General features: G+C 45.3%; 5 protein-coding genes across 5 annotated transcripts; 2 read left to right on the top strand and 3 right to left on the bottom strand.

The window, feature by feature from the left end:
• The first annotated feature begins 4,538 nt into the window (after positions 1-4,538).
• GJC1 (gap junction protein gamma 1) lies at positions 4,539-5,729 on the top strand. Its single transcript, XM_063081398.1, has one exon. The coding sequence runs from the start codon at positions 4,539-4,541 to the stop codon at positions 5,727-5,729; it is 1,191 nt and encodes a 396-aa protein (XP_062937468.1).
• A 19,054-nt stretch (positions 5,730-24,783) lies between these two features.
• Positions 24,784-42,155, bottom strand: ADAM11 (ADAM metallopeptidase domain 11). The gene is made up of 26 exons (XM_063080315.1): positions 42,089-42,155; positions 41,450-41,625; positions 32,936-33,012; positions 32,681-32,747; positions 31,618-31,703; positions 31,457-31,532; positions 30,985-31,051; positions 30,850-30,917; positions 30,408-30,482; positions 30,257-30,328; positions 29,904-30,070; positions 29,294-29,378; positions 29,088-29,178; positions 28,891-28,942; positions 28,304-28,403; positions 28,150-28,221; positions 27,968-28,060; positions 27,469-27,549; positions 26,935-26,985; positions 26,760-26,823; positions 26,466-26,565; positions 26,148-26,267; positions 25,887-26,055; positions 25,688-25,802; positions 25,508-25,598; positions 24,784-24,896 (listed from the first exon to the last, which is right to left on the bottom strand). Exons 1-26 carry the CDS (start codon positions 42,153-42,155, stop codon positions 24,848-24,850), a joined length of 2,331 nt encoding a protein of 776 aa, XP_062936385.1. The 3' UTR covers positions 24,784-24,847.
• A 7,975-nt stretch (positions 42,156-50,130) lies between these two features.
• DBF4B (DBF4B-CDC7 kinase regulatory subunit) lies at positions 50,131-82,188 on the bottom strand. Its single transcript, XM_063081259.1, is given in 15 exon segments — positions 50,131-50,707; positions 51,528-51,652; positions 51,850-51,958; positions 54,973-55,089; positions 57,323-57,368; positions 59,097-59,133; positions 60,939-61,012; positions 62,384-62,471; positions 63,302-63,352; positions 64,935-65,020; positions 65,023-65,119; positions 68,311-68,384; positions 68,387-68,464; positions 81,664-81,725; positions 82,165-82,188. Coding segments are annotated over 14 exon segments (1,593 nt in total). The 5' UTR covers positions 81,698-81,725; positions 82,165-82,188.
• Positions 82,189-92,950: 10,762 nt separating this feature from the next.
• On the top strand, positions 92,951-105,971 carry CCDC43 (coiled-coil domain containing 43). The gene is made up of 5 exons (XM_063080788.1): positions 92,951-93,187; positions 98,626-98,713; positions 100,195-100,330; positions 102,009-102,067; positions 104,071-105,971. Exons 1-5 carry the CDS (start codon positions 92,984-92,986, stop codon positions 104,256-104,258), a joined length of 675 nt encoding a protein of 224 aa, XP_062936858.1. The 5' UTR covers positions 92,951-92,983; the 3' UTR covers positions 104,259-105,971.
• An 11,184-nt stretch (positions 105,972-117,155) lies between these two features.
• On the bottom strand, positions 117,156-130,328 carry MEIOC (meiosis specific with coiled-coil domain). Its single transcript, XM_063081187.1, has 8 exons — positions 130,263-130,328; positions 129,576-129,710; positions 126,439-126,596; positions 124,363-124,467; positions 121,416-123,288; positions 120,603-120,737; positions 117,968-118,148; positions 117,156-117,379 (listed from the first exon to the last, which is right to left on the bottom strand). Exons 1-8 carry the CDS (start codon positions 130,326-130,328, stop codon positions 117,156-117,158), a joined length of 2,877 nt encoding a protein of 958 aa, XP_062937257.1.
• Positions 130,329-143,345: the final 13,017 nt, after the last annotated feature.

The following is a 143,345-nucleotide window of genomic DNA, read 5'->3' as shown; positions in this document are numbered from 1 at the left end:
CTGGGAGAACACTGGGGCCCAGCCAGGACAGCTGATCTGCCTCCCAGTCAGTGTAGGACCACTCAGAGGAGACTGGTCAGGAATATAGAACAAGTGGTGCAGTTTGATGAAGACTCAGGCTCAGACCAGTGTTTCTACACAACCCAGGTGCGTTGGATTTCACTAAACCTGGAAGTACCTGTAAAGTCAACCATTAAAACCAGTGCTGCACAAAAAGCCTTCCCCAGGGAATCAGCAGCAAAGCAGCAATTTAATTTAACCAGAGTCCAAGTACTGGTCCACTTTAGAAGTAAGCAAAGGACTACAAATTAGTTCCAGCACAGAGTTTAAGTGGTGGGAACAGCAAATTATCCAACACAGAACTGAAAGAAAAAACAGAATACCCATTGGGGTCTGCCCGGGGTCCTGAGGCAGAGCTGGGGACTGGATCCTCTGCCCACAACCAGGCATACCACCAAGCACTATGGGCCTGCCCAGGGCCCTGAGGCATGGATCCGAGGACCGGACCCTCCTCCCACAGCCAGGCACACTGCCAACACCATGGGACCTGCCCAAAGTCCTGTGGCGTGGATCCAGGAGCCCCCAGCAACTAGGTAAGGAGCACGCCAAAAACATCACGTCCATGTGGGTGGCCCACCACAGCCCCCACAATAACCACAGCTGCCACAAAAGCAGCTAGATGCCACAACCACCATGCAGATGGTCCACTAGCCACTGGAGTACATTGACCCAAGGAGAGTCACCAGCAGAGACCAAAGAAAAGAAGAGGATGTCTCTCTCCACAAAGTCCATTCCAGAGTGGCAGAAGAAGCATCTGCTCTGTGATAATATTAGGGGACCTGAACACACCACTCAGCATTGGACAGATCATCTTGTTAACAGATCAACAAAGTAACCATTACTCTTTCAGAAGGAAAGAAGAAATCCAGGGTTATCAGAGGTGGGAGGGGGGAGGCAGAGGGGGATGGGGAAAGACTGGACAAGGGGTATAAAGAATAAGTACGATTTGTAACAATATATATACAAGTAATATTGATTTGATCAACATATGTGAACATTGAACCCCCAAAATATGTATAATCAATTATGATTCAATAAAAATTATTTTTTAAAAAGTTAATTCATGTTAATTTCAAAACCCACCATTCTATTCTACTTTTCTTCTTGAAATGATTTTATTCTGTCTCTGACATTGTAAGCCATTCCCTTAATGCTTTGTTAATGCATAGCTGCAGGGCAGGGGGGAAGGGTTGCCTAGAGAATGGGTGACCCATTACAAAAATGAAGACTAACATTTTCAAAATGTTTCCCAGGCCACACACATTGCTCAGGTATTATTTGGTTATTCCACTGAGAGCAAGAATGGATACTTGGAAGGGGAGAGTAAAAGGGATTTGGAAAGGAAGGAATATCAAAGGAAAACCTTCTGCCTCCTCAGTAGATCCAAACAGTGGTAATGCTGCCATTCTTTTTAGGAAGCCCGTGGTTATTTTAGAAAGAAGACTGCCCATCATCCATGTTATGCTAGAGTTAAGTTACTGAACACATCATTTATACGAAGAGAAGTAAGAATAGTAAAAATATATAAGACAAACTCATTTTTACTGCTTAGCTCCTTTGTATATTAGGATTTTATAAATTAGTGCTGTTGTACACTTGGAAAGAATATTCATAGGAACAAAGATTGGAAGGAAATGTGGAAAACCAAAACATGTTTAAGAGGCTGTGATTGTGGTTTTCTGTTTTTGCTTCTTTTAATGTTATGGGCTTGTTTGGTTTTTTCCCACAGTAAGATTATATTAAGAGAAAGAAAATGAAATAATCCGTGTATATCCAGTGTAGACGACTGAGTGTGTATATTAACCCCTGCCCCGGACATTTTGTGGTCAAGAGTGTAAACTATAGAGATACCTATTCCAAAGACTTTTCAGGTTAATAGGGTTCTGTGGTTCTGAGTGCCCATGGAAAACCAGGCTCTCAGAGTTCAGCATTTTCTAGGCGGACGCTTAACTAGCACACAGTACACACTTCTGGGAGTGTTTAAATAGCTGCTTTATAATTTACATTAGCTTTGAAGGGTTTATCACCAATTCTTCCCACCAAAAAAAAGTTGGATTATTGTATGAAATGCTGAACTGTTGAAAAATTATTTCATAGCAATAATTATTAAGGTCTGGTCAGTTAACTCACTTGGGAGAGTGTGGTGCTGATAACACTAAGGTCAAGGGTTCAGATCCCCTTACTGGTGAGCTGCAAATATACGTGTGTCTTTAGTGTGGATAGAGGTATAATTATTTTCATGACTTCGGCTTATTGGAATAAATAGAATTTCAGGCTTTGGGGGAAATCTGAGCCTGCAGGGAATTTGTGGACATGAATCATGGAGTTCTATGTTGGAAACCTGGCTTACTTCACTATTTAAAGATTGCATATTATTTACTTCTTGTTTTGTGGTTTTATAACTTGTGTATTTGGTGAGAGGAAGAGGAGGAGAAGTGGTGAGCTCAGCTGGAGATCAGGGCTAGAAATGAGAGTTGTACTTGAAGTCTTATGGTGAGGTCTTTGTGTGTCAGATTGTCTTTATGTAAATCTTGACACCTGCATGTTATGTAGATGCTTGCACCTCTTTGTTCTTGCTGCTTCATTGATCTTTTGGAAATTGTTCAATTTTTTTTTCTTGTATCTTAAAGAAAAAAAAACTTACTGTGAACACATTGGGATTGTTTTAAATTTATTTGTTAAAATGATAGTAATGAACAAAGTTGGCACCTTATGGATGATTTTTGGCCATAGCTATTCAGAGTTGGCAGAACTTGATAATGAGCAATAATTCACCTTGGAATTTTTTTTGTTTTTTAATCCAGTTTTGTTTTTTTAAAACACCAGATGCAGGTGTTTTCTTTCTGTGACTATTTGTGAGCAGTTGAATCTGTAAATCACCTCCTGTGGAGACGGGTGTCCAGTGACTGAGAGCCAGCTGTTGAGCGTTTTAGCTAAACAGCTTGCTCCTAGTTGGCTGCTTAAATCCCAGGGAGAGGTATTGGCTACTCCAGGGAGTAGAGCACACAGGGTGAAGATTTTTGCGAGGCCTTTAGTGACCCAGTTTAAATTTGCTGGGATTCTTCTGCTTTGGCTACTTTCTATAGGTGCCCGAGTTCATCTGCTTCAGGTTTTCACAAATGACTCATCTTCCTGACATATTTTCATAGTCTACCATGACTTAAGAATCTTGGGGTCACTGTTCACAGCTTCTCATCACTTGCATTAAAAGGAGAAAACAGTGGTATTCAAGTTCAAGCCCATTTTCATTTCATTCTGATTGATGCCTGTGGTACATAGAAAACTTTGTTTCTTCCTGATATTGGCATTTTAGTGATCCATTGTTTTCTGTGGGAGGAAGCTTATGACCTCTTTTCTTTTTCTCTTCCAGAAGGAATCTGGAAAAGTTGCAAGCAAAACATCATTTCTCTAAGAAAACTTTGGGTAACAGAAGTTCTGGATAACAGGTAAGGTGTATTTAAACTGCTTTGGTCATTCAGACAAATCACCTATAATTTGCAGAAGTAAACTGGGAGAGGGAGGAGAAGAGGTTTAAAAGCTAAGTGTACTTTGTGTTGGGGGGTTGTATTAGGTATTTTACACATATTATCTCATTTAGGGGGGTTTTACCTGGATTCTGAACATCCATGACTTTCAGAATAAAACCATCCTTTAAAAATGTTTTAAATGGATTTGCCTATTGATTGTATTTAATGTCTTCACAATTCACTTTAGCACACATTTTTTAACATTTATCGTAAACGAAATACAGAAATAATTTATAAATTCTGTTATGTGGTAAAGGGGTTATAATATTTGTTGCAAGACCATTCACAGTGGGCTTTTCAGAAAAACCAGAATCTGCTCTGCTGTGCTGCCTAGGAGGGAGGGTCTTCCTAGTTCCTTTCTGTCTTTGTTTTGGTTCTTGATAATTGCCAGTTGTTTGCAGCTGTACCATCTCCTTAATTCCTTTTAACGCTTTGTTACCTGACCCAAAATTTAAGTTTCCTAGTAAGTAGTGGAGCCCAGCCTAAGTGTCCTGTATGTTCTCGGTGGTGATCTTTCTGTGACTGGCCCAAATAGCTACACCTACGCTTCGTTTTCTTATCTAAATCTCACAAAGTTCTGAAGGCCTCAAGAAACAGTGTATGTAAAGAACCTGGTATACTGCATCTGAAAATACAGCCCAATAAATGATAGCTACAATTTTACTTTTCAAACCAGGGAAGACATGAAAGCAAACCAGGCCTCCTAGGACCCTGTAGACCCAAACCTGTGATCATGGACTGAGGTGACTTGTCTTCCCTAAGAGCAGCAGAGAGTGATGTGCTGTTTATTCTAGCATTTGTTCCAGTGTGAGCCTTGCAGTTCGATTTCAAGTATGCAGAGAAGTAATTCTTAGAGATATAAATTAAAAATTAAATTGTTACGATTTCAGTATTTGTTGACTTTCCCTTGCTGTTTTCCCGCTTTTCTCAGGGCGGACCAGTTCAGTCACCATGAGTTGGAGCTTCCTGACGCGCCTGTTAGAGGAGATCCACAACCACTCCACGTTTGTGGGGAAGATCTGGCTCACTGTGCTCATTGTCTTCCGGATTGTCCTTACAGCTGTAGGGGGAGAGTCCATCTACTACGATGAGCAGAGCAAATTTGTGTGTAACACAGAGCAGCCAGGCTGCGAGAATGTGTGCTACGATGCCTTTGCACCCCTCTCCCATGTGCGCTTCTGGGTGTTCCAGATCATCCTGGTGGCCACCCCCTCAGTAATGTACCTGGGCTATGCCATTCATAAGATTGCCAAAATGGAGCACGGCGAAGCAGACAAGAAGGCAGCTCGGAGCAAACCCTATGCAGTGCGCTGGAAACAGCACAGGGCTCTGGAAGAGACGGAAGAGGACCATGAAGAGGATCCCATGATGTATCCAGAAATGGAGTTGGAAAGTGAAAAAGAAAACAAAGAGCAGAGCCAACCGAAACCCAAGCATGATGGCCGCCGAAGGATTCGCGAGGATGGGCTCATGAAAATCTATGTGCTGCAGTTGCTGGCAAGGACGGTTTTTGAGGTGTGTTTTCTGATAGGGCAATATTTCCTGTATGGCTTCCAAGTCCACCCATTTTATGTGTGCAGTAGACTTCCTTGCCCTCATAAGATAGACTGCTTTATTTCTAGGCCCACTGAAAAAACTATCTTCCTCCTGATAATGTACGGCGTTACAGGCCTTTGCCTGCTGCTTAACATTTGGGAGATGCTTCATTTAGGCTTTGGGACCATTCGAGACACACTAAACAGTAAAAGGAGGGAACTTGAAGACCCGGGTGCTTATAATTATCCTTTCACTTGGAATACACCATCTGCTCCCCCCGGCTATAACATTGCTGTCAAACCGGATCAAATTCAGTACACCGAATTTTCCAATGCTAAGATTGCCTACAAGCAAAACAAAGCCAACATTGCACAGGAGCAGCAGTATGGCAGCCATGAAGAGAACCTCCCAGCTGACTTGGAGACTCTGCAGCGGGAGATCAGAATGGCTCAGGAACGCTTGGATCAAGCAATCCAGGCCTACCATCACCAAAACAATCCCCATGGTTCCCGGGTGAAAAAAGCCAAAGGGGGGTCCAAAGCTGGATCCAACAAAAGCAGTGCTAGTAGCAAATCGGGGGATGGGAAGACCTCCGTCTGGATTTAATCTTGGCTGGGCTTAAAACCTGTGCTTTTCATAGTTTATGGTAAGCAACGGCTCACTGAATAATGACTTCCATTGAGTAAACATTTGGCTCTGGTTATCTTCAGGGATGCTGTTGGCTCATGATCCAAGCTCAGGGGACTCTGAAGGCAGGGCTGGAATGAGGGAGAAGAAAGGGAAACACAGTGTTCCCGGGCACATGTTCTCAGCAATAATACAGTTGCAGAACTTTACGTTTGTGTCTTCCAGATCTGGAGAAGAACAGATATATTTAAATCATTCTTGTTGAACAGTTTTTGTATGTACAGTATTATGGTACATTTTTTAGTAGAGAACTTTTTTTGGTATTTGTACATTGAACTGCTGTAGTTATACTTTTATATTAAAGGGGAAAAATTCTTATAAGTAATGCCTATTAGGCTAGTGTTATTGCTCTGTTCAGCAAATTCCACCCTGGGTTTAGAGTTTTAATAGATGCTACACCTAATAAAAGTGCCTCTCATGTTGCAGGAAAGATTTCAAATATGTGAGGAGACAGGAGGAGGGGCGTTTTCAATTCTCCTTCGGGAGAAGGAGGTTGAGATCTTTTCTCTTTTAAAACTGAGAAATCTTTGAATTCTGTTCATGTGACCAGAGTTGTAGTCAGTTTTTGAAAAGGTATTCATAATTTCAAAGGAAAAAAATGACTCACTTCAGGATTTCTTTCAGTATCAAGCATTGCCAGTGTATGCTTTGATGGTGTGTATATAATTTAAATTCTTTCAAAAAACTGATAAGCAGAGGTGTCCCCAGTATGGTAGAAGTGTGGAGAACCGGACTGGAGTTGATGCTAAGTGCTTCCCTCAGAAAGCAAAGCCGTGCCTAGAGAATAAGTCCTAATAGGACGTTTAGTTGTGAACCTGTTTGATTTGCCTTAAGCCTCTGTCCAAAAACCTGCCTTTCTCTCTGGTTTCTTAAGAAGCCAGTGATGGATGTTTTATTTGTTAACATCAGAAATGCAAAAGTTCCCTTGTAGACTGAGAACACTCAAAGCTCCTTCTACTGCAGATGGCAAAAGGCCTAAGTCCAAATTCCTTTTTCTTTATCATGGAACTTTTAGAATTTACCTACTTCTGCCAGTGTAGGTTTCTGCCTGAAAGGCCATTCTGACCTGGGGTTCTGTCTGTAGACAGATCTAAAGAGAAGTTCAGTCATTCCCTATAAGCATATATGTATTTGTCAGTGACAAACATCGATGCTCATAACACGTAATTTGTGGTATTTTATTGCCATTTCAATCTTATGTTGGAGAACTTTGCTCTCCTGTCATGTTAACATTGTGTGTCTTAAAGTTTGTGAGCTTCTGAGTAAGAGCTTGGTAAAGGTTTAAAGGATTCTCTCCTCCACCAGGGAGCATCTCATTGGGATGTCCCACTTTTTCCTAGCAGAAAGCTATCACAGGCCACCTCTGACTTTGAGATTCCAGAAGTATTATCTTTCATGTCTTAATTTAAAAATGCCAACTCTCCATTGTTTAGGAAAAAACTAGCACAGCACCTGTGTGCAGTTTTTTCTTCATTGTTTCTCCGTGGCATTTCTCCCCCCTACCCCTAAAAAAAGAAAAAGAAACTTAGTAGAAAATTTTATCTTCTAGCCATTCACTTACTTTTATTTTGCTTTTTTTTTTTTTTTTTTTTTAATCTTTCAATTTTAGCCTAGAGAAGCTTCTCAGGATCTCTAAACATCTTAAGCAAAAAATACACTCAGGTAAGACTGCGGGGTAATTTCAGGAGGTGGTATCCACAGATGTAGCGTGGATAACTAGTAGACATGCACAGTTTCTTTCAAACCAAATGTTTAATAAGGAAATTCATGTAATCCTGAAAAAACAGTCAAGATCTAAACACCTAAGCCTACCTAAGATAAAGGACTACCAATTAATTCTTACATCGTTAGATCTTTAGACATATTTCTTAACTGAAGGACAGAAAATACACATACACTCACGTTCATCTTCAGAGCCTGAAGGAGAACACAGTGGCTTTGCCAGCAGAGAGGTTGAGGATTGGAGAGTGATGGAGGAAAAAAAGAGTCACGCAGAAATGCCAGGAGGAACCAGGCAAAGACATCGGCACCAGAAGTGCTCGCTTAGTTTCTACAGACAGTGCCCCTGGTGCTTCATCTTGGCCTGCTCTGACGAGAATGTTCTCTTTTGTGTCTGGATAACTCTTCAACTTCTCGAAGTATATAGAAAGATATTCTATGTCACCTCCCCATGGGCACTCACTTTTTAAATCTATTTTTATTCTCTTGCTAAAGTTTTGATGATGACAAGAATTTCCCAACCACCACTGCCACCTTAGTACATTTTTCAGCCTCTGAGCATATACATTTGCCAAAGCCATTTTCCCTCTCATGGCATGTTATGGACCTACATTAAGAAAGTGACCCTATCAATGTCTAGCTTATTGCATTATTTGGGTCGACATTGAAACTGTAAAAATACTGTTCTGGCTATTCTGGAACATGCAGGCAATTGTGTAAAAAGCAGTGAGTTTTTTTTTTTTGTTGTTGTTGTTTTAATCTTATCAAAATTATATTGTTTAAAAAAAATTAATATTTTTTTGAATTGCCATAATAAGATATGCTGTGTCGTGACATTCACTTCTAAGTAGAAGTTGGGTGCTTCATTCTTCACAGGCTAGAATCAGGATATGATGAACAGCAGGTTTATGTTCTTTACCATACTATTGGATTTATTCTGATGTGCTGTTTCCTTTCCTCTTCTTTGTTAAAAATCTGTTATTCAGAAGAGATTTGTAAAAGGAACAGACTTTTTTTCTTAGTTCACATTTGAGGGGAATTAGGTGACATTTCCCCCTAAAGATATTTGATGTTCATTTTGCAGCTTTGTCTCTGCTTATGACTTAGTTTTGCCTGTTTCTGTATTTGTTCATTTAAAACCACAAGTGTGTGATTTCATTTGAAGTCAGTTTTTCTGGGGATCTGTAGAGTTATTAATTCTTGATAAAAATGAACTTTGTCATCTAAGATGGTTCTCACAGCTTAGGACTCGCACATAACTGCACCTTTTAGGAAGGCACCTATATTTTTTAAAGGAAAAACAGTATTAGGAACCTTAACTCTGTTGTTTCTTCGTGGTATGAAATTAGGCAGATCACTTTACTTTTCCAAATTTCAGGAACCACTTAACTTCTCAGAAGTGTTAAGAGGTAGAGCTTCTGTTAAAACCAACTGTTGTTATTGGTTACTTGTCTGAGCTTGGAGCGTCACAAAAAATAGCTGAACTGTGTGTGTGAGTAAGATGTGCTTTGGTGCTCCTTATCACAGACACCAGTGATGGTTTGAAACACTCGCTTACTCTAAGCAGTTTATACCAAGAATGGACTTAGATGTTATTCCTATTAGTCATACCTGTGATTTACCCATTCAGCTTCTAGATGTCCATGCTTTACGTTTCCTGTCTCATTTAAGAGACAGTCCACTTCTAAAAATAACATCTATAGTTGCTAATAAATTTTTGGCCAGCCAGTTTTTGGTAGAAGGGAAGTATGTTATACTTGAACCTACTCCAAGAAATGCCTTTTTGTAAATCAGAGGTCTTTCCTGGCTGTGAAGAAAATACCTGAAGTCAAAGATATACAGTTGCTGGTCATTTTGTTTGGAAGGTTCCAGATTAATTTTATCTTTATAAAATCATGTAATCTTATGAAAAGACTTACCACCTGAAAATAATAAAGCCCTTGCACCTATACAGTGCAGTTTGGAAATAAAATTTCAGCTCACTTATATATCATAAATCTATATTAATTCACAGTCACCATCAAATGTTAGAATCATTAGAGTGCATATTTGTCACTCATTTTGGCCACACATCATGGAGAATTTAAAGATTTGTATTTGCTGTTGTCTCTAATATAGTTCTGTTGTTTTGTTGTTGTTTTTAATAATGATGTTAAGTGGGTTTGGTTCACGGACATTCCATATTAATAATCATACTTTTTAAAGAAACAATCCATAGTATTCCAAAATCCAGGAGTCCGAATAAAAGAAAGTTCTACTCCAGTGCAAAACCTCTGCAGAGATAAAAGAAGTAAGAGATTGCATTTCAGGGTTGGCTTGTTGAACCAAGCAAAGACGTTTGGCTATATGCTTCCAAGATTGAAAATGTTTTTTCTTTATTGTATTCTTCAATTGTGTTTTCTTTAATAAATCTCTTACTGAATTCTCTACCTCAGGCACTGTATGGTCATATGACTAGTGTATTGATACCGAAAAACTTAGCTTGGACTTCCAACTTTTTAAGATAATTTAAATGTAAAAATCAACTATTAACCAGCAATCTAATGTCATGTGGTGTGCAGTTTGGATATTGTATGAACAGCTAAGGAATTACCTGTTCTAGTGCCAAAGATCACTTGTTGCTGATTTTGTTCTGTGCAGTTTATGTAAAACGTTCATGGTAGAGACAGACTCTGTGCTCAGGGCCTTGTCTCTAGGAAGATTTTGTCAGTTCCAAACGTTTTGTCAATTCTAAATACAGTTTAGAAATACATTTGCGGTCTGTGCATCCTTTCCCAAAACTTGAAACTCATTGAAAACTCACCTGCCAGGAAATTGTCATATCTGCCACTCTTTGTATAAAATAGTACCCAAGAGTTTAATGGTCTGTACTGAAAACCTGATATGAAAATCTCTTCTCAACCTCCAAGTTGATCTTAGTGGGAATACATGAGTAGAGAAATTTCCAGCTAGAGCCTTGGGCTCAAGAGATGCTCTTTTTCATAACTGAGTTGCAGCTCCTCTGGGACTGCTGTGCCTAAGTGGATCAGCACATTTGTGGCATCACAATCTGATGAGTATAGGTGGCCTTAAGTGGGAGGAGGGGGAGGTCTGGGGCCTATGCTTGGAAGCTGGGGTCACACTTTTGTCGGTAGCTCCCTTTGTGTGCCTTCTCCAAGGGACACTCCGTGCAGACATAGAGCGGTCTTGTGGGTGTGCCTGGTTCTCCTGAGAAAGGAAGGGTGTGGGAGAGGACTGAGGAGAAGGGAGCATTTATCACAGCAGTGCCCTCTGTTCCCACAGTCGCAGGATAGCTAACTGGAAGGTCACGCACAGAGCCCACCCTCGGCATGGATTGTAAACTGGTCAGCCAGCCATATTTGGTAATGAACTGTGAGCTGTTTAAAAGCTGCTGGAGTGGTTAAATCACTGTTAGTTGTGAAAGTGAATTTGTTAGCAGATTTGCTGTCAGGCATCAAAGTTAAATCTGTTTTCTTTACTACATAAGGTTTAAAGACTATTTTTCAGGTCTTAAGGGTTTATATTAATACATAATACTTTTAGATTTTACCTCCTTCAAATATGACATGTTGGAAGCAGGTTACACAGGGGCATAAAGATTACGGAGGTGGAGGCAGAGTTGAGAGCCGAATGCAGGTCCGCACATTGATTGCGTAGTGGCTCAAAGCCAGCATCCTTTGCTGTGTTCCAAGAGGAGTGTCCAGAAGCAGCTGTTAGTTGGGGCTTTCTCTCAAGTTGTGGTTGGGGGCGTCTTTGCTGGGTAGGCCTCGTGTCTATAGTTTTTCAAAGTGTGACCATTAAGCCACCTGTGTTAGAAGTAAAATACCTTAAAACACAGGTTCCTTGGACCCATCTCAGGCCAACATAATAAGAACTAATAAGTTCTCTTGGTGATTCTCTTTTTGAAAAAAAAAAAATTATTAAGGTGTAATATTTGAATTATCTCCTGTTCAAGGAGGCTTAGACCTGTATAGTGCATCACTTTCATCTCATCTGCCAGCTCACGATAATTGATGATTGCCTGGAGGGGAGGAGTGTGTAGAGGATTCAGAGATTCATCTGGGTTCAGCCAAATAATCCATAAGTGATTTGCGGGGGCAGGGTGGGAAGGTGCTGGCAAGAGTATGCCATCCCTAACTAGATGTTTACGTTTTCAAAACATCATGAAATATGGGTTCAGGACTTCCAGTTATGACTACGACTGGACTCATGGAAAGAACCATTGCACCCATTTTCATGTAAATGAAGCTGGTGTCATTACTTAGAAATTTCTCCACTCTGCGTTTAATGACATTTGAGGAAATGACTCAGAATTTGAAAACACTGGGGAAAAGAGATGATGACATGGGTGACAAGCGTTTGTTGTCAGTTGATTTTCTCTGCTGCCCCCTCAATGGCACAGCTTTCCTTCCCCCGTCCTTGATGCAGTATGCCTACTTTAAACTAGCTTAGGGAGTTGTGAAAGAAAACCTAAGGAAGCCCACTACTAGTGCCTGGAGGGAAAACTGATGAGTCCCTCTTACCCTTTGCCAAACCTCCCTCAAGTACCCTTGTCTGCTTTGCTCTCCTGGAGCCATCACAGAAAGCCTGGTGAGGCTGACAGCCTTAAACTCCAGGCAAGGCAGAACCAAGCAACTGTTCATAACCGATTTCAGTGCATGGCCAGTGACCTGAATGGGACCTGACCAAGGGGAAAAGTGATACAGAACTAGATAGCTTTTTTAAATTGTTATTTTTAGTTCGTGTACTCCTGTGAAAGTAAAATTTTATCTTTGCACTGGGGACGTTGAAAAACACTGACAGGGAGCTCCTTTGGCTTGGCCCATTTTCTGAAAGCACATTGCAGCTGTGGCTTTTGCCCAGCAGGCAGAGGCTGATGTTAGATCTTGTACCCAGCTGCTGTCCAGAGCAGTGACACACGTCAGCCTCTGATTGCAGAGTAGTCTGCAGGGAGATTGGGACACCTTAAGGTGCTTTTAACTACAAAAGCCCTGGAAACTTAAGTACAAGTCATCAATGGACCATTTATTTCACATTTAGATTGGGAAATGATCAAGACTTTGGAAACTTTGGCAAGGATCTGCAAGGTCTGGACCAATCAGATTAAAGACCAGATTGTAATAATGCTGTTTAGTCCCAGTGGTCTTTTGTGAGGGGGCTTTGATCTAGAAGAGACATGGTGTGAGGGCTTTTTCTTTTAGGCAGTGAGCGCTACTCAAGCCAGCCCTTCTGAGTAGTCAGCTGTGATCCTGTGAGATAGCTAGGAAAAGGCAGGGCAGAGCATTCAGTGTAGGTCTAGGCTAAAGGCGTGTGTGTGGGTGGGTATTGTGAGGTAAGGAGGAGTGTGAAACACCATAGTGCAACTAGGTACTGCCTGAGAAGGTTGTGAATGGGTCAGCATGGGTTGGCCTAAAATAGAAGTCCTGGGCAGAAGCCCATAACCCTTGATTTTTTTATTTTTTAATTTTTTCTTGTAGCTGGCTGGTACAGGGAACTGACCCTTGACCTTGGTGTTACAAGGCTGTGCTCTAACCAACTGAGCTGACCAGTCAGCCCCAGCGTCACCCTTGATTTAGCACTGCCAGATGAAATACAGGGTGCCTGGTTAAATTTGAATTTCAGATCAATAATGAATAATTTTTATATACTGCATGGAACATATATCAAAAATGTGTTGTTAGTCTGAAATTCCAACTTAACTGTGTGTCCTGTGTTCTTATTTGCTAAAACTAGGGCCGAGCCCGTGGCGCACTCGGGAGAGTGCTGCGCTGGGAGCGCGGCGAAGCTCCCGCCGCAGGTTCGGATCCTATATAGGAATGACCGGTGCGCTCACTGGCTGAGTGCCGGTCACGAAAAAGACAAAAATAAATAAATAAATAAATAAATAAAACTAGCAACCCTACTTGAATCAAATTTGACTCAGACATGCATTCTCAGGCCTGGTAACAGAGAGGATGGGAAAGGAAAGGCTTTAGTCAAATATTAGAAAAACAGAATAAACTATCTGCTGAGTCTGAGCCCCTTCATGCAGAAAGGTAGTAAGAAGTTCTGCTACCAGTGAGGACTGCTGGTCTTTGCTGTTTATGGCAATTCTCCTTTGATGTGAAACATTATTTGGTTCTATAATTTTATCAGTAGCAATTTAGTACCAGGTCAACCCAAACTCAGGCCAGCTGCCCATCTGCTTTTTAAAAAACTTAATCCATCAATCCCACTCCTGGATATATATCCAAAGGAAATGAAAGGATCTCAAAGAGATATTTGTACACCTACGTTACTTGCAAGCCTTATTCACAGTAGCCAGGAAGTAGAAACAGCCCAAATGTCCATGAAAGAAAGAATGGATGAAGAAAATGTGGTGTATCCCATACAATGGAATAGTATTCAGCCTGGAAAGCAATCCTGTCACGTGCTACAACATGGATGAACCCTGAGGACATTGCGCCAAACAGACCAGTCACAAAAGATCCAAGTACTATATGATTCCACTTATAAATAAGATATTTAGAATAGTCAGAATTATGGGTAGAAACTGGAATGGTGGTGCTGGAGGAAAGGGAATAGAGATTTGTTTGATGGGTTTTTAGTTTTAATTTTGCAAGATGGAAAAGTTGTAGAGCTCTGTTACACAACAATGAATATAGTTAACACTACTAAACTACACTTAAAATCATTGAGGGTAAATTTTATATGTGTTTTTATCATAATTAGAAATTTCTTAAAAGCTTACTAAAATAAATGATAAAAGAATTTTGATCGATACTAAGGACATAAAAACGGGAAAGTCCCCCCCATGCTCCCTCGTCATCCCCCTGCTCAGAGCTCTTTAGTCGGCCATTTCTTCTCAGAAATATTCATGCACATAACGAGCATATACATGTGTCTATTCTTTGCTTGGCAAACCATTTATTCAACTGAATTACAATCATTTTTAATAGAGGCAGCCTACAGGATCCCAGATCCAAAATTGGTGGCACCAAAGTTAGAGGACTGACTTTGTCTTGAAAGGGAACACTTAGAAAGTTAACAGGAACATCTACTGCTGGTCTACGTGAATTAAAGGCATTACATGCTGCGTTTTTTTTTTTTTTTTTTGGCAGCTGGCCGGTATGGGGATCTGAGCCCTTGACCTTGGTGTTACTGCATGCTTCTTATAAAAAAAATTCAGAAAATTCAGAAAAGGATAAAGAAAAACAAAAGACATCAAGAATTGCCCAGTCCGCCCCAGAAACATTTTTGACATTATTAGCATCGTCTTTTTAAAAATGCACATATAGGGGCCGAGCCCGTGGCGCACTCGGGAGAGTGCGGCGCTGGGAGCGCAGCGATGCTCCCGCCGCGGGTTCGGATCCTATATAGGACTGACCAGTGCACTCACTGGCTGAGTGCCGGTCACGAAAAAACGACAAAAAAAATTAAAAATAAAAATAAAAATGCACATATACTTATTTATTCTTAAACACAGGAAAGTATGAAGGAAATACAAATGGCCCACAACTTGCACACTCAGATAATTCTTGTTTGATATTTAAAAAACAAAAGGGGCTGGCTGGTTCACTCAGTTGGTTACAGAAAGGTGTTGATAACACCAAGGTCAAGGGTTTGGATCCCCTTGCTGGCCAGCCACAAAAATAATAATAATACATAGGCACATGTCTTGAAAATGAAAACTACCAAAAATGTATAAAATGGATGAAAAAATCCCTTCCCCAACAGCTTCTCTCCCCGGTATATCATATATCAGCCTACATATGAGGTGTCATTCCGGAACACACTTCTACACCGTATGCTTTTACTTACTGCATCTTGGGTGCTTTTCATACCTCCCCTGTTGACCACTCTGTGGCACAGCCGGGCACCATCAGACTTGTGGCTACTGCCAGCACGATGGCCTCACCATGGCTTGTTATTCTCAGGAGACCAAGAGAGATTCCTTCACAAAAAGTGAGTTTGCAGCACTTACCAAAGGGAAAGACCCTGGACATGCTTGATAGTGGGTCTTCAGCTGTCTTTCCAAGCTGGTGATTTCTAGTGTCTTCGTGTAATAAATTCTGTGAACAAGGATTGATGTGTAGTTTTTAGCACTTTCCTAAAAACTAAAAGCCATATTAAACTTAGCCCAAATAACTTTCTCAGACTTAGAATCTACAGATTTAGGCCAAATCATGGAAGGACAGAGGGTGATAAACACATTCCTGATGGCGTCTATCAGAGCAGTCGTTCCTTCCGTAGGGACAGGGCACTCTCATCAAGGGAGGTCGAGGGTCCATTGCACTCTGGCTCTGCTGGGCAGAACGCACTGGAATCTGCTCTTCGTTTCTGTGCAACAAGCTTTAGGACAAACGTGGGTAGGTTGGAGCATGTCCAGAGGGGAGTGACAGGGCAGGGCAAGGCTTTGGTCCATGGCCCACAAGGAGCAGTTAAGGAATCTGAGAGAACTTTTAGCCTGATGAAGAGAAGATTTGTATTGGGGAAATAGTGGTCTTTACATATTGCAAGGACTGTCCTAGGAAGAGGGTACTAGTGGGTAGGAATTGTAAGGAGACAGAACTTCATTACAATTTGAGTCTTCTGAAAAAATCCTTTGCTTTTTGAGGTGGTATGTTGCCCCTCGTTGTAGGAATTTACACAAAGGCCAAGCATTGTAGAAGGAATTGAGGAGGGGTTGGGCGGATATTGTCTCAGGTCCCTCTTGTCCTCGGATTCTGCTTGAATAAACAGGATTTTAGTCTCCATCCCCTTTTCAACAACACTAAATATCAGGATTTTCTTTTTACATCTTTTATTCTTTCCCCTTAAATGTCTGCAAATTCTGGGCAAATATTTTAGTAAGTAAACACTATACATCTTTGACATTTCCGAAATACTCAGGAAAGAGAAGAACCCATGAAAGGCCTTTGGAGGGGGTGGCTGGCTTGTGCTGGGGACAGAAGTCTCTGTGCCTCAGAGCTGTTCCCACTTGACCCCTCGTCAGCATCCTCACCAACAAGAATATGTTAGGTGGGCCTGTGCAAAGGCTTGGAAAGACGCAGAGACTCCCTTGGTGGCTTTAAGGAGTTGCAGAAAACGGGACTTTTACATGAAAGTAACAGTCATAGGCAGTAGAAAGGCTGAGCTTGAGGTGCATCCTTTGAGGCTGGTTTATCTGTGGAACTGACATATGGGGACAGTAACAGCTCCTGCTGTGGCTGGTGACTGTGAGGGTCACTTGAGATGCTGTGCAGGGCCCAGCCTGTAGTGAGCACTGTCCAAGCAGGGGCCGTGAGTGCTCAGGGTTCGTGGAGAGGGCACCCGGGGCTGGGAAAACTGATGTCTCCACTGATACATCCGGAAGGTGGAAGAGGGAAGCTAATGGGGGCGCGGGGGGGGGGGGGGAGGGGTGCGGAATTGAAAATATAATCCCAATACTTTCTTAATAACGACAGATCAAGTATTCTTTCATTTGTATTGTGCAATGGGAAAGAAATTTCCACAGGGAGCTCATGTCATTGGGTGTGTCTCAAATGACTCTGTTTTGCTTTCATATCCCAAAGATCTCTCAAATTCCAGATTAAACTCCAGTTACACAGAACAGTTGTGAGCCGGTCTGGATTTTCAGGTCCCAGTTTATGTTTCCTCAACACTCAGCCATCCAGCCTCCTTTCATCTGGGTGGCACTGATTTGTTCGTTCCATAAACATTTATTACGCACCACCAGTGTTTCAGGCACCAGGTTCCGTGCTGTGAATCTGACAGTGTAAAAGGCAGACCTAGTCCTTCATGGGACGGCCACTGCCTAGGGGGAGTAGACAGGCCACCCTGATTCCGGGTGCTGCTGAGTGCTCGGACCCACGAAGCAGTGGGAGAAAGTGCTCCAAGTGCACAGGGCAAAGGCTCCTAACCCAGGCTGGCCCATGACAGATAAGCTGAGACCTAACAGATGAGTAGGAGGTAGATAAAGTTGGGGTGAAGTCATAAATGAGAAGGAAGGTCCAAGAGTGAAAACTTTCAAGGAACTGGTAGAAATTCCTAAGGTTCGAACCTAGAAGAGAAGATGGGCCGAAATGAGCTGGAGAGGTAAGTAGGGAAGGGACAGGAGAGCCAGAGCCCTGGGCTGGAGGAGGAGAGCAGAGCCGCAGAGCGGAGCTGGCGATGCCCCGAGCCACATGGTGCAATGGAGGAGGAGGAGGGTTTGCAGTTGGCGACCCCCGATGTTTGCTCCAAGGACTGGAGGGGTGGTAAGGAACCGGGGGCAATTCTATGCACGGCTGCGAAGGTGCAGGCGCTGGGGGCCGGGGCTGGTTTTGGTGTGTGTTTTGTTTTGTTAAGGATGGAAAGACCTTGGGCTGTGGGAAGGAGTAGAAGATAGTAGGAGAGAGGACTGATAAACAGCAGAATGATGTCTGATAAGACGGAGCAGGGGCTGGGGTTCAAAGTAAAGGCAGAGGGATTAGCCCTTGGAGGAAGGGCCTGGGAGAGCTGGAGGAACACAAGTGGGGAGCCCAAGCGGGAGCCTGCGGGGCCTCTCAGATGGCGCGGGGTGGGGGGAGGCTCTCTGGGTGAGAAGGGGTGGGTCAGGGTGAGTTTTGAAGAGAGCCACGGAGGTGAAATTAAATGTGGGGGGAAGACGAAGGAGAGCCACCCATGGCAGTGCAAGTGTGACAGCTGCAGCCTTGTGTGCCCCACTGAAGCTGGAGACTGGTTTAGGGGTGACACCAGCCCGAGCCATCCTGGGAGTCCCCATCTCCCTAAGAGCAGCCCTGCCTCCCACCACCCCATTCCTGTGCTTAAATCCTCCACCCAGAGTGACCCACAACAAAAAGAGTTTCCTGGGACAAACTTCTTATGGTCTATCCTTGGTGGAGACGCTGGAACATGTTCCTTGCAGCCGCCTCTGAAACACAGTGACACCTTGTTTTCAAGGCAGCTGGGATCAGTCTTGACATGGAAAAAGTTACTGCGGTCAGGCTGGAGGAAAGGCAGATAGTGAGTGAGTTTATTTTTAAACCCAAGTGGGCACTACAGCTGCCAGCGAGCAGCAGACGGCTCTCGGGGAAAATGGAGATTGGCAGTCGGTCAGACACTTGTCAGGGAGCCTGTGGGCTGCCAAGTGGGCAGGGGTTCAGGTGGCTGAAGGCCAGGACTGTGCTGAGGGGTCGGGTCAGCAGGAAGGACAGCTGTGAATGCTTTGGAGCCCACCTCGAGCATGGCCTAGGGAGGCAGTGGGGGCTGGAGGACAGCATGGCAGATCATGAGGCCACATGGAGCCAGTACGAATGATAACTGTTCTGTCCCTTCACCTGGGGAATAGCTTTGTGCAAGAGTAAAGGACAGTCAGGAGCCTGTTAGTGGCCCCCTTGCATTGGACATGTCCCATTAGCATTCTGGGGAGCCAGTGGCACTTGGTCCCTAGAGCTGACCTGGAATGCAGTGTGTGACTGAGCGGAAGGCCGTTGCCAGCGCTCAGCAGGGAAGACGTAATCCGTGGCTTCATAACTCCATCAACCTCGTGAGGGTTGGGCCAAAGGTTCGGGTGATGCTGGGCCCTCTAAGGACTCCTGTGCCATTGCAAGGGCTGCCAGGGCATGTCTTAGGAGCTGTCACCAGGGATGGTCTCTGAGTTGTAAGAGCTTAGGCCTCTTAGAGGACATCACAGCAGTAGCTTGAGTTACACCCTGACCACGTTTTTACTTCCCTCCTTTGCTTTCAACACCGAAGGTCTGACATGCCCAGGCAGGTGGACACAGAGGTGTCTGGGTTTGGTTGGTCCTCAGGAGTCTTCCTTCGCACCAAACCTCAGGGCTGGGGTCACTTCTCTCCCGCAATGACCTTCTGCAAAGGTTGATAGAAATCTTATTTCACCTACAGCAAATGCCCAGGAGCCAGAACCCCTTCCAGGGCAGAACAAATCTAGGTCTCTCACTCTAGGTTAAGTTAAAATTTCCTGATCCTGCCAACATAATCCTGGCTCCTCTCTTGCCTTCTAGAAAAGACTGTACTCCCACGTTCCCTTCCTTGAATGAGGTAGTGTCTGCTGTATGTGATCTCTTTCCTGCTGTAGTTGTCTGTTTCCACTTCTGTCCTTGCCTTATTTCAAGGCTTCCTGGGTTGAAATATTGTTACTTAATAGCATCAGTCACAGCAACATGTAGCTGCTTGAGCACTTGAAGTGTGACTCGTACAAACCAAGATATACTTTAAGTGCACAATACATCCCTGATTTCAGGCTGGCCACTTAGCTCACTTGGTTAGAATGTGGTGCTGATAACATCAAGGTCAAGTGTTTAGAGCCCCATACTGGTCAGCTGCAAAAAAAAAACAAGTAGTAAAGATTCATCATTGATTTCAAAGACTTAGTGCATTGCACCAAAATAAACTTGTAAACAAACAAACTTAGTGCAAAAAAAAAAAAGACCCACGGTCAAGGGTTCAGATCCCTGTACCGGCCAGCTGCCAAATAAATAAATAAATGTTATATCTCCATAATTATTTTACGTTGATTACACGTTGAAATGAGAATATTTTGGATATATTGGATTTAATAAAATATATTAAAATGATCTTCACCTATTTCTTTTTTTTTTTTTTGTCTTTTTTGTGACCGGCACTCAGCCAGTGAGTGCACTGGCCATTCCTATATAGGATCCGAACCCGCGGCGGGAGCGTCGCTGTGCTCCCAGCGCCGCACTCTCCCAAGTGCGCCACGGGCTCGGCCCACCTCTTTCTCTTTTTAAATGGGGCTACTAGAAAGACAAAAAATACATACAAGGATGTAGCTTACCTTTGTGGCCTGCACGCTGTTCTTTTGGACAGCACCCGTCTAGACACTGGGATGAGCCAGAATGAATTTATCATCATTCTTTCAACTTGACAAGTACACTGTGAGCACCTGCGAGGTGCAGAGTGGGCTGAATGACCCCAGCTCTCCATCCTGGCCACCTTCAATTCAGGAGGGAGGACAGAGAGGGGGCCACACATCAGCCTGAACAGACATAATTGGGAATTGAAATCTGCACCCATGACCCACCCAGAGACCCTCAACAGAGAGCATTGGCTGGTTTAAGGAGGGTGACAAGCAGAGGCAGCCTGGGGTGGTGGTCTTATCAAAGGATTTCCTGCTTTTGAAAAAACCTGTACCTGGAAATTCCTTGCAATAGACAGCCTTCACCGCAAACTTTAAATTCCTGGCTCCATGCCACACGTTTAGGAACCACAGCACTAGAGCTGCCTGTAACGTGCTCTGAAGCTAGAGTCAGTCCTTGCAGATGACCTGTCGGGGCCCGAGCCGACGCTCCATTCCAGGCCACAGAGATTTATTTCCTCCTGGCTAGTTGGGAGGAAATGTGCTGGCATCACAGGGCAGACAGGAGACGGACAGAGGGCTGGGTGCCCCCTGGCAATCCCATTGCCACCAGTGCCTCATCTCTGAAGGCTCCTGGGCTGTGGGCACCCAGCAGGCAACTTCTGGAGCTCCAGGATTCGGCCTGAGGCTGAGGGGTGTCAGATGACTCTGCACTGATTTTTTGGTTTTCCTCCTTCTTTTTTGGTGGCTGGCCAGTTAGGGGATCCAAACTCTTGACCTTGGTGTTATAACACCACACTCTAACCAACTGAGCTAGCCCTTGAATTGACCTTTAAAAGCCATGAAGGCTGAGCCTCACCTGTGCCCTCTCTGCTTGCCCCTGTCATTTGCCACAAGCCACGTTTTTCGGTGCCTGAAGGGCCAGCTGTATGACACATCAGACCTGGGTTAGTTGTCAGAACAGACCAGAAACTGGGAACTGAGAAGGGGTTAAGCGTCAGGATGGAGGAGCTGAGAGGCAGGAGCAATAAAGTTAAAAATAGTGTCATCCAGCCCAGAGCAAGGAAGACAAGGGCAAACCTAGGCTTCAGTTCATGACAGCTTTGAGAATGATTCTTGCTTCTCCCCCCATCCCGCCCCCACATACCAAATAGGAAGAGGCTGGAGTTGGATGTTACCCGGTGTCCTGGGGGGATTGAGATCCAGAGTAGGGTGGGCACCGCGAATCTACACTGGATGCTGCCCCGTGTCTCTCTGCATGTGAACCTAGGTGGCCCTGGGAGTCCTGCCCATCTGAGAATGTGGCCGTGATCCTGGAGCTTCGGAGCTGCCCATTCTCCCCAGGCCCCCAGCTGGCGTCGCCATTTCTTGCTCCCCTTATCTGTCCTCTCTCCTTCCGTTCCTCCAGCCCCTGCCCCCACTTCTTTCCTCTTTTCCCTGAACAAACACGACTTCCGGAGTCAGATGGATCCTCCAACAGTCTTTCTCTCCAGTCGCTCCAGACTGTGAGAACATCCAGGCACAAAGCACTCTGGAGGCAAAGGCGAGGATAACGATAAGGGGCTCCTGGTGCAGACTCCAGCGGGGCAGGCCCTGGCCCAGCCTTGCTCAGTCCCTCCCTGCTCCAGGCTCAGCCCAAGAGCAGCTCAGTGCCCCGGGGACCAGTGAGGTTAACAGTTTTGTCCAGCTTTTTTGGAATCTCTTGGGAGATGAGGAGAGGCTTTTCTGGCTTCAACCATAGAAGGGAAGTTGAGTCTCCTGCCTATTGGTAAAGTGCTTTTCTGCACACCTGTTCTCCTGCTCTGCTGAAGCCAGAGGAGGGCACGGTGTCGCTGCTGGAGAGCTGAGGGAGCAGAAGGGCCAGGCCTCTGCCCCGTTTCCTCACCCCGAATGGGAAGCCATGCCCCTTCCTCCCAGATCCAGGTCCCAGGTGCTCACTTCCCGCTTTCAGCACCCCAGTTGGTGTGCTCCTTCCAGGGCCAAAGGAAACAGGTAGGGGGCCTGAGTCACAGGAGGGTCGTTTGCAGAAAGGAGAGACACAAAGTTGGTGTGAGCTCCGTGGAAGCCCCAAGACGTGATCTTTAATTGATGCTCCTGGCCCTGCCTCCCCACCCGAGCCCCAGATGACATATGTACAGGATGCTGGATGGAGCCAGGTCCAGGCCTGCATTGCCACAGCGTCCATTCCTCCCTGGGCACTGCCAGGGCAGGGCAGGAAGATGCAGACAGCTGGGAGACAGGGCGGACTGGTCACATCAAGTCTTAGGTTCTCCATGTCCCCAAGCCACGTACCCATGCACACAGAGACATGTCTGTGTGCACAGAGGTATGGATCCAAATGCTTGAGCTCAGCTATGCTGCCACCTGTGTGCACATGTGCGCCACCAGACAATGGGTGCCTTAAGGTGTCACAGCGATAGTGCAAAACCCAGCCCTTCCCCCTGCCTGCCTCCCCTCGTGGGGCTGGTGGAGCAGAGCTGGACAGAAGGGCACCCCCCTCACGGGGTAGTGCCAGCTGAGCTCAATACTGAGGACCCCACTGCAGACAGATGACATCCACCCACCCAAAAGGGTGTCATGGGTGTTCCAGGGTCCAGTTTGCCCCTGAGGGTGGTGCAGATGAACAGTTTCCCTCACGGACATTTCCTTCATGATTGTTCAAGTGTCCCAGAAACAGAGGAACTCAAAGGCCCTGGGGTGTTTGAAACCCCTAGAGTCTGGGTGTGGTATCCCTGGGAGAGGGACTCCATTCATTTGTGGCTTTCATCCATAAGGTGGCTCGTCCCCACATCTTGCCCCTGCCAGCTAGCTTTTAGGGTCAAGGAGCCAGAGCCCCTCTGTCCCAAGCAAGAGTCGTGAGGGAAGGCCATGGGGACTGAGTTTGTAGGGAACTGAGGAATTCTCTCAGGCTCAGCCACAGCGGGGATCAGAGAAGCACATAAGGGGAAACATCTGTAAACACACTACTCAGCGCTGGAGAAGGGTCAGGAGTGGGATGCGTTTGACGGGCTCTTGGACGTTTTTGGAAGCCTGGGACCATCCATGAGACCTGCTCTCCCCACTTCCCCTTGCACATCACAGGCAGAGCCCCTAACCCTCCAGGCACTGGGCCACCTCTGGCCTTCCCTACTGGGAAGATGGCCCAGACTGGGACCTCTAGACCACACCAGGGGGCACCTAAACCCTGAGTCAGCCCCAGAATCACCCTTCTTGAAGAGGGGAACGTGCCATTTTATTTCAGGGACTATATTTTCTAGATCCCCCCCCAACCAAATACATGTGTCCTGGCAGGGACAGCAGGACAGTCATTTTGGAATAGAAGACAACCTGGGACATGTGGTTGCCGTACCCACAACTAGACCTTGGGCACGGCACAGGCAGCTTTGGTTTGAATCAGCACTTGTACTTCTTCCAAGCTCAGCGGGGCTGGGCGACGGGGGCAAGCAGAGGTGGCTGGCCCTGCCTGTGTTTGGTGACAGGATTCCAGATGTGACCATCCCGGGGGAGGGCCCAGGGGACGGCCACACCTCACTTCCTCCGGGCCCTCCTTTTTCAAAACATCCCCACAACTGCCCTGGCTCCAGCACCCCCAAGGTTACATTCATCAGTTAAGATTCAGTAAAAATAAAATGTAGATGTCAGCCCCTTCCCCTAGGTCCCAGAGAGCTAAGACCCTGCAGCCTGGTTTTGAGGAGGGGCCATCCCAGACCACGCCCAGTGGTGGCTGCCTGCCCCGACTGGGGCATCCCTTCAGGCCCACCACTTGAGCTGTGGCAATTGTGATGATGGAAGCTACATTCACACAGGGACAGTTGGTGTGCAAGGCCAATGCCGCAGGAGGTGGGGTGGGAGCCTTGAAGGAAATGCTCTCCAGGCCTGGTCCACCCCGATGGTGTGAAGGGCAGGGCCACAGCACCCCAAAGCCCTGTGGAGCCAGGAGTTGAAGGGTTTGGACCTGGAAGACACTTGCAGGGTGCCTCCCTCCGTGGCTGGGTGGGGGCAGCCTTGTGGTTCAGAGCCAAGACGGTGGGCGCCAGGCTTGGAGGGAGGGGGTGGCACTTAGGCCCCTCCAGACCTGGAATGGAGAGGGGGCCTCAGGGGAGGACAAGACACAGGGCCCAGAGGGAGAGCCCCCCAGTGAGGCCCCAGGAGATCAGTGCTGGGCCCTGGAGGTAGCAAGTCGCAGGCTGGCCAGGAAGGGGATCTGGCGGGAGGTCGGACAGCGGTGACATGGAAGACAAAACAGATGGGACATGGAGGGAGGATCCTTTCCCAGGGATGGGGACTGCGGGGGGCACAGCTCCAAGCTCCATCTGGCCAGGAAGGTCTGGCCACATGGCCAGAGAGGACAGTGGGCAAGAAAAAGAGAAGGGCAGGCTGAGGACTTTCTTCCCAGAGTGAGGCTCTCCCACCCCTGCACCCGCCATGACAGGCTGACTGCAGGAGGGAGGGAGTCAGCCCCAGCTCCCCATCAACAGAATGTGAGGTGACGAATGAGATGGAGACAAGGACAGCGGGAGGGATGATGTGGCCGGTGTCACACTGCCCCCTGCTGGGTCGGGTCATACCTTCCTCTGCGGATGTTTCTTCAGGAGCCAAGGAGGGGACAGGCAGAGAGAGAGGAAAAAGAGCTGCTGACCTTCCCCTTCTCTCAGGGAGGGGGGCCTTCCTGCTCCCAGGAGACCCCCGGCTCCTCCAGGGCACCTGGGGCCTGGACACTAACGACAGGGCCAGGGAGAGATACCGAGGAAACCTACCAAAAATAGGTCCTGGCTCTGCCACTAAACTCGTGTGAGCCTGGGCCTCAGTGTCCTCCTTTGCACACTGGGAGGGTTAGACCAGTTCAAGGACCCCAAACTTAGGTGCCCATGGAGCACTGTAGGCTGGGGGGACCTGGGGAAGCCCCTGCACAGCTCTGCTCTGTGGCCGTGCGGAGATGCGTGGAGGCATACTGGGGCCCAATCCTCTCATTTTTCAAGAGAAGGTAGAAATTAGGATTGTTAGTGTAAAATCTCCTGGTGTTTATATGTGAGCAACTAATTGATTTAAACGTTGAAACAAGACCCTGTGGGCTGGCTTGGATCCATGATGCACGAGCTCTGGTTTAGCTGACCTCTCACTCCAGCAGTCAGAGATTCTGATCCCCTGAGGACGCCCCACCGTATAGGGTGTGTGTGTGCGTGTGTTTGTCTCTTACTTAAATCCCCAGCCTGTGCCACCCAGGACGATGGCTGCAACCAGGACAGCACCGGCGATGGAACCAATGATGATGTTAGTGCCGCTGGGACCTGGAGAGGAAGGCAAGGATTGGTTGGCAGGGACAGGCATGGAAAATGGGCAAGACAGAGAGACCCATCCTGGCCAGCTCCAGCCTCACCCTTATATCTCTCCGTCTCCCCCGTGGGCAGGGATGTGGGCAGGGGGTTGTGGATGCTGCAGTCTTTGCCTGTCCAGTCTGGCTGACAGATGCACTTCCCTTCGTTGCTGCAGACCTGCAGGTGGGGTGGGCCAGCAGAGGTGAGCAGGGCCTGTTCCCTCTCTTGCCTCTCCCACCATCCCGGCTTCTGAGCACCTACTCCGTGGTGGGAGCAGATCCGACGATCCCCGCTGCCCGGGCAGGTGCTGAAGTTGAAGGCAGAGGCTGGCAGGCAGCGGTGGTCGAGGCACAGCATGTTGGGCCCACAGGCTGTGCCGTCCTCCACATAGCTCAGGTCTGAGCCATCGGCCAGCTGCACATGGCCACCCCTGGAGGAACAGCATAGCCAGCCTCAGCCCCCGTCCCCAACCTCCATCATAACTGCAGCCTCCCCTTCCCCAGCCATGATCCCAGCTAACACCTGCAGTCCAGCTCCTTGCCCTGGTGGTAGAAGGTGACACTGCTGATGTCTCCCCCCAGGTCACCCATCCGAGGAGCTCCAGAGATGTTGACACAGAGGAGGAAGCCACAGAGCACATCCCTGTTGGGGCACATGGAGACAGTGAACCCCAAGTCTGACCTCAGACCCAACTGCTGCACTCTAATCCGCCCTCACCCTGCCACCTGATTTTTCAAGTATTCTCCCACTGACACTCAGGCTTCTCCTAGGAGAACCTGTTGCCCCGTCTTTAAAAAATCTCACCCCTCCAGAGCAGGAGGCCCAGCCTTGGCTACTCACTGCTTATTGCACTGGACCCAGCCTGACCCCTTGCGCCCACAGTTTCCACGCTCCGTCCCCTCCACGTTCAGCTTCTCATAGCAGAAGCGATCAGCAGCCGCTGCAGGGAGACAATGCTAGGTGTAACCGCACCCACCCAGGATCTCAGAGCCTGGGCCCCAGACTGGCTGGGTCCCTGAAATCCTGGGGAACCACACATTTCATAGGGGGCTTATTTAGCTGGAATCTGCCCCTCTCCAGCCTCTCGATTCTGGGTCCTCCAGAGTCCCCACTCCCGCCCCTAGCCAGACTCACAATGGCCCCAAAGGGCTTGACACTGCCGGTCCCGGGTTTTGCAGCGACCTCCGTAGCAGCGGCCCTAAGGGACCAACAAACAGGAGACAAGGGACAGAGACGTTGAGGGGTCAGAATGGAGACCAGCTAGAGACTGCACTGAGCCCAGACGGGGAGGAACCCCCAGCCATCATACCTGTTCATGATCACAGTAGTAACCATCCTGCTTATGCAGGTTAGGGGGACACTGTGGAGAGATGGGGCAGGACTGAGCACAGCAGTCCCAAGACGGAGAGCTGAGGCTTGCCCCAGGAAGGGATGTAGGGGTGCCAAATGCCCCCCACGTGGCGGTTCATGTTCCAGGTTCTGTCTGGCTCTGAACCCAGGACCACGTGGATTTGCAAGTCACATCGTCTGGCCAGTCTCCTCCTTGTTTCCTGCACCTACCTCGCAGGGCCGGGAGAACTAAATGCCTGGCAACTGATTAGGACTTCATAGATGCTAATATTATCCGCTCTGATCCCTAGAATACACCTGGTGCTAGGAATACCAGCCAGACTATAAATACTGGTTTAATGATTAAAAGAACAAAGCCAGGAGGCAAGAAGACTGTTTCTCAATTAAGGAAACAGGCTGACGAGCGACGCCAGCTGCAGAGGACGCAGAGCCAAACCGACAGGGGTAGGGGTTGCCTCGCCCGGGGCTCCGCAGGACGCCGGGCCGGGCGGACCTGGCTCGAGTCCCCGGTGCAGGTCTCCACGATGTCGCACTCGTTCACGGCCTCCCGGCAGGACACACCCCGCGGCTCGTACTAGGGAAGAGATACGTTCCCGGCTCAGGCCCGACAGGTATCTTGGCCCCGCGCTCCCTCTGGAATCCCGCCCCTAGGTCTGTTCCCATTTCGGTGCCCCAGGCACCCCTCGGCCGCTCCCCGCCCTGCTCCCACCCCACGCAGCGCCGCCTGCAGGCCCCACGTTTCCGCCCCTCCAGCCGCTTCCCGTTAGACCCCGACCCGGCTCCTCGTGGCCACGCCTTCAACGTCCCAGGGCGGCCTCACGCCCCGCCCCCACCCCCTGGCGCCTTTTTCCGCACCAGGCCCCGCCTCCAGTGCGCCCCACCCCAGCGGCGCCTCCTTCCCTGCCTCCCTCCCGCCCCTTACGTGATGGCGTCCAATCGTCCCTCCTCGGTCCTGGCCCCGCCGCCTCCCCGCCCCCGGCGAGCCTCCTCACCTTGCAGCGGCGACAGCACAGCCCGTCGCTGCACATGGCGTCGTGAGTCAGGGTGCATTTCTTGCAGCAGTTGCCACCCGCGCGGCTGCACTCCTGAGGGACGCGGGGAGAAGGGAAAGGAGGCGGGCGAGCCGTGACCCTCCCCACTCGGACCCTCCCCGGCGCCTGCACGAGCCGCTCACCTGCACCGAGCCGCAGTCGCACTCCTCCCCCGCCTCCACGAAGCCGTTCCCGCACTCGGGGGGGTCCAGGAGCTGAGCCGGGAGGGGGTGTCGGGAGTCCGGCCAGGACCCAGCCGCAGCCCCGCTCCCGTGTTCCCCGCCCTGGGGCTGGTACCTTGAGGGGCTTGTTGAAGAGGCAGCTCCCGCCGCCCTCCTGCAGAAACTGGCTGTACTCGTCGATGCTGCAGCGCGAGAACTTGCGGGGCAGGTAGAATCTGGACAGGGGTGAGGGGACGGGGAAACGGCGCCGCTGGGTGCCCCCCTCCAGACCACCCTCTCGCGCCTCCTCAAGGTTCGGGAGCGGGGCGCACCAGGGGACTCCGTCACCATCGGGAGTAGATGGAGCACGAGCGTCCTGCCGCCCGCCCTTCAAGGAAGGGCGGAGGGTTTCGCTCTTGTCCCCTCCACTGAGCTTCGGGACTCCAAGTCTCGGAGCGCTCAGGAAGGAAGATGTCTCCACACGAGGCTCGGGCGGCGCCCAGTGGCCACAGTGCGCACTACAGCCCGGCCACTTCTTGGTGTCCCAGCAGGAGAATCTGGGTCTCCCTGAGTAGTGCTTGCAGAAAACTGGGCTTCCTGGAATCCTGAGCGGTCCCGTGTGCTGGACCTCTTGAGGCCACCGGGTCCAGGTTTCCATCCAGTGCTCGCTCCAGGACTCCCCTTGACCCAGACCCTACCCCCAGTTTGTCCCCAAGAACTCACCCAGTGTCCTCCATGATGCAGCCCAGCCAGATGTCCGGACACTTGCAGTCCCCTGAGGGCGAACCAGTGGATATGAGTGTGTGTGGGGGGTCAAGGCCCATCCCCCCACACACTTGCATCATCTTCAGTTCTAGAGATGCCGGGTGTGGGTCTGGGCTGATTGTGGGGCCACAGGGGCGTCTCCTGGGGGTTGATACCTGCAGAGCTTCGGTGTTTGTTCCACATCATGCCCAGGTTCTGCCCCAGGGTCTGGGCCAAGGTCACTGCCATGGCCCCCATGTTGCCATACTGGGGGTGGGGAAGATGGAACACAAAGATGTCTACATCCACCCAACAGGCAGTGAGTGCCTTTTCAGCCCCTCTCCCTCAGCGCCCACCCCAGCCATGCCCTCTCACTGCTCACCTCATTCACGCCCCCACCCCGGGACAGCGAGCAGATGCCCCCCACGTAGGCTGCCCCACTGCTGGTGCTCTGGAAAGTCTTGCCCCTGGAAGGGAGAGAGTTGTCAGGATAACCTCCTCCCTCTCCATGGTGGCTCCCGGGGGTCTGGGGGAGGCCCCAACACTGGAGTACTTCCTTGGGGAGGGGAGCCTTGCCCTTCATGCATGACCTCAGGCAAGCCCCTTTCCTTCTTTGGGTTTGTTTGCCCATAAGCCAAATGAGAGGTTCCTATTAGATAATCTCTAGTTACAAGGCCCTTTTATTAGATTTTTTTCCCCTAACACATCACTGGGCCCCTGAGGAAAGGATGTTGGGACAGTTTAAAAGGAGAAAGAGGGGACCAGGGGAGGTGAGGGGCAGAGAAGACCACCAGGGCTAAGGCAAAGACATCAGCTGAGATGCAGGGGAAGATGCTCAGCCTGTTGCATGTGGCTGGGGAGCAGGTGGCAGGTGCAAAGTGACCCCAGTTCCCAGATCTGAGAGGGGCACCTGGCAAAGGGCGGGTGTAAGTAACCCTGAGCACCGTAGCAACCAGCAGAGGCTGGGGGGATGCCTGGGGAGGGGGACTCACGAGAAGAGGTGGGTCGCATCACTGGGCTCAGGTAGGCCCTCCCTCCGGTAGACCATGAGCCGGGCCAGGGTCTCCAGGAGGTCATCCTGCACCTGGATCTTGTCCCCATCTGCCCATGTTTCCATAGCAACCAGAACAATTCGGGTGTTGAGCTGCTCCTTGTACATCTGGGCCGGGAGGGGAGAAGATGAGGGGGGCTAGAGGGTGGGAGTGGTGGGGGGACAGGTCTGGAGGAGGGCCTCAGGCTGCCCCTCCGGGAGGTGGGGGTGGGAGGCTGATAGTACCCCCAGGATGTGTGTGGCGGGGATGGGGGGCAGAGCTGGGGGAAAGGGAAGGGAGGGCGGCCTGCTCACCACGTCTGCCAGGTTCACCACGGACTTGGCGAAGCTGCTGGTGAGGACCACCGACTGTCGCATCTGCTCGAACTGGGAAGAGAAGAGCGAAGAGGGCAAGGCTCCTTCTGGGTCCTTCCCCTGACTGTCACCCTCCAGCCTGGGAACTTACCAGCTGGCGGTCGTTGATCACGATCAGCTCCACGTACTTGGTCTCACTGTGCACTGTAGGGTGGCCGCGGTGGACCTGGGGGGCGGGTGGGCACTTGGAATAAGTCCCACCCAAGTCTGGCCCCATGGCCAAGCCATGGACAGACTCCATGGGGGTAGCGGGGTCTGGACTCCAGCCAGGGACAGTGCCAGCCCCCACCGGCAGAGGTTTCCCATCCCTCCCCAGCCTTGGATGAAGGCAGGCAGCCTCCGTTCACCCACGACGGGGGCCTGTGTAGACACCGGTGTTAGGGAAGGAGGCGGGACCATCTCCCAGAGCTGGTTCCCTGGCCCCCAGTGGCACCGGTCTGAGCCCTCCTTTGCCTCAGCCATGGATGGGGTAGTCCTGCTCTGGGCCACAGCCCAAGGTCTCTGCAGCCCGAGGTCTGTGCGGGCCCCCGTACCTGCCTTTTCCTTCTCAGCCTCAGCGGGTTTGGAGGAGCAGAATAGGCAGGGGCAGCAAACAGGCAGCCTGCAGGGAGTGGGCAGGTGAGGGGAGCACAGCCGGCCCCTCCCCAGCCCCGCTTCCCCTCCCTTACCTGGTTCCCTGCATCCGAGGGGGGCTGGGAGGAGAGGGGTCCGGTAAATGAGATGGGGAAGGGGGCCCTGCAATGAGGGGGAATTAGTTCTTGGAGGGCCAACTAGGTCTGCTCTGGGTCCAGTTGTGGGGGGGCAGCTCCAGCCCGTCCCCTCACCCCACCTTAGGGTGACCCAGAACTGGCCAGAGCTCCCATGTCGGATCTGATCTCCCAGACGCTCAGATTCCGGGATCAAGACCTGAGGGCGCCCTGACAGACCGGGGCAAAGGACACTGGAGCCCAATGGGAGGTCGCCTGGGGGACAGAGGGGACATTGGAGCTGAGGGCACAGTGGGAGGGAAGCAGAGCTGGAGTCACCGAGGAGGGCAGTGAGGCTGAGGTTACTGGAGGAGGAGGAGGTAGCAGTGGCAGCTATTGGGACAAGCATGGCAGGGCCATCGGAAAAGATGGTGAGGGGCTGTGCAGGGCTTACCCGGGAGGCTCCCCAAGGCACAGCAATATCTTGGGGCTCCACGATGTAAGTCAGGTTTCCATCAGAGAAGACCCCACTGTGGAGAGAGAGGTGCAGCTCCCCTCCGTCCCCAGGCCCGGAGCTGGAGGTGCCTTCCCACTGCCCAGCCCTCCCATACTCACTGCAGCCCCTGGCAGGTGGAGAGGGCAGCAAAGGAGTGCGGGTTCCCCCGGAGTTTCCCCTGGTAGTAGCAGTGGTCTCCAGCCCCCTGGAGGAGCAGCAGAAAAGTGAGCAGAAGGCACCCCAAGCCCTGGCATGAGGCAGGAGGATGGCAGCGGGGGGGGCCACTGAAGCTGCCCTGTGTGCAGGTGGCTGCAGTCTCTGGGTACCCCTGGGGCTCTGGAGCCTGGTTCTATGCTGGAGGTGCTCCTAATTTGCTGTGTCACCCTGGGCAAGTTCCTAGCCCTCTCTGGGCCTCCACCTTGCCTATAGAATGAGGTAGTTGGACTATAGCAGTGGTTCTTAGCCATTTGTTGGGGCTGGCAAAGGGATCATAGACACCTTTGAGAATAATAGGTAACATTTATGTAGTGCCCACCACACACAATCTCACACTCTACCTCCGTGGACCACCCCTAGATACATGGTCTGTGGCCAAGGAATTGCGAGCAGCATGTGTCCTCCTGGCCAGGCTCATGGGTCACAGGTGACCAGCAACGCCCCTTCCCCAGCTCCGCCTGCTGCAGAATTACTTGTGCTCCAGTAACTGAGCAAGTTGCGGGGTGGGGAGCGATGGGAAGGAGGCTATTTATAGACACATTCATCTTTCTTCAGGCTCCAGGGCCTCCAGGGCCTGGACCTTGGTGTCCCAGGCAGCCGGGAATTTCCGGGGCCTTTATACTTTCTGAGCAAGAGGGGACATTTCCTCAACTGCCCCCTCCCAGAGGAGCCTGGGAAGGGGGAACTCCTGACATAGCTGGCATGGAACACTGCCAGTCCTGGAATGCCCCTCTTTCCTGGCTGGAGAAAAGACCTCTGGGGCTGGGCAAGGGGAGCATAGGGCCCCATGCCAGCCATCCAACCTGCCCACCTCAGAGCCTCCAAGGTGGAGAGAGACAGGAGGTCCCGAGCAGCTAGGCCCATTCTGAGTGTACCCCTGACCCCATCTCCACCTGCTACCTGTCCCTACAGACAGACAGACAGCACCTCCATTCCACCTCCTCCTCCTCTTCCAAAGGCACTCACGGTGCTGTGCTGGGTGGTCCCCCCCTGGCTGAAGTGGCGCTCCACATACTGTGAGGACAGGAGGTGACTGAAACAGAGTGGGCAGGAGGAAGGAGGGGGTCACTGGGGAGGCTAGGTCAGGCAGGGTCCCGCCGCAGCCCACGATCCAGGTCCCCCTGCCCCAGCCTAGCCCTCTGCCCCCAACCATCTGAGTCAAGGCCATGCTTTGCCCACCCCACCCGCAGCCCTTCCTCCCGGGCTCAAGGCCTCACTCACTGGTTCAGCTCCAGGTCCAGGGTGAAGTTTGACTTGAAGGCTGGGATGACGAAACTCACCTGGGCCAGATGGACAGGCTGGTGTGGGAGGAGGGCAGAGGGGGAGTCAACCTGAGGAGGCCTGAAGGTGGGAGCTGGGGAAAACCCAGGACAGAGAGGAGCTCCAGGGAGGGGATGGTCCAGCCCCAGCAGCCAAGGGGACCACTGATTTGGGGGAAGATATTTTGCATAAGCTACTGTTTCCTTTATGCGTTGGGGCAGGGGCAGGAGAGCTAGTCATTGGGCATGGCCCACCCTCTACCCTCTGGGCCAGGGCACCAGCCCACCCTCCCCCGAAGCAGTCTGCTGAGCCACAGGGATGGAGCGGGACAGCTTGGCCTGCCCGCTGTGTCATCCCAGACCCTCCCTGCTGCAGGAAGGCCACCCCTAGCCTCGGAATAAAGAGAAAGCCCCCAGAAGTCCCAAGGGAAGGGAGAAGGGTCTCAGTCAGGGGCAAACAGGAAAAGGGCGCAGGTCCCTCGCTTCCCGTCCCCCTACCCTGGCCCCAGCCTCAATGACATAGGAGGCCTCAGACGGGACTGGAGTAGGTAGAAATCCATCACTGGGCCCCTGGAAGCTGCGGCAACAAGCAGGTGCCATCTCGTCAGGAGGAAAGGACTTGGCTCCTCCACCCCCAAATCCATTGCCCTCTGCCTTGCCCAAAGCAGCTCATCTTTAATATTTCAATCACATAGTTAATTTTTAAACACGGAAGTTTTCCTGATAAATTTTTCAGAGGGGCCTATGCACTGGGGCTGGGAGGCTCCAGGTTGCCATGGTGATGCACCAGTCCTGCCTGAGATGCTGCCCTCCCAGGCCCGGGCGCCCTGCGCTCCTGCGCCCCTGCGCTCCTGCTCCTTGGAGCGCGGGATGGAGACTGCAGGGCCTGAAGCTCCTGTGCCTGTGGGGAGAGCGACCCCAGGGGAAGAAGGGCAGGAGATCCTCGAGTCCTCAATCACAACCACCCCAGGGACACACCTGGCGGCTCCCGCACCTCAGCCCAAGATGGAGTGTGCAGCCTCAGGTCTTATCAAAGCTCTGGAAGCCCGGGAAAGGTTTGAGAGGATTCGGGGGCCGGAGCCTTCCTCCCACTTCCTGTCCATTTGAGAAGACTGAACTCCAGACATCCAGATGAGGGTCACAACCCTCTCCTCTGCCGATGGGAGGCTTCTGTTTGCTGACTTGCTTTTGTGGTGGGGAAAGCAGGCTGTAGGAAGGAGCGGAGCCCCAACATGGATGTCATGGAGTCCCATAGCTTGCTGCCTGCCTGTCAGCTCCCTCGTCAACCACCTGGTCATTACCAATCTTTACCGAGTGCTGCTTACATGCCAGGCACTGGTCTAAACTCTTTCCAACTAAGAGCAAATTCGACCTTCACATCTACCCTCTGGGATAGATGCTACTGTTATTCCCATCAGACAGATGGGAAAACTGAGGCACAGAGACGCTAACTAACTTGCCCAAGGTCATACAGCTAAGATGTTGCGGAGCTGGGATTCAAACCTAGGGAATCTGCTTCCAGGGCCTTCTCACCCCAAAGGCAAGGTAAGACGGAAGTGGGCCCAGTGTCCATGAGAGGCCCTGGAGAGGGGGCAAGCTGAGGTGAAGGGCCAGAGCCCGGGAAGGCAGACCACTGAGCTCCAAGGACACCGACTCACCCCACCCCAGGCTGACCAGGGCTCCAAGCTCCATCCTGAGCCCCCGGAGTATCGATCAGACTCGAAATAGAAAGTCAAGGACAAGGAGTCACTGCTTCCTTCACCCCAGCCCTCGGCCTGGGCCATCTCTGCTCTCCCCTCCCCCTGTGCCTGCACTAGCTGGGCCCCCCACCTCCACCCCCACTCCCCACACCTGCACCATCCTTGCCCTCCCCACTCCCCACACCTGCACCATCCTTGCCCTCGCTCCTCTCCTCTCAGGACTGCTCCTGCTTGTTCTGTCTGCCTCCCACTGACAAACCCCTATCCCAGCCCGCCTCTGACTTCCCCAGTCCCCGTGCCCTGATTCCACTCTCTCAGGCTGTGCAGCCTCAGGGACGGCCCAGCACCTCTCTGACCCCGGACTTTCCCACTGAAAATGGTCAGAAGAGCCCAGATGAGAGAATGGGAGGTTGGCTGTGTGGTGGGGAGTCATCCTGGGCCTGGAGGATTCTGTCAGAGTCAGCCCCAGGGGGTCACTTGGGAAGCCCTCAGCTGACCTACCCGGCCTCCTCCTTCTCTGTGGAGGCCAGGCCAGCCCCCCATTTGGGGAAGGTCCAGGCTGATGGGGGAGCAGTGCCAGATGCCTCAGGCTCCTCTCGGCCCCCACTGCCTGCAGCCTGCCTAGGCCTCACCCCCTTCCCCACCTGGTGAGGCCAAACTGTAGGGGTGGCTGCTCCCTTCCCCAGCAGGACACTGGGCTCAGGCTGGGTAAGACCCCTGGGCAGTGCCAGGGCAGTTGCTGGGGCTGGAGCTGGAGCTAGCAGGAGGCAGGCCCAGGAGGGGGCCGGGGGAGGCCCCAAAAGGCAGTGGGAGAAAGGGGAGACAGCTGGCAGTTTGGCTCAGTTGCTTAGAGTGCAGCCTTGTGACCCCAAGCAAGGTCAAGGGTTCAGATCCCTTTACTGGCCAGTCAAAAAAAAAAGAAGCAGGGAGGGGAGAGAATCCAGATACCTCGGCATGTGGGCCTGGCCTGGCTGGATGGGGGGACACAGCTCTGTCCCCAGTCTGAGGGAAGAGACAGATCAGGCAAATTAACCCATCTCGGTCCCAAGACCTCTGCCTCCCAGGAGCCTGGAGAAGGGGCTCCTGCTGGCACCAGGGAGACGCCCCCAGCCAAGCTTTAAGGTGATGTTCTATCAAAGCCAAACTTTTGCCTGGCCCTGACCTGCCCCTGGCCTCATCCCATTATCTCTCAGTTCCTTGGGAGGGCCCCTTCGGTCTTGAGCTCATGCCAGTCTCCAGCTGCCTTCCCACCTCTGCGCCCAGCTCAGCACTGCTTGTGACCAGCCAGCTGTGACCCTGTGCCCTGCGCTTGCCTCTTGCTCCCCAGCCACCCACTCTCATGTGCGCCAGCTCATTTGATCTCACTTCTGGTCCTCAACCTGGCTGGGCCTCATTTTACAAATGCCAGACCGAGGCTCAGAGAGAGACACTTGGAGGTGGCTGGCCTAGGGTCACAGCTGGGGAAGTGTGGGGCCAAGTCCTACCCTCTGATTGGTGTTCATGTCTGCCGTGGCATCTGCGGCCACCTGGCAGGGGTGACTGCACTCTCCACCCACAGCTTCCCCATTGCTGACCCGCCCACTCCCCCAGGCACCTGCTTCAGAGAACTGTGTCTCCTCCTCTCTGTACTCCCTGTCAGGCTGAGAAGGAGGCAGAAACTACAGAAGTCCCAGAATCACAGATACAGATGCCGGGCTCTGCCCCAGACCTACAGAATCGCAGTCCTGGAAAGGGAGAGACTAAGGATCTTTAGGATTCTCATGCCCAGAAGATCGGAACGTGCAGACCACTGCCCTCCACAACCTCCAGGCCCCCTCCCCTCACTCACTCACCTGAATCCCATCTCCTCCCACGACCCTCCCTCCCTGCCCTCCTCTGCAAACCCTGCACCTGCCAACCCACACAGAGCTTTGACCCTTCTCAATGACCTCTGGGCCTTTAAGCGTACGGTTCTTGACATATATTTCTTTTATCACTGATTAAATTTTCTTCATGGGTGGCTTTTAGTCCCCTGGAGCAAGGGCTATGCCCACACTTTTCCCTGCCCAGAGGCTCAACACTCATGTTGAATGGGAAGGCATCAAAGGCCTGGGTAAGCTGCTTAACTCTCTCTGCCTCAGTTCCCCCATTGGTAAAATGGGGTTGTTGTGAGGATTAAATGAAAGCCCTTTTTAACGTGCTATTATCATAAGGGTTGGTAATAATAATAAATGAAGAAAGAAGTATAAAGGCTCCAGATAAATGGGACTTTGAGGAACTGAATAAAAGACCCCCTTGGATCACCTCCTGAGACAGGGACATGCCAAAATGGTGTCTTTATGCTCCAGATCTGGGTGGATTGGAGTGATTTACCTGTGAGGTGTCTCACCTGAGGACATCTTTCTGGAATCCCTTCCCACCCACTGTGCAGAGAGACACCACCTCCTCGCACGCTGGGTGGCCACAGACGGGGGAGGAGTCAGAGAGGCAGGGGCCCCACTCGGGAGCATGTCCTGGCTAGGAGATACCACCCACCCGCCCACCAGCTAACTCCCCTCATGTCCCCCAATTATGTGTTAATGCTCCATTTATCAACAGGGCAGTGGGATTCCCAGACAATGAGAATAGTTGGATGAATTTCTTTTCTTTTTTTTTTTTTTTTTTTGTCTTTTTTGTGACGGGCACTCAGCCAGTGAGTGCACCGGCCATTCCTATATAGGATCCGAACCCGCGGCGGGAGCGTCGCCGCGCTCCCAGCGCCGCACTCTCCCGAGTGCGCCACGGGCTCGGCCCTGGATGAATTTCTGATGATGGGATTTGACCTAAATTTTTGAGGACAGAGTCACCTCCTTACAGGGTCATCAGTCCTTCTAGGGACAGACTCTGGACAGCTGGGCTCCTCTAGGCAGCCAGGAGAGGTGTTTGGGTAAAGCCAAGCCCACAGGCCAGAGTCCGGCTGGGGAGGACTGGAGATGCTGGACCCTGCTATGTTGTTTCTCCCTCAACCCTGCCCAAGGCTGACAGGTAACCCCAAATGCCCTGGATCCTGTTTCCGACACCAGCCCTCACGCCAGGACGCGGTGTTCAGCACCCTGCTGCTGACACTCAGGGAGGCTGGGCTGTTAAACAGCACTGAGGGTGGCTTTTCCAGTAAAGGCTGGTCTGGGCAGTTCTCACAGGAGCTCAGCCCTGTGACTGACGTGCCCTCCCCAGCTCTGTCTCCTGGTCTGCGAACCCCTCACCACCAACCCTGTTCATTCCCCTACATCCTACCTTCTCCTTGGTTCCCAAACAGTCTGGGTTTCTCCAGGGGCAGGCAAAGCCCTCCCAGCAGCTTTGTGTGAATTAGAAAAAGGTGTCTCCTCACAGCACATGGAGCCTCCTGAGCCCAGAGATTTCATTCAGCCCAATGACCCCTTGCCCAGGTGCCCTTGTGCAGTGAACAACCAGCCCAACTGTACACGGTGGCCCTGCTTGTCCTCCTGCCTCACCCCTCAGACTCAGCTTCCCTGTAATCATAGGTTTCTGCACTTGCAGAAACTCCCCCACTTCTCTGGGCCTCAGGCCCAAACTGCTTCCACACTGACCAGAACTGAGGTGTTGAGAGCGACGGCAGAGAGTAAAGGGTCCCCCAACTGGCATCCCTCTTTGCTATACCCCTGAGTGACAGGCAAGCCATGAACTAGTTAAGAGGGCAGCACTGGCTATCAGTCTTGACTCTGCTATTGAAATGCTGTGTGACCTGGGGTGTTACTTCACCTCTGTGTGCCTGTTTCCCTGTCTGTGAAATGGGATACTAACAGCCCCAAAGCCTGGAGTCGTGATGAACTCACGTAAAGGCAGAAGAGTGCCTGTCTCCATGAGGACCAAGTAAATTGTAATTTCTCTTGCTTCCTCTTCTTCTTTTTTTTTTTTAAAGATGACCGGTAAGGGGATCTTAACCCTTGACTTGGTGGTGTCAGCACCACGCTCTCCCGAGTGAGCCACAGGCTGGCCCCCATAATTTCTCTAGCTTCTAATTCCTTCCTGGCCACCTTCTCTCTCCCCTTGCCCTAGTCCCACCCCCTACCAAGCCAGAGGTCCTCAGCACACCAAGCCCTTCTCTATCACTGCCTCCTGGCTATAGGTGAGGCTGAGATTTATGTTATCATTATCCTGATTTTAGAGATCAGAAAGTGGGACTCAGAAAGGTGAAGTGACCCATCTAAAGCCAGAGCAGGTTAGTATCCAAGGCCCCACCATCCTGGCCCTGCCAGCCAGCACATGCCCCCAGACTTGCCACATGACCAGAGATCTTGCCGCTGATGCAATACCTGTACGGTGTTCCAAACCAGTGCAACAACTCAGGAGAAACCCAAGCAATGCCGGGGCTCGAGCTCAAGGCTGCACTGACTCCCATCAGCCCCCCAGCTTCTGAGGCCTGAACTGCTCCAGCCCTGGGGTGAAATGGCAGATGGGAGGTCAAAGGTTTGCCATGTCTCCTTCCAGTCAGGAGGATATATTCTGGGCCTCTTTTTTCTCCTTTGGCCTTCCACTCTCCTTGCTCTGGGTGGGGTTGGAGGACTGCTCTTGGAGGTCGAACAGTGCAGTGGGGAGTGCCCTGGTCTTGGAGAAAATTACTCCCAGCTCCACTGCTTAAGATCTGATCGACTCTGGGCAAGTTATTTAACCCTTCCGAGCCTCAGTTTGCTCATCTGCAAAATGGGGCAGACAAAAGCTATCTATCTGCCCTAAAGAGTTGTGAGAATTTTTTTTTTTTGGCGGCTGGCCAGTATGGGGATCTGAACCCACTTACACTCTAACCACCTGAACTAGCCAGCCAGCCCCCAGGGTCGTAAGAATTAAGTGCTGTAATGTGCATGCAAGACTTAGCAGAGTGCCTGGTCCAGAGAAGTCCACAGCCTTGGCAGCCTTCTCCTTCACCTCCAGGGCAGATCTTCCACCTCAGGGGAAACTGAGGTGCAGATAAAGCAGATCCCTGAGCAAGACCCCTGGGGAGGCTGCAGTGAGGTCCCTGGGAAGTCTCAGTCCCAGAGAGACCCCCACTGGAGATGACCACTGCCCCACAGATCCATAGAACTATCCACTCCCACCCCCTGTGCCCTCGGACACCCCCTAAAGTATATTGGAAACCTGTCTCTCACATATACACCACACATGTATGAGTGCATGTCACCAACTCACCCAGCAGAACAACACCCAAAGAACCCCCCACCCCATTCGGTCCAACTGCACCCAGCCACAGTCACCATCATACCCCAGAACCCCCACCTCTCTCTTCACAAAGGCTGAAAGAGCAGCCTATCCAATTGGAATACCCCACTTTTCCTCCTACCAGACTCTCACGCTTTCCCTCATCTCTGTCCCCTAACCCCACCATTGCATCACCCCATCCCCCAATCTGCACATCCCCTAAAGCACAAGCCAGAGTCCCAGCAGTTAGGTGGGTCATCAGCTCCCCACCAATTCAACCGTGGGGTGCACAGGTTACAGGTGGGGCACAACACCAGGGAAGAAGGGTGGACTAAGGGACACAACACAGCCAGGACACCCCATCCCAGGCCCTGGCACTGTCCCCACTACCCATCCACCCACCTCCCAGGGAGGCTGGGCAGGCGCTGAAGCCACCCCCCACCCCCCACCCCACCCCCAAGGCCCCAGCTCAGGACCATTAGCCCCCTCCCCACTCCGCCCCTCCCCCTCAGCGCTGCCCTGAGTGATGGCCCATGTATTATGCATGCTCCCTTCCTGCTCCATTCCATTTCACCAGCATTCCCCACTCCCCGCACCACCCCACATCCCTCTCCACCCCCCACCCCCCTTTAAAGGCTTTTAACCAAGTACATTAGGCAGGGCCAGATGCCAGTCTGACAGATGTCCATAATGTTAGCCTCCATTTCTCTCCTTCCTCCCTCTGTTCAGCCCAATTTACCTCCCACCACTCCCAGCTGCCAAAACTTCCAGACTTCTGTGGTACCCCTCCTCTGAGTCTCTCCTCTACACGTCCTATTTTTGCCAGGCCTTCGCCATCCAGCCCTCTGCCACCCGCCTTGGCCTGGCTAACTTTCAGCTTCAAGCTCCTGGAGAGCTGAGGTGTGCTGAATGAATATTCCATCTGGGTGATTATTATTCACATGATATTAATTAATTATTAATTGCAATTAATCTCCATTCCTAACCTTCCTCTGGGAGGCAGGAGGAACCTGGCAGCTGAAAGGGACAGCGGATGGGTAGAGCTGGCATTTGTGGGTGAACTTGGGGCCTCAAACCATTTCCCAAGGCCCCATCTTCAGCCAGGACAGGGAGGAGAACAAGCCTGTCTGTGCACAGTGGGAAACTGAGGCCGGAGCAAGCACTAAACTGTTTCAAGAAAGCCAGCTGAGGGTGGTTGTGGTGAGAACTTGGGCGTCCTAGTTCCCGACTGGGCTCTTAGCTGCTTCTCCCTGCCCCTCAACACCCTGCCCAAGCTCCATTTTGAGCAGAACCACCAGCTCTGGCAGGAGGGGATTGGGGCCCTGAAAGGCTGACTCAAAGCAGACCAAGACCTGGGTATTCCAGGGTCCCTGAATGCTGAGGGCAGGAGATCCCCCTCACAATGATGGGAGGGGAACCTGGAGCTGGGCAGGGCCAGTGCTCCCCACTAGTGGGCTCCAGCACCCACCTGATACCCATTGTACAGAAAGGAAGCTGCAGGAACCAGCTGCTGAGAAGGCACCCAAGCCCTGGCCAACTTGTGACCTCCCTTGGGCTCTGAGGCCTATTCTAGCCCCCTGGCCTCACCACCCAGCCCCACTCACCGGGCCCCCCGGTGGCTCCTGGCGGACCCTCGTGTCCAGCTGCTGCTTTCGAACTTCTCTCCCAGAGCTCTCCCCTACCAGACGGCTGGGTTCTGTGACCTCCGGGGCTTCTGGGCTCCCCACCTGGGGTGAGCCCCCCCAGTGCAGAACTCCGGTAGGACCCCGGGCCCCAAGACCTGGGGAGACAAGGCCATAGCTGCAGGCAGATGCCCACCACAGGACAGGAGACTTGGGAATGGGGTGGGCACGTGCCAGCCCCCACTCTGGTGTGGCCTTTGGAGCCCTGGGGTAATCCGGGTGGGAGGATCTGGCTGCCCTGCAGGAGGAAGAGCCCCACAGGCAGGGGGCCGGGAGCTTCACTCCTGCCCGATCCTCACGACTGCCCCCCCAAACCCGCAGAGACCTGCAGAGTCGGCCGGCCGGCGGCAGGGGGTGGCCGCGGTGGGGCCGGCCCGATGGGGACAGGTGGGTGGACGCACCTTCCCTTCTCTCCCGCTCCCCCGCCCTCCCGCGCTCTGGACCGGCTGTCACCCGGAGCACTGCAGGAAAATGTGGCTGCAGCAGAAACCGCCGCAAAAGCCAGGGCGGTGGCAGGGAGGGGGCGCCGGGACAGGGGCCCGGCCAGGCGGCGGTACTCACCGGGTGCAGGGAGCGGCAGCAGCAGCAGCAGCAGAGCCGCGATCGCCCAGCGCCGCAGCCTGCTCATGGTTCGTTCATAATCCTCCCGGTCCGGGGGCTGCGGCTGCGAGAGGCGCTGCAGAGGGCGGGGGCGGGGAGGCGCCGCGGCGGAGCCCGGGCGGGGGCGCCCGCCGGGCGGGGGTCGCAGAGAGGTGGGGGCGGCGGGGAGGGGCGCGAGGCTCAGTGCGCTCCGGCCGCAGCCATCCCGGCTGGGCGGCGGGGCCGGGTTAAGAGCCGAGCGGCGAGCACGTGAGCCAAGGGCCCGCCCCTCGCCCCCCCGTCGCCCCCCGCGGGGCCCCCCCAGCCCGGCAGGGCCCGGGCCGCAGCGACGGAGGACAAAAGAGGCGCCGCCCCGCCACCTCCTCCCCGGTACCTCCGCCCCCGGGCACCTCCGCCCCCGGCACCTCCCCCCCCCCCCGCGGGCACCTCCGCCCCCGCATCTCCGCCCCCCGGCACCTCCGCCCCCGGGCACCTCCGCCCCCGGCACCTCCCCCCCACCCCCCGCGGGCACCTCCGCCCCCGGGCACCTCCGCCCCCGCACCTCCGCCCCGGCACCTCCGCCCCGGGCACCTCCGCCCCGGGCACCTCCGCCCCGGGCACCTCCGCCCCGGGCACCTCCTCCCCGGGCACCTCCGCCCCCGCACCTCCGCCCCCGGGCACCTCCGCCCCGGGCACCTCCGCCCCGGGCACCTCCCCCCCCCCCCCGGGCACCTCCGCCCCCGCACCTCCGCCCCCGGGCACCTCCGCCCCCGCACCTCCGCCCCCGGGCACCTCCGCCCCCGGCACCTCCGCCCCGGGCACCTCCGCCCCGGCACCTCCTCTGCCCCCTCGGCAGGTGCAGGGCGGAGGCGCACCCTGTCTCCCTCTCACCGCCCCCTCCTCGTCCACCCTTTTTGCTTCAGGGTCTCCGGGGCCCCGTAGATCTGTAGGGGGCGGGAGGAAGGGAATAGAGGGACCCCCGGGCTCCGACTGGGGACCTGGAGCGGGGGCGTGGCTGCCGGGCCCGGGTTTGCCCCGAGCGTGGTCCCAGGAGGGGGCTTCCCCAGCCCCAGCCCCGAGCGCCCCGGTGGATCAAAGGCTGTGGGAGGAGGGACGGGGGCTCTTCTGGCGAAAGCGCAGCTCGGCATCTCCGCGACTTCTTGCGCATTAGTGGCAGAGTCGCTGTGAAGTCCTCCCACACCCCGGTCCAGACTCTTTCCCGGCCCACAGGCTCCTCCCGGCCAAAGATGCCGCTGGCTCCGGGAGGGCTTCAGGGATTGTCGTCACCCGAACCACCAAGAGGAGAGGGGCTGTCCTCTGGGCTCCTGAGTCCCTCGCGCAGGGCACCCCAGTCCTTCCCTCCAAATAAACCAGAAACTACCCAGGTCGTTTTCGTGCTGTTGCCCCCTTGCTGCCCCGCCCTTGCTAGCGCACGTCTTTGAGGAGCAGAAGACACCTCCGGACACCTCCACCCGCTTCAGGCCTCCCCTCTCTGGTCATACGAGGTTTCTCTGCAAAGTACTCGACTTCCCAACCTACCTCCCCAGCTGCGCCCCTCAACCCAGCTCCTGGGCTCCCAGGCAAGATGGGCCCCAACACTGGGGCTGGGATCTCTGACCTCTGCTCCGTATCCTAAGAGCCAGATACCTGCGATGGAAGGGGATGGTGCTGTAGATCACTGATGCGACCCACCCTGACCTTCTCCCCAAGGCCAGCATCCTGTACCCACACTGGGGGATGACAGGTCACTGAGGAAAAAGAATGGAGGCAAGGAATGTCTTCCTGGGTCCTGTTTCCTCAGGGACAAAGGGTCTCTGTTGGGGATGGGGGAGCTGCCTCTTGCTGTGACAGTACCCGCCCCCCCACCAGCTCTATTTTAGGCCCAGGAGAGGTGAGAAGGCGATTTCCCATGAGGCGCTGACATCAATGCTGGGAATAAGGTGACTCCCTCCCCCCGACCACCTGCTACTCCAGACCCAGATGCTCAGCAAGGCTGAGCCAATGCTTCCTTCACTCTGGAGACATCTTGAAAACCTCAAGGAGGCAGTGGCAAGGGCGCTCCAAGGAATGAGGGCCTACCATGTGGTACCCCTGGAAACTCACAGTCACCCAGGAGGGAGCGATTGTGCTCCCCATTTTATAGATGGGAAAACAGATTCCAAGAGGCTACGTGAGCTTCCCTAAGTCACACAGCTGATCAGTGAGAGGCATGTCCCATACTCCAGGGTCTCACTACTCTCTGGCCATCCCTATCCCCACCTCCAGCTCTGTCTGGTCCCTCTATCTGGGCCACATCAATAAGCCCTGATCAGGTGTGCCTCCCAAGAGGCTAGGTGGTGTTTGTCATTTCACAGTGGAGGACCCAGGGGCTGGGAGAGTCTGGGTCTCTCCCACCTACATATCCAAGACCACACAGTGAGCCCAATCTGTGATTCAGGCCTCTTCAGGTGGGGCATATTCCCACCACCTCTGTGGCCCCGGTACCTTGGACTTCTAGTTGGGGAGACCTTCCCAGTCCCCAGAATGACTCTCCCCTGGTGGCACCCTGGGCCAGCTCCAGTGGGGGCTCAGTTGTACGACTTCTCAGCCCCCAAAAGCCACTTATCTTCCTGGGTTCCCCAGCTCCAAGCAGACCTGGCTGGACATCTTGACTTTGCCTTAACCACACCCCACTCCCCAACCCTGGAGGTTCCACCTCTCCCCATCTTATGCTGTCTCAGCTCTGATACCAGCTGTGTGCCTCTCCGAGCAGGAAGCTTGCTGCAATTTCCCTCACCCACCTTCCCTCCTGAGGTCAGGGGCTGCCTCTGTCTTCAACTGGGGGCTCCCTTATCAGACTGAGACTTCACAAGAGCAGGGATTGTCTCCCTCATCAGACCTGGCACCTGATAGCAAGCGCTATTTTCTTAGATTGGGGCAGGCCTGTGTTTTCCCCTCAAACAGGGGGCTGCCTAGGGGCATCCCCGCTCCAACTCCACAGCTATGACTGACTCCTTTGGTCGCTCTGCCCAATGCTTAAGGCTGGTGGCCAGTGTTTCTGCTGTCTTAATGCCACGCTTGAGATCACCCTTGCTGAGAGAGCTGTGTGGCCCCTGTTAAGAGTTGGGCTCTGGTTTCCACCTTCAGGAACCCCCCCCCCCCAACCAGGAGGCCCGGGAAGCCTCATAACGGGGCTGGGGCCTCCTTTCCCTGCAGCTCTTCCTGCCCTTCAGCCAATTCCTCCTTCAAATTTTCCTGCACAAGGGCCAAGCTGGACTGATGCAGGGCCAAGACCTGTGTCAACAGCTGCAGGTAAGGTGGGTGTTGGCTGGCTGCTCCCTGCTGTGGGATGGTGCAATGGGCAGTGATTCCTAACAGTGGAGGCCGTCCAGGCCCAGTGCCCAGCCTTTGAGGCCTGCAGCACAGACCTCATCAGTCCAGGGGGCAGGGTGGTTCAGTGGTAAGAGCAGGACTCAGGGCTCCAGGTTGGGGTCCCAATCCTGATTCCCCCACTTACTGGATATGTGACCTTCAGCGAGTCCCCAAGCCTCTCTGAGCCTGGGTTTCCTCATTTGTGAAATCAGGGTTAGAAAAGCCTGAGTTTCCTCATTTGTGAAATTGGGGTTGAACAGTGGCTGAGCCACACGTGTTCAGTGAACAGAGGGGGCTCAGTCAACCTGGGCTCCTATTGTCAAAGGCACCGAAGAGAAAACCCTGTTCAGTATCCAAAGTCCCTTTATGGCTTAGAGGCCTCACAGAGACTATGCCTGGTGACATGAGGGTTGGGGAGCAGGAGAAATGGCCCCGCATTCGGACAGCAAGTTCATCTCACTTCCTCAGATGCCAGCCCAGAGCAGAAGACCACTCTTGTCATCTAACATTCCTTCCAGGGAAACCTCATGCTCCTCCCTCTCGGTTGTCTGAGGGGCCCTCTCCTTTAATCTCTGAAGCTCTCGGGCCTTGCCCAGAGAGGAGCCGAAGGCAGCTGGGGTGCCAGGATCCCAGGCACACTTTTCCTTTGAGTGGCTTGTGGGGCACAAATGTAGTCACACCCCCAAGGGCCCAAATGCCCCTTCTTTCCCATGCAAGGGATCCTCTAGAGCTCTAGAGAGCCAGCCTTCGGGCCATCTCACGGTGGCCCCTTTGCAGCTTCATTCACAAATTTACGCAAGCAATGAGGACGGGGGTCACACGGTGACGTCACAAGGTGGGAGATTAGTGAAAATAAGCTCTATTTAAGTGTCTAGGAGGGAGACCTCATAGGTGTGTGAATGGTAAAAAGTTAGTTGAGACAATGTACCGAGCTCTGTGCCAAGCATCTCACGAACGTATCCGATTTAATTCTTGCTACTTCCCAGTGAGGTAGCAACTACTATTACTTCCATTTTTCAGAATAAGAAAACAGAGTTTCAGGAGTTTGTCAAAGGCCACAGTTAAGTGATAGGACAAATCTAGACTTATGCCTGTGTGACTCTGAGGCTCATGCCCTTAAAGCTTACACTACAGGTGCACGGAGAATGTAGAACCTGTGTCTTGAAGAATGGGGCATTCCAGGACAGGGAAAAAGAGCAGAGACTCGGAGGCTGAACTGCCCATGGTGGTCAGAGACCAGTGGGTTAGTCTGACCAGTGGGGGGACTGGGTGGAGGGAGATGGCAGAGAGATCAGGAGACAGGGTGGGCATAAGGGGGAGTGGGAGGTCATTCAGGAAGGAGACGGAAGAGGACTTGAGACTGATTGGATTTGGCTCAGGGAGAGGCTGAGAGAGGCAGCAGTCAGATGCTGGGAGGAACATGACAAAGTGGGAAAGGGGAGCCAATGTGTTCTTAGGTGAGCTGTGTTGCAGTGATAGCAGGATGGAGAAGGATATGAGATTCTTTGGACATCCCGGTATTTTACTACGGGAAGGACCTTTGAAATTACCTCATCCAAGCTCCACACTTAAAGATGAGGAAACTGAAGCCCACAGTAGTAAAGGGACTTGCCCAAAGTCACAGTGAGTTAAGGGTGTGGCTAGATCCTGCCTTCTACCCTGAGAGATGAGAATTCTGAAGGCAGTGAGGGGTGGAGGAGCTACCAAGTCAGGTCCTACCTGCAGAAAAGTGACCGACCAGAGAGAAGTGAGAACAAGGTCCGGGTCTGAGTCTGGGAGACACAGTCAGGCTGGAGGGATCTTCAGGAGTGTGGGAGATGATTCAGGGCAGACACCTAAGGCCTGCGCTGAATGAATGGACGAGAGGGGGAGGCGAGGGAGAGGGAGGAGAACGCACCAACGTAGGGCTCCTGGGACAGAGGGAGCCAGGTTTTAAGGAGGTGGGAAAGGAGAAAAGGTACCTGACTTTGGTAACTAGCAGGCTACCCAATGACCTCAGAGTAGACGATCCCAGTAGAATGCTTCAGGCAGAGCCACTGAGAAAGTTTGGAAGGGGAAGCAGGAGAAGACACAGAGGCAGTGGGTGGAGACTGCAGGAAGCAGCCAGAGAACAGAAGGAGGGAGCCTTCCTCAAGCTGCTCGATCAATTTAAATATTTTCCAGGATGGAGGAGCATCAAGTTTCTGGACAAGGAGAAGGAGAGGTGGTGAGGCTGAGAGAAGGAAATCGACAAGGGTGGCTGGGTGGGCTGGAGGGCACATGGATGGCGCGACTTAGGGAGGAGAAACAGAGTAAGACGATGATGAAGGGGGACTGTTGGCGAGATGAGATGGTGCCCACTGAGTCTGAGTCAAGGTCATCTGCTGAGAGGGAGGTGCATGTGGAAAAAGACTTGAGGAGTACAAGGAGGTCTGACCAGTCCTCAGGTCAAGGAGCCACTGAGGGGCCTCACTGACATCAAGCAGCACCCATCTGTCCTGGGTCAGGTCTCAGGTGTTCTGGGTTCCCCTCTAACCTAAATCTATGCCTGGAAGCCGGAATGGAGAAATGGCTCAAGAGTGCTGTTACCTTGGGGTTTGGCCTGGCAGAACTGTCCAAGGTCACAGTCATTGAGATAGGAGGGAAAGGCCATGAAGCCAGACATGAGGTAGGGAGAATGGGTCCCAGGCAGACAGTGATGGGACATCAGAAACTGGTGTGATGGCTTTGAGTGAGCAGCATGCGAAAGGCATCAGAAAAATCTGAGAAAGGGGCAAGAGTGAGGGGGAAATGGTCCTCATTCAGAGGGACAGCGCAATGGAGAAGGCAGTGGGAACGAGGCGTTCCCACACATCACAGAAGGGACGCATCCAGCAGAGCCCAGGAGCAAGCCACTGCCTGGGCCCTGGGAAGGGAAGAGAGCCCCTGGAAGGAACGCCCACTGCGGCAGAGGTGTCTTCTTGGCAGACGGTGATGAGCATGGCCTCTGCAGGAGACCACTCAGGAGCAGCAGAGCCAAGTGAGTGACCAGACAAGACTGGGACGAGAAGGCTGGGGAGGGACAGATGGTGCCCAGCCCTCGGGCTAGGCTGGCAGGAGGGTGATGGCACTCATACGTCCTTGATAGGCAGGAGGTCCCATCCAGCTAGCCAGTTATTCTGTTGGTATATGTGGGGTCCTCACCTCCGTCTTGGGTCACTGGAGGGCAGATGAAGGACGGACACATTGCACTCCAGCCCCATCTCTTAGCTATTTGTTATTAACAAATTTATTTACATTTCCTGAACCAAGATTAATTGTGAAATTTAACAGGAATGGCATAAAAAGGCCAAGCATGACCTCTCAGGAGGGCTGTCCACACAGTTGCTCTGTTTCTACACTAACAACTCAGGTCCTCACCCACAGCTAGGTCCCCCTTTGCTCCTCTGAAAGGAGCCAGAGAATAGCACCAGGCTTCTGGTAGCTTCAACATTTAAAGAGACAAACACACAGAGGCAGAGAAGGGTGAGAAGAACCACAGTACAAATAGTAATAAAAGAAAAAGTGGCCAAAGAAGAATCGATAGCAAGCCCATTTCTGTCTCCAGATTAATGGCTCGGCTGCAAGAAACGGGGAGGAAGGAGGTCTTTGGGGAAGGAGAACGGGAAGGAGGGAGGGAGGGAAGAGGATGAGGCGGAAGTCGGCAGGTGAGACACTGGCCCCGGAGCACAACTCCGGGTGGGCAGCTCGAGCTGAAGAGGCAGAGAAGAGCTGAGAGGGGTCCCCAGAGGGGACTCTGGCCACATCCTGGGCTCAGGGGAAAGGTCAGTGCTGGGCCCCAACTAAGTGCCTGGGGGAGGGAGCTTGGTAAGTGCTGCAGCCGGCCCCTCCTCTGCTTCATATGTTCCTGAAGATCTGTGTGCAGGAGCGTGGGGGGCTGGGGGAAGGGACACGAACAGGCATTTCAGAGAGCAGGAGAGACCACATGCTTGTGGGAAAGGAGACTGGGGTGGGGGTGGGGAACACCAACAACTAACCGTTGCTCTGCAAAGAGGCAAGTGCCCGTGGAGGGCCAGGAAGCCGGGCCAGGCCTCCTCCTGCTCCCACTTCTTTGTGGTCCCGCTATGCCAACCTCGCCTCCTGGTGTGGGCAGCTGGCCATGGCTGGGCAAGCCCATTGCTGCCTGGTCAAGAACATGTTTGGAGGTAGGGGTGGGAGAGGGCAGCCCCCAGCCCAGGCTCTTCTGGTTCTGCCCAAAGACCTGGTGGCGGGATGACTGGCTCTGTGGCTCCACAGAGCTTAGCATGACAGTCGCTGACTTGGACCTCAAAGGCCAGGCTGAGGGCTCTGCTCCTCCTTGTGTCCTGGTCAGCCCTGGCTGGGTGTGCAGCACCAAGAAGAGGTATAACTTGTTATCTTTGGTCCTTCAGTCGGAGCTGTCTGGCACTGTGAAGAGCCTAGTACGCTGGGGACTCACAGGAGAAGCTCTCTGCTAGCACTGGGCTGGGGCTGGGAGACAGGGAGGCAGGGCACTTGGAGGGGTTGGGGGGCCCAGGACCATTGGGAGCAGCTGGCTCCCCCACTGGCTGGTGGAGGGTGGGGAAGAAAGGTGGATTGACTCTCTGCAGGGCCTCCTGGGGGCTGCATGCCAGAAGCTGAATGTAAGTGGGCTGACAGCTGCCGGAACTCTGCTGGTCTGTCTGTGGGCTGCCGGGTCAAGGGATCTGGGAGAGAGAGGCAGCTCTGTGGGTGGTACAAGGGCAGGAGGGAGGCTGGGGGCCTGGACTTACGGCCTGGAAGAGGAAGGGAGAGAAGATGCCTGCCATTGGTTGTCCTGATGCTGCAGGGGATGGGGACTCTTGGTACAAAAAATGAGGCCTGTGGCCCCCTGGCCTCTTTTCAGCATTGTCACTGGGAAACTGAACCTTCCGCTTGTGGCCAACAAGTGCCAGGTCTGGGCCAGAGGAGAAGTCCATACAACCAGAGCTGGTCAGAAGGCACTGGCGAGCAGGGCTCCTGGACAGAGGTGTCCCTGGGAGGTCCACAAACATGTCAACTGACTCCCCCAGCTCCTGGCAGCTTGCTCCTGGTGCAGGTACCTTGCCAGCTCCCACAGGTTCAGCTGGTGCCTTCATGCTGTCCACTGTCGCAGCCTGCTCTGGGGTGCCTGCAGCCTGGCAGTTGTCTTCTTTTTTCATCCTGGAAGATGCTGCCCTGGACTGGGAGGGCAGGCTGGGGGACAGAGTTTCAGCACACGGAGGGTCACATTCAGAAGCTGGGGAACCTGACTGCCTGTGGGGACAGGAACACTCAGTGAGCTGCAGGGCTCAAGTCCAGAGCAGGCAGCAAGTTGGGATCCTTCCAGGCGGGGCCTGAGGGCAGGGAGAGGGGCACCTGTGGTGCTGCCCTTTCTGGGTTCTACTGTGCTGGACAGAGAGCTGCCCATTCTGGTGTCCTGTGAAAAGCCTCCTCTTTGGGTCTGACTGTGCAGTAGCAGCCAGCACTATCTGAGCCTTTCTTGGCTCTGCAGCTTGTGGTTGGGGCTGGCCAGAGGAACAGGTTAGAGGCTCTTCCACTTAACGACTTCACAGTGGATGCTGTGCCCTTTGGCAGCTGAAGAGCCTGGCTGTCCACGCTGAGCCCAGAGGTGGAGATTTGGGGTGAAAGATGAAGCCACAGCCCCAGGTAGGTCTGTCCTTGGTGGGCAGCAGGAGGGAGCTGTGCTCAGAGGGCCCTGGAATTCCTTTCTGTGGGTGACTTCTAGAGAGGGAGAAAGACCTTGCTCTCTTCATCTGGAAAGGACCCAGGAACTACCCCTGATTAGCTGGCCAGAACTGCTCACTCCCTACCACGTCAATGCCCATGTGGTATGAAGGCAGCCACACTCTGGTCTGGGCCTAGTCCCGATCAGCTGAAGCCACAAGTAGAGGTCTTTTTGTTTTGGTCACCCCCAAAACAAAAAGGACAGAGGATAGTGGGAAAGAAAGGTGAGGACAGAGAAAAACCTCACAGCCTGGACCCTGATGCTGTCAACTTGACGTTTCCTTCCACCTAGAGAAGGCAATGGGAGAAGAGTGAGAAGGCGGTTGTACCTGCCAGCTGTGGTGCTCACCTGGGGAGGCTGGCCTGGAAGGCGATATCTGTAAAGCTGTGGCTGAGCTGGGCGATGATCCGATCTACTTCTGCATATGGATGGGCTTTTAGGGCAAAGCTCCAGTGCTGGGCACTCTGAAGATGCTGCCCAGGGGTGAGAGGAGGCACAGGGCATTAGACAAAGCCAAGGTGGGACACAAGCAGACCTCCCAGCCTGGCCTCTGGCACCAGAGGACATGGCCACGCCAGGATGGAGACTGGATAGGAAAAGCTCCTCCTCAGCAGGCCAGGCTCTTTCAGAGCAACCTGGGGAGTAGCTGCTGAGTGGGGAAGGGGCTCACCACATGGAGCTCCTCAAAGGCCTCTTGGCAGCACTCACAGTACCCTTTCTTCCTCCTGGGCACGGTGCAGGTGGCTGATTGCAGGCTTGGCACTTGATCCTTGGGCTCTCTAGGGTGGGTACAGGGTGGGGGAAAATGGTCACTGCTGGTATCCTCAGAGGAGGAGCTACTGCTCAGGACCTGCAGCCTAGGCCGGGGTGGGGAAGGACCAATGGGCCAGGCAAGCACAGAGAGGCAGGCCTGCCCTGCACTTGGTACCAACAGTGGCAGGAGAGGAGACAAGGAAGATGAGGCCTCCCTGTACACAGCCCGTCCTCTCTCTGTCCTTTCCTCACCCACAAATCTCAAACCACAGGTAAGGACAGGGTGCTGATGGCAGCAGCAAGAATCCTTCGTAGGAATTCCAACTTTGCTCATACCAAAACCCACATTCATATGACCTGAAAAATGAAAGGGAAAAGGCCTCCACAGCAGTAAGGGTCACAATGCCCTTGACCTCCTCCACCTTTAATGTCCCCTCCCCTTTAGTTCGGTCTGTCTTCTCCCTCATGCTGACCTGTCCTTCACAGCTTCCACCTTTCACCATGGACTTTCAAATCTCTTTCTCAAATCTGACTTGTCATGTGGATTTTGGTTCCATATTTTCTGTTTGTGGAATTTTTTTTTTTGGCAGGTGGCTGGTAATAGAAATAGAACCCTGGACCTTGGTGTTATCAACACCACGCTCTAACCGAGAGCTAACTGGCCAGCCTTTGGACCCAAATTCCTAATGGCCTGTAGGGCACTATTTATCTGTCCTAGCAAACCCAGCAAGTCCAAAACATTCCCCTTTAAAGACTTTCTAAGTATGACATAAAACCCAGAGAACATACAGAAAAGCTGATAAATTCAACTACATACAATTTTTTTAAATGTGGCAAAAATCATAAGCAAGGTTAAAAAATAAACCACAAGCCTGAGTTTTTTGTTTTTGATATTTACAATAACAAAGGGCTCATTTTCCTAATATATAAAGGGCTTCTTACAAATCACTAATAAAGTGATCAATAACCCAATAGAAAAATGAAAATGGGCAAAGGCTATGAAGAAGGTCAATGCGAAGAGCAAATGATACAGCATATGAAAAACATACTTAATGTCATTCATAATAAGAAAAAATAAAAATTATACTGAGATACAGTTTTCAAACTATCAGACTGGCAGAGGTCAACAAGTCTAACAGCACACAGTATTAAGGAAGGTGGTGGGGAACTAGGCTCTCTCATACAGTGAGGGTGACAGTGCAAACTGCTATCACCTCCATGAAAGGCAATTTGGCCCCACTTATCAAATTATAAATGCAGGTACTCTTTGTCCCAATATTTCTACCTTTAGGAATTTATTCCACAAATATACTTGAACAATCACAAATTTACTGTGAACATGGTTGTTCACTGCAGCTAATCTAAGCATCCATCAATAAGAAACTGGTTAAATAAAATATTAAATAAAATACAGTAAATAAATTCCATACAACAGAATACTCTGCAGCCATAAAAAGGAGTAAGAATGCTCTTTAGTATTAATAGGAAATTAGGATATATTAGGTAGAAAAAGCAAGACCCAGCACAGCAAATATTATATCATTCTTTAATAACATAAAGAGGAAGAAGAGGAAACAAAGGAAGGGGCTGGTTGGTTACCTCAGTTGGTTAGAGAGCAGTGTTATAACACCAAGGTGAAGCGGTGTTAGAACACCAAGGCTGGATCCCTATATCGGCCGTCCACCCCCAAAAAAACCCCCCAAAAACAAAACAAGAAACAAGAAAAAACAAAGGATACATATATACTTGTATATACATAAAATATCTCTGGAGACAGACCTAAGAACTAGAGGCTGAGTGTGGAATATATACTTTCCACTTTACAGCCTTTTCTAAAAAGATGACCGGTAAGGGGATCTTAACCCTTGACTTGGTGTTGTCAGCACCACGCTCTCCCAAGTGAGCCACAGGCCGGCCCCCTTTATAACTCTTGAATTTTGAACCAAAATATAATAATCATTATTTTAAAAATTAAAAAATTAAACATTTCCTCCTATACATACTTTCTACACCCCCCCGCCATGTCCCACCTAGGCCAACCCCCTGCCCAGGCTCCTCACATGCAGGCACCAAAGCTTCACTGCTTCTTCATTTTCCCTTTACAGCTTCTCAGCTCTTCTGCTATCTCAAAGTCATCCCACGCCTAGAACCCCTTCCAGTACCAAGTCTGGGCCACCTCCTGACTAGCTCTCTCTGGCATCTCTTGTATCTTCCGGGAAAGGTGTGAAAGGCACTTAGGACTTAACCCTCAGCCCCTTCTCTCCTGTACTCCATCTACTGCCACATTCCCTTTCTTCCCTCCCAGTTGCACTATTTCTTGACCTGCGGCCTCTATCTGCTGATGGGACCCACAGGCCTTCCTTGGCCCTAGCAACTCCGAGAGCCTGCCCTGTTCTTCTCTCCTGGTCCATGAACTAACCCTGTAGCCCAGAAATTAGAAATGGTCTAAGAAGGCATCTAGTCCATCACTTGAGCTGAATTCCTTCTCTACTCTGGTCAGTGAAGGTTCAAATTCTCAAACATCTGCAGAGTAGGAGTAGGAAAATTAACAAGTCTGTAAGCCACCAAAGTCACATAATGCAGCGAGTTGTCCCCTTGCCCCTTAGTTATTTCTGATGTTTAACCCAACAGGTCTCAAACTTTGATGTGTGTTGAAATCACCTGGTGAGCTCATAAGAATACAGCTTGTGGGGCTTACATCATCACAGATTCTGATTCCATAGGTGCGGGCTGGAGCTCAGGAACCTGCTTTTTTAATGGGCTCCTAGGGTACTCTGATGATGGTGGTCTTTAAACCTGAGCTTGAGAAACCAACCTATTGCCTTCTGGACACTTATGTCAAATTCTTCAGTTGGGATGAACAACAACCAAATAAAATGGAGGAATACTCCTAGTGCCTCTGTTCTGGGCTAAGTTCCCAGAATAGACTTCACCTAAGGAGCAAACACATGGCCATTTCCAAATCTGACCAGCAGGCCCCTGAAGGGGAGGACTTTGGCCTGTAACCAGACCTTGGTACTCAGGGTCCAGACAGACTCACCTGGTATGGTGTGAGCTGCCTGGAGTCATCTGGGCCTCAAAGGGACTTGCATTTTTGGATCTCAGAAAAGAAATTTTGGGAAAAGATTTAAACTGATAGTGGAAAGGACGAAACTTCCTGAAACACAAAAAACTTCCACTTTGACCACAGTGGGGAAGGGAAAGACTGAGGAAGGGGGACTAGCCCAACTCCTTAGAATTCCAATCCTGATAAAGTGGACTCTCACCTCCACATCTCTTAAGTTCTAAAGTAAAACTCTCATCAGCTTTTCTACTTGAATTAATACGTATATTAGACTCTCCCTGTCTATTTTTCAAATAAATTTACATCCACTGCCTCATTTGACTCCTATAACCACCCTCTGGGTTGAGTGGAGTAAGTGGTATTACCCTATTTTACAGGAGAGGAAAGGAAGCCCAAAAGGTTCTGTGACTTGCCCAAGAGCTCATGACTAATAAGTGGCCACATCCTGACTCCTGATATAGTTCTTCCCATCTTTCCATTTTGTTTCTCGACTCTACAACAACCTTCGAGGACTCTAGCCTGGCAGAATCTAAATAGAATGCTTAAACCAGAACAGGGATTTTCCTGCTCCATGAAGGGAAGAGTTTTTGCTTTGGGCTGGTGCTCTGAGTGGAGAGGACAGGCACAGTGAAGGTTCTGGATAGTCAGACCCACACCGAGTGGTTCTGGCGGTTTGCCTCCAGTTGTGAACATTCAAAAGACTTCCAGAGCCAGAACTGATTTGCGTATACTCAGCAAACCCTGCTGACTGATGCAACTGCTCGGCATGCTGTGTTTGGCTGCAACAGCCCCTGCTCTGGGGGAGACAGTGCAAGCCACAGGTTCCTGGGCAGGGCAGGGTGAAAACTCTGTGGCCTCAGGAGTGAATTAACAAATGAGCCTTTTTAGACCCTTAAGAAGGGGGTACCCTTCAAACCCTGGCACCCCTTTCTTCCTCCTCAATGATGTTTTGTTTCCACTTAGGAGGCCTGAAACTTGAGGTTGGTCAGGGCTTTGAAGAGCTTCAAAAGAGCACATAAAAAACCCCACAAGAAACAGCTCTGCTTGGACCTCATCTCTGATCTATGATGCCAGAAGTACACAAGCTATGGAGCCCCCTCTGATAACAGTGACATTACCTGTGACTGCCATGTGCAGTGCAGATACTGAGGCACTGACACTGTCTCTCAGCTGCTGCACACGAGTCATGATTACCTGTGTAACTAGTTGTGAAGGGGACTGAAGGACAGGTACTCTACCCCATTGGAACTGGAAGGGAGCACCTCGGTCCCATCCCTACATTCTTTCCACTCACCTCTGGGCCACCAGAGCCAACTCTCCTGTCTGCAGGCACTGAGTAGGGAAGAGAGGCCTATCTGGAGGATGGGGAGCCATGCCAGGCTCCTAGGACTAGGTCTTCAGCTGCCCTGCCTAAGGCTCAAGGACACACAAAATTCTGGTCCCAGTCTCTGCTGGGTACATGTAGCATTAGTTCCTTTTAAAAAATTTTTTATTTTGAAATAATTATAGATTCACATGGACTTTTAATCTAGTACTTATTGAAGATTCAATGATAACCAAGGTGGTTGCTAATAGCTCATCAGGTTAACATCATCATTGTGACCTTCCTATTCTAGGTAAGAAGGGGCCATAATGGTGGACAGAGAAGGCAGAATGGGAGGGCACCAGGCAGGGCAGTCAGGACAGCTGGATTTCAGCTTTGGGTTGCAATCGATTATCAAGGTGGTTGCCCACAAGTCACTTCCTTTCTCTGACCTCAGTTTTCCCCGCTAGGAAGAGGATCGACTCTCCTCATGCTTTTTTCACCCAGGGCTGTCATGTACCAGAAAAGGGTTTTCCAAAGCAAAACAAAAAGGCTTCACCAAGTATGAGCTAGTCTGACCAGGGAGTCCCCAACAGCACTCCCAGCATGCTCTCCTCAGCCAAGATGATGTCTTGGGCTGTCCTAGCACTGTGACTGGGGCAGCAATGACTCGACGTTAAGTGTCAGCACACACTGGGGGAGAAGCGAGCAGCAATAATGAGCCTGGATGGACATCGCGAGCTCATAAAAGCAGAGTATTAAGTGGAGGTCATTCACACACAGGATCATGAACCTCTGACTCATCTCCAAGAGGAGTATCAACTGTATAATGCCACCCTCAGAGGCCCTCCTGGTCTGCCTGAGACTTCTCCATGACAGTAGGACAAAGCAGCTTCTGGGGAAGTCGCAGATGCAGGATTGCGGGGCTCCACATCTCCATGTCAGCGGGAGGTCTTTGAGTACCTCTTCCTCCTCTGTGCAGGCCTGGTGCGGGCAAGTGGAGAGGGAGGAGGTCCCACTCACCTGCTCTCATCTTCAACTTTGAGGAATGGGACCTTCAGCCTGGCCACTAAAAGGGGAAGAACATATCAGCTGTCAGTCTGCCCCAGTGCAGAACCTGTACTACACACGGAGGAAATGCTCAGAGAGGTGAGGCTCTGCCAAAGCTGGAAAACATGCCACCCCAAGCTGTGCCTTTCCATTTCGCAGGGGTGAGGCACCCCTCCAATCTCCTCCAGACTCTACCCTTGGAAGAAAGAGGTGCACTACTCAGGGGCAGAGGTTGCAGGGTAACTGAAGCCCTAGACATGTCCTCCCAGCAGGACACAGGACTTCCTGAGTGGGTTCTGCAGGCTGTCAACCAACTAATGATGCCACAACCATTAGAAACCTGGCTGATGGGAGAGCCCCAGCCTCTGCTGGTTTCTGCTAAAAGCAGGGTTGGGAGGGTAGGTCCCACAAAATCCTAGGTCCTTTCTAGACCTTTGCTCCGGGTGCCTCAGGTCCTGAGGGGGCTGAGAACACTCCCCAGGCAGAATTCTCCATGAGGACCCTGGGTTTTTTTCACAGGGAGCAGGGAGGAAGAGGGATAAAGAGTGTTTAGCAATCTTAGTAGCAAGATGTTAGAAAGATATCACAGATAAAATCCGGTTCCTTAAACAACAGGGCAAAGTGGTGCTGAGAAGACAAATTTGGAGTTAATTAATCAAGAGATTCACCCCCTACTAGCTAGTTCTTTGCATAGTTCACAAAATCTCTTAGGCATTAAGAACCACTTCTATCTTCTCTTGGTGACCAGGAGTCCTGTCAGGGGTAGTCAAGGCAGTCTGGGAGCCTGGGCAGACCTAACAGCCACAAATTCCCCAAAGAGGCTGGCACCTCACAGCTCCCAACCCTGCCCAAGGCTACTGCTAAAGCCCAAGCAAAAAGCAGCCTTTTCAGGGCCGGCCCGTGGCTCACTCGGGAGAGTGCGGTGCTGATAACACCAAGGCCACGGGTTTGGATCCTATATAGGGATGGCCGGTTGGCTCACTAGCTGAGCGTGGTGTTGTGTTGACAACACCAAGCCAAGGGTTGAGATCCCCTTACCGGTCATCTTTAAAAAAAAAAAAAAAAAAAACAGCCTTTTCTCCTTGAGCAGCAGCTCCCATTAATTACTTTTTTGGGACAATTTCTTGTCTTTCTAATTAACTGAGACAGTGATTAAAATCAATTCCTCCACAGACTTCCTTGAATTTTGATCATGAGAGGTGCCAAGTGACTTTTCTTAGCTCCTACTTGTGCACAAATAAATGCCACTTAAACAGCATCTTTGGGAGAAACATCCAGGGGGAGAAACTCTCCTGCTGCCCAAGCAAAGCCAGGAGGTAGAGTCTATCAATCTGCCAGTTTGTCAGTTTCAGGGAGTCGGGCATTTCTGAAAACACTAGGCAGCTGTCAAACTGCCCACCCCAAACCTACTGAATCAGAAGGAATAGGATGCTGAACTTCAATCGATACTCAGGAATAGCCAGAGGATGCAGGAGCCAAAGTGCCTGCATGGAGTCCTGGCTGTAAAGGAGAAGCCCCAGCCCAGAAGCTTTGGACTTGCTTTTGGATGCACCTCTATTGCCCCAGAAATCCAAGGCCCGGGACCTGGAAACACAACCAAACCTAGAAACAAACAAGAGGGGGCAACACAAACTGGACTTGCTTCCTGCCACAGGAAAGTGAGCAGATGCTGCCACAGAGGGAGTCATTGGGAACTGTTTAGGGAGGGAGGGATTGCAATTAGATGAGGAAAAGCTACCACACTGACCTTTCCATGTTCTTGACTCCACGGCTGGACATGTTCCCTAAATGGAAAGGGAAAATAGGTTAAGGATGTGAGGGAACCACGGGGGTCGAGGAACTGGGCCTGGTAAGCCGAGTCGCTGTGAGACTGTCCCACTTTGCTTCCTCCTGTTGGGAGGCCTGCAGAACCAGACTCTCAGGCCCTCAGCTAGAGCAGACCTGAGCACAAGGGCTCCCTCCACCTCCCCAGGGACATAACGAATGGTGAGCCCTCTGCATGTGAATCTTGATGGCAGCTGACTCTTCGTGGAGGGAAGGCAGGATGGGGCAAACAGCAAGAGCTTTGGAGTCACCTGGGCCGGGGTGGACACCGGAGCTGTGCTACATGTAATGTGAGGAGCATCCACCTATCTTACAGGATTTGGCATGGATTAAATTAAAGCATGTAAAAGATCTGACACAGAGTCACTAAATGGCAGCTGTTATTTGCTAGCCACTGCTGCTATTCCAGGTCACCTTACAGGACAAGAGTGAAGATAATGGCCATTTATTTGCTTTCCTATACCCTATCTTGTACACCCTGAATCTGTGGGTCAAAAACAACATTTAAGCCAAAGTCAAACAAAGCTGACATTTAAAACTAAATGGAATAGGGCTGGCCAGTCAGCTTAGTTGGTTAGAGCACGGTGCGGATAACACCAAGGTTCAATCCCTGCACCAGCCAGCCACCAACAAAAAAAGAAACCAAAAATAACCCCTAAATGGAATAAAATAAAAAATCGGCTAATGAGCCAGGGGGCCAGGATGAGAGATCTATTGGATCCATGACTGCCTGCCCCTCTGGGCCCAGGGAGGTTCCACACTCTCCTCCAGGCCACACCTCAAGGACAATCACAACACAAAGAAGCCTCCCATATTCTCTCCCACATCAGCAGACTACACCCAAAACTTACTCCAACAGACTCCCAAATATCTACAAAATAGACCACTGAAGTTAAAACAAAGTAAAAATGCTGCATATTTGCATAAAAGGGGGGATTTTTGACATATTTGCTTGTATGTGTATACAGTCATAGAAGGATACCTGATAATCCATTCACATTGTTTATGTCAGGGAGGGAGGTCAGTAGCTGGGGAACAGAAGCTGGACGCGGGACAGACTTTTCAATTTTGAATTCTGAACAACACAATATCTATTTAGCAGCAGCAAAACCCAAAAACTCCCTGAGCAGAGGGTGTGGAGAGAGGGGTGTCAGAGGCTAAGTGCTCCATCCATCTTGGATGTGGTTTGTTAGTACTGTTAGTCCTACTCCTGAATGCCAGACCCTGGGCGTATCTGCAGGGTTTAATCCTTCCTCAGATTTAGGCTTGGGTGAAGACACTGTGGCTTTAAATCAGCCTGCGCTCTCTTGATGTGGTACATAACAGTTCTAACCCCAGCAAAGAAAGGAAAAACCAGATAAACATTTGGAAGACAGCAGGTATCTCAAACAATGCTGCCCCCACCCCCACCCCTGCCCCCAATCTGCAGGCTCATTCCCTGGCCAAGAGCTGTCCCTAGAATGGCAGCCTGGCCAGCAGGCCATGAGCACTTATGAATTTATCTAGGCCAGGACTATCTACAGGCAGTCCATGGGCCAGGCCAAAGTGAATGCCTGAGTAGGGTGAGTGTACCATGAGAGGTGTGCAGGTATCATAGGGACAAGAGAAACAAGCTGTGGGGACTAGGAATGAGATAACTGAGAGCACTCTTACTTTCTTAAGAATAGCCAGAAAGACATTGATGGGGTAGGTCATGGCTTTACCAAAGTTGTCACAGACTGCACTGGAACTCATTGGTGCCCTTCAGTTTGGCAGGATGAACTACCTCTGGCTTCTTTGGCTCTTGTTTCTTCACACATAAAGAACCAAGAGACAGCTGCTGCACATGCATCATCATTTCTGTGGAGAAGACAGAGGGCTGTGGCCAAAGGCTTCCACTCCTTTTTTATCCAGCACAGCCCCTTCCTGTGCTGCAGTACTACACTTATCACCTGGCCTAGCCCAAGGGACCATAACAGCCTTGCCTGCCACCTTCTGGCTACATGTCACCTCTGCATCTCCTGACAAGAGGTAAGGGCTGGGTCCTCTATCCCCCAGAAAAGTACCTAAGCTGGCTTTTTTTTTTTTTAAAGATGACCGGTAAGGGGATCTTAACCCTTGACTTGGTGTTGTCAGCACCGCGCTCTCCCAAGTGAGCTAACCGGCCATCCCTATATAGGGATCCGAACCTACGGCCTTGTTATTATCAGCACCACACTCTCCCAAGTGAGCTAACTGGCCATCCCTATATAGGGATCCGAACCTACGGCCTTGTTATTATCAGCACCACACTCTCCCAAGTGAGCCATGAGCCGGCCTCTAAGCTGGCTTTTGTAGCACGGAATACAACTCATTTTGAACAGGAGGTGCTTTCTGTCTCACTAAGGACTTTAAGTAATGCTGAACAGTTGCTTCTGTTGGGGAGACCAAGTCATATGAGCTACTCAGATGTATCCTTAGGTGAAAACCCAGCAGGGATTAAACATGCTGGAGCTTCTCTAACACAGAGGAAGGCAGGAAAGGAGATCAAGTCAGAAATGGCTGATTTTTCAGTGAAATGGAGCCCCCACATTCCAGACTAGGAAGTTCCCCTGCACAGCCCCTGATCCCTCTGGAAGATCTTGGTACCACAGGGTGGGATGGGGCAGCACCCTGGTTAGCACGTGGGGCTGTCCTACCTGGACCAGTCCCCTAAAATAGATCAGAAAAATCCCAGACTCCAAGTAGAGCTGGGTATGAGATCAGTCACTGCCAGCTGATTAAGGACAGCTACCCTGGTATAAATTTATTACAACCTGCAAATAAGTTGTTTGTAGTGCAAGGCAACCCTATGGAAAAGAGAAAACACAAAATTTCGTCAGGCCAAACTGGGTTGGAACATGGGCCACACTACTCACTCTGGTGAGACCACGGGCAATTCACCTAATCCCTCTGAGGCTTGACGTCCTCATCTGTACAATGCAGACAGGACTGTGGAGAGGATTAAATGAGGCAATTTCTAGCATAGAGTACATACCTGGTAAGTGGTCATGGATGTTCCAAAGCCACAGCCTGCACCTGCAACTGTTACTGCTTTTCTCCACACCCTCCCACCTTTGTAGATCAACATGGTAACTGAGTACTTCTGGCTTCCAGCTACCAGAAGCTTATGCAACCATGATCCCTCTAAAAGCTGACACTGCCAAAGTCACCAATTCTCCCCTCCACAGGAGCCCAGGGAAGAAACAGTACCGTCCACATGCAGAATCCTCACTCCCCAGGAGCGGGCATTGGCCAGGAGGCTGCTGCTGCTCCCACTGCCTCCTCTACTGCTGCTGCCCTGAGATGACAAAGCAGAGTCAGGTAGAAGCGTGGGACTCCCTGAGGCCTGAACAGGATGAGGACAGGTTGATATTGCTCTGGGAGCCCTGGGACATGTGAGGGGAAGAGGCTGGGGGAGGCAGGCAAGGGAGAGAGCACATCCCACCCAGTCTTCCACATGGGCTGGCCATGTCAGGAGGGGACGGACTGCTGACCTGCCTATGTGTTCTACTCTGGCCACCTTGTGATTAGGAAGGAACACATGCTTTTAAGAGAGCTGTTTCTCTGTGAAGAAAGCTCTCAGCACACTGTCAGTACACAATAAATCAATAAATACCAGTGACAATCATCATCATCATGGAGCAGGGAACCATGCCAGCTGCAGACCTTCCCCCCGGCTGGCAGCACCATCTCCCTCAGCACAGCCAAATGTACCCTTCTTGATGTCACTTTAACTACTCCTCACAAGATCACCTTCTCCTACTGCCACTGGACTTTAACAGCCCTGGATTCTCACAAAAGGGATAAACAGCAGCTTGTCGAAGATGTACAAAGTCTGGCTTCTGTGCAGGGCAGACATATCCCGCCACATCCCTCTCAAGGCTCTCTTGGTAGGCTTTGGAACTGGAGTTGGCTTTGGCTCTAACACTTACTTTCTAGCTGACTCTGGACAAATTACTTAACTTCTCTTTGCCTCCACTCTCTCATTTGTAAGAAGGAAATGATGATAAGACTACACAGCTCATAGAGTGTGCATGTTGTGTTAGCACTTCAGAAGAATCTGGGAAGAAAAGAAATCCCTCTTTGCACTGGAGACATCTGCTTCCATCCCTTCCTGCCCCAGCTCACCTGGTTTCTGACGGCCTTCTGCAGCAGTTCCTTCCCTCTGCTCGCAGGCACCTGACAGGAGGAGCACAGCAATGAGGCATGCTGTGTAGACACCCGTGCACAAACAGATGTTTACACATGAGCTGCTGAGGGTGTCATGGGGTCATGTCTCTCAGAAAACTGGGTGCAGTGACAGCTGAGGATCAGCAGAAACAAGAGTCTATAGAATCCTTAGGAGGGAAATATAAAGCCTCATGTAAGTTCAGGTCACTTAGAGGTACCTAGGCAATCTGAACCTGGTAAAGAAGGGCACTCTGAATTCACCCAAGGTCAAATGGTTACAAATCTTCTAAGACCTATTTTTAAGAATCTCTGGGCCACCAAATGTCCATCATCAGATGAGTGGATACGGAAAATGTGGTACATCTACACAATGGAATACTATTCAGCTATAAAAACGAATGAAATACTGCCATTTGCAACAACATGGATGGACCTTGAGAGAATTATATTAAGTGAAACAAGTCAGGCACAGAAAGAGAAATACCACGTGTTCTCACTTATTGGTGTGAGCTAAAAATTAATATATAAATTCACACACACACACACACACACACACACACAAAACCGGGGGGGCGAGAAGAAGATATAACAACCACAATTACTTGAAGTTGATACGACAAGCAAACAGAAAGGACATTGTTGGGGGGAAGGGGGGAGGGAGAAGGGAGGGAGGTTTTGGTGATGGGGAGCAATAATCAGCCACAATGTATATCGACAAAATAAAATTAAAAAAAAAAAAAAAAAAAAAAAAGAATCTCTGGGCCAGCCCAGTGTGGTGCTGTTAACACCAAGGCCCCGGGTTTGGATCCCATATAGGGATGGCCGGTTCGCTCACTGGGTGAGCGTGGTGCTGACAACACCAAGTCGAGGGTTAAGATCCCCTTACCGGTCACCTTTAAAAAAAAAAAAAAAGAATCTCTGCACTCTCCAGCAGATGATAGCAAATGTTTCACTTTAGAAAATCTTTTCTTCACTCTTTGGAAGTCCTGTCCCTCATTACGATGCCAACAGTGTATCTGCATGGACATTTTAATGTTACTCCAAGTCAAACAAAAAGAATGTAGGACTAGGGGAAAAAGACTTATTGCATTCTAAGTCAAAGATATAGGGCTCACTGGTTAGCTCAGTTGGTTAGAGCATAGTGTTGTAACACCAAGGTTAAGGGTTCAAATCCCTGTACTGGCCAGCCACCAAAAAAACCAACAAAAAAACCCCCCAAAACTAAGTTAAAGACATGACATTTGTTTTGTTCAAACTGCTGGCACTTCATACATGACAGCAAGGGAGAAGGGAATTGCTGCCTCCTCAGGGTACTCCTGCCCAAGCCTAGGCCAAATTCCAACAAGTCCTCTTTGGTTTGCAGAGGATTCTGCTCTTGTTTCTGAAACTCTGACTCTCAAGTCCCATAAAAAGTTACACACAGCATAGAAGGGATAGCATGCTCCTGAGGTGTTTAGGTCTAGAGCTATGATAAAATAGTCTCAGTCTCTGAATTCAAATGAGAGAACAAATTAAACCAGATGAAACTAAAACCAGAAACTGCATAAAAGGGGTCACCAAAGTCTCCTTTCCTACTCCATTAGGTTCTCACCGAGTCTACGGGTTTCTGTTAAGGCCTGGCGTGGCTGACTTTTGGATTGGCCATGGACGATGTTTCCACTCTAACCTCACTGGGGGGGGGCAGCCGCTGTGGCCCATCCCACCACTCTCTGCCTTTGCTTCTCTGCGGCTGGACACGATGTAACTTACTTCTTTGCTCAGGAAACCCTCAATTACCTGAAACCAGATCACAGAAGTGGTTGAAAACCAAAAAGCAGACATAGAATTGTCAATATTAAGAGGTTGGGAAAGGAAATCTTGGCTGCCAGAAGTTCCAGTATCAATGTCTTTAAATAGACTAAATGCAGTTCTATACCAAGTCCCAAGAAGACATCATCCTGAAATATAAGAGTTTATATAATAATACAGATTTTTGTCTCCAGAACTGCTGCTCCTGAACCAGTTGCAGAAAGCCATAGGCTTTTAGTTATATGATCAGTTTGAGTTTGCATGCATCAAGAACACATTGAAGGGGCCAGACAGGATTAAGAGTAGCTTGGTTAAGCCATGATTTTTCCATGTAAGACACACTGGGAGATCCAAACACTGTACCTGTAATCTCAACCACAATACAAAAAGAGCCTGAAAAATGAAATAGAGACGAGGGGAAAAAAAAAAAAAAAAGGAAAGAAAGAAACAAGACAGTTTTAGCTAATACTTAGCTGTATAGGTATCTGTTCACTCTACAAGGCTGTAAGCCCCTCATGGGCACTGAGAAGGTCTGTCTCATCTTTGTATTCCAAGAACCCAGCATGGTGCCTGAAACACAATGACACTTAACTCACATTTGTGGGAAGAAGAAAAGTGGTGAGCTGGCTAATGCTTAATGACCGACTCTATGGGACAAAAAAATCCCTGCTTTGTACATTTGCCGATTTCCGGGGAGTCATACCTGACATCACTGAATGAGGACCTGGGAAAGATAGTAACAATCGGCTCCTGCCAGGTCCAGCACACTACTGAAAATAAAGATGGGTGATGTCTCAAAAGGGTGATTGGATGAGAAACCTGGCATTTAGGTTAAAAAAAAAGTTCCTCAAAAAGCTGAATGTAGAGTTAATATTCAGCCCAGTGATTGCATTCTTAGGTATACACCTAAAAGAATTAAAAACAGGGACTTGAACAGATATTTGAATGCCAATATTCACTGCATATTATTCATAATAGCAAATAAATGGAGACAACCCAAATGTCCATTAACAGATGAACAGATAAACAAGATGTGGTATAGACATGCAATGGAATGTTATTCAGCCATTAAAAAGAAATGAAGTTCTGACACATGCTATAATACAGATGAATCCTGAAAACATTATGCTGAGTGAAATAAACCCTACAAAAAAGGACAAGTATCAGTGATTCTGCTGATATGAGGTATCTAGAACAGATAAATTCATACAGATGGAAAGTAGATTAGAGATTACCAGGGCTGGGGAGAAAGGAAACGGGGAGTTATCGCATAATGAATGCAGAGGTTCTGTTTGGGTTGATAAAAAGTTTTAGAAACAAACAGGGGTGATGGTTACAAAACAGTATGAAGGTAATTAATACAATGAACTGTATACGTAAAAATGGTTAAAATGGCATATTTTATGTTACATACATTTCACTACAATTTTAAAAAGGCTTTAAAGTTATGGCTTGAAGGATTACATCTATCTTCTTTAATGCAGCAAAACCAAAAGTTAGAGGGTGAGAGTGGGGCAATGATTATCCTATATAAATATGGTAGATTGTTTAATGGCCACACATTCCTCCCATCCAGTATACCCAACTCTTTTGCAATGCGACTTTGCTGTTCCTCCTATCAGGAGGTGAAGCTTTTTCTTTTTTTAAAAATAATTTTCTTTTTTTCTTTTTTACTGGAATGCCAGAGTGGATGGAGCCTATTTTTCTATCCACTTGAATCCGACTCATTTTGACAAATAGTATATGGAAAGTAGTATTTGTGAATTCTAGAAGCCTAGGCCTCAAGAGGCCTCACGACTTCTCCTTACACCTTCTGGGAAGGCTGCCTGAAGACCACTGTATAACTCAGCTGATCTAGCTTACTATATATACATACGATGTATATAAAAAGATTCTAATTTATGAGAAGCCACATAGTGCCAGATGTGTGAGCCAAGCCATCGTGGTCCTTCCAGCCCAGCTGAAACACCAGCTGAATGCAGCCGGAGAACTAAGCCCTGTTGAAACCACCAGGGAAACCACCCAGCCTACCTATAGAATAGTGAGAAATCATGAATTGTTATTTTAAGCCCAAGTTCTGGGGTGGTGTTTTTTTTACACAGCAAAGGGTAAGTGACAGAAAAGACTAAAAGTTCAAAATACAATTATGGACCAGTCTGGGTATATATTCCTCATTCTGTCTATCCCCTCTGCTGAGTTTCTGCACTCCTCAGTTTCTAGTTAGTTTGACAGCAAAGAGCCTCTGCATTCCAAGCCTATTTGTGCAGTTTCTCCTGTTACCAGTCTCCTTTGGGCCAAGTACTACCACACTATTTTCTAAACACAAGAGATACCCATCAACTCCTTACTAAAATTACCATATGACATATGCTTTAAAAATATTTCAATGGGCTCAAATACAGCAAATGCTTTTTATCCAAAGTTGCTCACCACAGTGTTATTTCTAAGAGCTAAAAATTAGAAATGATCTAAATGCCCATAGGGCAGCAGTTGTAAATTTATAATCCACTCAAAAGAATATTGTACTCCCATTACAAATAATGCATATGAAGGGCAGTTAACAGGAAAGTGCTAATGCTTTAAGCTTATGGGTAAAAAGTTGATAATCAGAAATGTATTCATGATCATAGCTACACAGAAATAAGCATAAAAAAACAAAGGCAGGATAGAGATAGAAAGTAGATGAGTGTTTATCCAGGGCTGGGGGTATTCCAGGGATATGGGGAGTGACTGATAATGGGTACAGGGTTTCTTTTTTGGGATGATAAAAATGTTCTAAAGTTGGCTGTGTGATCACACATCTTGCACATCTCCGTGAATACATTAAAAACCACTGAACTGTGCACATCAGATGGGTGAATTTTATGGTATGTGAATTATATCTCAATAAAGCCATTATGAGAAAAGAGGAAGGGAAGAAAGAAAATACATAAAAATGCTGGTTGTCACTTGGAGTAGTTCCATGTTCTCTAAAGTTTCTAGAATAAATAGACATTACTTTTCCAATTAAGAAAAAAATTTAACTTTATTTAAAAAATGGTTTATTCTAAAATCCCTTTGGAAAATGTAGTGACGCCACTGAATATCTACCTGAAAACCACAGATATAATCCCTTTCTAGCTCCTGCCCTGCAACCCACAAAGGCATATGGTACCATAGGAGAGAAGCAGGTTACATACCCCACCCAGCTGCTGAATGGCCCCTGTCAAAAACTGGAGATTCATGCTAGCAGGCAGTTCCAAGTAAAAGGATTTCCAGAAAAGGGCTGCCTCCCAGTACCTGGTGAGCTCTTCTGGCATTTTTCTAGACAACTGGAAACTCCTCGTTTAGCCCCTATAAAACAACAAAGAAGAGCAAAATAAGAAGCTTGAGTTAAGAGAATCACACAACTCAGACAACCCTCACCAGCAGCCCAGTCTGGGTGCTATGCCCTGCGTGAGGCCCTGGGCACACAAAGACAACTGTGAAGCTAGTGCCCCTACCCTCACGAAGCTCAGATGTGGAGAAACTGGAACCCATATATACTGCTGGTGGGAATTTAAAATGGTGCAGCTGCTGTGGAAAACAGTTCGACAATTTCTCAAATGTTAAATATAAACATATAACACAGCAATTCTGCTCCTAGGCATATACCCAGGAGAAATGAAAAGACGTCCAGTGAGACAGGTCAGACACAAAAGACCACAAATTGTTTGATTCCAATTATATGAAATGTTCAGAAAAGGCAAATATATAGAGACAGAAAATAGATCAGTAGTTGCTCAGGGCCAGGGTGGGAATGAGGAATGATTACAAATGGGCATAAGGTTCTTTTGGGGTGATAAAAATGTTCTAAAATTAGATTTTGGGATTAGTTGTGCAACTTTGTAAATAACTAAAAAATCATTGAAAGTGTACACTTAAATGAATTTTAGGGTATGGCTCAACAAAATTAAAAAAAAAAAAAGAAATCTCAGTGAATGTACCCTTAAAAATTGTGCATTTCATTGTATATAAATTTCACATTAAGAGGAAAAAAAACTATAAACAAATATAAAATTCTAGCCAATGCATGCTGACCCATTTAGAGGAATGGGTACTAACATCTACAAATTTACTTGAAATGCATCAAAAAAATTGGATAGAAGAAAGAAAAAATGGATAGATATGTTATGAAACAAGTACAAGGCTGGCTGGTTAGTTCAGTTGATTAGAGTGCAGCCTTGTAACACCAAGGTCATGGGTTCTGATCCCTGTACTGGCCAGCCACCCCCCAAACAAAACAAAATAAAAACCAAGTACGTACAGTATATTAAAATGCCAATGATAAAGTCTAAGTGGTATGTCTATGAATGCTCCCCATTAAATTCTTTACATTTTGTTGCATGTTTGAAATTATCATAATAAGATGTTAAAACTTGAAGAGATAAAAAGGATTTAAGAGAAAGTAACAAATACTGAAGATAGGCAAAGAAGCTCTCATGTATAAAAATAGATAAATAATTTAAAAATTAAGAATGGAAAAAAGAAAAAAGTTCTCATATACAGATAATAAGTTTCTGAAGATAAAAACTAAAACAAACAAAAAATAGAATATTGTACTTTAAAATGAGGGGTTTGTGGCTGCTCAGAAAAGAATAAGAAATAAAATGAGCGGTTTCGACATTTTCTTTTTTTTAATTGGTTATGAATATTCAGAGTAAAAAGCTGACTGTCACCACTTGTGTCCAAGATGTGATGGCCAGATTCATACTGGCAGCATGCCCATTACCACAAGTTGCAATTATAGTTTGGACATTTTGAAAAAACCTAAAATTTTTTGATTCCATGAATTCCTGCATCTCTCCTATCTACTGCCCAGTTGACTTTCAATTTGACCTCCTCCCTGCTTGCCTTGATAAGATACTGTTCTTCTTTTTCTGAGTTCCATATTATTTATTGTCTGTTCTCAGTATTCTCAGCTTCATGTTCTGCTTTACTCTTTCACTGGTAAACCTCTGGCCTCCCAATTCACTGGGAATTATTTAGGAAAGGGAATTTGACTTACGCTAATGCTTATGCCAGAGCCTGCTCTCCCCTCTTGAGCTGGTACCTGAGCCTCAAGCACTTACCTTCTGGCCTCATAAAACTCCCTCTTCCTGAAGGTCACTGGAAAGTCAACTTAGCATTTCACAGAAAAGACCTTTGTTGGAAGTCCTACCTCTGCCTCTTACTAGCTGTGTAAACCTGGGCAAGTCATAATCTCACTTAGTACTATCTCTGAATCTCTGTTTCTTCACTTCTGAAATGGTGATGATAATAAATACTCACTTCCATGAGCAGTTCATATGGAATAAATATTGTAAATTGTGTCAGGTAATGGTATTGGGATATTCAAAATACTTAACTGATACATCATAGGCACCAGCCACTCATAATAGAGACTGGCTAGAAATATCTGGGATAGCCATACCAGGAGTACCTGTTGAATGTCAGCCCTAGGCATTATATCTATAGCCATTTTGGATTACTCCCCAATGCTAACTTCTCCAGAAGGTTTTCTCGGGACTTATCCCTTTTGACTTTCAGCTCCAACAAGACAATAAACACACAAGGCCTGCTGACTTCTTCCTTGGAATTTAAACCTAGGGAAGCCAATGAAGAAGGAATTAGAGGGATCCCCAGACCAGACACTGGGAGGCTGGGGTGAACAGCAAGCATACAGCTGAAGAGTGCCAGGACTCACAGGTGGGTGACTTTATGCTGAGTGAGTCACTGCCTGCCCTGTTGCCAATGCCAGGTAAGCAGCCCAGGACCAACTAGAGGCAGTAGGATAACATCAGGAGTGTTGGAGCTTAGCTTGGGGTGAATATGAACACGTATGTGAAACAAACAAGAGGTCAAGTGGTAAGTGAGCTGGTTGCACCTGAATGGGCCTCCCTCCTCACACCCCCCCACTTGGTAAGTTAGATAATTACAACTCAAGGAGAAAGCTCTTGAAAAAGAACAGTACAAAGAAGTGTGTGTGTGTGTGCGCGCACACGCGTGCGTGCATTAGAGGAGCACAGGATGTTGCTGCAAGTGGGGAGTGGCTGAGCCCACATTCCAAGGGTTCATATAGCTTGGGAGGTTTTCTTCTTCTATCCAACCCCAATCTCTAAACTCAATGAAGGGGTACGAGATAGGGTCTAACTTTTAGATCTTCCTTCCAGGCGCACATTACCAATCAGAGTGGCTAACAGTCCCAAGGAAACGTTAGCGTATGAGAAAATGAGGCAATTGAAGAAAGCAAGTACTATAAAAGATGCTTTCTCTGGTATAGATTGTCTATCTGTAATAAGTGATGGACCAGACAGAAAAAAGAATTTTAAAGTATAATAAATTACCTCAAAAAGCAAAGGAAATATGCTGGAAACATAAAGCAGGAAAAGCAGTTAAAGAAAAGAATTAATTGGAGATAATGGGCATGAAAACCATTGTAGTTAAAATGCCTCGAATAAGAAAAAGACAAATAATCTAATCTAAAAATAGGCAAACATTTTTTTTGTCGGGGGCTGGTCAGTTATTTTGGTTGGTTAGAGCACAGTGTTGTAACACCAAGGCCAAGGGTTCAGATCCCCATACTGGCCAGCCACCAACCAAACAAACAAGTAAAAAAAAAAAAAAAACAAACAAATAAATAAAAATAGGCAAAGGATCTAAATAGACATTTCTCCAAAGAAGGCATACAACTGGCCAATAAGCACAAGAAAAGATGTACAAGATCATTAACCACCAGGAAAATGCAAATGAAAACCATAAAAAGATATCACTTCACACCCATTAGGGTGGCTATAATCAAAAAGACAGATAATAACAAGTCTTGGTGAGGATGTAGAGAAATTAGAACCCTCATACACTGCTGGAGTGAATATAAAATGGTGCAGCCACACTGGAAAACAGTCTGCTAGTTTCTCAAAAGGTTAAACATAGAGTTACCATATGACCCAGCAATTCCATTCCGATGTATACTCCGGAGAAATGAAAATACATGTCCACATAATTTGTATTATTTATAATAGCCAAAAAGTGGAAACAACTTGTATGTCCATCAACTGATGAATGGATAAATAAATGTAATACATCCATACAATGGAATACTATTCAACAATAAAAAGGAATGATGTATTGACACATGATACAAGATGGATGAACTGGGAAAACATCATGCTAAATGAAAGAGAGCAGTCATGAAACACTACATATTATATGAAATGTCCAGAAGAGGTAAACGGGTAGAGACAGAAAGGAGATTAGTGGATGCCTAGGGCTGGGGTCAGGGGAAAATTGGAAGTGACTGATAATGGATGTGGGGTTCCTTCTTGGGGGTAATAAAAGTGTTCTAAAATTGACTGTGGTGATGGTTACACAATCCTGTGAATATACTAAAAGCCGCTGAATTGCACACTTTATATGAGTGAATTGTGTGGCATGTGAACTATATCTCAACAAAGCTGTCATGAAAAAAAATTTTTATCTAAGTTTTTTTTTTTTGGTGTCTGGCTGGTCCAGGGATCCAAACCTTTGACCTTGGTGTTACAATACCGCACTCTAACCAAGAGAGCTAACTGGCCAGCCTCTGAAAAAAAAGATTAAACCTCAATATTTGCACAGTCTCAAAGTATTTCCCCGTAAGACAGTTTAACTGTAAAAGGTAAAACAGTAACTTTACAGTGGAGAAACCCAGCAGACATCACTTTAATCAAGTGATCAAAGTTAATGTGACTAATAATGACACTTATCCTCATCATGTGCCTCTTGTCACCATGTGCTGGGAAAGGCACAACATCACTTCTGTGTCAAAAATGCATAACCTGGGTTCAATCACGAGGATATATCAAACAAACCCAAACTGAGGGACATTCTGTTCTTCAAAAGTATTAAATTCATGAAAGACAAAGAAAGAATGAGGACCTCCTCTCAGGAGGAGACTACGGAGAAATGACAACTAAAAGTAATGTGTGATCCTGGACTGGATCTTAAGCCAGAAAAAGACATTGGGGGACAATTGGTAAAATATGAGTAAGATCTTTATGTTAGTTAAGAATATTTAGTTTCCTGACTTTTATAATTTAATTATGGTTAAACAGATGTTAATATTTGAGGGAAGCTGGGTAAAGAGTATATAGAAATTCTCTATTTTTGAAACTTTTTTGTAAATCTGAAATTTTCTTTTCTTTTTTTGGCAGCTGGCTGTTATGGGGATCTGAATCTGTGACCTTGGTGTCATAAGGCTGCACTCTAAGCAACTGAGCTAACCAGCCAGCCTAAATCTGAAATTATTTTAGAATGAAAAAAAAAAGAAAAAGCCCACATCAATAGATGAGTTGAACATCATGACAGTGTGAGCTGGTAGATCAGGTTGAGTAACTCTCACAGAAGGCATCAGGAAAAGATAAAAAAATGGACAACAGAGAATTTAAAAGATGCAGGGGACAGGAAGAGGAGTGTTAAAAACAGCAGAGGAGTTGCAGAGGGGAAAAAAATAATGGAGAGAAAATACTTGAAGAAATAAGGCTCTGAATAAATGTGGAGTATGAATATAAGAACTGTTCTCTCCCCAAATATCACTGAAGTAACAGAAAAAGAATAAAAATGGACAAGGACACTGGCAATAAGATGACAACAGGCAAGAGATGCTATACAATTTTGGAAGGTGGAAAGTGGATGGGTGAGTGAAAGACAGGAGAACAGAAAAAGCCAAATCCTAAGCCAACAGGAAACAAATTGATCACAGCTGAAAGGCCCTAAAATCAGACGGAGCAGATATAGTAGAATGCTAGAATAAAACAGTGGGCTAAAAAGAGGATTATTTGAAAGCATTTAAAAGGTACCGTTAGCTGGCTGGTTTAGCTCAGTTGGTTAGAGCATGGTGCTGATAACACTAAGGTCCAGGATTGATCCCTGTACCAGGCAGCAAAAACAAACAAACAAAAAGAAACAGACTCTCAGAATCCTTTCCCATCCCAGCAGAAGACTAGAGCAGTGGTTCTTAACTGGGGGAGATTTTGCCCTCTCCAGGGGAAATCTCAACGTCTGGAAACACTTTTGGTTGTCACAACTGGGAAGCGGGGTGTGCTACTGGCAACTAGCAGGCAGAAGCCAGGTGCTGCTTAGTATTTACAAAGCATAGGACAACCCTCCATGACAAAGAATTATCTGGCCCAAAACGTCAATAGTGCCAGGGATGAAAAAACCTTGAACTAAAGGAATATTGGGCACCGGTGAGAGCAGGGATAAAGCCCCAGTGAAAAATGGGGATTAAAAACATGTCTATATACTGAACAGACCTGTAGACCTCTTCCCCCGAACAAGTCCCCAGAATACTGACAATCAAGCTTATCCTTACCAGGCAGAGGATTGGAGGACTCCTCTCTAGGGAACTGACTGGCCCAAGACAAAAACATACAAATTAGTGACACTGGAGGTTCCTCCTCGTATAAACTGCCAGGTCCCAACCTGATCACCGACATCTTTTGATGTACATCACCTGATCATCTACAAAAGAGTCCACCAGCTCACAACCTTCCTCCCTTGAACTTCCAATTAGCATTTTATTGCCTCACTCTTAAATATAAATGGGTAACCAAAGATCATCAGACATGTAAAGAAAGCTTCTAACAAGAAATAAGGCTAACAAACAGAAAAAAGAAGAGGAAACAGAGACAATGGAGGAAGCATAAAAAAACTAAAAACAAAAAATAACATTAATATTCTGGCAGAGACAAGGGAATACACTGCATCCATTAAACACAACAAGACACTGTAAGAAAGGAAACACAGAGAAGAAAAAGCTCTTAGAAATATATAAATATGTTACAGAAATTAAAAATTCAACAGAATTGGAGATTGAACTGAGGAAATTCTTCAGACAATAGAATGAAAGACAAATAGATGGAAAATGTGAGAGAAAAACAAGAAAATCAAAGCATTAGTCCATGAGATCCAATAAAAGTTCCAAAAACAAAAAGAGAAAATGGAAGGGATGAATGTTGAAGAAATAATGCTAAAAACTTCCCAGAACTAAAGAAAATGAGTTTCCAGTTAGAAAGTTTCCACCAACTGCCAGCTCCATAAGTGAAAAAAAGTCTCACATTGAGGCACATTGTCATAGAATTTCAGAACACTGAAGAGAAAGGGAGGATGTTGGCTTTCATTGAAGGCAATATTAGAGACCAGGTAATGTAGAATCTCTCCAAAATAAAACACCTAAAAATACTGGCATGGGCTGACCAGTCAGCTCAGTTGGTCAGAGTGCAGTCTCAGATCCCTGTAGCAGCCAGCTGCCAAAATAAATAAATAAATAAATACTGGCTAAAATATAAATACAAATCCCATCTAACTGCTAAGTCCACAAAATAAATAAATAAGAGGATCCCAGAAGTGCCAAAAATGATGAGAAAACTGAAAACCACAGTAGTGAGAGCAAATGCTGACTGACCTTAAGGAGTTTGTGGGCTTAAAAAAAACAAAGGGTTTGGGATTGAAGAGCCAGATGGGCCCAGGAGAGAAGGTCTACGCCAGCCTAAAGTTGGAATTGAGAACTCCCACGTGAATCTAGGAGAAAGGTAAATGAGAAGATAATCCATCCACCAGAAGAAACAAGAAAGAATATTGTCTTTCTCAGCTTGGGCTCTACATGAAAGGGAAGTCTTCCCTAAGAATTCATAACCACAGGCCTCCCAGCAGTTTGGAATTCCAATTCATACTACTTGTTTGGTCTAAGAATCCACCATCACCACCTCTGTATTAGTCCGTTTTGTGTTGCTATAACAAAATACTTGGAACCGGGTGATTTATAAAGAAAAACAAAATTTACTGCTTACAGTTTCTGAGGCTGGGAAGTCCAAAGTCCATCTGGTGGTGGCGACAGTGACCCAGGGGTCTCACATTGCAAGATGGTGGAAGCAGAGAGAGCAAGAGAGCCAGACTCTCTTCTTTTAAAGCCCTCAGAACAGGCTCTGACCACCATTTTTAATCCATTCACTACTGGGATCCAATCAAGATGGCGGAATAGACGGTCCACAACGTCACTCTCTCCCACAAGTCAACCAATTTACAACTATAAAAATGTAACGTCAACCAAGCCAGGACCGCTGGAGGTCAGGGGAAGGCAAAGAGAGACCTACAGAGTTTATGAAGGCGGGAGAATCTATGATGAGAGAAAGAAAAAGCTGCTTTGAGCGTTTCGGGCTGCAGCTGCTTTAAGACTTGAGCTGATGAGCGCATGGAGTAGGAGCCGGCAGAAGCCGCAGCTGTGCCCTCCAGATGGAGTTGCTTGGAGGCAGCATGAGAGAAGGGGGCCTTGGTGGCCCCCGGGACAGCAAGACCACTAATAGGGTTCCCATGGACCCACACAGGAGCAAGGAGCCAGAACAACTGAAAAAAGGGAGCCATTCAGAGGCCGGTGGGTCATCGCAAGGGACCGGCGCAGGGACCCGCGCAGGGCCCGTCGCATGTGAAGTGTTTGGAGCACGGGCGGTGGGGGGAGACGTGCCCACCAGAGGAACACTGGGGCACAGCAAGGATAGCTGATGTGTCCCCCAATCAGCACAGGACCACGCAGAGGAGACTGGTCAGGAATACAGAATTGCATACGGTGCACTTTGACGAAAAACTCAGGCCCAGATCAGAGATTCTACAGAACACAGATCCACCGGGTCTCTGGAGAGCCGGAAGTACCTATAATACCAACCATTAAACCCTGAGCTGCACAAAAAGCCTTCCCTAGGGAAACAGCAGCAAAGCAGCAATTTAGCTCAACCACACAGCCCAAGTACTGGTTCCCACAGGATGTTCCCCGTGTTAGAAGCAAAGGACAAAAAATTAGTTCCGGTCCAGGCACACTACCAGCACCCTGGGGACTGCCTGGGAACTGGAGGCTTGGATCAGGGGACTGGACCCCAATCCCACTTCCAGGCAAACTGCACCAGTGCATCGGGGCCAGCCTGGGAACCTGAAGCATGGAGAAGAGGACTGGATGCCCCTCCCACAACCAGGCACACCACCCAGCACCTTGGGGCCTGCCTGGAGACCTGTGGCAAGGAGAAGGGCAACAGTCCTCTCTCCCACAACCAGGCACAACATGCCAACAACTCGGAGCCCACCCAGGGAACCGGGGCAAGGAGAAGGGGAATGGTCCTCTCCCCCACAACCAGGCATACCGCGCCAGTGCTTCAGGGCCCGCCCAGGGACCTGAGGCATGGAGAAGGGGACTGAACCTCTCCCCACAACCAGGCACACTGCACCAGTGCCTCAGAGCCTGCCTGGAGTCCTGAGGCATGGATAAGGGGACTGGACCTCTCTCCCACAACCAGGCACACCATGCCAGCACCTTGGGCCCTTCCCAGGGACCCAGGGCATGGAGAAGAGGACCAGACCACCCTCCCACAATCAGGCACAGTGAGCCAGTGCTTTGGGGCCCACACAGGGACCCAGGGTATGGAGTCAGAGACCGAACCACCCTCCCACAGCCAGGCACAACATGCCAGCACCTTGGAGCCCACCTGGGGACCTGGGGCATGGATAAAAGAGGACTGGACCTCTCTCCCACAACCAGACACAACATGCCAGCACCTTGGGGCCTGCCAGGGGACCCAAAGCAAGGGGAAGGGGACCAAACACAGCCCACAACCAGGCATACTGCCAGTGCCAAGGAGCATGCCAAAAACAGCACCCCCACGTGGGTGGCCCACCACAGTCACCACAATAACCATGGCTGCTGCAAAAGCAGCTAGACACCACAACCACCACACAGATGGTCCGCCAACCACTGGAGTGCATTCACATAAAAAGAGTCATCAGCAGAGGCAAAGAAAAGAAGAGGATGTCTCTTTCCACAAAACCCATTTCAGAGTGACAGAAGAAACATCTGCTCTATGATAATATTGGGGGACCTGATCACATCTCTCAGCATTGGACAGATCATCTAGGTAACAAGTTAACAGAGTAACCATTATTCTTTCAGAAGGAGAGAAGAGATCTAGGCAATTAGAGGGTGGAGGAGGAGGGAATGGGGGAAGGGGAGAGGCTGGACAAAGGGCATAAAGAATAATTATGATTTGTAACAATATATATGCTAGTAATACTCATTTAATCAACATATCTCAATGTTCAACCCCCAAAATATGTATAATCGATTTTGATTCAATAAATAAAACAAATTATTTAAAAAAAAAAAAAAAATCCGTTCACTACTGCAAGGTCCTACAACCCAAATCACCTCTTCAAGGCGCCACCTTTCAATTACCATAATAGGATATCCCACCTGCTTAACAGTCACAGTGGGGGCTAAGTTTCTAATACATAAAACTTGGGGGACAGAATTCAAGCTTCAGGGAGTTTTTGGGGGGGACACAATTCAATTCACTAAAACCTCCAAACACAGAAATGAATGTATAAAGTAGTCCCAGCTAGTAACATCCTTGGCATACCACACAGAATCAAATGCAAAACAACTCTAGAAGGATATACCTCAGTCCAAGGTTCTCAGAATTTCCTCAGATAAAGCATCATTAAACATTAGCTCACACTCTGACACTATAAAACACATGCAGGAAACAAAACACCATGGTCAAGAGCAGAAATGAGACAGCAAAATTAGATCCCCAAGAGCTTCAAGTAGAATTTTCAGATAGAGACTATAAATGATTTAAGAAACAAAAAGGAAAAAAACACGCAGTACTAAATAAAAAGAAAAAAGAAAAAAGATAGGGGTAATAGAAATAAAAAGCCAATAGATTCATTATAAAACAGAGTAGATGCAAATGAAGAAAGACTGGCAAATTGGAAGACAGCTATGAAGCAATTACCCAGAATGCAACAAAGAGAGAATAAAAATTGGAAAATATGAATAAGAGGTTAACAGACTTGGAAAATGATTTGAGAAGGTTCAACGTACATTTAGCTGGAATTCTGGAAGAAGAAAATGGGATAAACATGATATTTAGAGAAAATTGCTAAAATTTTCCATAACTGATTACATGAATCTCAGTGTCAAAAATCAAAATGAGTCCCACAAAGGAGAAATAAAATTGAATCCATATTTAGACACAAAGTGAATTTTTACAACACCAAAGACAAAGAGATGATCTTAAAAACAGAGGAAAAAGAGGGAACTTACCAAGCACTTCCTTCAATGCCACAACTACGAGCCCCATAACAGACATTTCAACAGCAGGAAAGGAAGCCAGAAGCCAGTAAAATAACGGTGCGGAGAAATAATAAATGTCAACTTAGAATTTTTTATCCGACAAATGATTACTTAAGAATGAGGGTAAAAGAAAACATTTTTCAAACAAACGAAACCCCAGTTTATCACCAACCAATTCTCACAAAAGGACTTCTAAAAGACGTACTTCAGAGAAAAGAAAACTGGATCCAGAAGGAAGGATTGAAATGCCAAAAAACTGGTAAAAATAAATATACATAAATCTAAATGATCATTGACTGTATAAAAAAAATAACAATGACTAACTTGGAAGTAAAAAACGATAGACAATAATAACAATAATATTGTTGTTAGACAGCAATAATGTTACATGATGATAGATGTGATTCAGATAGAGCAGTCCAGGCCCTTGCGGTGTTTGGCAGGAGAATAGAAATATTTATGGCATCAGACTTTGCCACAGCACACTGGGAGCTAAAAGAAGATGGAACACGTGTTCAAAATGTGAGGGAAAATGATTCCCAACCTAGAATTCCTTTACCTAACTGAACTATTATCTAAATGTAAGATAAAGAATTGTCAGACCTGCGTGGTCTCAAAAATTTACTTTTCATGTACCCTTTTCCAGAAAGCTATACTAGAAGATGTAAGAGGATGTACTCTACTAAAATGAAAAAGTAAACCGAGAGAGGAAAATATGAAATTTAGAATGCAGAGAATCCAACACAGGAAAGAGGCAAAGCTAATTCCACAAAATGAAGGGCGATCCTTGGATGAAATCAGTGTGATGGGCCTAGAGCATAGTTAGACCAGACTGGAATACTAAGACAAAAAACCCCAGAAGGATGTCTCCAAGACAAACGATAGATTCTCCGATGAGCTTGAAAGTCTTGAGAGAAGGTTTATACTTCTCATAAAGAGTTTGGACAGGAATTAGTGATCCATACAAAGAAAATGAAGCAAACTTCCTACTTTACTATATGGCTCGGCAGTGAATAACCCTTACACAACTAAAATAATGTAAATACAAAATGACTAAACAAAAACTACTACTTATATACTTGGGGATAAGGAGAGAGGAGGGGAATGTGTGGGTGTTTGTGTGTGATTCAGTCGAGTTGGGGAAACAGAAAAAAATATCTAATTTCCACAATAGGCAGTCAATAAATATAATTTAAAATTGAAAACAACAAAAACAATAAAAGCATGCTATTATAGAGATAAGATAACTACCAGAAGCAAAGAGAGCTGTAAATGGTTGCACCCTAAGGAGTGGGAATCAGGGGATATGAAAGGAGGGGCAACTCCCACACTTCCTGTTCTTTTGTGATAGATTGTGGCCTTTTAAACTATGTAAACATAAAACTGTAATAAAAATGAAAATGAAAACCATCCAAAATCCGTACATAATCATGCTATAGGGAATTTTAAGAACAAATATAAAAAGTATAATATAAAATCTTCTAAAAACAAAAGCACCCAGTACAGGCCAGCTACCAAAAAACAAACAAAAAAATCAGGGAAAAGCAGGAGGTTATTTACAAAGGAACAAGAATCAGACTGACATCAATTCTTAACAGCATCTACTTTTTGCAAAAAAGAAAATACTGTAATTTTTCAGTGTGTTAAAGGAAATTTTAATACAAGGGTGAAATAAGGATATTCTCATGCATATATGCCTCAGAAAGTTTATCACACAAAGCCCTGTTTTTAAAAACACTCTTGGAGAAAGCTCTCCAGCAAAAAGAAATACATCCAGAAGAAAGCAACAAGATATGGGAAGAACGAATGAATAACTTAGTAAAGTGGATTACAGTTTAAAAGGCAACAACCAAATGACATATCTGTTAATAATCCAGAACTAAAACTAGATGATACTGAAAGAAATGCGAGGGGGAACAGTACCAAGGGAAGTGACTATGTGCTAAAATGCCGCCAGTGGGTGGCATTGTTTAAGTTTACCCGTAAACTTAATAATTTCATGGTAAAAAAATAACCATAAATATAGGTTTAGTAAGTTACTCTATCCTGACTCCGCATCTTCTGCTAACCTTGTTCATAATATCTAACTCTTGTTTGACTTTTACTATGAATCTCTAAATGATCTATGACACCTCTCTCCACACACACACACACACACCCCACCACACACACACACACACACACACACACACACACACACACACACACACACACACACACACACACACACACACACCTCTCTCTCTCTCTCTCTCTCTCTCTCTCTAACTGATTAGAAAACTCAAATAGGGCTGAAATTTCTCGCCCTTTTCCTTCCAAGAGACCCTGGGGCAGGAGTAGCAACTCGGACCTCGCATCCCTAGTTTTTTGACCTGTTACCCACCTAAGTCCGGAGCCCGGAGGCTACTCTCAGCCATGGAACGCTCCAGCTCAGGCAATCGTCGCCTGAAAAACAAGGACAAAACAGAAGCTCAACTACCTACACCAGCCTTCGACCTCCCAGCCCTCTCGCCCCCACCGTCTACAAACCCTGCACAATCCGCCAACGTGCTCCGGCGAACAGCAAGACCCACATCCCATATCATCTTCCGCGCCTCCGCCCAGGATCTTATCCCTCAGTCCCTCCGTCCCCTTCCAGACTCTGCTCCCTCAACTCCCATGACCTCTCGGACGCCGCTTGCACACGTCAATTCCCGTCCCGCCCTCTAGGTTCTAGTCTCCTCAGTCCCTCCGCCCGCCTTGGGCTTCACTCCTGTGACCCGCTTCCCGGCCCCTAAAACCTCTTCAGCCTGCGCCCAACCGCGCCTCCGCTCCAACGCCTCTTCAACTCACGACCCCTTCCACCTTCCCTCTTGGCTGCTTCTCCCCTTCCCGGCATCCGTACCCTTCCCCGGCTCGCTCCTCAAAGTCTCGGCTCCTTCTCGGCACCCGTACTCCTTCCTCAAGGACGCCGTGTTACATTCGCGGGCTCCATGAGCTCTTTCGGACTCCCGGCTGTTCTTTCAGACGCCAGCTGCCCCCGTGCAACTCCACTAACATTCTCTAGGAGCCCTCGGCCGCGGTTTCAGTTTAAATTTCCTGCTGGCTCCACCCCTAACGCGAGATAATAGCGCGAGATCTGCCCTACGGTGTCTCTGGAAGGACATCAATTCCACGCCTTCCTTCCCCTTCCGCTCCGCCTTCTCTGATTGGCTCATCGGCTCGTGTCTCGGCACTTCATTGGCTTAAGGGTTTTGTGCCTTAATGGTCGTAAACTGGAGACTTGGCATCTTAGTGGTTCTTCACACTGAGCTGGTTTGAAATTCCTAGGAGTTAGGCTTCTTTTGTTATTTATTATTCTAACATGTATTGAGCATTTGCGGTTTACATAAAGATTTCACAAACATACCATATCGTCTTCACATCTTTGTCACCCCCCCTTTTCTCCTCTTACCTATCCAACAAAAAACTTCTCAAATGAGGTGTCTCCATTCCTCGCTACCTATCGTTCCTTCAATCCATCTAATTAGACTTTGAGCCTCACCTCTCCAAAAAACTAGTTGTCCAGGCCAACTGTGGCTTCCACGTCCCTAAATGCCATGGCCACATTGCTATCCTCATCGGACTCAACTTCTAGAACCTGGAATACACTATTCCATCCTTGAGACATTTTCTCCTTTTGCTTCCACGACTCAGCACTCTACCGGTTTGCACCTCACCTCAGTGGCTGCTCCTCGATCTCCTTCGCTGGATCCAAAGCCAGTGTTCACCTATAAAAGTTGGAGAACGCCCACGCTTTAGGCTTTGCCCTCTTCCTTATCGCTCTAGGAGATCTCATCCAGCTCCACTGCTTTACAGTTCAGCTCTATGCTAATGCCTCCAAAATTTCTGTCTCTAGCTCTGACCTGTCCTTGGATCTCCAGACTTACATATTCAAGTGCCTACTGGACATTTCAATTTGGATGTCGGGCTTAATATGTTCAAAACAGAACATTTGTTCCACACCCTTCCCCCCCAAAAGAAAAACCCACCTGTTCTCTCAGTCTTCCCCATCTCAGTACATGTCACCGTCATCCACCCAGTTGCTCAAACCAAAAATGTAAAAATTATCTTTTAGTACTTCCTATTATGTCCACCCCCTCTCCAAGAACAAATCCTACTAACTCTACCTCCAAAGTACATCTTGAATCAGACCACTATTACCACCCCAGTCCAGGCAAATGTCATTTCTTGCTAAAGTACTTCAGTCAGCCTGTAACAATACGTTCCTGCCTCTCTGCAATATAATCCATTCTCCATGCAGCAACCACAGTGGTATTTTTTAAACACCATGGCAGATGTATATGTAGCATATACATTTGTTATCCCTTCCAGTGGGGCCCCTCCCTGCAGGGAGGTTATACATTCCAGCCCTGATGAGTTAAGTTTTGGCCACGTGCCTTGCTTTTGTTCAAGAATAAAGGGGGGGAAAAAAAGTGACATACAACTTCCAAGCAGAAGCTTTAAGAGCCAAGATGGTTCATCATGTTCTCTTTTCCCCATCTCAGTGACTAGCAATGTCCCAGCTGCCATGTCAACTTGGGTTCCTTAGTGAAGATGGCAATGAATAGAACCATGGGCAACCTGTAATGGATTTGCAGCATGGGCAAGAAATACACCTTTGTTGTAAGCTACTGAGATTTTGGGACCTTTTGTCACCATATCATAATCTAGCTCAAGGTTCTCAAAGTGTTGCCTGGAACCTGCCCATGACACCCCCCTCCCCCCAAGATTCCATGAGATCAAAAATATTTTTACAATAATACTAAAAAATTACTTTCCATTTTCACTGTCATTCTCTTATGAATGTTCAGTGGAATATGCAGAAGCAGAAATGAGAACCCAACTGTTTTCTGTTAAACTAGGTATTAAAGAGATTTTAAAAGAGAAATGTAAATCAATCCATTCTTCTCACTAATTATTTTTGCTTTGGAAAATATATTTTCACTAAAAATACATTATTTATTTTAACACATAGTGGGCTTATTTTTAGAGATCAGGTATGTTCAGGGTGGTATGGTTGTAGATGTTGGCATGGGCTTATTTTTAAATTAACAAACTAGTATTTAAATTTTTCTGTTTTAATTTTGAATATGGTAAATATCGATAAATATAATTTTATTTTATAAATATATTTATATACAAACTTATATACTATATAAATATATGTTTGTATTTATAAATTTAAAAATACTCCCCATTGTGGTAGCCAAGCTCCAAGATGGCCTGCAAAGATCTTGCCTCCTGACAGTCACACCCACATTAAACAGGGCTATGAAACCAATAGGTTATTGAGCAAATGATAATATAACTTCTGAGGCTAGGCCATAAAGGCATTCTGACATCTGTATTCCTATTTCTTGGATCACCTGTTCTGGGGGAACCCAGATGTCATGACATGAGGACACCTGAACATATTTGTGGAGAGGCTCACATGAAGAGGAATTGAGGTTTCCTGCTGATGGCCAGCATCCATTTGCCACTCATGTGATTGAGCCATTTGGCAAACAGATCCTTCAGCCCATGTCAAGCCTTCAGATGACTGAACTTCATAAGAGAATCCAAGCCAGGAAATCCCAGCTGAAGTGCTCCCAAATTCCAGGCTCACGGAAACCCAGAGAAAGTAAATGATTAGTGTTGTTGTAGGTCACTAAACTTTGGGGTGATGCAGCAGTAGATAAATAATATAAATATAAACAAAAAAGCTATTTGAGATGTTCAATATTTTATAACATAACTGGACCTGAAACCAAAACTTTTTTTTTTTTTTGGTGGCTGGCCAGTATGGGGATCTGAACCCTTAACCTAGGTGTTGAAACCAAAACTTGCAGAATTGCTAACCTAGCCTATCCTGACTGATGCACATAAAATCAGATCAAATTACTCTCCCTTTCAAAAACTCCCAATGGCTTCCCGTTTGTCCTTCTGACCATACTTCTCCTTTCTGTGTACTGAACAAGCCAAACTTGTTCTTGTATTAGGACTTGCACTAACAGTTCCATTTTCCAGATTTGATCTCTTTTAGGCTTCAGATCAAATCTCACTTTTTCAGATAGGAGTTCCCAGACCACCCAGTGTAACAACAGCCTGTCTATTCTTTGCTAGGCACACCACCTTGGTTTTTTTCTTCATAGCACTTACCACTATCAGAAAGTATCTTATTTTACTGGTTTATTGTCTATGTCCCACCATGTAAGAATGCAAGCCCATAAAATAAGGATGTACTCTGTTTTACTCACTGCTATATCCTGAAAGTAAAGAACCTGTTTGGAACATATTGGTACTTAATGATTATTTGTTGAACGAATGAATGAATAATCCTCTGATCTTCAGGGTTTTTTTTTCATTTGTAAAATGACCAGAAAAATGTAGCTTTTACTAGCAGAAAATGAAATTTTGAGATGATAATTCAAACTTTTTCTCATCATTTTTCTTGATTCATATGGAGAAGGTGGCTTAGAATTTTTAAAAAGTCAGTACATTTCAGTTCATATTACAGAACAAGGGATGATTTCCCAGTACCTAAAAAACTTGTAAAAACAGCTATAGAAAAGCCCAACAACCCGATTGAAAATAGGCAATATTCACAGAAAAAGAAATACAAAGAGCTTTCGAATATGCTAAATCTCACTCAAAATAAGAGAAATGCAAATTAAATCTATACTGAAATACCATTTTCACTTAACAGACTGACAAAAATCAATTTTGCTAGATAGTGCCTAACTGCTTTACCTAAGGATTGTACCAGATACCTATGTAAGACAATTTGTCATTATCTAACAAAATGACAAATGTACATATCTTTCCACCTAGCAATCCCATTTCTAGGAGTTATTCTACAGATATACTCCACGTATGACACAAAATAGGTAATAAAGGTATCTACTGCAGCATTGTTTGCAATAGCAAAAGACCTAAAGTAATCAAGATATTAACAGGAAATGGATTAAATAAATTATGGTACAGTGTAACACTATGCAGCTATAAAAAATGAAAATAAAGGATACCTGTACCAGCCAGCAGCAAAAACAAAACAAAACAAACAAAACCAAAAATAAACCAAAAAACACTTTAATATATAAATGCACTTAACTCACATTTTAAAAGACTGAGATCCTCAAATTGGATAAAAAAGAAGTCAGCTATGTGGTGGTTATCAGGTAAATACCTATGAAATAATGACACAGAAAAGTAGACAGAAAAGGAATACACATATGTTTATTTATTTTATTTTACAAATACATATGGAGTGATTATGATGGTCAAAGTTCTTTAAAGATAGTGGTTTAATTTTCATAACAACCTGTCAGGTAGACAGTAACTTTCCCCATTTTATAAATGAGAAAACTGAGGTTATAACTTGCCTGAGGTCACACAGCCAGAAAGTGTTAGAAGTGGGATTTGAACCCAGGCAGCTTGACTTCAGAGTCCATGCTCTTAACATCATTGTTCTCTACTGCTTTTTAATTTAGCTGGCAAAATGAAGAAAACTGATATAGTGATATTAAAGTCTGACAAAATAGACTTTGAGCCATAAAGAATTATTAGGGATACAGGTGTCATTCCTTGATGATAAAAGAAATAATTCACCAGAAACTATAATAACCTAGAACATATATGAATCTAACAATATAGCCTCAAAATATTTAAGGCAGAAATTGACAGAAATACAAGGGAAGACTGAAAAATCTATAAATATAAAAATTTTAACATACTTTTCCTCAAAACTGATAGATGGAACAAAAATAAAACAAAATTAGTAACATATAGAAGGTTAAATAATACAACTAACAAACTTTATCTAATATATATATTATACATATAACAATCTATCTATATAAAATCTTGTAGCCAACAATTAGAAAATAAACATTATTTCAAGCATACACAGAGTATTATAAAAATTGACTTACACTAGGCCATTAAAATGTCAACCAATACCACAGAATTGACATCATACAGAACATATCCTATGACCACAATATAATAAAGTTTGAAATCAACAAAAAGATAATTTTTGGTTGGCTAGTTAGCTCAGTTGGTTGGAACATGGTGTTATAATACCAAGGCCAAGAGTTCAGATCCTTGTACCAGCCAGATGCCAAAAATAAATAAATAAATAAATAAATAAATAAAATTTTTAAAAGGAGTAAAACAAATAAAATGCATGCCTCTGAAAATTTAAAACCACACTCTTAAATAATAGGAGAATAAAACAATGAAAATTGTAATGTTTAGAACTACAGCAATGAAAAACTACATATCAAAAGCTGAGATTCATTATAAAAAGTTGTAAAATTTAACTAAAGTGCTAGAGGGAAATGTATGATCTTAAATATATGCTTTTTTAGAAAATAAGAGAATACTAAGGTCAAGGGTTCGGATTCCCTTCACTCACCACCCATCCCCCAAAAAAAAGAAAAGAAGAAAGATTGGAAATGAATCAGCAAAGTGTTCAACCTGAGAATTCAGGAAATAAACAACAGAGTGAACCTAAAGATTGTAGATGGTCAGAAATAACAAAGAATAGAAACTAATGAAATGGAAAAAGGAGAAAAAGAAAAAGTAGACTCCTGCAAATCAATATGGAAAAGACAAATTACCCACTAGAAAAATCCACAAGGGATATAGACAGTCAACTCAAAATGAGTAAAAAAAATTTTTTTGGCGGCTGGCTGGTGCAGGGATCCAAATCTTTGACCTTGGTGTTATAACACCTTGCTCTAACCTACTGAGCCAGTCCTCTGATGAGGAAATTTTAATGGCTGATAAAGCACATAGAAAATGCTCAAACTTACTAATAATTAGGAAAATGCAAAGTAAATAACAATTAGATGCCATTTCACACCCTTTTGACTGGCAAAAGTTAAAGTATATTCACCAAGGTCCAGGATTCAATCCCTGTACCAGCCAGCTGCAGAAAAAAAAGTACATTAAAACCAAGTTTTAGTACAAATGTGAAGAAAAGGAGGGACTGTAAATTGGGACAAGTGCTGGCCAGTTAGCTAAGTTGGTTAGAGCACTCAAGGTATTGAAAACACCAAGGTCAAGGGCTGGGTTCAATCCTTATAGCAAAAAACTGTGGCAAGCCCTTGGGAAAGAAATTTGGTGACACCCAGTAAGGTAGGTACATGCCCTTCAACTCAACAATTCTAATCTATGTCTATCTCGGAGGAATGATCTCCCAAGAGAGGTATGCCTCAGACACAAAATAACCACAGAGGTACTGAAAGAAAGAAGAAAAACAAGTAAGCTTCACTAATACTTAGTAAGCAGATTGACACTGCTGCCCTACCTGGGCCTCTCTGTCAGATATCCTGGATTATGTAAGGCAGGTAAGGTAACTAGAGAAGGGGCAAGGGAGAGCTTCATATTCGGAGGGGTTGTGTGTATATTCTTTCAGTGTCCTGTAGTGTGTTTGCTTTTCAGTGTACATATGTCCAGAAAAATGGATTTACAGATTATGCTATCTGGATTTAATTTTCTTAGCCTCCCAAAGTGAACAAGGGATTTAAGATTCCCGTGAAAAAGCAAGATTATAATTACAAATAACTAGATTTGTATACAAGTGAGCACTCCAAGTACAAACTCTTAGGTTCGATAAACTCCTATCAATGTTGAGAAGGAGTCAACTGGCCAAGGAGTGAGGTCACCTATTTTCAAGGAAAACTCTTGCCATGAAGAGCACATTTTTTTTTTTTTTTTTTTTTTTTTAAAGATGACCGGTAAGGGGATCTTAACCCTTGACTTGGTGTGGTCAGCACCACGCTCACCCAGTGAGCGAACCAGCCATCCGTATATGGGATCCGAACCCGGGGCCTTGGTGTTATCAGCACTGCACTCTCCCGAGTGAGCCACGGGCCGGCCCGAAGAGCACATTTTGAAGCTAGATGTTTGGAAATGTTTTGATCATTAAATGACTTCGTTTCTAATAATGGTGTGTGTGTGTGCTGTCTTTCAAAACAAAACAAAACTCACTGTCTGCATATTTAAAAATCTAGGAAACAATAAATAAATAAATAAAAATATAGGAAACAAAATTTTCTTTGTTTCTTTCTTTTTTTTTTTTTTAAAGATGACCAGTAAGGGGATCTTAACCCTTGACTTGGTGTTATCAGCACCACGCTCTCCCAAGTAAACCATGGGCTGGCCCCTAGGAAACAAAATTTTCTAAGCCATTTAAAAATCTTCCAGGGCAAAGGTTCGGATCCCCAAACCAGCCAGCCTCCAAGGAAGGAGGGAAGGAAGGAAGGGAAGGGGAGAAGGAGGGAAGGAGGGAAGGAGGGAAGGAGGGAAGGAGGAGGAGGTGGGAAGGAGGGAAGGAGGAGGAGGAGGAGAAGAATCTTCCAGAGAAGTATGTCACTGGGTTTTGAACCCATTTGTCAAAAATTTTAAAATGTAAAAATTTCTGATTAGTTTGCAAGAACAACTGATAAACATCAGAGAAAAGAGAAATTTATTAGCTCAATTTCAATAAAAGCCTTGACAGATATGACTGAAAAATGAGTATCTAGCTTTATTAAGTGCAATGATGCAAATTTTTTGAAAAATGGAGAATAACAGATATTCAAACAAGTGGATAGAATATTATAAGAACCCCAGTGTGTCCATCACCCAGCTCCATTTATACCTTCATCCATTGAAGAATCATCTGCAGTCATGACAGCCATGAAAAGCAAGGATTGGAATAAATAGAACTTGGGCTGGCAGATTAGCTCAGTTGGTTAGAGTGGTGCTGATAACACCAAGGTCCTGGGTTGGATTCCTGTACTGGCCAGCCACCAGAAAATAAATATGTAAATAAATAGAACTTAAAACCACACCTTTGGATGGCTGTTATACAAAGTGTTAAGCCAAGGGCCGACCCCGTGGCGCACTCGGGAGAGTGCAGCGCTGGGAGCGCTCCCGCCGCGGGCACGGGCACGGCCGGTCACAAAACAAACAAATAAAAAAAAAACAAACTGTTAAGCCAAAATTTTAAAAAAGTAATGAATACTTAACACTATTGAACTATACATTAAAAAATGGTGAAGATGGTAAATTTTTTATTTTACCACAACACAATTAAAAACAAAAATAAATAAATAGGGGGAGTAATGAAGCATCTTCAACTATACTACTTTCACTAAGGGTTTTTTGTACCACAAATAAATATTTGTAACATTATGTACTTTACTTTTTAATCACCCTTTTTACAGTTCTCTTTTTGTATGTTTTATGATGCACTTACTGATTTGTTTTTTGTTTTTGTTGTTGTTGTTTTTGCTGGCTGGCTGGTACAGGGATCCAAGCCTGGACCTCGGTGTTATCAGTACCACACTCTGAGCTAACTGGCCAGCCCAGACATATTAATTTGGTATAGCAGTTCATACAAATAATTCGTAAGTACTACATATTCATACATTAGGCTGCATGCTGGAAATATTTTTACTGCTAAGAGTATGTGGCAAAAATATGTTTGATGCTCAAAATATGATCTTTTTTTTTTTTTTTTAAGATGACCAGTAAGGGGATCTTAACCCTTGACTTGGTGTGGTCAGCACCATGCTCACCCAGTGAGCGAACCGGCCGTCCCTATATGGGATCCGAACCCGTGGCCTTGGTGTTATCAGCACCACACTCTCCCGAGTGAGCCACGGGCCGGCCCTTAATTCGCATATTTAAAAAATTATTAATGTGGCTGAGCATCTTTTTATAGTACAAAAAGTCACTTTCATTTTTTTTTCTGTAGGCTTCCTGTTTGTCATTTGTCCATTTGAATTTCTTCAACCATGAGCAATTGTTTCTTTTACAATAAAATAGCCACTGAGGATGTTCTTAAGACTTAGAGTCGGGAGAGGCTTCACTCAGTTTTGTGAGGAGCTTGGGGACGCCTTCAAAAACCTTTGTTCATTGTACCAATTTCACTTTCCTGATTTTGATATTGTGCTATAGTTATGTAAGATGTCACTACTGGTGGAAACTGGGCAAAGGTGTGCAGAACTTTATCTGCTAGGTTTGAAACTTCTTGTGTTTGTATTTCTCAAAAAAAAAAAAAAATTCATGATACTTTTCTGGTTTGGGGCTCTGCACTGACTTCAAACTATAATCCTTGAGCCATGATGGCTCCCAAGTCTGTGAACTGACAAAGCCCCACCTGCAAGATTGCCAGTGGATTAGAAGGAACATCTGAGGACTTGAAAAAGAGGTAAGTCTTTTCTGTGCTGACTCTGGCCTCTGACTCCATTAGCGTCACATTCTATCTCAGTGAGCACACAGAAGCCATGGGACTAAAATTCACACTATCTTGTATTTCTACACATGTATTTGTGACATTCACTTGTTATCCATTCATTTACATCATCCCAGTGCTAATACGGGTAGAGAACTCTCTGAAGAGGCCCTTTGTAAGATTACAAGGCCCTTTCCTTTTTTTGTTGTCATCCTCTGAATATCTTCTATTTGAACTTTGTTGCTCAAGCCATTCATGACTCTCTGGAGGCCCCCTAACAAGCCATTGTACACAGTTGCCTGCATCTGCATCTGCCCCGTCTCCTTCCAGCTCTTTTGCCTAAAGAACTCTTATTCATTCTTCAAGAAAGTTCAAACTTCATCTCTGGGGGTTCCTGGATCTCCCACGCCCCCTAGCTTCCAACCCCACTCCAATCTGGACATCCTACTGCATCCATTATACAAAACTCCATTAAAACATGTATCTCAAAATATTGTCATTATTTGCTTAAACATGTCTGTTCCCAATGGACTGAAGACCCTTGAAGACAGATTTTGTGACACTCATTTTTCATTCTAGCCCAGGGTCCGGCGACTCTGCCGGAGGAGCTTTTGCCTCTGCTTAGGCTCCCTCTTGCTGTGACTTTCTCTGCGTTTGTTTCCTTATCTTTAAAATGTGGACAATAAAAACATTTCTTGTCAGAGTTATAGGGAGGATTACAAAAGATAATGCATGAAAAGCTCTTAGCATAGTGCCTCGCAGAGGATAAAGTAGGCTCCTCTTAAATATTCCTGTGTAAGCGTTAAGTGAAAGAAATGACTTGACGGTGCCTGTTCATTTATTGAGCACCTACTGTGATATGCCCTGCACTGCGATAAGTACAGCACGCTAAGTGCTCAGAAGCAACCGCAGAACACTGGAGTGTTGCTAACGCAGACTGCAGGCAATCAGGGAAGGTTTTCGGGAGCTTGCGCTTTGATGGGGGAGGGGCTCGTTAAGGCGAAGGTGGTAGTTGCCGGTCGCGACGACGGACAGTCCCCGCAGAGTCCACAGATTCCGGTTGGAACGCGGTGTGGGAGTGTGTGGCTTAGCGCCCCACGAATGCGTGCGAGAGAGCAGCTCGGCGAGGCAGACGCAAGCGCTGGAAGTGAACTTCGGTTCTAGTCCTGCTTGGTTAGTAGCCGCGTGACTTTGGCCAAGTCACTGAACCTCTCTGAGCTTCCCCCACTGTAAAAAGAGTCTGTTAAGAATATTCACCTGTCAGGGTTCCTGTGAGACCGCGTGGCCGCGAGTACGCCAATACGCGATTTCGAAGCTACAAAAAGCCGTAGCTTGTCACCACAGGTCTGCTGGGCTCTACGTCCGGCGCGCACGGGCGTGGGTTCCCTCTCTGGGCATGCGCGGTGGGGCAGCGGCGCGACCCGGCAGGCACTGCGGTAGACACCCCGGGGGCTGGCAGGACCCTGGCCCCAAGATGGCGGCCCCCAGCGAAGTGGCCGCGGCAACCTCCAGCGGAGGAGATGGCGGGGGCGGCGGTTTTGGATCATGGCTGGACGGACGATTGGAAGCGTTGGGAGTGGACCGAGCCGTTTACGGCACCTACATCCTGGGTGTCCTGCAGGAGGAGGAGGAAGAAGAGAAGCTGGACGCTCTGCATAGTATCCTCTCTGCCTTCCTGGTGAGCAGCCCGGACACATTCCTTCAGCCTCAGGCCGGCATCTGAGGACTCCTTTCATACTTCGCAACCCCCTTCCCCTTCCTGGTGTCCCCGAGGCTCGGTGGTCGCACCTAGGAGAAGTGTACACCTTCTCTGAGCTCTGGGACGCGGGGGAAGGGGATTGCTCCCCAACCAGGTTTGGGGGAACCTGAAGGTTGCAAGTGCAGACAGAGGAATTGCTTTCCCTTATTCCTGGGGACAAGTCCCTCTCAGACGCCTGTGGATGAGCTGGGGAGTGTTCTTCTAAAAGGCGTTGAAATGTCTAAATGGAAGTTTTATCGTAAACATCTAACGACCAATTCCCAACTGTGTACAGTGTTTAGAGGGGGGAATAAAAAGCTCTTGAATGTCTGTGCCCAGGGCTGTCCCATAACAGAAGCCTGCAGGAAGTACCCTCTTGGAGGGAGGAGTCCAAAAAAAGTAAGCTCGCGGTAAAAGTCTTTTTTTGCCTAGGTGGAACTGAGCAAATGTGCTTGATCCTTTACAATATTTAGAAATGTACTAGTCATGGGGGGAGAAGGGGATGAGAGAGATCAGAGCTTTACAGAAGAGAGATAAACTTGGTACTTAGCCTTTTAGAAGCAGATTCAGGAATTCGGAAATGTGTACTTTAAACTGTGTTTACATGGTAAGTCACCACGATGTCCATTTTTCCAACCTTGTCATTTCTTCCACCTTTATCTCCACTTCCCCCACTCCCAATACACACACTTATTAGAAGGATACTACACATTAGAATAGTTACAGGTGATGCCTCTGGCTCTACAACAAATTGTTTCCTTTTAAATTCAACAAGCTCAAAAATAAAATTTACTTGCATCATCACTAAATGTAGAAGCTACAGTTCTCACTGCATTTATGGTTTAGAGAAGATTCTAGAAACCGGACTGCTTCTATGAGAGCCACGTGTCCGTCAAAGACTTTATCCTCTGGCATGGATCACAATGAACAAGTTTGGAAAATAAGCTGATTTATTATCCTCAAAACCAATTTTTAGGTACTACTAAAGAGGATCAAAAGGCAATATGAATATCCATCTATCTATCTATCTATATAGATATAAACGTACCTACGGTTTTTCCCTAGGTTTCCATAGAGTATTGGTTCCAGGACCCCCTCAGATACCAAGATATGCAGATACTCAAGTTTCTTATTATAATGACATAGTATTTGCATATAACCTACTCACATCCTCTCGTATACTTTAAATCATCTCTAGATTACTTGTAATACCTAATATAATGTAAATGGTATATAAATAGTTGTTATATTGTATTGTTTTAAAGTTTGTATTATTTTTTATTGTTGTATTGTTATTTTTTTACTGGTTTTTTAACAAATGGTTTCCATCCACAGTTGGTTGAATTGGTGGATAGGGGGCCTGCAGTCTAGAGGCCCAATTGTATACATACTTTGTTTTTTAAAAGGAGAACAGGGAAGGGTAGAAGGCAGAAAGCATTTTTTCAAGTCCAAAAGTATTTTGCGGAAGCAGGGGCGTGTGCTAGGAAAAAAATTACTTAAACTTGGTATAAGCGCATTTCATTGATTGGGCACATGGTTGAAATATAACACTAGTGCAGCTGTCCCAGATCCTTCTGGCAAGAACCTCTTTGAGTCCCAAAGCCTGCTGTGGGGAGATTGGACTATAAATGGGAAAACCTTTAATACAGCTTGTGAGGCAGCTTGGAAATTCAGTGGAAATAAATACAGTGGAATAAATTCTTTTCTTGGACCCTGACATTGCAGATTGTAGGGGGAAAGAGTAGGAAGCAAGTAATTTAAGTTAGCCTTTACTTCTGGGTGGGAAGTTTCTAAAGATTCCATTAAGAAGTTGTTAAAATAACTTTGGTACTCCTTGGTACTAGCTCCTTGATCAGTCCTTTTCATGGTGTCATTATTTGGAGGTCTGTGTCTGTTGATAAAGGCAGACGTGAGTTTGCCTTAGACTCAACAGTCTCTGTTGAAGTGGCAAAGTTATCTAGAAACAGATTTGGTTCTTTTTATTTGCCTCTTGTTGCATAAACTGCAGAAGACAAAATCATTTTTAAGGGTGGTTTTCCTCTCCTCTGCCTGATTTACATACTGTGTTTAATTTTCTCAAAGTTTCCCAACCTTTTTTATGTAGAAACTGAGCCCAGTCAGAACTGGCCAGGAATTATATGGTGAGGCAGGGGTCCTTTCTGTGAAACAACTGAGAAGTATCTTTACAGAGCAAAAAGGTCCAATGAGTGTGGTGTATATTAAACACATAATTCAAAGTGCTGCTTTCTGTCATTCAGTCAGTCTGGCTGCACATAGTGCAAGAGCCCCTGACAGTTGTACCAAATCCCTTTCTAGGAAAAACAAAAAGCATAGCCAAATCAGTCACCAGATTGGGCTAGAATTTAATATTAAGAATTAAGAAGGGGGCTGGCCAGTTAGCTCAGTTGATTAGAATGCAGCCTTATAACCCCAAGATCATGGGTTCAGTTCTTCATACTGGCCAGCCACCAAAAAAAAAAAAAAGAAGTTTGTTAGCAACAACAATTTGAGGTAAGATTCAAAAATAATAGTATATAGTCACGAGCAAATAACAGTAAACAAAAGCTTTCTATCATCCTTTTCTTTACTCCCTCTCTCCAATAGTACTTGCATTGGTTGATTGATTCATTCATCAAATTTTTATTGATGGATTACTGCATGCCAGGCACTGTCCTAAATGCTTGGGGTATCTCAAGGAACAAAACAGACAAATTCCTGCCCTCATGGGGTTCATTCTAGCAGGGAAAAACATTATGAATAAGTTATATAGTATTTTAGAAAGTGACAAATGCTAGGGAAAAAGGAGCATTGGTAAGAGGATCGGGAGTAGAGTAGAGGAGCAGGTTGCAATTTTAAGTAGGATAGTCAGAGTGCTATATTTTATGGCCGTTGTTCATATACCAACCTTCTAAATTGTAAGTGTCGTGAGGCCAGGCACTATTTTTTAATTCATCTCTTAGCTCTCATCTTAGTGCCTTGAACATAGAAGACACCTTGTGGATGAATAAATGAAGGAGTGGATGAGTTAATTACTTTGCTTTAGGTGAGGAGACTAGGGATATAGAACAACTTTGTTCTCCAGCAGCACCCTTTCTTTTCACCTCTCCACTGTTGCTTTGTGTTGCTTCGCCCCCCATGTATTTGTCATCCCTCCATGGATTTGTCACCCCACTTCCCCTGGGTGACAGAGATGTAAGGATTACTCAAAGCCCATCTCTTCTGAGCAGTGAGAGACCCCGAAGCAGTTAACTTCCCCAGAACCCTCCAGCAAGAGGGATCCCTTCCTTGGGAAATTAACCCAGAATTGGGATTCTCTTCCTGCATTTATTTTCCAGACCAGGAAGTTACAGGAAGAGAATATAGATGGGGGTATAGTTTAGCAATATAGGCTGGTAACTTTCAGTGAAACAAGCCAGATGACATTCCAGTAAGGCAGTTAAGTGGTCCTATCAACACAAGCTTGATCTTAGCAAACATTCCTTCTCACAGCAGTTTCTCAGTATCTTTACATAACAATCAGTAACCTGTCTGTCCTTGAGCCAGCAACCTTGCTGTGCCACAAATCTTTATCTTACACCAGAGACTTATAACCTGAGGAAAATTTCCAGTCCTCCGCAAGGTCAGTATTTGAAACTGCAAGGCTTTGGAAAGCCAGGCCCTGTGAAGTACATATGCTTTATAGTATATTCCACCCTCCACTCCTTTTCTTGTCTTTTTTTCTTTTCTTTTTCCTGCTGGGTGGCTCATGAACTATTGGTACTCTGGACCAAAGAAGTTCTGTGTGTCTAGCATGTATGCTGAAATGATGCAAGGTAGAAGAAGGAATTCTTGGTTGGGTACAAAATAAAGATATCCACAATAAGTCTGTGTTCTGACTCTTCTCTTTGGGAAATGATATAATATGGTTAAGAACATGGGCTTTGAGCTGGACTGCTTGGGTTCAGATCCTGTTTAATTAATTCATTATTAGTTGTATGACTTTGGGCAAGTTTTTTTAACCTTTGTGCTTTGTTTTCCTCATAGATAAACTGAGAATAGTGATAGTACTTCATGGGATTGTTTTAAGAATTGAGAATTCTCATGTAAAGTTTTTAGAATAGTGCCTGACACATGGTAAACACTTAGTAAATGTGAACTCTGACACCTTGCCCTGAGGTATAGAATATGAAGGTGGTGAAAGCAGCCATAATGAAGATGGAGGGAAATGCCCATATTTGTTCAATGCTTATTCCTTGCCAAGTAGTGTAGCCGCTTTATACACGTTTCGTTTATCTTCATTAAAATCCTGGGTAGGGCTGGCCTGTGACGCACTTGGGAGAGTGTGGTGCTGATAACACCAAGGCCACAGGTTCGGATCCCTATATAGGGATGGCTGGTTGGCTCACTTGGGAGAGCGGGGTGCTGACAACACCAAGTCAAGGGTTAAGATCCTCTTACCGGTCATCTTTTTAAAAAATTAAAAAAAACAAATCCTGGGTAGATGTGAAGGTCAAAAGTTAGGAAACTTGCTCATAGATCTGGGATTTGAATTTAAGTGTGCCTGACATGAAAGCCAGTGTCGTTTTTGTTATACCATGTTAAGGAATGTTGTAGAATATGCATCCCAAACAGAGGCATGTTTGGATAGGAGACTGTCTGCTCATTTATTTCTTCTATATTATGTGTCAACAAGCTCATGGTTATGTTCCAGCATGAAAGTTGGTAAACCTTGGAGAATATTCTGAATTGAATTTATCAGCCTAGGAAGATTTCACAGAGGAGCATTTTGATTTAGGCGACATTCTTTTGTTCCAAAAGAATGAGGTGGGTGGGTGGATGGGGAAAGGGGAGATGTTAATCAAAGGGAATAACATTTTAGTTAGACAGGAGGAATAAGTTTTAGTCATTTTCTACACATAATGATGACTGTAGTAATAATATATATTTCAAAATTGCTAAAAGAGTAGATTTTAAATGTGTTCGCCACACAAAAAATGATAAGCATGTGAGGTGATGGATTTGTTAATTACCTTGATTTAATCATTCCACATGTAAATATATGTCAAAACATCACACTGTACCCCACAAATATATAATATTTATAATTACTGCCTCTCAATTAAAAATAAAATATCTCTAAAAAAGAGATTAAGTTAGTGGATATCTTTTCCTGGAACTTGGCAGGATGGAGTGGGCTCTCTTGACCTAGCAGATTCCGGGACATACACAGAGGATTACTTCTGTGCCTAGAACCTCAGAAGAAAAACATACTCTCTATTCTGTGGCTTGCTTCCCATCTCTGGCAGAGAGAGCTGTGTCCTCTGCATAGACCTTTTTTTAAGCTGCTATTGTTTTTGAGTGCTCTCCCAGGAAATTAATTGGTTTACTTTTCCAACTAGGAAGAAGATTCTCTCCTTAATATCTGCAAGGAGATTGTGGAGCGATGGTCAGAAACTCAGAATGTTGTCACCAACGTGAAAAAAGAAGGTAGAGTTGTAGTTTTTATGTCTAATGTCGAGTGCCTTTTCCATCAGCCTTTACTGTAAAGCTGTTACGGAGACAGTTTTTTATTTTCTTCTTTGGATACTTTTTTTCTCTAAGATAATTACACTGGCAGATACCCAGCACCTTGCTTTAATTTTTTACTGAATATTGTTCTTTTTTTCCCTCCTTTTGCATTTTTCCATTTCAACTGACAACAGTTATGTTCATTGTGGTTTTTACCTTTTTCTTTTTCATCCTCTTTCTACTGCCCCTTGTAGGTTTGCATTGCAGATTTAGGGTCAGCTGTACTTTTTCCATCTCCCACCTTTTTCATGTTTTAATTCATAGCACAAATTATGGTTGGGATTTTGCTTTATTCAGCTTAACACTTCACCCTTTAAAATGGAAGAGAAATGGGCTAATATACTCACCCTTAGGATGGTAAATTAGATGCAGAAAACACAAATCATAAGAGACAAACTTGGAAAGAAACTATTCTAAGCTATCTGTGCTATTGGTTCTAACTCTTGGCTATCTATTAGAATCATTTGACGTACTTGGAAAAAAAAAAATGCCAGTGCCTGGGTCACGCCATTTAGCGATTATATAAACATCTTTGGGGTTGGGGCCTAGGCATTGGCAATTTTTTAAAAGCTCCCCTAGACAATGTGCAGCCAGGTGTGAGAACCACTACTCTACACCATTGCTTCCTTTCCTTGAGAATGGCAAACTTAATAGTTGATTTTATTTTAAAATATAGCAAAATAATCTAAGAATTTTACCTGGCATTACTATAAACATAAAAGGGACGAGCTTAAGTTGATTCTAGCTTCCTTCTTAGGTTTCTGAGATGAGAGGAGAAAGTTGCATGTATGGAAGCTTAATTTTCTGTGGTTCTTTTTTTGTTTGTTTTTTGCAGCTGACTGATATGGGGATTCAAACCTTTGACCTTGGTTTTATAACACTGAACTCTAATCAACTGAGCTAATTGGCCAGCCCCAATTTTTTTTTTTTTAGAGATGACTGGTAAGGGGATCTTAACCCTTGACTTGGTGTTGTCAGCACCACGCTCACCCAGTGAGCTAACCAGCCATCTCTATATGGGATCCGAACCCATGGCCTTGGTGTTATCAGCACTGCACTCTCCTGAGTGAGCCACAGGCTGGCCCAAGCCCAGCCCCAATTTTTTGTCATTCTAATGCAATGCTTTTCAAACATTTTTTTAAAACAGGAGCAGTTTAATATATGACAAGTAAGATCAGGGCTGCTGACTGGAGGTGGGTACAAGACGTAAAGCCTGGCTTGCATAGACTTTTCTTGCCTTTCTCATTGGTCCCTGAGGCACATCCTTTGTACCTCAGGGCTCTAAGGAGTCAGCAGGTGCCAGTGTCTTTAGTACAAATGCTGCCTGGGTGGACTAGTGGTTCATTGAGCTTGTTTTCTCTCATACAACCTTGTTGTCCCTCACTTCTACCACCTCCCAGATGAGGTACAGGCCATTGCTACCCTAATTGAGAAGCAGGCACAGATCGTAGTGAAGCCCAGGATGGTGTCAGAAGAGGAGAAGCAGAGAAAAGCAGCCCTCCTGGCCCAGTATGCTGATGTGACAGATGAAGAGGAATATCCTTTCTGGAGTTTTGGCACTATTCCCTGAGGCTCAAGCCAGAAATGTTTGCTGGTTTACCATGACCTCTGGGAACTTGCCAGTACCCTTCTATACAAGTTTAATTTTTTCCTCTAAAATGGCAGTGATCTATGGCGCTTTGTGGGTATGAGGAATGATGTTGGAATAGTTGAACTGGACTTAATTTTTCAACACATAATCAATATATTCCTGAAAACTTCAGTGTAAAACAAATAATGCCTTAATGCACCATTTATATTGTGCTTTCAGAAAATAAGAGATAGCTGTGATTCCTTATATTTGTACAAGGGCACTTCAAAAAGTTCATGGAAAAAACAGAATTAAAAGACAATATGAATCTTTCCATGCACTTTTCTGTATTGTGTAGTGTCATATGAATAATCCATCTTTATATTCTTTTCTAGTCAATAAGGAAATTGAAGAACTAAGAGACAAGTGGGTGATCAGAGACACTCAGAGAATTAGTGGCAAAACCAGGACTAGAACCTCTAAAATTTTGGGTGAAGGATTCCCTAAATTTGGAGCAGTTTCATTTGGATCTTTTCTTTTTTATGTGACTGCATATGAGAGGTCTTCAAAAAGTTCATGGAAAGATTCACATTATAAAAAAAAAAAATTCATATTATCTTTTCATTGTATTTTTCCAAACTTTTTTTTTTTTTTTTTTTTTTTAAATAAGATGACTGGTAAGGGGATCTCAACCCTTGGCTTGGTGTTGTCAGCACCAGGCTCAGCCAGTGAGTAACCGGCCATCCCTATATAGGATCCGAACCCGGGGCCTTGGTGTTATCAGCACCGCACTCTCCCGAGTGAGCCACAGGCCGGCCTTCCACAAACTTTTTGAAGTACTCTCGTAGTTAAGAGTAATGCTGAACCCCCAAACAGCACCAGAATAAATCTGAAATTTGATTTCTGTGCAAAAAGAAAGTGTTGCAGGTAGGGGCAGATTTCGTTCCTTGTGAATTTGAAATTTATTTAGGAAATGTTTAGTTTACTGAGCCTACTTGAATGAACTATATGGCATATTATGCAGTGGACGTCATACCAGAAATGTCAGGTGGTCTAATCACTAGTTCAGGAAATAATTCTTGGGCTCTTTGGGGACATTTTCTCTTCTAGTTTTTCCTCATGACTTTTCTTGCCAGGGTTGGTAAGAGTTATAGTTTCAGTTACAAAAATCTCAGTTCTTGGGCTAGAAAAGAACTTTTAAAGCAGTGATTCTCTTGTAAGACTTGTTAAAACACAGATTGCTGGGCTTTACCCCAGAGTTTCTGGTTAAATGGGTTGCAGTGGGGCCCAAGGATGTTGCATTTCTGATAAGTTCCCAGGCGGTTCTGGGAACCATACTTTGAGAACTACTGCTTTAGAGGTCATCTGGCCATCCACTGGCTTCCGGCTTATGTGGCAGTCTACCCAGATCAACTTAAGTTTCTTTTAGCCTCCAAGAAAAGTATCTTACAAAAGCTCTGAACAATCTTCCCCTAAGTTGCGATTTCCAGAGATGAATATCCTGGGTTTACCGTCACATCCCTGAAAATGTCTTCCTCCATTCAGCATGCTTTTTCTACTCACCAATCTATTGAATGTTCTCTAACATTGGGTTGGGACATGCCAACCTTTGTTTTCCACACAATTTTCCTTAACATCATTCACTGAAGCTGATGAGAAGGATGATTTGGGTGCATCCACAATGAACATTGGTTCTGACAAATGTATCCTTCTCTGTGTCCATCCACATCTGTTTCTCTGTACAATCCTCTTGAGGACCAGTTTTTATTTTGTTGTAGTTGCTGGGGATTCCCTTTACCTCCAGGAAGTCATGTTATGCCTGCATTGGGAGCCCCATTCCTAGGACAGCCCTAGATAGTCAATTTACCAAGAGCTTTCCTCAAAGAAAATACATTAACAAGTACAGTAAAGGGATTTGGGCCGGCCCGTGGCTCACTCGGGAGAGTGCGGTGCTGATAACACCAAGGCCACGGGTTCGGATCCCATATAGGGATGGCTGGTTCGCTCACTGGGTGAGCGTGGTGCTGACAACACCAAGTCAAGGGTTAAGATCCCCTTACTGGTCATCTTTTTTTTTTTTTTTTTTTTTTATAAGATGACCGGTAAGGGGATTTTAACCCTTGACTTGGTGTGGTCAGCACCACGCTCACCCAGTGAGCGAACCGGCCATCCGTATATGGGATCCGAACCCGGGGCCTTGGTGTTATCAGCACCGCACTCTCCCGAGTGAGCCACGGGCCGGCCCCTACTGGTCATCTTTTAAAAAAAAAAAAAAAAAAACAAGTACAGTAAAGGGATTAGCTTGGAGGTAGGATCTCTAAGAGAAAATAAGAATCTATGCTGCCTGTGTATAGCTCTGGGTTGCCCAGGACTGTGGAAACAAAGTAATATTGAAATTTTGTCTTTCTCCTCAAAACCTCATAATTTGTTATAAAGAGAAAATAAACACTGAATACTTTAAGCTCAAAATAGGGATATATTGAAACATATGTGCTCAGGAAGGTCCCTACCAACAGAATCACTTACAAGAAGTTTCCCTAGAGAAAGTGAATTTAGAAATTCACTTTAAAGGTGAGGAGTGTGGTGGATTACTGGAGAAGGGGAGGTTATTTCAGGGAGAATCATTTATTTTGAAGCACTAAAATAGAAAAAAGTCATGTTTTAAGAGAGGGGCTTGTCTGGTATTAATGGGTTTTGTTTTTATTTTTTATTCTTTATTTTTTTAAAGATGACCAGTAAGGGGATCTTACCCTTGACTTGGTGTTGTCTGCACCACGCTTAGCCAGTGAGCATACTGGCCATCCCTATATAGGATCTGAACCCATGGCCTTGGTGTTATCAGCACCGCAGTCTCCTGAGTGAGCCAAGGGGCCAGCCCATGGGTTTTGTTTTTAAAGCCTTAAGAAATGAGGGGTAGGGGCCGGCCTGTGGCTCACTCGGGAGAGTGCGGTGCTGATAACACCAAGGCCACGGGTTCGGATCCCATATAGGGATGGCCAGTTTGCTCACTGGGTGAGCGTGGTGCTGACAACACCAAGTCAAGGGTTAAGATCCCCTTACTGGTCATCTTTTTTAAAAAAAAAAAAAAAAAAAAAAGAAATGAGGGGTAAAGTTTGGAGCTAGGTATTTTCTGTTAAACTTATTTCATATCATTTATAAATTCAATGTTTATGGTTATTAGAACATGGTTTTCACTTAAGCTTTAGTAGTCTAGGAAAAAAGGAAAATTGATAATATTTAACAAGGTTAAATATTTAATTCTTCTTCAAGCATTTTTTTTTTTTTTTTTAGCAGCTGGCTGGTATGTCTTCAAGCATTTTAATAGTGCCAAGTACATAAACATTTTGACAGTTACATTAATACTTCATTCACCAAAACTAGCCTAGATACTCCAATGGTATTCTGCCATTGAATGATGTAAGTACTTAGTCTAGAATGAAATTTCATTTTGATAAAGTATTTTAAAATTCAGACTTAGATAAATCTGAATGAGATTTTTTATTCTTAGGGACATTTTAAAACTTTTGCAGTGGTAGCTTTTGGACTTCCCTTTAGACTAAAACATAAGGACTTTTTTTTTTTTAAGACCAGGAAGAGGCAGGAGCATTCAGGACTCAACCATATGCACATGACAGCCAGAATGAGAAAAGAAAGCAGTGGTTGTGACCTGTGTGACCTGTACCCTAATCCCTTAACTCACCTGTAGCTCTCTTCCGAAACACCAATGTGGAAGACGTCCTCAGTGCCCGAAAACTGGAACGAGACTCGCTTCGGGATGAGTCCCAAAGGAAGAAGGAGCAGGACAAGTTGCAAAGGGAGAGGGACAAACTAGCCAGGCAGGAGCGCAAGGAAAAGGAAAAGAAAAGGACACAGAGAGGGGAGCGAAAGCGATAACCTTGGCCCACTCTATTCTTCTCCCCCGTGAACTTGATCGAAGGAACTGGTCGTGCAGTGTGTATTTAAGAGAAGTGAGATAATGTTGTGAAGTGGTTTCCCAAGGCATTTTCCCTTTGTTTACATGGTTAAAAAGAAGATCACAGTCACTTCTAATTAGAAAATGTGCCATGTTTCAGTGGTGTGGGCCATCAGATTATTATAGTTGCTGTCTTTACCAATGATCTGGAATAGGGGCAGTCATAGTTTAATATTGAAGTCCTGTGCTCTTTTTGGTCACTTTAAAAAGTCTTCCCTCACCTTGGATAAATTGCAGGAGGATTCAGAAAGCTAACAGTCAGTTTTAATCCTGAAGGAGCAGAAACATGATCCCTCCTTCCCCAAGATGAAATGTGGGAATGCAAATTGCTTTAGAGGCAGTATTCACCCCTAAATATAGTATTGGTTTATGGCTGAAATAGAAAGCTAATGAAGAGTCCTTCCTGGATTCAGATTTTATGTTACATTGTAGCAAACTAGGAAAATGGGAAGAAATTATTTGGGAGGTGTTCCAGATCTGAGAATGTTTTTTAAAGAAAAGTTTCAGCTTATGGGAAGGAAAGAAGTATCTTTTAAAATAGAGATAGTCACATATTTTTCCTCATCTAGGTTGTGACTTTAAGAAGGATGTGTCACTGTTGTATACAAGGATATAATTATTAGCTAGATTCATTTTTTATAATCATGAATCCTCTTGAGTGCTTGTAGAGATTTTAATCCTGATTTGCCCTAAAACATTGGAGAATTAAGACCTGATAATTCCTGGTTTAGAGAAACCGGAGGAATCGTACTTTTAGAGAAGAAACACTGGAAATCTCTGCTAACATAAAGATATTTAAAAGTGTACATAGTAGGTGCTCAACAAATTTATTAAATGAGTGAATGAATGGAAAAACTGTATGGGAGAGTCAAAAGTGACCAGGAACTCTCCATTTCTACTTTTGCCACAAGACCATTCAATTGTAAATAAGGCCCTTTTCTATTGACTTTTAGGCATCAGACTGTCTAGAAGTCTGAAGAAAGCAATTTCTCTGACAAGATAGAAAGTAGATATTTTATACCAGGGGTTGGCAAACTACTGCCCACAGGCCAAATTTGGTCCAGTCTGTTTTTGTATGGTATAAACAAAAATGGTTTTTACATTTTTAAAGGGTTATAAAAGAAAAACTATGTGACAGAGACCATATGTGGCCTGTAAAACCTAAAATATTTATATCTGGCCCTATGGAGAAAAAGTTTGCCAACCTCTGTTTTATACTATTAACTATGAGATTAACAAAAAACTCTTACCTTTGTGCAGAAGGTTAAAAAAAAAAAAGCATGGTAAAGGAAAAGGAGATGAGTTACCTTTTCATACACTCCTATAACCATGGCATTGCAAAAAAAAAAAAAAAAACCCAAAACAACCTTTTAAAAAAATAAACTTTATTTAAATCACTACCTTCTGACTTATTTCAATTTCTTCCAGCTACCCATGGAAATGAATTGTGTGGATAGCCACTTAGGAATGTACTTATTTTTATTGTATGCTTTGTTTTGGTTAGCCCTATAACCTATTTTCTACAATAGAACCTCTCTTTCCTGGAACCTATAAATTCTCTTTCTTAATTTTCCTTTCTGTGAAGTAGGGATCAGATCAGAAAGATTGCCTTGGTTTTTTAGAACATCAGTAAATTGGGGGGGGAGGGAGAAGGGAGGGAGGTTTTGGTGATGGGGAGCAATAATCAGCCACAATGTATATCGACAAAATAAAATTAAAATAAATAAATAAATAAATAAATAAAAAATAAAAATAAAAATAAAAAATAAAAATAAATAAATAAATAAATAAATAAATAAATAAATAAATAAATAAAAGAAAAAAAAAAAAGAACATCAGTAAATTGGCTTTGAAGTCATTTGAAGTACTACTAGTAGAGTTTTAGTCCTTTATGTGGTGGTAGCAATAGGCTGTGGCTACAGATAGGATATGATAGAGCCAATATTAATTTAGTAACCCTTATTTTGGGATTTTGGTTTGTTCTTACCTTGATTTTGGTCTCTGAAGAAGTCAGGTTGTATCCATGGATCGTGGAAGGCTAGGTAGTTTCAATTTGTTAGTAGTCAATTCTTTCTTCTGGGACTCTATTATGTATGTCATATAATACATATGCAAACTAGTGCTTAAGCAGAAAAAAAGGATCAGCTCTTTAGGCTTGTAGTAATGTTATCCACTTAACTCAGGTGCTAATAAATCCTTTACATCTAAAGTGTTTAATATTGCAAAGGCAGATTTTAAGCAACCATATCTTTTATGGTAAGACTGAGTTTTAGGCCAAATTTGAGATTTCAGTCATAACATTAATTCACAACCCTCTAAAACTTTGTAGTAGCAGACAATTTAAGTGGGAGGAACACTGATATAATAATTCAAGGTAATTTTCAAGTACCTTTACATAAATTGCTTTTACCATTTAAAAAAATGAGTACACCAAATTCTTTTGGATTAGAAATGATGGGAGCATCAGTTTTACCATTTTCTCTGCGAATTTTGTATAATTCATAACGTTTTCGTAGGTTGTAGTTCAGGAGAATTATATAAAAACCATCCATTAGAAGGTATACCATAGAAAGGGACAACCAACTAATTTAAGAATTATCTACTGGGTGACGTGTGATTAACAAAATTTCAAAGAATTGTTTTTTATGTGTTTGGTTTCTGTTAAGGAACTGGTGTTTCATTTCTGACCACTGTTATATAAAAGCTTCCCCAGAATATTTCTGGTTTGTCTGGATTAGCATAAAAACAGCAAAAATTTCATCTTTGAAGGCGGTCAGGTTAGATCCTGAAGGAAGTGTTTTTCTTTTTTCTTTTCAAGCTAGCCGCAGTATAGGGAAAATACAGCCAAAAAGTCAAGTTAAGAAACAAGGGGAACAGAGTCAAACAGGATATCTGTGGTTATGCACCTGGGCCCCGGCCCGAGGCAAAGGGCGGATAGTTCCCAGAAATAGACAAGTCAGTTAAAGTTTCAAGAGTGCCCCTCAGCTGTTTCAAGGACTCCCACTTGACCGAAGTTCACCCCTGGCTTGATTTAAACTAACCAATTACCTTGCTTCTCGCTTCTGTACCCGCGCTTTTTGCTATAAAAAGGACCCAGGAGCTCTACTCGGCGCGCCAGTCTTCCAAAAGACTGAGTCGCCCGGGTACCCGTGTGATCAATAAACCTCTTGCTGTTTGCATCCGTCCTCGTGGTCTCGCTGTTCCTTGGGAGGGTCTCCCTGAACTGACTGACTACCCACTTTGGGAGTCTTTCATTTGGGGGCTCGTCCGGGATCGGAGACCCCCACCCAGGGACCACCGACCCACCAACGGGAGGTAAGCTGGCCAGCAGTCGTTCTGTGTCTCGTTTCTGTGTCTCGTCTCTGTGTCTGACTCAGTGATTTCGACTGTCTTTCTGAGTGCGCGCATTTTGGTTTCAGTTTGTTCCGGGTTAGTCGCTCTGGGAGCGAAGTGCGGGTAGCGAACAGACGTGTTCGGGGGCTCGCCACCCGGCAATCCTGGGAGACGTCCCAGGATCAGGGGAGGACCAGGGACGCCTGGTGGACCCCTTGGCAGAGGATTATTGTGTTTTGGTCTCACCGCGTCTCGGGAGGCGCGCTCTGCCATCGGACTCTTTCTTCTATTTCTACGGCACTCGGTCTCGTCGCCGTTTCTGGTTTCTTTTTGTCTTAGTTGTGATAGGTCTTTGCGTCGTCGTTCCCCTATTGGAAATTTTCGAGATGGGACAAAGTGCCATTACCCCTCTCTCCCTTACTCTAGATCATTGGAAAGATGTCAAAACCAGGGCTCACAATCTGTCCGTGGAGATCAAAAAAGGAAAATGGCGGACTTTCTGTTCGTCTGAGTGGCCCACATTCGGCGTAGGTTGGCCGCCAGAGGGAACCTTTGATCTTACTGTCATTTTTGCAGTTAAAAAGATTGTTTTTCAGGAGACCGGAGGACACCCGGACCAGGTTGCCTATGTCGTGGTATGGCAAGACCTCGCCCAGAATCCCCCTCCCTGGGTGCCACCCTCCAGCAAAGTCGCTGTTGTTTCGGGATCAGAAAATACTCAAAGGCCACCTACAAGGAAGCCTTCCGCCCCTCCCCAACCCCCCGTCCTCCCGACACCAGATGACCTATTTTCTCTCTCTGAACCCCCACCTTACCCGGCGGCTCCGCTGCCCCCTCTGACCCCTCAGGGAAACAGATCGGCACCAGGCCGAGCGCCCGGTGATCCTAGCCCTGAGGGACCGGCTGCGGGGACTAGGAGCCGCCAACCTCGCAGTCCGAGAGACGGCTCCGGTCCTGACTCCACCGTAGCTTTGCCCCTCCGAGCCATAGGGCCCCCAGCCGAGCCAAATGGCTTGGTCCCTTTGCAATATTGGCCTTTTTCCTCAGCAGATCTTTACAATTGGAAGTCTAACCATCCTTCTTTTTCTGAAAAACCAGCAGGTCTCACGGGACTTCTTGAGTCCCTTATGTTCTCTCACCAGCCCACTTGGGACGATTGCCAACAGCTACTCCAGATCCTCTTCACCACTGAAGAGCGAGAAAGGATTCTTCTGGAGGCCCGCAAGAACGTTCTCGGGGATAACGGGGCCCCTACACAACTCGAGAACCTCATTAATGAGGCTTTCCCCCTCAATCGACCTCAATGGGATTACAACACGGCCGAAGGTAGGGAGCGTCTTCTGGTCTACCGCCGGACTCTAGTGGCAGGTCTCAAAGGGGCAGCCCGGCGCCCCACCAATTTGGCTAAGGTAAGAGAGGTCTTGCAGGGACCAGTAGAACCCCCCTCGGTTTTCTTGGAACGCCTAATGGAGGCATATAGGAGATACACTCCGTTTGACCCCTCTTCTGAGGGACAGCAGGCGGCAGTTGCCATGGCCTTTATCGGCCAGTCAGCCCCAGACATTAAAAAAAGGTTACAAAGACTAGAGGGGCTCCAAGACCTTTCCTTACAAGACTTAGTAAAGGAGGCAGAAAAGGTGTACCACAAGAGAGAAACAGAAGAAGAAAGACAGGAAAGAGAAAAAAAAGAGACAGAAGAGAGAGAGAGGCGGCGTGATAAACGCCAAGAAAAAAATTTAACTAGGATTTTGGCCACAGTAGTAAGTGATAAAAGGTTTACAGATAAGCAGAAAGGGACCCTGAGCAACCGGGCAAGACCGACACCTAGGGACAAAAGGCCTCCCCTCGACAGGGACCAGTGCGCCTACTGCAAAGAGAAAGGCCACTGGGCAAGGGAATGCCCCCGGAAAAAAAAAAAAAAACGACAAAAAAGCCAGGGTTCTATCCCTAGACGACTAGGGGAGTCAAGGTTCGGACCCCCTCCCCGAACCTAGGGTAACATTGACAGTGGAGGGGACCCCCATCGAGTTTCTGGTCGATACCGGGGCTGAACATTCGGTGCTGACCCAACCCATGGGGAAGGTAGGGTCCAGGCGGACAGTCGTAGTAGGAGCGACCGGCAGCAAAGTCTACCCCTGGACCACTCAGAGACTTTTAAGGGTCGGACATAGGCAAGTGACCCATTCCTTTTTGGTCATACCTGAGTGCCCTGCTCCTCTGTTGGGCCGGGACATCCTGACCAAACTAAAGGCTCAAATCCAGTTTTCCACAGAGGGCCCACAAGTAACATGGGGAGATCACTCTACCATGTGCCTGGTCCTAAACCTAGAAGAAGAATACCGGCTGTATGAAAAGCCGGCCTCTCCCTCCATCGACCCATCCTGGCTCCAACTTTTTCCCACCGTATGGGCAGAAAAGACAGGTATGGGACTGGCCAATAACGTCCCACCAGTAGTAGTAGAGCTGAAATCAGGTGCCTCACCGGTGGCCGTCCGACAGTATCCAATGACTAAAGAAGCCCGGGAAGGCATCAGACCCCACATCCAAAGGTTCTTAGACCTAGGGGTCTTAGTGCCCTGCCAATCGCCCTGGAACACCCCTCTGCTACCAGTAAAAAAGCCAGGGACCAATGACTATCGGCCAGTCCAAGACTTGAGAGAAATTAACAAAAGGGTGCAAGACATTCATCCCACGGTCCCAAATCCATACAGCCTCCTGAGTTCCCTTCCGCCTAGTCACACTTGGTACTCAGTCCTGGATCTCAAGGATGCCTTTTTTTGCCTCAGACTACACCCCAACAGCCAGCCACTGTTCGCGTTCGAGTGGAGAGACCCAGAAAAAGGTAACACAGGTCAGCTGACCTGGACACGGCTGCCACAGGGGTTCAAAAATTCTCCCACTCTCTTCGACGAGGCCCTCCACCGAGATTTAGCTCCTTTTAGGGCTCTCAACCCACAGGTCATATTACTCCAATATGTGGACGACCTCCTGGTGGCGGCTCCCACATATGAAGGCTGCAAAAAAGGGACACAGAAGCTCTTGCAGGAACTGAGTAAGTTGGGGTACCGGGTATCGGCTAAAAAGGCCCAGTTATGCCAGAAGGAGGTCACCTATTTGGGGTACCTGCTCAAAGAGGGAAAAAGATGGCTGACCGCGGCCCGGAAAGCTACAGTTATGAAGATCCCCACTCCCACAACCCCCAGGCAGGTCCGCGAATTTCTGGGCACTGCCGGATTCTGCAGGCTCTGGATTCCTGGGTTTGCTTCCCTGGCTGCACCCTTGTACCCCCTGACAAGGGAAAACATTCCTTTTACCTGGACTGAGGAGCATCAAAAGGCTTTTGACCACATAAAAAAAAGCCTTGCTGTCTGCCCCCGCCTTGGCTCTCCCAGACCTCACCAAATCATTTACTCTGTACGTAGATGAAAGAGCCGGTGTAGCCCGAGGAGTGCTTACTCAGACCCTAGGACCATGGCGACGGCCAGTAGCTTATCTATCAAAAAAACTGGATCCAGTGGCCAGTGGGTGGCCAACCTGCCTAAAAGCGGTTGCTGCAGTGGCACTCCTCCTCAAAGACGCTGATAAGTTAACCTTGGGGCAAAATGTGACTGTGATTGCTTCCCACAGCCTCGAAAGTATCGTGCGGCAGCCCCCCAATCGGTGGATGACCAATGCCAGAATGACTCATTACCAGAGTTTGCTGCTAAACGAAAGAATATCGTTCGCGCCCCCTGCTGTCCTGAACCCAGCTACCCTACTACCAGTCGAGTCAGAATCCACTCCAGTACACCAGTGCTCAGAAATCCTTGCTGAGGAAGCTGGGACTCGACGGGACCTGAAGGACCAGCCATTGCCCGGAGTGCCTGCCTGGTATACAGACGGTAGCAGCTTCATTGCGGAAGGTAAATGGAGAGCAGGGGCCGCCATCGTAGACGGCAAACGGACGGTATGGGCAAGCAGCCTGCCAGAAGGGACATCAGCCCAGAAGGCCGAGCTAATAGCCTTGACGCAGGCATTACGCCTAGCCGAAGGAAAAAACATCAACATCTACACGGACAGCAGGTATGCTTTTGCCACTGCTCACATTCATGGGGCAATATATAAACAGAGGGGACTGCTCACTTCTGCTGGAAAAGACATTAAAAATAAACAAGAAATTCTGGCTCTGCTAGAGGCCATTCACCTCCCTAAGCAGGTCGCCATTATCCACTGCCCAGGCCACCAGAGAGGAAATAACCCTGTGGCGGCCGGGAACCGGAGGGCCGACGAGGCTGCAAAACAAGCCGCCCTGTCGGTCAGGGTGCTAGCAGAAACCACAAAGCTACAAGAGCCAATCGAGCCTGCTCAAGCTAAGACCAGGCCAGGAGAGCTCACTCCTGACCAGGGAAAAGAATTCATTCAGCGGCTACACCAGCTGACACACTTAGGACCAGAAAAGCTCCTTCAACTGACAAGCCGCACCAGCCTCTCCATCCCGAACCTCAGGTCCACCGTCCAAGAAGTCGCCAATCGGTGTCCAGCTTGCGCCATGACTAATGCGGCTACCACCTACCGAGAGACCGGAAAAAGACAACGGGGAGATCGACCCGGCGTATACTGGGAAGTAGACTTTACAGAGGTAAAGCCTGGCCGGTATGGGAACAAGTATCTGCTAGTATTTGTAGATACTTTCTCTGGATGGGTAGAAGCTTTTCCTACCAAAACGGAAACGGCCCTGACTGTATGTAAAAAGATACTAGAAGAAATCCTGCCCCGTTTCGGGATCCCTAAGGTGATCGGGTCAGATAATGGCCCAGCCTTTGTTGCTCAGGTAAGCCAGGGACTAGCCACACAACTGGGGATAAATTGGAAATTACATTGTGCGTATAGGCCCCAGAGCTCAGGTCAAGTAGAGAGAATGAATAGAACCATCAAAGAGACCTTAACTAAATTGGCCTTAGAGACCGGTGGAAAAGACTGGGTGGCCCTCCTTCCCTTAGCGCTGTTCAGAGCCAGGAATACCCCTGGCCAGTTCGGTCTAACTCCCTATGAAATCCTCTACGGGGGACCCCCCCCCATACTTGAGTTGGGAGAAACACTGGGTCCCGATGATAATTTTCTCCCTGTCTTATTTACCCACTTAAAGGCTCTAGAAGTTGTGAAGACCCAGATTTGGGACCAGATCAAAGAGACATATCAGCCCGGTACCATAGCTGTCCCCCACCCGTTCCAGGTCGGAGACCGAGTGCTGGTCAGACGCCATCGACCCAGCAGCCTTGAGCCTCGGTGGAAAGGCCCGTATCTGGTATTGCTGACCACCCCGACCGCAGTGAAAGTTGATGGCATCGCTGCCTGGATCCATGCTTCCCATCTCAAGCCTGCACCACCCCCGGCACCAAACGAGACCTGGGAGCTGGAAAGGACTGATCATCCTCTTAAGCTGCGTATTCGGCGGCGGAAAAATGAGTCCACCGGGTAGAAACCCCCACCAGCCTGTGACCCTCACCTGGAAGGTACTGTCCCAAACTGGAGACGTTGTCTGGGTCAAACAGGCTGCCCAGCCTCCTTGGACTTGGTGGCCCGATCTTAAACCTGATGTATGTGCCCTGGCGGCGGGTATTGAAACCTGGGATATCCCGGGATCCAGTGTATCGGCCTCCAAGGCCCAGATCAGACCCCCTGATTCAGACTATACAAAAGCTTATAATCAGATCACCTGGGGGGTCCCAGGGTGCAGCTATCCCCGAGCTAGAAACAGGCTTGCAGCTTCCCCCTTCTACGTGTGCCCCCGGGATGGCCGGACCCTTTCAGAAGCTAGAAGGTGCGGAGGGCTAGAATCTCTATATTGCAAAGAATGGGGTTGTGAAACAACGGGGACAGTCTACTGGGGACCTAGTTCCTCATGGGACCTCATAACTGTAGAACGTAACGATAGCAGTAAAAACTGTGACAACACCGGCTGGTGTAACCCCCTTAAAATAAAATTCACAGAGAAAGGAAAAAATTCCAGAGATTGGGCACAAGGAAAAACCTGGGGACTAAGATTCTATCTGACGGGAAACGATCCAGGTGTACTGTTCACCATTCGCCTAGATATCACCAATATGCCAACTGTGGCAGTGGGCCCCGACCCCGTCCTTGCAGAACAAGGACCTCCTAGCAACAAGCTGTTCCCAATGACTAGCAGGCAACCCCCCGCGGCACAAATGAGCACTGTTACACAGAGCCTTCTATCACCAGGCACTCTACCTCCCACCACGGGTGACAGGCTCTTTGGTCTTGTACAGGGGGCCTTCCTAGCTCTAAATGCCACCAACCCAAACGCCACAGAACATTGCTGGCTCTGTCTGGCCATAAGCCCCCCCTACTATGAAGGAATAGCCTTTTTGGGAGAGGCCAATTATACCACCAACTTCGAGAACTGCCGTTGGGGGACCCAAGGAAAGCTTACTCTCACAGAGGTCACAGGACAAGGGTTATGTATAGGAACAATACCTTCTACCCATCAACATCTTTGCAACCAGACCCTATCCATCAATTCCTCCGGGGACCATAATTACCTTCACCCCTCCAACCATAGCTGGTGGGCTTGCAGCACCGGTCTCACCCCTTGCGTTTCCCTCTCAGTTTTTAATCAGTCTAAAGATTTCTGTGTCCAGGTTCAGCTGATTCCTCGCATCTACTACCATCCTGAAGAAACCTTGTTGCAGGCCTATGACAACCCTCATCCCAGGTTTAAGAGAGAACCTCTCACACTTACCCTAGCTGTCCTACTGGGAATTGTGGCAGGTATAGGTACCGGCTCGGCCGCCCTGATTAAAGGACCTATAGACCTCCAGCGGGGCCTAACCGATCTCCAGACTGCCATGGACGCTGACCTCCGGGCCCTCCAAGATTCAGTCAGCAAGTTGGAGGACTCATTGACTTCTCTATCTGAGGTAGTACTCCAAAATAGGCGAGGCCTTGACTTACTGTTTTTAAGAGAAGGAGGCCTCTGCGCGGCCCTCAGAGAAGAGTGCTGTTTTTATGTAGACCATTCAGGTGTGATACGAGACACCATGGCCAAACTCAAACAAAGACTAGATAAAAGACAGTTAGAGCGCCAAAAGAATCAAAACTGGTTTGAAGGATGGTTCAATAGCTCCCCTTGGTTCACTACCCTACTATCAACCATCATCGGGCCCCTAGTACTCCTTCTTCTGTTGTTCACCCTTGGGCCCTGCGTCATCAATAGACTAGTCCAATTCATCAATGATAGGGTAAGTGCAGTTAAAATTCTGGTCCTTAGACAAAAATACCAAACCTTAGATGACGAAGATAACCTTTAATTCCGCTCTAAGATTAGAGCGATCCACAAGAAAAAATGGGGGAATGAAGGAAGTGTTTTTCTTTTTTCTTTTCAAGCTAGCCGCAGTATAGGGAAAATACAGCCAAAAAGTCAAGTTAAGAAACAAGGGGAACAGAGTCAAACAGGATATCTGTGGTTATGCACCTGGGCCCCGGCCCGAGGCAAAGGGCGGATAGTTCCCAGAAATAGACAAGTCAGTTAAAGTTTCAAGAGTGCCCCTCAGCTGTTTCAAGGACTCCCACTTGACCGAAGTTCACCCCTGGCTTGATTTAAACTAACCAATTACCTTGCTTCTCGCTTCTGTACCCGCGCTTTTTGCTATAAAAAGGACCCAGGAGCTCTACTCGGCGCGCCAGTCTTCCAAAAGACTGAGTCGCCCGGGTACCCGTGTGATCAATAAACCTCTTGCTGTTTGCATCCGTCCTCGTGGTCTCGCTGTTCCTTGGGAGGGTCTCCCTGAACTGACTGACTACCCACTTTGGGAGTCTTTCAATCCAAAGATATATGAATGGCATTGATTTATCTGTCAACATTATTACTTATAGGAACTCAAAGCTTCAAATGAGTTCTTATCAGTTAAATGAAATTCGATCAGTTTTCTGACATCAGTGACTCCAAAGTTTAGAAACTAATACAAACATAAAAAAGAAACCAAATATTTTCAACAAAGTAATTTATTTGTTTCCTGAGAGACTAAGTTCAGTACAGTATTTGTTTTCATAACATCTAACATATCTTAAGTCAACTTAACCACTTTCTATGCAGTAACTGTGTTGGTGGGGTGATCTATTTTATTTGACTATCCTCAATGTAATTCATTTGGGTAGTTCTAAGGCATATCAGTGATCAACATGTTTCTCCATACAGTCAATCCTGCATTCTCAATCAGTTTCTTCCATACATCATCTAAAGAAAATTTATGTGGTGTGATTACACTTTTTTTTTTTTTAAATACCAGGATTTTTAAAACTAAGAAAAACACCAACATTTAAAACATCAGTGTTTCTAGTCAAGGACATTTCAATTAAATTTCATCGTACATTATATTATAGTTTAACTCATGCTAGAAATGTTAAAACCCAAGATCTTCTGAGTCACATAATACCAGCATTTCATATTAATGAATAAATTACTCGGGTTTCACACAAAGATATTAAGTGATGAGAAACAGAAAAAGCCAAGCTTTTAAGAGCTCTTAAAAAAAAAAAAATACCAAAGCAAACTAATGAACACAACTACACAAAATATACACTAACCAACTGCAAACTAAAGATTAACCTTAAAAAAAAAAATACATTTTAGAACTTCGTGATACCCTTTTTAAAAGGCAGCAAACTAAGGGTATTAAAACAATAGTCATTATTTTAGTCATGGTGCATCAAGTCTAAAAGATCCAGATAAAGGAAATGTTTTGATTCAATTAAAATACTTTAAAATTGGAAATATTTAATAATTGATAGTATAATTAAATTTTAAAGAATATAATATACACAAATGATTTGAACAGGTTTTATATTCAGTAACTTGCATGGTTCTTACACTAGCATTTTTTCCACTAATTTAGGAGAATCAGATGCATTTCCCTCCATATACTTAGGCACTAAGATTTCAAATTTATAACTTTGGTAGTATTTTAAATATTAAATTTTTACATGAATATTGGGTTTATCCTTGTTTTCCTTTGTGTCCTAGGTATTATCTGATTTTGTAAGGAAAACACTTTTATATCACAATCAAACTTGTCTTAGTTACTAGACTGTAGCCATAATTAGGTTACAGTCACTTAGATTCATTATTTGGAATTATACTTACTAAGGCAGACCTAAATGAAACTTATCTCCTAGAAGAATTTCAAATTTGCATTTACCTGCACTGCAGAATGGGTTTAAGCAATATTTTAGCTGTCAGGAAATATTTAATTAAATTTGGTATCTCTGACTACCCAGAACTCCTAGTCAATGTTACCTTTGAGTTCATTTTAAACTGTATCTGATTCATTCCAAATAGATTTTTAAATAGAAGTTAGACTTCATTAAGGTATTAACTTTAAATCTGAAAGAAAATTAACATACTGAAAGTCTGACAAGTTCATTAAAACTATTTAGCATGTCTTGATATAATTACTTATCAGCTTTTTATTCTTTCTGCTGGCATTTCCTTAATGTTTGTTTGTTTCACCTCTCTTGTTCATTGAATTGCTACTATTCATGCTTTCATGGACTTTATCTTCACAGTTTACTTGTAAAGCCTTTTCCACATCTGCTTGACCAGCTGTACTGGCTGTTTTTGGCAAGGTCATCTGCAGTGCACACCACAGGGTAGTGCGTGCTTTCCGAGTAGCCACACACATCTCTTTAATTGCTGAAGCAAGGGCAAAAACATCTGTAAAAGAAACACTCAGGGTTATTTCATATTGGATACCATTTAAATATCTCTTAACTCTTACAAAATCCAGTGCCGTTGCTACTAAATGATCTAACAAAAGGATGACTATTGATTGAGCTAACCGAAATACTTTATTCTTAAAATACTTAAAAGTATTGGCAGTTTATTTCTGACTTGTATGACAATGACTATGCTTTGGGTAGAACACAAGACTGTGTCTTAAGACATAATTAAATGGATAAAATTAAAATAAATCAAAATACTTTTGGAGTAAATGTGGAGGTCATTTACCAATTTATTCTTTAGATAAGTGTTACAAACTTGGAAATCCAACCTTTTAACCTTAGCATCTGATTTATTAATATTCAAATTATTTACGGGCCGGCCCCGTGGCGCACTCGGGAGAGTGCAGCGCTTGGGAGCACAGCGGCGCTCCCGCCGCGGGTTCGGATCCTATATAGGAATGGCCGGTGCACTCACTGGCTGAGTGCCAGTCACGAAAAAGACAAAAAAAAAAACAAAAAAACCCCCAAAAAACAAATTATTTCATTGTCTTATCAGGAGAATATGCATTAATATTTGTACCTCTGTCATCTTGGCATCTAGGAACTCGTTGCCTTTGACGACTTGAAGCTTTAACAATCTCATCCTTTCTACGTGACTGTACAATATGAATGGACTCCAAGTGTCTATCAAGAGCAGTAGAGATACTGGCATGAAGGGGAGAGCTTCGAAGACGTTCCATTTTGCCTAGTAAAGTCACAACCTGAGAGAAACATTTTAAATTCTGATAAGGCATGTAAGCACATTGCCCTGCTGTTAACTAAGTAAAAAAAATTTTTAGTGAAGCAGAATAGAGATTAGAGCAATAATATTCATTCAGTAAGTCAATGAATGCTTACTGGGTTCTGACACCATGCTGGGGGAAATAAAAATGGAGTCTGTTTTTATACCTACTTGTATATGTTAATTCTAAAAACTTTTGGTAGTGATTACTGAGAATAAGCAACAATGAAAAAGTTAAATATTCAACTATTTCTGTGTCACTGACAGTGCAAATATAAGATCTGATATTGTTTTTGGCAAATAAAAGAACAGCCTGCATGGTCCAGCCCGTGGCTCACTTGGCAGAGTGTGGTGCTGATAACACCAAGGCCAAGGGTTTGGATCCCTATATAGGGATGGCCGGTTAGCTCACTTGGGAGAGTGTGGTGCTGACAACACCAAGTCAAGGGTTAATATCCCCTTACCTGTCATCTTATAAAAAAAAAAAAAAAAAAAAAAAAGAATAGCCTGCAAATAGAGCATCATTAGGACGTATTGTAATCTAAACAGAAAAATTTGACCTAAACAACCCTGACCTCAATAAGTCCTCAATCTTTCTGGGCCTCAAATGTTCCCTTTTGGAAATCAGAAATATTCATATAATAATACTGACTAGTGACAGTTTTAAGAAATCTATAATACAGAAAATATTGATTTACATTGAAATAAATACAAAATCCTATAACTGTCAAAACTGCTAAGGAAAATAAGAAAGTTTCTCAATCCTCTAGCTAATGAAGCTTTAAAAATGATACTAGATATATTAGATCAGTAGGGGGAGTATGTTTCATGTGCCTAATGTTTCAAATTCTAAATTTGGAAGATATATAGAAAGAGAACTTTTTGAATAATTACGATTTGAACATCCAGTAAATATGATAATTGCCTTTGGGAGCTAAATTATTTAACAATTCACATTAAAATTGGTGTTCAGTGATTGGAGAATGTAGGAAAAACCTCTCAATTAAGAAACTAGGGGCTGGCCGGTTAGCTCAGTTGGCTAGAGAATCATGTTCACCAGGATCAAGGATTTGAATCCCCATTTGAGCTGCCAAAAAAAGAAACTACAGGTACTGGAATAAATGCTCTCTAACCTCATACTCACATCAAGTTTCTTTGGAATAAGTCTATTCCAGGTGTTAAAATATTTTCCTCCCACTGTCTACCAGCGAGATCCTTGAGTGGAAAAACAGAACAGTAAAAGGAAAAAAAAAAAAAAACCATGCAAAAACCCTCAGGGAACTACTAATTATATATCTTTTAAATAAGACAATCATTTTGAGTAAATGATATGTATAATGAAAGTAAGGAAATCTGCACAGGTGATTTTTAATAAACTTTCTTTTTTTGAAAATTTTTTTTCCAGAATTCTACAAAACTAACAAGTTAGAAAATAGTAAATATTTTTGCCCTCCTTATACTATTGAAATAATGTTGCTAAATATAAATGATATTATTATAACAGCTGTAAATATAACCTTCTAAATTAGTGTGAAGCATGGGAAAAGTATATTTCTTAGTATCTTGCAATACGTGATTCTTTGATTTATTGCCTAGAAATGTATTACTGAAATAAAGGAATTTTAACTTGGAACAGTTTTTAAAAATAATAAAGTACTGAAGTTTTTATTAATGTAACATCTGGCTGTACCCCATGTCAATATCTGAATATACTATGAATAAATTCCACTGTACGCATTTACAACTTTGATAATAGAAATTCAACTGACCAAAGCTAAAAGCTGGATAAAATCGATCCTTTTCCAATAAGGTAGTTTATATCTATATTTTAAAGACAGCATGGTACAAGTAAGATGTTCAATAAAATAGACTCTATTATGTTGATTTTTCTATTTCCTAAAATGGCTTTTATTCAGTCATAAAAGTAACTGGTTTAGCTGCATACTTCTTCCCAGGAATCTTTATCAAATTTTATTTGGAAAACAGTGTAAATTTTTAAAAGAGGAAGGTCAAAAAGAAAAAGTGTGCCTATGCCTACTCTATTTAAGTTGCTTAGAAAATTCTGAAATTACAAAAGAAATAATAGGAATAATCATTCATTAAATTACAAAATGATTTAGCATCAGGATTCTTTATAACATTTGATTTGAAGTGATATACTAACTTTCTCAAAACAAAGGTAATTTGTAAAATTATGTATACCTACATACTCCAGTTTATCAGTATTTAATGCATTGCTGGATATACTTAAATGTATGTTGACTAACTCAAGAATGCAGGATTGAGAAAATGAAATGTGGTAATTCCCTGTTAATTTACTATCTTGTACAATATAAGCACAGCTTGCTCATCAAGCTAAAAACAAATGTTTGTGACTAAGAAATGTTTAAAATAGTGATTTAAAAATCCACTGTTGGATGTTTTTACAGCTTACTCTGGCTTGTTCTCGAAGTTCATCCACAATTAAGCGATCAACTCTAGATGGGTTGGAGGTCAGCCTTCGAACTGGAGTATTGTTAGTACTGGATACTTTTTTTCCTGGGTAATTCTTGGCAAGGGCTAATTCAGTCTATAAAAAATATAATTTTTAGATGAACTTTCTAAATATGACTCAACCATGAATAATATTTTTGATAAGCCTAAGAAATAAATAGAAAATTACCCCCTTTAAATAAAAATTCTGTTTTGGTATCAAAAGGCAACAAGTATAAGCCATAGTACTGCAGTATTTTTCTGTCATATTTAATACATATAAGATACCTGAATACTCTTAACAGTTTAATAAAAAAATAAACAACTTTTAACCCATTAAGGAAAAAAAATCTACTTCATAGACAAAATAAACTTAAAAAATTAGAATAGGGCTGGTCCGTGGCTCACTCGGGAGAGTGTGGTGCTGATAACACCAAGGCCCCGGGTTCGGATCCCATATAGGGATGGCCGGTTCGCTTACTGGCTGAGCGTGGTGCTAACAACACCAAGTCGAGGGTTAAGATCCCCTTACTGGTCATCTTTCAAAAAAAAAAAAAATTAGAATATACATAACAATTTTCTTAAAACCTCAAGCTTTTTTAGTCTTTAGGTAACCTAGTTAATTCCTTATAATCATGAACTTAAATACTGCACATTACAGAAGAACTCAGTTTTGATATAAGGCAAGTACTCTTAAACTACATGAAAGTAAGCAAAATGAAGACAGGCAGAGGGAACATACTAAGTTACTTCTAAATGGATAGCTTTGTATTACCTTTTTTCTCTCCTTTTCTAATGCTCTCCATTGTTCATAGCACTCTTCTAGATGAATGTGAAGTTCACTGGCTGGTCCACTACGGGTTTTAATTGGTCTTTGAAATCCAAAGGTTGGCACGAAACCAGAAAAGGAATGATCACCACACATCATATCATTAAAATAAGGGTATAAATGGCTTAAGTCATCATAAGGAAACAAATCATAGGAATCCAGCAGTGGAACAACTGAATGGCCAAATGGGTGGGTGGCTCTTAGGGGAAACCCATTTGAACCAAGTTGTTGGAAACCCTGATTATGCCTTAAATCTCCCATCATATAATTATTAGAAAAGCATGATGCCTGTGTGCGATTCACACGGCTATTAATGTTGTTGTCTCCACTTCCCTGTCTGTGGCTGTTAAAATGACCTTGTGACTCCAACAGATCTTGATATGTATTTTGAGATAAACCATCTAAATGCTTTGAACCTTCCTCAGGTTCATAATGTCCACTCTGGGGCTGGGCTTGAAAATTATGTTTGTTTACATTTTCAATGATCCCATCCTGCTGAGCTGAATAGTTATCACAAAATCCATTTGGCTGCTTTATTTTTTTATCAGTAACAGATTCAAAGAGATTTTCTTCTCCAGTCTTTGTCAGTCCTTCCATGTGATTGACAGATTGAATTCTTTCTGCACCATGGTAACTGAAATCAAAACTAGAAAATGCTGAAGGGTTTTCTTGGCAATACTTCTGAAATAAATTGCTATTTGGGGTTAAATTTGTGGATGATAGTTGGGGGAAATCTGAAGAATGGTTAGAACCTTTTGAAGCTGCACTTAAATGACTATTTAATTTCATCAGGTTACCTTGATTATGATAAAGAATAGGAGTGTTATTTTTTGTTTGAACATTCATCCAAGCTGGTCTGTTTAAATTGATACTTACTGAAGATGTTGCTGAGTTTGACAATAAATTCACTGGTTTAAAGTACTCAGAATTTGGGGGATCAGGTTTAGCCAACTGTTGCTTTTCTGTGACATTAGCAAAATCATTATTAGCTGGACAAGCTGTGTGAGGTTTTAGTCCATATTCTGATTTTAAAACAAAATCAGCAGTGAATGCTGCTTCCTTTGCAAACTGTTTTTCTGTCAGATGTGGTGTAGTTTTTGGAAATGTGAAATTCTGCTGGTCGGGTATTGTCTCCTCCATTTTTTTCTGATTTGCTGGTTTAACCTGAAATAACTTTGTGTAGGTGTCTGCTTCTACGGCTGGTGTTTCAGGTGTGCCATTGCCTAATTTCTTACCATCTTGGACACTAAAATTTGAACATTTATTAAGCTTAGCCTTATTAGGATGAGCATATTCTGGGTATCTACAATAATCTGCATTTTCACTGTATCTATTAAATTGAGAAAGAAATATCTCTGCCCTTTTCTGCTGTAATGGTGCTTCAAGACCTTTAGCACATTTTTTCTCTCTTCCATAAGGGTAAGTGTCAACTTCTGATTCTTTCATGATGTCAGACAGACCAGTTTGTGGTGTAAAACAGTTTTTGATAAATGGATATTCTTGGAATGTTGTCTTAGCTGTATCATTTGTCTGAATATTGTAACAGTTAGAATGATCACTTCGAGAGGGGTACATCCATTGTTCTTCAAGGTCTAAGCCAGTAAATCCATGATAAAGTTCATCTACTTTTTGTTGTGCTGTGAGATTACTATTATGCAGGTATTGCTTTTCCACTGCTGACACAGGTTCGCCACTATAAAAAGCTTGCTGAGAGATGGCTGTATCTATTGGCCTTTTGGTTTCTGTTAAGAAGTCATGGTGATCTGTAAATCTGCTTGTGTTTAGTGGCCAAACTGATTTTAAATTGGAGGAGCAGGTCCTAGAACAAGTAAATATATTTAATTACAACATAGGTTTTAAAGACTTTATTTCCTCAGTGGGGAAGGTAGGAAAGGTTTTCAAAAACATTTATCTTGTCCCACCTCACCATTCTCTAATCCTTTTCAACCCTGTGTTATAAGCTACCATTAGTATACCTCCAAATAATTTTGTCTTGCATGAATTATACTATATACTATATAAATATGCACTTTAATCTTAATATGTCTTCACTGTACTTTCCCAAGAGGCATTAACTAAGGCCTAAGGCTGGTGGTCTTACATGAATTGTTTATCTATAGTAAGCAGAGAATAAGTAAGTTTTTCCTTTGATTAGTTTATTATACAGTATATAAATGTTGTTGGCCACAATTTTTTAAAAAAAAATGTTTTGCTTAAACTATTTTTAAAATTGAAATATTTTAATTGGTTACATGTGTGCTGCATACTTCCCTATTTATGAAATAGGGTGTTTGGGTAATATGTTTTCCACACCCAAATAAAACAATTAAAACATACTTTTAAAATGTCTACCACATGAATAAAATCCATATGTATTTCTGCATAGCAGTAATGAGTTTTTTCCTTTGGGATCTATGTATAAAAGCTCCTTGAAATTTATACTCTTTAAGCGAAAGTTTAGCTCATGAACTCAAGGGAAATAGCTCTGAATTATACAAGAATAATTTTTCAAATGAAAGTTTTTAAGCAAATAAAACCTTAGACTGAACTTTCAATTGTATGGCAGTACTTCAGCCAAATCAAGGTTCCTAGAAAAAAATATATGAATTAAGATGTCTACTATCAGATGATCTACTATTAAGCTAAAAGTAAAAGTTAATAAAGAGTGTAATCTAGGGCCGAGCCCGTGGCGCACTCGGTAACGTGCTGCGCTGGGAGCGCGGCGACGCTCCCGCCGCCGGTTCGGATCCTATATAGGAATGACCAGTGCACTCACTGGCTGAGTGCCGGTCACGAAAAAACGACAAAAAAAAAAAAAAAAAAAAGAGTGTAATCTACTGTATGTGAATTTAAAAGCCTATTATACAATATATAGCTTATATAACATACTGACCCTTCAGCAAAATATGGCTGTGACTTATCTTGCTCTTCCAAAATGTTAGACACAAGTCCGTATAAGTCTGTTTCACTGCCATAGTCATTTCTTTCAGTTTGAATCCTAGAAATAAATGAATATTACATGTACAATATTTTATTCATGCTGAAATACAATATATTGATTTCTCTTTTCAGACTTATTCTACCATTATTTTTCTATAAAATATTTGGACTGAATCTACACCATCATTTCAAGTAAAGAGCGTACAGGAACTCAGGAATATTTTCCACATTGACATGGTGTCTTGTCCTACATTAATGTTTCTCCTTCATTTCAAATTCTATGACTAGTTCAAAAATGTATGCTTACCTCTTTTTTCTCCACACATGCCATTAATTTTAGGTGACCAAGATATAAATCTCTGACCTACAATGTTGCCGACATCCTTGCTAGCACAGCTGCTCCTGAAAGCATGTCTGGTCCTATTATACATCATTCTATCAACACCTGCTGTTTCTTCATTTGTGACCTGAAAACCATATGAATCTGCTGCTCTACTTTTGTGACTCTTTACACTAAATACTGGATAAAAAGGTGAAATATGATATGGTTATTCTAGATACCATAGCAATTTTGCAGTTGCCTAAATCCTTGACAAAGTAGTGACTAGATAGAGTTCCCTAAAATCCTTGACAAAATAGTGACTGGATGGAATTCCATGTACCCGAAATCCTACTTAGTGACTAAGACTGTCTAATTAATACAAAATGTAAAATCCACAAGCATATGGGAAATTAGTACCTTTTATCTCTTATGGATTTTGGATAATTTCTTCCTAGAAATAATATGTTGTTTTGAATTGTAACTTCTTGTTTTTCATATTTTCAACATTTCATAGTGTTAGGATATTTTAGAAATAAAAATACCTTATATTTGCACAATACTCAAATATTTAATTGATCTTCATAACGTTGGAAGGGTAGGCATTAGAAATCATTCAGTTATTATCTGTTGAATGATCATTTGAAATATTAAGAAACTTGTATTTTGCAAGGGTAGATGACTGAACAAACTGTCTGCCTACAAGTCTAATACTTTTTCCACTACATCATGTTATTTCATAAAGTTTCAATATAAAAGCTTTTTAATGTAATAATGTATTAGTATATATATAGAAAAATATTCAGTGTAATATATACCAAACTGGTAATAGTTGTTATTGTGGGGTGGGACGACAGGGTTAAGGTGGACTTTCACTTTTCTTGATACATGTATTTCTGTACCATTTGAATTTTTTCAATAGCATGTATCAAGTTAAAAACCATTTTTGTTTTTTGTAGAATTATACATTATATAATCTTTCTAATAAAGTCATTATTTTGAGAGTTTACCAAGAATTTTAAATTTTCAACATTTAAAAATTAATAATATTCAACAAATAACTATTTCATGGTTAAAGATGCAGCAGCCTCTATCAACAGTTCCTCTATATGTAATTAAAATAAAGGTAGATATCACTCAGGCTTCTCTTTGCAACAGGCTCCCATATTATACTTCCTCTTTTGTAAACTTCACTATACCTATAGTGCCTGGCATGTTGTCGTCATTGTCATTATCATCATCCTAAAGATTATAAAGGCAGAGATAATATTTGCCACGTTAATTCTAGTATCCCTAGTAGGAGAGCATCTAACATACTGTAGGCCCTATTTTTCTATTCAGTTACACAGATAATAATTTTAAAATCTTATGCCTAATAAAGCCCTATTTATTGTGTACTTGTGAAGGAAAAAGTACTGAAAACTAAGAATTGGATGAAAAATAGATCTAAAAATTGTAACTCATTAACATGTTATCTTTAGAAAGAGTAACTTAAGATTTTTTCACTAAAGATTCCCTTTAATGAATTTTTAAAAAGTAGTAAACTAAAAATTAAACACAAATGACTGAATAACTATCCAGTTTAGGCTAAAAGTTTGATAAACATAAAATTATAAGGCCACAACATTAAAATGCTGGTCTAGGGAACAGAGATCTAATACACCTCAGTTCCTATGCATTTAGCTTGAGAAATCTAATTTATTAATTTACCTGTTCTTTACATTGATCTGAGAATTAGAAGGTTGTTTAATATCATCTCCATAAGTAGACCATGGTGCATAGAAAAGTGAAGAATCTACAGAACTTGAAAATTCTGCTGATGTAGAAAGTGGAGTATAGGTCTGCCTTAGGTCCACATTGTCTTCACTCTGAAATTTTAAAGAATTTTTATATCAGACACATCAAAACATAATTTATTACAGAATATTACAAAATAATTAGAGGAAGTAAGACAAGTTAAAAGTTGGGAAAATTACATTCAAATCTAGACTTAGCTACCTAAGCTTTCTTTATACCAGGGATTGGCAAACTTTTCTGTAAAAAGTCAGAGTAAATATCTTAGGCTTTGCTGGACATGAAGGTCTCTGCTGAAATTTCTCAGCTCTGTTGTTCTAGCACCATAGCAACTATAGGCAATACATAAACTAATGGGCATGGCTGTGTGGCAATAAAACTTCATAAAAACAGGCACCAGGCAGATCTGGCCCCTTCTTGCTGATTCCTGATATAAAATACCTACAATAATTGCAGTTTTAATTTTCTGAAGATGAGTATTATGTGGCTACTAGCAGTGTAATTTTAAATAAATCATACACAAAACTCAGTCTTAATGTCCCCAATCTATGAAAAAACTTAATATACATTTACATAGAATTTTGCAATTTTCCAAGAAATTTCACATACATTATTATATTCAGTTAACCTTGTAACATGGGTATTATCTGTATTTAAAAAACAAGGAAACTGAGGCTACAAGTTACTCAGCCAATACATGACAAAACTAAAACCAAACAAGGTCTTCTTATTCCTAGTCAAGGGCCTTTTTTACAGTGTCTTTAATTTTGAGCCAAGTTTCTATTTTAGATAGATACTGTAAAAAAAGGGATGATACATAAAATGTTATGATTTATTCATAAATTTTAAAGATATTATTATAATCAGAAAAAATACAAACTTATTTTTCTATTTTTTATTTTTTTATCTAATTATTTTATTTATTTCATTTTATTTTTTTATTTTTGGTGAATGCTTCTATAATGAACTTTGAGTAAAAAAGATAAAACGTTTGGATTTTAAGATTCCTAATGAAGTATTTAAAACCGTGCTTCCTTCCAAAGGGATTGAGGTGCAGTGAAAATAATTATAAATAGAATGAATGTAACAACAACGAAAAATTACACTAAAAAATTAGAATTGCTTATTATGGAAAATGCTTCCTTAAAGAAGTCTGAAAGTATAGATTCACAATTTTAAACTCTCCAAATAAGAAATTATTAAAACTTGAAATGTAATAACTATAAATATCCAGACATAAACACAAATGAAATAGTATTTTCTTTATATATATATATATATATATATATATATATATATATATATATATATATATATATATGTGTGTGTGTTTTTTTTTTTTGGTGGCTGGCCATACTGGGATTCAGACCCCTGACCCTGGTGTTATAACACTGCACTCCAGCCAGCTAAGCTAACTGGCCAGCTCCTTCTTATATTTATAAGTACAGAACAGATACAATTCTTTCTAAAAATATTTTCTAATTGCTTTTATTCTCTTAATCAAAATTTATTTTAGGAGAAAAGACATGTTTAGGTCAAAGTATTTCTAAATTTTTGTTCTTCATAGACATCATGATTGAAAAACAACATTTAAAATACACAACATTGAGTTTATACTATATCAACAACATAGGAAAATTAAGAAATGCCTTCAAATCACCCATCTTTAAGAATCTCAAAATATTTACAACCATTTGTTCAAATTCTAGTTATAATTATTATTTAAAACTTACACATTATCTTTTTCTGTTTATAGCTAATTATGACTATCCTCAAGTTGAGGAAACAGAGGCACAGAAGGGATTTTGCTGAGAGTGCCACTGGAAACTACCTTTCCAGAATTTCTGTTAGTTAGCAGCCACTTTTATAAAGAAACTTTCATAATTGTATTCTTTTGGTTCTAAAGTTTTTATCATAGGCTCATCTTAACTTTTTTAGGTGTGAAGTATCCAAAGTGATATAAATATTTTTTCGTCTTTTTGAAATAGTCGTTTAAACAAAAGAAGCATTTTCAGATTATGTAATAAACAGTATTTGAAACTAAATATACTTGGGAGTATTCTTTCAGGTACATTCTGCATTTTAGAATAAGTTTTGAGTGTTAGATAAATTAAGTCCCTTTAAAGGATTGACTTAACTTTTGTATTCTTGGATAAAACAAGAAACTAAAGTAATGTGGTGGATTTAAATTTAATTATACTTGAAATATCTGAATCCTCAGTTAAAACATTTATGGAAGACTGGAAATGTGCAAATATTTGGGTGGGCATATTAATTAGGACAATGCAAAATGTATCACTTATATCCTTGATATACTTAAAACAAACAACTGAAATTAAATCCAAGTAAATTTTAGTAGAGATGTAAACATTATAGAGCAATGGAACTCTGGTCCTGGAAGTGGAAAGACCTAGGTTCCACTTGGGCTTTGTTATTTAGGGTGCAAATCAAGCCCTCTCAGCCTCAATTTCTCAATCTGTACAGTGGGCATAATACTACCCAAGGTTGTAGTGTGGATTACTAAAATAATTTATTTCTAGGTATTGTTATAATTCAAAGTACAACTATCAGTGTTGATGTCCTGGTTAAATAATTTCAAAATGAAAATGACTTACATTACCCTAAGCCTAATTTAATATGATTAACAAAACTAAATGTCTTAGACGAGGTAAATGTTAGCATGTAATTTAATACATTGTTAAAGCCAGAGAACAAAGGAGTAAAGAAAAATTTCACCTTTAAATTATCAAAAGTATGTACCGACTGGCAATAAATGCTTGAAGGAAAATGTTTTTGGTCTTACTAAATAAATATGGATTTTCTTACATTTCTGGCGTCAAGTTATGCTGAGGACAAGATGGAAACAAGAATCAATAAAAAATCTTATTCCTTGTTTTCAAAGCAAAGTTATGTATTCTGTAAACTGTATTTGAAACGTTGTCACCAGCTTTCTTATTCTAACCGTGGAGCCATTTAAACACCTATGAATCGTCTTGGGTAAATGAACGGCGTTTAGAATGAACCGTCTAACAAAGGGTGGTTTATTAATGGACCTGTGATTTGTAGCAATCATGGAAGGAAGTGCAGCCAGTCAGCATCACGCTGTTGAATACATCTGTCAATCTACTGCTGGTGTCGGCACTGAGGCTCCAGCAGCGATTCGCACCTCCACAGAACGTCACTTTAGGCTGCACAAAATAGGAATAGGAAATGGGAGAGTCATCACGCAAAGCCAGGACCAAAACAGCCAGGTGACTGTGCCATCTTGACTGTCCGACAAAGTCAATTCCGAATCCTCACAGAGGACACTCGTTTGGGGGCCCGGGCTTAGTTCCCGGACTTCCGTCTCTTCCCTCAGGCCACCTGCGTGCCGATCCCGAGGCGCGACCCTCGCCCGCCCTGACAGGCCCATGCAGCCGGCCACTGCCTCAGCGCTGTGGTGGCCAGACGTGGTGGAGGCGGCGGCTGCCGGGGAGTTGCGGCGATGCCAGCCCCGGCCAGCCAGTCCTGTCAGCCCGCGCCTCTTCCCCCGCCCCGGCCAGCAGGGTCCCCCGCATACCCCAGCGGCGTGGTCCGGGCTCCCCGTCGGGGCTCCTCAGCCGCGACCTGCCCTCTCCCGCCTTGCCCCAGCCTCCTCAAAGAACCGCGTCTGGGGACGCACCCGTTCCTCAGCCTCTCCTCCCAGGCGCCATCCTCCAAGCCTGTCCGCCCCTGGACCCTGACCGTCCCCACCCCGTTACCTCAAGTCCCTCCCTCAGGCCTGGGGGGTGGGAAGGTGGACAGGTGCCTCTGCTTCTCACCTCCATGGGGCCCCCCAGCCCCTCTTGGACCAAGTACAGCTCCTGGTGTACTGCGGCGAGGGGAGGCGTCGAGGCCCGGCCCCTCAGCCCGCACCCCGCCGCCGCCGCCAGGGGCGCTGCCTGGAGCCGTTCTGCAGGTAGGGGGGACCGGAGCAGAGAGGGAGGGACTGGGGCAGAGGCCGTTACATTGGTCTACCCGTGGCTCACGACCCGGCACGCGACCTGGCCGCCACCAGCCCCGCCCGGCCCCCGCCCCCTCCTGTGAGACCCGCCCCCCGCTTCGCACCCCTTCATTGGCCTGCTGCCCAGCCAATGGGAATCGCCTCCGGGGCCTGTTACCCCCAGAGACAAGGCTAGGAAGGGTCTGTTAGCAGACCTCGCTCTCCGGCAGCTTCTGAGCTTTTCCCGCTCAAAGTAAAAGTGTTCGGGATTGGCCCAGACTGGAAAGCACCAGCCCGATGATTGGCTAATAGGGCAGCGGAGGGACGGGGCGTGGAAGGAAGGGAAGGACCGAGGGCCTACCGGGTGGGAGAAAAGATAGAGGTGCTAGGAAGATTTGGGAAGTTGCTCAGCAACTGGCTCAACTAAACCTATCCACTGCTCACTCTGTGGCAACATTTCATTTTTGTCCCTTGGTCTCTCCCCTAGCTCCCAGAATCCTTTGGGACCTCCCAGAGTCATAGACCTGAACCCGTTTTCGGATGGAGAGGAACCCCTCACGGAGCCGAGTGTTGTTGGGAGACCCCCTTCCGAGGGAGAGCCGCTCTCTGTCCTAGGCCCAGGCTTCAGTGGGAGTGAAAGCATTTGGATATTAACATGACGCTTGAACAAAGCTCGCTCTTTTACAGACGAGAAAGGAGCCATTCACATCGGCAGTCCGACGGGGGGTGCGACAGTCTCAGAGAATTGAAAGTTTGTGTCCCCAAACAATGCTATTAAAATTTGTACACTGAAATATTGATAAGAGAAGTAAACCCAGTAAGCACCTGTAGGATGTTTATATAAAATCAAAACTCGAGAAACGCTCAATTAAGTGGAAGGTGTTCATTTAACTCAGGAAATAGGGTAGAGTTTTATTGGCCGGTTTTGTCCTGTTATTCCAGATCCCTACTGAGCTTGGCTCAAAAACCTGACCGGGGACGGGGCTGTACCGACTGCGTTTCTCCGCCTCAGCTTTAAGTGGCCGCCGGGGGGCTCGTTCCCGCGCTCTACTGAGACGTACGGTCTTCTCTTTCTCTCCCCCATGCTGCACAGAAGGATTTTGAAAAATTAATGAATCCCCTGATGTGTTTTGTTGGTGGTAAATATACGTAACATTGGATTCACCGTTTTTAAGTGTACAATTCAGTGGTGTTAAGTACATTGTGCAACGATCATCACTTCGCATTTTCAGAACTTTTTGATCAATCTCAAACAGAAACTCTGTACCCAGTAAACTCCCATCCTCCCCTCCCCAGCCCCTGACAACCACCGTTCTACTGTGTCTTTACGAATGTGACTTACTCTAGTGACCTCATGTAAACGGAATCACGCAATATTTGTCCTTATGTGTCTGGCTTATTTTTATTTATTTATCTATCTATCTATCTATCTATCTATCTATCTATCTATCTATCTATCTATTTATTTATTATTATTATGACCGGTAAGGGGATCTTAACCCTTGACCTGGTGTCGTCAGCACCACGCTCTCCCAAGTGAGCTCACTGGCCATCCCTATATAGGATCCGAACCCGCGGCCTTGGTGTTGTTATCAGCACCACAGTCTCCCGAGTGAGCCACGGGCTGGCCCTGTGACAGGCTTATTTTTACTAAGCATGATGTCAAGATTCATTCCTGTTATAGCATGGATAGGACCTTCATTCCTTTTTATGGCTGAGTAACATTCCATTGTATGTATATACCACATTTTCTTCAACCATTTATGAGATTACGGACACTTGGGTTGTTTCCACCTTTTTACTATTGTGAATAATGCTGCTATGAACATTGGTATACAAGTATCTGTTTCCTTTTTTCTAATTCTTTTGGGTATATACCTAAGAGTGGAATTGTTGGGTCATATGGTAATCCTATTTAACATATTTTAGGCACTCCAAACTGTTTTCCACAGTGGCTGTACCATTTTACATTCCCATCAGCAAGCTAGAGGGTTCTGATTTCTCCACATCCTCACCAACATTTACCTTCCTTTTAAATTTTTTTGAATAATAGCCATCCTAGAGGGTGTGAAGCGGTATCTTATTGTGGTTTTGATTTGCATTTCTCTAATGACTAATGATGTTGAACATCTTTTCTTGTGTTTATTGGCCATTTGTATATCTTCTTTGGAGGAATGTCTATTCAAGCCCTTTGCTCATTTTTTGAGATTGTCCTGTTTTGTTGAGTACAGTCATGCACTGCATAATGTCTAACAAACCTTCTGTTACATATATAAATGACAGACTGTGTATAGGACAGTGGTCCCATTATCAGATTATAATGGAGCTGAAAAATTCTTATCACCTAGTGACAACATGGCCATTGTAACATCATAGCAAACGGATTACTCACATAGAAGCATTAGGCTATACCATGTAGCCTAGGTGTGTAGTAGAGTAAACCATCTAGGTCTGTGTAAGTACATTCTATGATGTTCACACAAGGATGAAAATGCCTAACAACACATTTCTTAGAAGGGATCCCCGTCATTAAGTGATGCATGACTGTATTAGTATGGTTTGTTTTAGAAATGGAAATTATAGGAAAATTTAACACTCCACTGAACTCAAGTGAATCCATTAGCAAAGGAAACATTTTACTTATGGAGCAGAGCAAGCATTTAATATGTAGTTAGTTCTTTCAGCACTTACATTCTTTTTTGGGAGATCTCATTTTGAACACGTGTGTTGAGGGTTGGGTGGAACTGGTTTCACAGTCTTACCCAGAAATACTGTATATACAAACCTCAGGTTAAAGTAAAAAAGAGGGGCTGGCTGGCTAGCTCAGTTGGTTGGAGTGCAACCTTATAACACCAAGGTCATGGGTTCAGATCCCTGTACTGGCCAACCACTAAAATAAATAAATAAGCAAACTAAGAAAGAGTTAGAAATACTGAAACAATTGCCTTATGTCTTCTCTGACATCATCTGAATTTAAAGGTTTTTTGCGGGGGAATGGTGACCACCTTTCTCCATTTATTAAACTTTCTTATGTAAGAGCAGCAATGAAAGACATTTTCATATAATAAGGTTAATCATATTTCAGTATCCTTGATCCAATTCAGAAGCATAGTGCCCTCAAGTAACAAACTCATTTTTTTTCCCTTGCTATTTTGGGGATATTTAAGTGAATCTGAATTTACAATCAGATTTTTTAAAAAAGGTATTTAAGAACATTCTTTGTTGATAGAGCTGGAAATAATTCAAACCCATTCCATTTGAAAAACTTAGTGCAGAATGCAGACTTTCTCTCCCAAAATATATTTAAAAGTTAAATTTTTTTAAACTCTGGAGGACTGTACAAAGTGGTACTCCTCAAATACATTAATGAGGCCCTTTTTATATATTTATAGACACTCAACCATTTCCTTTTGTAACAAAAATAAATAATGGATTTCATTTTTAAAAAGTCAGTCTGCCTCCCTAGAAATGTTTTGAGTGATAAAATAAATAGGATTTCATTTTTCTCTTAAGTAAACCTTTGAGTTCAAATTAAGCATTTATTTTTGAAAATTGAAGGTGTATATAGGGGCTCAACATAAATGCCAGGGAGAGAGAGCTCTGAATTAATCCTCATAGAAAGCAATCATATAATTCTAAGTAAGTATATAATTGAATCGCTGTGGGATTGTTATATGTGCTCTTAACTATATTAAACGAATTGTTTGGCCAGTTCTCTAATGGACTAGTGTTCCAACGATTTAAATGGGCCGAAAACCTGCTGTGATTCAAATTGTGATGCAATTCTTCACAGGATTCTCTGACTTGAGGGACTAAGTTCCTTTAATTATACCTTCTGAAAATAACTGGGTTGCCAGATATGGTTTCTCAGCCTCTAATAGCTTGCTGGAAGCCTTACAAAATGCTCTTTATTAGAGTTATTTGAAACCACTTCTCCCTTTTTGGATAATCAAATTAGTGTTTTTCTGGCTCTCTAGCATCATTTTTATAGCCTCTTCCTTTGTAGGAAGTCAGCTGGTGTTCTGCTTTTCCTCTTCTGGTTGGATGGGATTCCAGGTCACTCTTAATCTGTGCTCCAAGAAACTTGTAGTAGGTGTCTGCTTAGGTTGGGATGAGACTCTGAAAGATTCGTGCATTTACCTTTGCTGAGTAGATGTTTCTGGGGGAGGGAAATATTTGAATTGATTGGTCTTTATCAAAGACAGCAATAATGTGCATTTCTCATGTCAAACTCTTCTCCTATCCCCTCAAAGGTTAGTATTAATGTCCTCTCTCATCTTTTTATATTTTGATCTTTTTCTAAGTTTAACTCACTTATTTCTTCATAGGAGATTTTTAACAGGAGTATATTTGATATTTAAACTGATGAATTAGAAATTTGACTAGGGTTCTCAGATATCCCTATTTCATTGCCCTCCAAAACTGAGTTTCTATTTCTCTGTGTTTGATTGCAACTAGAGGTTAAGAAACGTTCATAGAAGAGTACGACCAGAAGAAAAGACACCTTAAAAAGGTGTCTTTTATGAATTTCTCCTTACTGGCTTTACTCCTTTAAGTTTCTCCTGAGCTGTCTGGTTGGTTCGGTTGGCTAGAGCCCAGTGTTATAACACTGAGGTCAAAGGGTTCAGATCTCTGTACCGAGAAGGCACACACACACACAAAAAAATCTCTTGAATTTGAGAGATCCTAAGACTATATAATGAGGGGTCTTCTGACACCAATGAATGAGAAAACATCTTCTTAAAAAAAAAAAAAAAAATCCAGAGTTTTGAGGCCACAGAGTTTGAAAACTTCTGAGCGGACCTATTTTTAAAGGTCCATTAAAGCTTTGTGTGTTGTGATATACTGCTGCAAACAAGCTTCCTTCCAAAGGGTAATCAAATTATAAGGGCCCACATAAGATGTGGTTTCAAAATTGGGTGATTATACACCTGTAAAGTGGGAAATAGATTCTGGATTTGTGGAATCTTCCTGAATGTACACACCCCACCTAATTGTTGCAGTCTATAAGCAGCCCAAATCTCTACATTATTTTAACTATCTCACTTTCTATTTGAGCATTTTAGGATACTGCGAGAGGACATATTTATAGGTCCAATCTGAAAATTGGGTTGTTTTGAAAATTGTTGTATTAATGATGTTTCGGCATCTTTATTAGAGTTAATCAGAGCCTGGAGATAGTTGCTCAATTGCAAAAGCTTTTAGAACCTGCTCAGGTTCTGAACTGGAGACTGACTAGGTAGGTTCTTCATCCTGTCCTTCTCCAGGGCACCTTCAAAATTGACCCGTGGAGAAGCTACATTGTTGACTTGTGCTTTGGGGGACAGAGCATGGGAGGTGTCCCCAGCTGTAAGACTCTCTACACTTCTGTTTCAAAGTCTTTACCTCTGATCTGGAGTCCCATTGCTTGTCTAGCCTAATGATCTAGTGCTTTAAAAAAAAAAAAGACTTCATTTTTAGAGCAGTTTTAGGTTGTCAATAAATTAAGAGGAAAGTACAGAGACTTCCCATATATACTCTTCCTCCACACATACACAGCCTCCCCAATATCAGCATCCTGCACCAGACTGGTACATTTGTTACAATCAATGACCCTACATCAACACATCATTATCAACCAAACTCCATAGTTTACAGTGAGGTTCTCGGTGCTGTACTTTCTATGGGTTTGGACAAATGTATAATGACATGTATCCATCATTAAAGTATCATACAGAGTAGTTTCACTGCCCTAAAAATCCTTTATGCTGCAGGAAAATTAATCCTTTATTCATCTCTCCCTCCCCACTGACCCCTGGCAACCACTGATCTTTTTACTATGTCCATAGTTTTGCCTTTTCCAGAATGTCATGTAGTTGGAATCATATAGTATGTAGTCCTCTCAGATTGGCTTATTTCACTTAGTAATATGCATTTAAGATTCCTGCAGGTCTTTTCATTGGTTGATAGCTCATTTCTTTCTAGCGCTGAGTAATATTCCATTGCCTGGATGTACCATGGTTTATTTATCCATTCACCTACTAAAGGATATCTTGGTTGCTTCCAAGTTTTGGCAACAATGGATAAAGCTTACAATAAATATCTGTGTGTGGGTTTTTGTGTAGACATAAGTTTTCAACTCATTTGGGTAAATACCAAAGCGCTCGATTGCTGGATTATAGGGTAAAAATATCTTTAGTGTTGTAAGAAACTGCCAAACTGTCTTCCAAAGTGGCTGTACCATTTTGCATTCTCACTAGCAGTGAACGAGTGTTCCTGTTGTTCTACATCCTCACAAGCATTTGGTGTTGTCAGTGGGTTTTTGTTGTTTGTGTTTATTTGGTTTTGCATTTTTTTGTTTTTTTGTTTGCTTTTTGTTTTTTTTGTTTTTTTGATGGCTGGCTGGTAAGGGGATCTAACCTTTGACCTTGGTGTTATCAGCACAATGCTCCAGCCCAGTATTTTGGATTTTAGCCATTCCATTAGATGCATAGTGGTAGCTCACTGTTTTTAGTGCTCTTTTTTTGTTTTTTACCTCTTTCTTTTACATATCCCTGGCTTCTAATTGCTTCTCTACTTTTTCTTATTGCTCCAGCTTCTAGACAAGTGGTCCTTAGATCAATAGCATCAGCACCACCTAGGAACTTGTTACAAATGCAAGTTCTTGGGCCCCACCAAAACCTACTGAATGAAAAAACTCTGATGATGGGGCCCAGCAATCTGTATTTTAACAGCCTTCCAGGTGATTCTGATGCAGTGAAAACACTGTTCTAGGTCTGTACTGTCCAACATGGTAGCCTCCAGCCACATATAGCTATTGAGCTCTTGTAATATGTCTAGAATGAATTTACATGTGCTATTAAGTTTAAAATACACCCCAGATTTCAAAGACTTTGTATGAAAAAAGAGAAAGTAAAATATCTCATTGGTAATTCTTATATTCATAACATTGAAATTATAATATTTTTGATGTATTAGATTAAACAAAATATATTGTTAAAATTAATTTCACCTGTTTCTTTTTAGTTTTTACATGGCCTTACTTGAAAATTTTAAATTATGTATGTGGCTGTCATTACATTTGTATTGGACAGCATTGTTCTAGACCATGGGTCTGCAAACGATAGCCTGTAGGCCAAATTTGGCCTGTTGTCTGTTTTTGTACAGTCCATGAGCTGAGAATGGTTTTAATTTTTTAAATGATTGAAAATCAATTTAAAAAAAGAATGATATTCCCTGACATGTGAAAATTATATAAAATTTAAGTTTCATTGTCCATAAATTAAGTTTTATTGAAATGGGGCACACTCATTTATTTGTACATTGTCTATGGCTGCTTTTGCTCTACAATGGCAGATTTGAGTAGCTGTGAGAGGGACCCTATGGCCTGCAAGTATAAAATATTTGCTATCTGGCCCTTTACAGAAAATGTTTTCCAATTGTTGTTCTGGACTGTCAGCTTCCACATAATCCTTGGAAGAGGATCCTGCTTTTAACTTGCCCCTATTCTTTGTTGACAATCTTTGCTGAGCTTTTAGGCTCAACTCCTTGACCTGCTACTGCCCAAATCTCAGTGGTATTTTGGGGTTACAAGATTTGACCTATGCATTATTTAGGTTACAGTGAGATAGATCAAAAATGTTCTTGCCTTCCTAGAACTGCATAAAGAACCAATGGACCCAGCAAAAGGGAACAGAGAGATGTTCAATAGCTTCTTTCTCCCAAGGTAGGGACTTCTCAGAGGACAAGAGAACCCAGGATTAACATTACATCAGATTGAGAAGGGAGCCTATGATTTAGGGCTAGCCCATTTCCTTCACAGCTCAACAACACCTCTTGAATTAAAACTCTTTCTCACTCTGCACAGCTTATGCCTACTCTGTCAGTTTAGTTGGCTTCTGCAGCACCTTGCACTGACAGACATATTGTGGAAATTGCTATGATGGTTTTTTCTACTCCAGTGAAGCAGACATCTGATCCCTTTGTGAGCCTCTTGGTCCTCGTTTCCTACCACCCACACCAGTGTGCAACCAAAGCCTTGCTGGTTCAGTGACTCTTTATGTTCTCATTTTATAGGATCCTCAAAGAAGAGAATAGGGCTGAGATTTCCAGAATGTTAACTGATGACAGTTCTTAGCAACAGTCATCTTCGTGGCTTTCCTTCCTTAACATGCTCCTTCTACCCACAGTAGTAACATTGTGCCTTAATAGATTGGCACCAGTATGGAATCCTCTCTCTGTCTCTGTCTCTCTGTTTCTGTCTGTCTCTCCCTTTCTCTCTCTCTCTCTCTCACACACATCATTCCTTTTTCTCTTTGCTCTACCAATTATACATAGTCTGTTTAGTTTTCTAATATGACTAGTTTGTAAGCAAACTCCCTCAATATTGTAATGATGTGAATATTAATGGTTAAAACTGTCAAAGTTAAGGAGGGGTTCTGCATCTCTATCCATTTAAGAATCCTCTCTTTAGACAATGGTCTTTAGATTTTATAGTAGAGTTGAATTTAGGCCTGGGGGTAGGAAGAGCAGGACTCCTGCATATACCTATACCTATCACATAGGTAAACCCTGAAAAACTTGGCTTTTCCTATCTAGCTTGTCCTAAATATTGGGCAACAAGAGGGAAATCTATTGAGGGTTTCTGTTGTAAAATAAACTGGGGAATCAGGTAGCCTAGTATTTTATTCCAACTCTTATCCAGATGCTCTCCATATTTCTGACATTTTCCTTCTCTGGGTTTCTCACTTTTCTCATCTGTAAAACAAAGGGTTTGATTAGTCAACTTTTAAAGTTCCTACCAACTCTAAATTGTTCTAATTTCACATTCCCATCTATAAATTAGAGACAATAATGTCTATACTCATCATTCAAGGATTATGTTAATGGAATGCACCTGCTGAAGGGCTGGCCAGTTGGCTCAGTTGGTTAGAGCTCGGTGTTATAGCACCAAGGTTGAGGGTTCAGATCTCCTTACTGGCCAGCTGCCAACAAAACAAAACAAAGAAAAACAAAAAAACCTGTTTAATTCCTCAGAATAAAAATAGATCATTGAACTCCCACTTCTTCAGAATAGCAAGAAGTGGAGTATTCCAATTTATTCTGTGTGTTGGTTAAGTAGAAGTTGTTATATAGCATATATACCTTAGCAAATATTTAGATAATTAGAATGGAATAAAATACACAACAGTAGAATTCTTATAACCATAATATAAACTTTTTGATTCAGCCTCTTATAGTAATCTCGGAAAAGAATTCTGAACACTTATAATCATTGCACAGCACTGGAGCTATAGATGATATTGGGCTGAATACACAATATAAAATTATACTTGCTTCTTGAAAGTTTTGTTCACATAATTTTTCTTTCTCAAAAAATTAGAATATAGAAAACTTTGAGTTATTAGAACCACAAAATTGCAGATTTTTAGATCTGGATGGTCCCTTGAGGATCTCTTGGCCCAATCCTCAAATGTACAGGTGAGAGTCCCGAGGTTCAGAGAAGTCCCGATCACAGAGCTGGTAGTGCAAGAGCTGATTCTAGAACTCAATGTTTCCTGCCAGCGTTGCCTCCTGGAGAAAGGGACTTTTATAAGGTCACAGTTACTTGTTTTTAATTCTGTCTGTAGTAAGGCCTCATAATCTTCTCATAATAATCTATTTTTGTAATCACCATCATAATCATCTATCATTGAGATAATTTCCTGGTACACTTTTACCCTAGTACCTTAGTGCTGCTGTCTAGTAGAAATAATCAGTAAAACAAGGGGCAGTGGGGCTACATTATTATTTTTTTTAAAGAGATAAATTTTAAGTTTTTTGAAATCAGCATTTTAAATCTCATATGACACCGAATAATTTTATTTGCAAAAATTTTCATGTTTTTACCCATGTGTTTTGGCATCATGTATGTCAGACTCCCTGACTAATAGGTATTTGCCCATAAATTTAGAAACAACTGTCCTGTGTTTGCCCCAATTTCTTAGGTAGAAAGGAGAACGTAATACACAATAATGCTTTTTCTTACTGTCCTTCATCCTTTCTCTTTCTCTCCGTATATATCTAGGGTTTTATCTCTTTAAAAATATTCATGTATCCCCACATGCCCCTTATTTAACTGATTATTTTCAAACGACAGAAGCACTAGGGTACTAGGGCATTAGGGTACTAGGAAATTATCTCAATGATAGATAATTATGATGGTGATTACAAGAGTAGATTATTGAGAAGATTATGAGGCCTTACTGCAGACTGAGAATTAAAAACAAAGTAACTGTGGACTCAAGGACTCTAGGACAATAAAAAGTAGTTCCTCAACATATAAATGTTGGAGACGTTTGGAATAAGACACCCTGTGCTATAGCCACACAAATTTCGTAAATCAGACAAGTTTTGATAATTACGTTTTGTGCCAATCATCTTGTTCTGATCTTCCATGTTGAGAAAATATAGGAAAATGGTCTGGGCCCCTCAGATGGTCAGAATCTTGCCAAGCACTTGATGTAAATATGCACGTGCGCCCAGGTGTTCCTTGGTTATTATCTAATGTAATTGTGCATGTGCACCCAGGTGTCCCGGGTTATGGACTTAAGTATAAAGGACAAGTGGCTCTGATCCTTGGTACCCCCTGCCACCGGGATGACCCTGGGGGACATTGGGAGGGTGCTATTACTGCTGGAGGCTGTTGCTGCTGCCAGTGTCCCCGACACCCTTCGAGAGGCTGCCACCGCTGCTCCTGGAGGCTGCTGTAAGCTGCTGCTGCTGCTGAGGACTGAGCTTGTGTCATCTGCCAATAGCTCCTGGAATCTTTCCCAATTACCTAGTGCTTGTGGACCTACGTATGAGGGGTCTGGTGACCCAGCATGGCATGTGAGGGGTCTGGTGACCCAGTCTGTACAATGGGTTTGAAGGGTCTGAGCCCTAGCCCTGACAATATAAATGGAAACTTAGTATAACTAAAATAATGAAATGTTTTGGTTTTAGTTACTGTTTGCCTCACTTGACAACTGACATAGTAGTGTAGCTATACAATCGGTGTAGTGGGCAGGTGATGGGAAAATAGAGTAATTTAATTAGGCCCCTTGCCTCCCTGTCCAGTTGGGGGTGGTACAGTGCATTCTTTGTAAGCAAATTGTGTGTGTGTGGGTGGAGTTAGTGCGCATGCGTGGCGTGGCTTGGCTGGCGTCTGCCTCAGGTGTCCACCGCACGTGGCCATGCTCTCCAACCTACAGCTTCCAAGGTTTGCCGGTTACCTAGCTCATAGACCTGTGTGTGAGGGGTCTGGTGACCCAGCCTGCATGTGAGGGATCTGGTGTGAGGGGTTTGGGGACCCAGCCTGACATGTGAAGGGTTTGTGACACAGTCTGCCAATGGGCTTGAGGGGTCTGTGCGCTCGAGACTTAGCCCTAGCTTTACAATTGGCCCAGTAGGCAGGATTACGGGCAAGTAAAAGAGCTTTACAATTGGTGTAGTCGGCAGGATACTGAGCAGATACAGGAGCCAAAAAGCCGTTGGAAGAAGGAGGAAATATGGCTACTTTTGAATATGCTCTGCCCTATGGCCACCTTCCTGTTGACCGAGATTGGGTTGCTGCACACTGTACTGCAAGTCAGCATAGACTAGGCATTACAACTGAAAACCTCTTGGGAGGGGGAGGAAATGTGGCTATCCTTGAGCATGTGGTGCCTGGTGGCCACTTTTCTGCTGACCAGAGACTGGCTACTGTTAACTACTCTGCAAATTGATCAAGATTTGCAGCACAAAGCAGAGTTGTTGGAAGCATGGATAAATGTCCTGGAGGATGGTGTGCAGCAACTGGCCACTCCTGCTTCTCACACCGGGGAAGACGACCAACCCAGTGGTGAGTTGAGGGAGACGATGCATCTTCAGGCATGAACTATTGTACCTGAGAAATTGAAACATGAGCAGCCTATGGGACTGGACAGACAACTGGTGGGCAATCCACAGGTGACCCAGTTCACTACCTATGTCCCATATATCCAGGTTTAACTGGTTGACTTGGGGAGACAGTTCAGGTAGAAACATGGGGAGACCCTGGCTTCTTGGCTGTTGCAATTATGGGACCTAGGGGTGGATAGTGTGATATGCTCTAGTGAGGAGGTGGAGAAATTGGCCTCCATTACCACATACCTGTCTCTGAGGCAGCAGCTACAGAATAGCCGCAGATATACATAAGGGTGAGGTAATCACTCCTTGATGGACTGGGTGAATGCAGCTGCCCGAACCATGTGGCAGATGCTGGAGAACTGCCCAAGATTGTTAGTAAATGGCAAACATATGCTGAGCTGGTCCAAATCATCTGGGAGCTGGGGATACAGCAGCCCATGTTTAATATGAACACTTGTGGCCTGGGCGATGAAAATTTTACAGGCAGCATGAGAGACATAGTGCTGCAAAATGCCCTGTCAACATCCTTTGGGTCACTGATGGCCATACTGGCCCCATACATTAGTCATCCTATAGATGAAGTAATGACCATGATAGCTGGCTTAGGTGAAGTAGAGGATAGCAGACAAGCAAAAGGTGTCCAAAAGGTGGCTAAGACCAAACCCCCAAGAAATGCTCAGGATTTTATCCCAAAGGGACCAAGCAAGACTAGCCATAAGCAGATGTGGCTTGACTTGCTTGCAGCAGAGGTTGATAAAAAGAAAATTGACTGGCAGCCAAATGCAGCCCTGTTTGCTTTGTGGCAGCAATTGTACCCTGAACAGCATTTTACCAAATGTCTGGAAACAGGTAGCAAAGTATGCTCAGTGGATTTAAAAGACTTTTTGGTTGCTCCCAAGGAGGTAGATGAACCGTTCCATTTCAACTAGGGAGCAGGCCAAGGTACTCATCTTTTGGGGCAGGTGAGGACCGGAGG

The sequence above is a fragment of the Cynocephalus volans genome, chromosome 16 (genome assembly GCF_027409185.1).
Source record: "Cynocephalus volans isolate mCynVol1 chromosome 16, mCynVol1.pri, whole genome shotgun sequence".
Taxonomy (NCBI): domain Eukaryota; kingdom Metazoa; phylum Chordata; class Mammalia; order Dermoptera; family Cynocephalidae; genus Cynocephalus; species Cynocephalus volans.
Note: the sequence above shows the minus strand (reverse complement) of the source record. Positions and strands in the feature narration are given on the sequence as shown.

Coding starts and splice junctions, on each gene's coding strand:
- GJC1 (XM_063081398.1), top strand. CDS start 4,539: ATGAGTTGGAGCTTCCTGACGCGCCTGTTAGAGGAGATCCACAACCAC.
- ADAM11 (XM_063080315.1), bottom strand. CDS start 42,155: ATGAGCAGGCTGCGGCGCTGGGCGATCGCGGCTCTGCTGCTGCTGCTG. Junction 31,533..31,617: donor TCCACCTGCCAGGGGCTGCA/GTGAGTATGGGA, acceptor CTCTCTCCACAG/TGGGGTCTTCTCTGATGGAA. Junction 26,566..26,759: donor TCAAGCCCTTTGGGGCCATT/GTGAGTCTGGCT, acceptor GTCTCCCTGCAG/CGGCTGCTGATCGCTTCTGC.
- CCDC43 (XM_063080788.1), top strand. CDS start 92,984: ATGGCGGCCCCCAGCGAAGTGGCCGCGGCAACCTCCAGCGGAGGAGAT. Junction 93,188..98,625: donor GTATCCTCTCTGCCTTCCTG/GTGAGCAGCCCG, acceptor TTTTCCAACTAG/GAAGAAGATTCTCTCCTTAA. Junction 98,714..100,194: donor CACCAACGTGAAAAAAGAAG/GTAGAGTTGTAG, acceptor ACCACCTCCCAG/ATGAGGTACAGGCCATTGCT.
- MEIOC (XM_063081187.1), bottom strand. CDS start 130,328: ATGGAGGTGAGAAGCAGAGGCACCTGTCCACCTTCCCACCCCCCAGGC. Junction 124,468..126,438: donor CAGATCAATGTAAAGAACAG/GTAAATTAATAA, acceptor ATTTATTTCTAG/GATTCAAACTGAAAGAAATG. Junction 118,149..120,602: donor AACTTCGAGAACAAGCCAGA/GTAAGCTGTAAA, acceptor TGTTTCTCTCAG/GTTGTGACTTTACTAGGCAA.